This window comes from Megascapheus bottae, chromosome 14 (genome assembly GCF_031878675.1).
Source record: "Megascapheus bottae isolate mThoBot1 chromosome 14, mThoBot2.hap1, whole genome shotgun sequence".
NCBI classification, from domain to species: Eukaryota; Metazoa; Chordata; class Mammalia; order Rodentia; family Geomyidae; genus Megascapheus; species Megascapheus bottae.
Genome location: NC_143522.1, coordinates 43,067,525 through 43,185,614, shown reverse-complemented (window position 1 = coordinate 43,185,614; position 118,090 = coordinate 43,067,525). Strand labels below are relative to the sequence as shown.

Here is a 118,090-nt window from a genome sequence, read left to right as displayed (position 1 = left end):
GGTTCCCTCTCCTAACAACTGATCAACAGTGTAAGGCAGGTTCTTAGACCTATTTGTTTCAATTTTAGCCCGACACTGTGCAGTGAACTCTGTCTCCCATAATAAGTACTCTCCTGCACTAAGGCATGCTCTGGCAAGCCGCTTCCAGTCATTTGGGCATGCAATACCAGCACACGCGGCCTCCAATATTACTTGAGTAAAAGGGGCAGTTGGCCCATATTGGGAGCAGGCATTTTTTAAATCCTGTAATAGTTTAACAGGAACAGGTTGATGGTATACTTGTTCATCATGATCAACTAAACTAGGGAAGCATCGAGGCCCTGAAATACCTTCCCTTTCTCTAGCAGCCTGAGTCAGGTTTAATTGCGATGCACTGTGCCTGGTTGTAGTGCCTGTTAAAAGGGACTTGTTGCTAGGGCCTTTAGGCTTGCCTAAAGGTTGAAAAAGGGATTGAGGCCGTAAGGCTGCAGCCGGAGGCGGTGGGTGTGAGGGGTAAGGTTTAGAATCAGACACCATAGTGGCCTGAGGGTCATATTTCTTTCCTACTTCTGGGGGGGCTCTCTGCTCTGTCCCCATTTTCGATAGAAGATGTAGCATTTCTTCTAACTTCTTCTCTATCGTAGCCACCCGGCCCTCCAATGACTCATCATAACTTTCCTCCTTGGTATTCAGACCTGAATTCTGATACTCAATATCTACTGGTTGTTGTTCCCTTTGCAAGATCTCACTTAGACTCTCTTGGGCTGCGGCATATGGCTCAGCCTCAGGTTCTTCAGAAGGGTCCTTTAACTCATAAAGTTCCCTTAATTCAAGATTAAGTTCAGCATTTTCATGTAGAGGATCTATGTATTCACTTACTAAATTCCATACAGTAGCAGCCTCTATTGGGGTCTTTTCGGGGCCATATACATCATAATAATCTTGAATTCTTTTTCCTATCCGCTGCCAGGCTTTTTGGAATTCCTCCTCTATAGACCTCGGGCATGCCTCCTTGACAAACTGTAGGAAGCTCTGAAGCACCCCTTTTTCCACCCGCGTTCCGTGGGCTTCAAATAGGCCTGTTAAGATCGGTAGAAATAACCCATGGCTATTAGCTTGACCCATAATTTTTACTCCTGACTATACACTCTCTTAATAGTCCTACGATGTGTTACTCACCACAGGGAGGGGTCCTTCACCTTCGTCCCAGATTTTCAGGGTCCCTGTTCGGGCGCCAGATGCCGGGGCCAACCGGCAGCAAACCAGGGTTCGCAGATTGGGGTTCCTGAAATAGGGGACAAGGACTAGGAAGAAAAAGAAGAGAGACAGACACACCGGGTCCGGGATGTCCGCAGTCCAGGCAAAGACTGCCGAGACTGCCGCGTTTATTTTCCACTCCCCCTTCTTCCCTCCTCCTCTCCCAGGGAACCTCCAGGTGTTACATTCATATGGTAATTCTCAGGTCATTTACATAGAATAGGGCCAGAAAGCAATAAGACAATATAGCCATCGTCTGATGCAAGTCAAGGTACAGTTTGATTCCACTCTGGCTCCCAACACCAGGTAACAAAGTGAGATACAGTAACCACGTGAGATTAACCATAAGGGGAAAAAAAAGAAAATAAACAACTTCACATAGTACATTAAGAACAACAAATTACAAAGATAAACCTTTTGTTTCCACAGCATTCCTATATTTTTCTCCTCAACATTCTTGTCACTGCTTTCTTATTACTTTAAAGATGGGCATGTTGTAAAAGTAAAAGATTTTACTTGAAAATAAGACAATTACACTTAAACTTTCTTCTATAGTTTTCTAATTTCTAGAGCCCAAGTTCCAGTCATTTTTCCTCAAAGTGGATGTATATTGATTATTTCTTTCTTCAGGTCTCTCCTTCCCCCAGCAAGTTTGAAGTAGCCATTATGTTTTGTGGGATCATAGTTCTCTTGCAGGAAAGCACTGATTATCAAAAGCCATGATTCATTGAAATAACTGCTTAAGTGTAACTTAGAGAACTGTGGGGCTATTTCACCCTTGGCCATTACTTGAAGTGTAACCCAGTTGATCAGTGTCATCTGGGAGTAAGAAATGCAGGATTTCACACTCCACTCCAGGCATACACTGAATCGGTGTGCATTTTAATTAAGGACAGTGGGTAATGTCTAGGTTCATTATGTTTTAGAGGCACAGTCTGAAGTTTACAGAGCAGTAAAGCAAGCAAGAGAGAAATCTCAAGCATTTTACCACTTCCCAATATACATGGCACTCAAACTTCCCTTCACGTTAGTATTTCTAGAAACTCTGAAACTACTGAGTCCTACCCCCTGATCTTCTGATGTGACCAGCCTGCTATGTAATGGTCAGTCAATACATTTTTGAAAAGCCATACAGGTTATTCTTCCCAGAGGAACATAACCAGAGGGTAGGGGAGAATAGATGTAAAGCTAGATTCCCCATATTTCAACCTCAAGCTCTGAACCACTCCCTACCCATCCTCCTATGCCTCTTTGACAATATAAGTGTTCCTAGCTGGGAAAAACAAAGAGTTGTTAGAGGCTATCATTAGTCCAATAAATAAATAAACAAACAAACAACCCTGTTTTAAACACTGAATGCTTGATTTTGTATTCACTCGCTTATTGTTTGGTAATTTTCGCTAGCATCTTTTTGGCTCAGCAATCAGGACTGTCTCTCCTTTTCTTTCTCACATCTGCTCTGCATGTTCACATACAGAACTGCCGTGTGCCATTTCCCTCCCTCAGCCTCCCCAAACCTACCAGGAAAAGTCTGAACTCCTCGGAGAGGCATGAAGGCCTATCTTTATGCTGGCCTCACCTCTCCTGCTCTTTCCCTAATACAGCCATGTGCTACAGTCACACACATCTTGCTTCACTGAGCTCCCAGGGCAAGAAGGAACTTCAAGGCCAAGTAATTCCATAACCATCTGTATCCATTATCCACTGCTGTGTAATAAGCTACTTCCAAGCTTAGAGAGAGTCACTCTTTCTCACGATCCTCTGCAGGATGGAACGAGGGCTCTCATATTTTAATCTGGAGTTACTTTCACCATTCCAGTTGACTGCAGCTGGACTAGATATGAAGTCCGCTGAGGCCTCTCGCACATGTTAGGGTCTACATGCTGTCATTCAGAGAGCCTTCGTACTCTTCCCTGTGGCTTTGCAATCTGTGAAGTGCTGCCTCTTCTCCACAAGGCCCATCCCACCATGAGATGTCTCCCAGCCCATGGCTTCTCCACGTGGCCTGAAGGGTAATGTGGATTTTCTTACACTTGGCATCCAAAAGACTAAATAAAGGCCAGGCGCTGGTGGCTCACACCTGTAATCCAAACTTCTCAGGAGGCTGAGATCTGAGGATTTTAGTTCAAGGCCAGCCTGGGCAGGAACATCCATGAGACTCTTATCTCCAATTAACTGCCAGAAAATCAGAAGTGGAGCTGTAGTTCAAAGTGGGAGAATGGTAGCCTTGAACAGAGGAGCTCAAGGACAGTGCCCAGGCTCTGAGTTCAAGCCCCATGGCAAAAACAAAACAAGCACACACAAAAATAAAACCTGAAATTCAGTATACAACTCAAATGCCACTCCTGCCATATTTAATTGGCCAAATAAAGGCCAAGCCATCTCTTGAAGGGGGATATGGGAAAAGGAAAAAAAAAAAGCCTGTGATCATCTCTTTCTTCTATATAAATCCTTTCTCTAGCGTTTCCATATCTACCTGATATTCCCCCCTCCCTGGTATCAATATATTATGATGTTTAAGGAGTGAGCTCCAGGTTTGAATTCCAACTCATACTCGCCCTTGTATGACCTTGAGCATGTTACTAAATGCTAATTCTACTTCATAGGGCTGTCGTGAGAACTAAAGTCATTCATGGCAAGCTCTGGAATAATGCCTGGCTTCCATTACATGTGTCATACCTACTGTTTATTAGTATTTGTGAATCTAGTTTTTAGTTGGTGAAGAGAACAAAGGAGTCAGGGGGGCAAGTTCTGAGACTGAAGTTTAGGCAAACACAGAACAGCTTGACTTAATCCTTCATATGAAGGAAGAGCGTCTAAATGTTTTGTTGGCTTCTGAAAGTGCCCTAAGACAGAACCTCTTTTGCTGGAAAGCTGGAGTCCCATGTTCTAATACCAAAGCTTATAATAATCTAATCAGCCAACACCATTAGCAATGCTTAGCTTCATCCTTTCTGGCCTCAGATGCCCAATACTAAAATAGCTTATTTAGTCAGTGGAAACTAAAGAAGCCAATTGCTTCAGGTTGGTCTGTAAGATTCTGGGTCCTGACCATTCCAATCTTGGCATCCAGCACCCAGAGCCTCGAGCAAAGCGATCTAAAGCTGTACTCCGGACACCAGAGCCAGCAGCTCCTTGCCACATGTGACCCAGCCCAGAGCACAGCCCACATAGTGTGGTGACCGAGCTGAGAGCAGGCCTCTCTTGGTACCATCCATCACATCCTGTGGCTTGGGACTTTTATTTTCCCAGTTGCATTTGTCTTGTTTCATGAACAGGTTAATCATTGCTCTTACTAAGAAAAGAAGAAAAATAATGCTTTAAAACCACTCAGAGACTAAGAGTAATCATACTAATGCATTTGCTCAGATAATTACTTTGGGCCAAGATTGCCATTAGTCTGCCATAATTCATCTGAAAGTTACGTAATAAGCCTTCCTGATATTGTTTATTATTTGTTCTGCAGCACAAAGCATGCCTAACTACAGTCTGAGTGATGAAAGTGCTCTGTAGAGCTTATGCTTAACATTTGGAAATGAATTTATTTTGTGTCTTCAGTTCAAATAATGTTTTCGGCATACTGAGCCCACATATAGCACTGTGTGAGGCACCAGGAGATGCAAGAAAAGAGAACAGGTTGTTCACAGAATCCACTGTCTTTGGAAGTCACTTAAAAACCATCATATCCCAACTTGGAAAAGATGTTTACCAATAATACATCTGACAGGTGCTTAGTATCTACAGGGAACTCAAGAAACTAATCCCCCCCAAACCCAACAAACCATTCACTAAATGGACAAGGGAACAAAAGAGAGACTTATCAGAAGAAGAGACTAAAATGGCGGAAAAGCATATGAGAAAATGTTCATCATCTATGGTCATAAAGGAAATGCAAATAAAAACAACCCTGAGATACCACCTTACCCCAACAAGAATGGCCAAGATTTTGAACTCAGATAGTGACAGTTGCTGGCGGGGTTGTGGAGAAAAAGGAACCCTACTACACTGCTGGTGGGATTGTAAACTAGTTCAGCCACTCTGGAAAGCAGTGTGGAGGTTTCTTAAAGAACTGAAATTTGACCTTCCCTACGATCCCACCATACCACTTCTGGGCATCTATCCTGAACATCGTGACCCAAGATATGATAAGGACACCTGCTCAGCTATGTTTATCTTTGCACTATTCACAAAAGCCAGGCGATGGAAACAATCCAGATGCCCTACTGCAGATGAATGGATACAGAAAATGTGGTATGTATATACAATGGAATTCTTTTTTTTTTTTTTTTTTTTTGCCAGTCCTGGGCTTGAGCTCAGGGCCTGAGCACTGTCCTTGGACTTTCTAAAGGCTAGAGCTCTACTACTTGAGCCTCAACACCACTTCTGGCTTTTTTCTATATGTGGTACCGAGGATTTGAACCCGGGTCTTCATGCATGCTAGGTAAGCACTTTAACCACTAGGCCAAACTCCCGGCCCTATACAATGGAATTCTACATAGCCAACAGACAAGATAAAATTATGGCATTTGCAGGGAAATGGATGAATTTAGAGGGAATCATGTTGCGGGAGACAAGTCAAGACCTAAGGAACAAAAGGCCCATGGTATCCTTAATATGTGGCTATTAGATCCAAACAGTACAAGAGAGATGACTCAATATTTGCATACCCAATGCTATGGACATGGTAATGGAAAAATAAACATAACTACATAGACATAAAAACCTATGACTCTATAGACATAATGTTTTATTTCATAAATTAATATATATCCATGATATACAAACCCTTAGCCTAATTTTGATTATGTTCTAAAAACTAAGTGCCAGTGATTTTATATAGAGATTCCCTTCTTGAACACTTGTTTGTTAAACATGTCATTTGAAATATGATGTAAAAATTAATGTTAATAAATTCTTTAATAAAAAATTATTCAAAAGTCCCCCCATCATATCCTTTGGCTGCTGGATGGCAACGTTGCTGGTTTTGCTAGCTTCTAACTTAAGAGTGGGGGTGGCACACAACAGACAAGAATCGGTACAGATGAAAACATAAGACCACACAGTAGCATTGAGCAAGATTTAGGTGCTGGAGGAGAGTATGGATTCTAAGTGTGAACAAAAGGCACGAGGCCTTTTGGAAGAGCAGGGCCTTTGCTGCAGGCTAGACAAGTAACTGCATCTCGATTCCCAGCGTGCTGCACCTTGAGACTCGTTTCCATGGCAATGGGAGCTGGCTCCATCCTTAAGGACCAGCCGGACAGATTGGCAGGCTGCTTGACTCCTGTCTCAGGTCATGTCATTGGTTTCTTCACCTGTGAAATGGATTTTAAGTTACATTCCTACTTGGGAAATGTGGCTCTGACTTGGAAGAGTGGAAGTCTTAAGGATTTTACTTAAGACTGGACCACCAGTGTTCAGTGTCAGATCCTGACATGGGGCTGGATGGAGAGGGAGGCCTCAGCAAGTAATGATTTCTACGTGCCACTACCCTACTGAGAAACATGGCTTTATTATGAGTGTTCTGGAGCAGGGGCTGCAGTATTATTAGAGCAATGGAACTGCTTCCTACTCAGAGAGTTATGACCATTAACTGAAGACAGGAATAGGTTTTTGAAAAGAGCTGCATTTCAGTGTATGATGCTGAGAAATCTCATAACTGCATAATATGGAAAAGGTAACTTATTATCTGTTCTACACCTGAGATAAAATCAGGGGAAAGGAAATTACACAAGCAAATTTTGGATATCTGTTCTTCTCTCCAGTGGTATCCTCACCTAAGAATTCCTATCCCTGAAGAGAGAAGTTTAGAAGTGGTTTAATATTAAGAGCATTTAACTCACTCCTTGCTGATGCTCCCACTCCACTGAGGATTACTAACACAAAAGGCAAATTTCCACGAGGGCTGCCTGAAGGAGGGAGCACAGAGAAATAAGAAGGACAAAGAAACAGAGATGTGTGCCACCTGCTTTGAGGCTGGAGACTGTTTTGGAAAATGGAATCTCACAACCTTTTTGGCCTGGTGTGTGTTTTTGGCCTGAGCTGGAGTGTGCTGGTTAGGTAGGTGCTTTACCACTTGAGCCACACCTCTAGCCCTAGTCCTTTTGCTTGTAGTTATTTTTTTTGAGTAAGGTCTCATACATTTTTGCCCAGGTTGACCTGGACCATGATCCTTCTATTTGAGTTTCCTTAGAAATAGCTGCTACACCCACTTTTCTGCTGGCTGAGTGGTGTCTCACCAATCTTACCCTGTGCTTTTCTCAAACCGTAATCCTTTTGACCTTGCCTCCCAAGTAGTTAGGATTGCCTGGCTAGATGTACTTTAATAATCATTTAGGACATTACAGGTATAAAATGAAGAGATTAGTTTCCTAAAACAGTTTAAATATAGGATAACCTACTAGGCAATATAAATCATGCTCACCTTTAGGTCAAACCAATGACAAAGAAGTCCATAATATTGTGTGGTGTTAAATAAGGCTTTACTTTTTAACTTTTTTTTTTTGCCAGTCCTGGGCTTGAGTTCAGGGCCTGAGCACTGACTGTCCTTGGATTTTTCTCAAGGCTAGAGCTCTACCACTTGAGCCTCAGCACCACTTCCTGCTTTTTCTAAGTAGGTGGTACTGAGGAATCGAACCCGGGTCTTTGTGCATGCTAGGCAAGCACTCTACCACTAGGCCAAACTCCCAGCCCCGTTTTTAACTTTTTAAATTGAACTTTACCCTTGCTATATAGGCACTTTACCACTTGAGCCATGTCTCCAGTCCATTTTGTTCTAATTATTATTTTTTTTGTGGGTCTTGGGGCTTGAACTCTGGGCCTGGGTGCTAGCCCTGAGCTCTTCAGCTGAAGGCTACCGCCCTATATGTGGAGCCGTAGCCCCATTTCCCATTTTCTAGTGATTAATTGGAGATAAGACTCTCATGTTCTTTAGTGCCGGGGCTGGCTTTGAACCTCAATCCTCACACCTCAGCCTCCTGAATATCTAGGATTATAGGCCTGAGCCACGGCACCCAGCTTGTTCTAATTGTTTTTCAAATAAGATTTTTTTTCTCTCTCTGTCTCTTTCTATGGCTGCCTCCCTCCCACTCTTCCTCCCTCCCTCCCCTTCCTCTCTCTCTCTTTCTCTCTGTCTCTGTCTCTCTCTCTCTCTCTCTCTGTTTCTCTCTCTCTGGCTCCCGCTATCCCCAGACTATATCCTCCTATACAGGTGGGATTACAGGCCTAAAGTACCACAATCAATTTATTGTTTGAGATAAGGTTTTGCTAACTTTTTTGTTCAAGCTGATCTTGAATCATCCTAATCTCCACTTCTGGAGTAGCGAGGGTTGTAGCATAAACCATGGCCTCTTCCTGAATAATTACTCTGGAAATTTACTGAGGAAAAACTTCTATGTAAGCTTGTATAGTGTGCGCTGATCCACAAGTATTGATCTTAAAAAGCATCGCTGTGTAGCTGGGCCCCAGTGGCTCACACATATAATCCTAGCTGCTCCAGAGGCTGAGGTCCGAGGATCATGGTTCAAAACCAGCCTGGGCAGGGAAGTCCGTGAGACTCATCTCTGCTTAACCACCAAAAAGCCAGAAGTGAGTGGAGCTGTTGGTTCAAGGGGTAGAACCCTAGCCTTGAGCAAAAAGAAGCTCAAGGAGTACACCCAGATCCAGGGTTCAAGCCCCAAGTGAGTTCTTCTAGAACACTCATTTCCAAGTACATTTTCATACCATTTTTACCATATTTTTGGAGTCTTGGGTATTTTTTTGCGGGGGGGACGGTTCCAGCAAAGAAAATTGATTGTGTTGTTTCAATGTAAGGATGCATGTTTCAAGCCATGATAGCTTGCTATACCTCTTTCCTCCTTCTGCAACCTGTGAGTTGTAGAGTCCCCATCAATATGGATGTCTTCTGATCTCACATGAACTTCCTTTAGAAAATCCCTCAGCTGAAATATAACAAGTTCTGAATGCTACAGCAATCTACCTTTTTGCCTTGTTTGTTTGTTTGTTTGTTTGTCTGGGGCTGGTATTGGGGTTTTAACTCAGGACCTAGTAGTTGGTGCTCTTCTACTTGGGCCAGGAGAGTAGTCCAGCATTTTGCTGGTGACTTAGGATCTCATGTTTTGTTTGTTGTGACTTTGCTAGCCTTGAAACTCAATCCTCCCAAGTTCGGCCTTCTTAAGTAGTTAGAATTACAGGAGTGAGCCAGTGGGGCCCAGCTAATTTTGCTGTCTTTTCACTTTTAATTGTATACAAATTTCTAAATCAGTTAGTACTATAGAGGAAGGCAGTAGGGGAGGCAAAGCCATGACTCTCTCTTACATTCTCGCTCAGCAAGGAGGGAAAGCTGTGGTCTCAGGCCCAAATCACAAGAGCTTTCAATTAATTAATAATTGCTGACAAGTGGCCATTTTTGTCTTGTTATCACTGCATGCTTTTCAAACCCACTGGCCACTAAAGCCTTCTTATGAGACAAAGAGTATTCCTTTCCCTAAAAATCAAGGGAAATAGAAAAAAATGAAATTAGTGATTAAAGATGTAAGTTAATTAATGCAATCATTTTGGCTTAATTATTCAAAGTCCAGGTTTTTTTCCCATCAAACTTGAAAACATACTCATCAGAATTATACTGAAATGTGTCATTTTTCCTTGGTGAACTTATGGGACTCAACTACACAAAGAACAAGGTAGAGAAATAGCAATAATATTAAGGATAATCTACACAAAAATTATATAACAACACACCAACTTTTGCTTCCACATATCCCTGTATTCTCAAAAAGATAGAATGTTTTCTATTTCCATTATGATTTTTCTTTCTACTAAAGCAGTTACATGATATTATAGAGCTAGGAACCAGTGGCTTATGTCTATAACCCTATTTACTCAGGAGACTAAGTCCTGGAAAATAGAGATTTGAAACCAGCCTGGGCAGAAAAGTCTATGAAACTCCATTTCCAATTGACCAACAAAAAGCCAGATTTTGTGGTGTGGCTCAAATGGTGAAGTACCAGCCATGAAAAAGCAAACTGAGTAAAAGAAGGAGACCCTGAGTCCATGTCTCCAGTGCCACACACACACACACACACACACACACACACACACACACACACACACACACACGCACACGATTTTTTTTTTTTTAGAGACAAATGCCCAATGAACAATCCTGTTTATGCTGTGGCTTGCATGTGGAGATGTTGAGAGACAGTGGGACCTTGAAGCAGAGGAGCATGCTGCATACCTATAATCCCAGCACTCAGGGGTCTGGGTAAGAGGATCTTGAGTTCAAGGCCAGTCTGGGCTACATAGTAGGACTCCCTTCTCCTTTTGAGCACTCAAGGCATCTCATTTGTTCCCAGGATAAAACTCAATCTCCGTTATGTCACTAAGGCAAAGCCCTATGTGGTCAGTCTGTGGCTGCCCCCTTGTGCCATTTCTTGCTGTCCTTTATCCCTGTCCCTGTGACACATCTGTGCTGAAGGTATGCCTGTTCCTCCCGCAGGCCTAGATCTGCCATTCCAACCTATAAACCTGCTTTCCCTAAGCGTGTTCCCCATACTCACAAGCCTCCTGCCCTCCGCCACTGAGGCCTCTGCTCATCTGAGGACTCACCACCTCTGGAAAGCCTTTCTCCCCCAATGATTTCCTCGAGTGTACCACCCGAAACTGCCATCTTCACAGTCAAAACAGTAGAACATTGTCAATTGCAACCGTTCAGCAAACACGTGTAATACCATTGTCCTTTGCACATTTCCTAAATAGTTTAGTATTGATTTCTTTTCTGCCTCCTGCACTTGAAAGCAGCCCACTTGGATTATTTCAGAGATACTTGGAACAAGCAATCATTCACAGGACACCTCCTCCTCCTCCTCCTCCTCCTCCTCCTCCTCCTCCTCCTCCTCCTCCTCCTCCTTTTCCTTTTCTGGTTCCAGGGCTTGAACTCATCTGGAACTCTTGCTTGCTAAGCTTGCTAAGCTTGCTTGCTAAGCTGGCATTCTGCGGTCATTGGAGCCATGTCTGCAGCCTTGGTTATTTGGGGAGATGGAATCTCATAGTCTCTCCTGCCTGGACTGATTTTGAACCACAGATCTCAGGCTCTTAAGTAGCTAAGATTATAGATGTGAGTCCCCAGAGCCTGGTTCCCCTTTCACCCTTTTTAAAATTAGTCCTTTGATACACTAAACCCAGTTAAGTGCTCTCTGTGAGCCAGACTGGCACCGGAAGCCAGGGTCTGTTCCTTCCACACCCTAGTATCATCAGAGCTTCACTTTTAAGATCTTCCCATCCCTCCACCCAGGGTGTTGAGCTGTGGCTCACACCTGAGCTTCCTAGGAGACTTCCCACACCGTTTCCATCATCAAGTGGAAGACACTGACTCTGCCTTCTGTGACTCAAGGGCTTCTTCCTACCAATTCTTTCTGAAAGGTTCTTTCTTTCCTCTTGTCTTCCTTCTTTCCTTCCTTCCCTCCTTCCTTCCTTTCTTTCTCCTTTTTGTCTTGGTCCTGGGGTTTGAACTCAAGGCCTGGTCAGTGTTCCTGAGTTTCTTTTGCTCAAGGCTAGTGCTCTACTACCACTTGAACCACTGCTGGGGTTTTTTTTGGTTGTTTATTAGAGGTTTACAGAGTTTTCTGCCTAAGCTGGCTTCAAACCATAATCCTCAGATCTCTGCCTTCTGGTAGCTAGGTTTATAGGCATAAGTCACTAGCGCCTATTTTTGTTTTTAGTTTTAATTCTTTCTCTAAGATGAAATTATCAGCAAGCCAAGGTCAAAAATACTTAGTCTACTTTTTAGAGCAACGATATTTCCAGCAGATCTATGGGTAATTAACAAGTTCATGGAAGCACTGTGTCACTCAGTGACTTTTTAGGAACACATTAATCAGGACTCCTCTTACTTAGCTGAATCTGGTGTCATCCCTGGTACTTTCCAGACTACGTGGTAGTGGGTGAAATCTCTAGTCACTAAGAACACTTTCCCAAGTCACACCTCTAGAGAACATGACTTGAACTGGAAGTAGAGTTTCCAGGCTGTAAATGGAAGTGGGGTTGGGACTGCACAGAGTAGGAGTTAAGGGCCTGGATTCAGAGTTAGACATCCTATATATTCATTGCCTCTGTATGTATTCATCAGTAAAACAGAAGCCAAGCCAACAATTTCCACAGAGAAGACTTGAATAGAAGGAATTGATTAAACAGGTACTGTAAAAAAAATAAAAAAGTACACCAGTGCAAACTTCTAAAAGCAGGTATGAGCTGCTTTGAAAACATAGAGGATATTGTTATTATGTGTGTCCTCTCTGAGTTCATGTAGTTGCTTATAAATGACCTGGTTCATTACAACGAATGTTGTGTCCTCTCCTCATCTCTTAGGTTCAGTGGATGGAGTCTCCTCCTCCTCAGTTTCATTCTGATTCTTGGTGGTGGTATTGGTGGTGTTTGGAGAAGGGAACATGCATTTCCTAGTTTCAGCATACTTCTGGATTGAAGAGACTGTGTGCTGGGCCTTGAGGCATCTGAAGATTCCCCATTAGGTTGGTCTCTGTATTCTCACAGGATTGGGTGTTGGCTAGGTTGAGATGCCTTTCTAACTCCTGGCCTGAGAGTGGATCTCAACTCTAATAGCTTTTCCAATTCAAACCCCAAGCAGATATTTGCAAACAGTGAGATCAAATTGAAAGCATAGCCCCAATGGGTCTCAAATTTGTGGTCCTTCAGGCTCATCGTGGGCCACTTGCTGATTATCAGGCTGCCCACCAGGACCGGCCAGATGTGGTTATGAGAACTGTAGAGGAGAGAGTGGGCCTTTCACCCAGTGGGGTACAGGCCTGTGGGAGGAGGTACCACCTGGTACAGGTGTGGCTGAGGTGCTGGTGTGGGCATGCAGACATTATTGCTGTGGAAGTAGAAAGCCTCAAGGGACGGTTGGAAGAGGATTGAACAGCAAGAAGTAAGCCCCTCCTTCTCCATTAGCCTTAGGGTCTAGCAATCCCACCAGCCAGGTCAGTGATGAGACAACTGACAGAACTGTGATTTCTAGAGTTCCAGCCTCAGCAACACAAAGAGAACACTTGTGTGTTCTGAAGCAGAATGACTGTAGGTGAATGCCATGATGCTATAAGCCTTAGTTCCTACATCTATTTAATGGGGAGAAACACTTCCTTTCAGAGTGATCATAGGATTACCTGTGATCAAGAGTACAGATAGCTAACAATGCACAGACAGTATCTGTGGGTGAATGGATCTCACCCCTTCCGCCTCAGTCCAGCAGCCAGAGAGTGACAAGAAATGGGGAAAGAACCAGGCACTCGTGGGCTTGTGCCTGTAATCCTAGGTACTCAGGAGGCTGAGATCTGAGGCTTGTGGTTCAAAGCCAGGATGGGCAGAGAAGTCCATGAGACTCTTATCTCCCATTAATCACCAGGAAACCAGAAAACATAAGTGGTGCTCAAAGTGGTAGAGCACTAGCCTTGAGCAAAAGAGCTCAGGAACAGCACTCAGGCTCTGAGTTCAAGCCCCATGATCAAAGAAGAAAAAAAAATAAAAGTAGGAGATGGGGGAGAAAGATAGAAGAAGGTGAGAAGAAAGAGGGTAAAGGAAGTAGGAGGAAAGAATAGAAGGAAGGGGAGACATCATTTGAGGGAAAGGTAAAACACAGGTGCATTTGTCCTTTCCATCTCTGAGAAGGGTTTTCCCACTTGGAGCAAATCACATTTGCCAGGGTCCTGTAAGATCTCCCTGCAGTCACTGGGGACTTCTGCACACTCAACTGTACTAGGAAGAGTAGCCAGAGGTACGGATCATTTTCTAAAAAGTGAGGGCTCAACGGTTCAACCAGAAAGATGACAGAAAGAGGTCGCCAATGACTTAGGCTACAAATTAATCCTGCCTTGTTTCTCCTCTAACTGTTCTGTGTTCGGCTGCCTCTGGCAGCTGTTCCAACTGTGTAATGAAGTCATTTCTCAGAGAGCCAGGCAGCTGGGTCAGAACTCCATGTTCTAGTAATCGTCGGCCAGCAGGCTGAATATTAATATTCTGGGCAGTTGTGCCTTTGCTGCCTCTTCCTTATGGAAGCCAGCAACTGGAAATACTGCTGCTTTTAAACTCCCAGAGCCACCAACCAGCTCAAGGACAGGGCTAGCCTGACACCCAGCCATATTTCTCAGAGGAGCCATCAACTGTCATCCTAGCTACTCAGGAGGCTGATCTGAGGATAGTGCAGGCAGGAAAGCCGGTGAGACTCTTATCTACAATTAACTACCAAAAAGCCAGAAGTGGAGGTGTGGCTCAAATGGTAGAACACCAGCCTTCAGCAGAAAAAGCCAAGCAAGAGCATGAGGGCCTGAGTTCAAGGCCCACTACCAGAACAAAAAGTAAAAAATTAATCTGAAAAGGTTACTGCTGCTTCCTGTGCCAGCTTCAAGTGGACAGGAAGAAGCCCCTCTCGTCACACTCTGAAGTGAGGTCTTTTTCCATCTGGGAGATGACATTTTAATTCTTTTTAATACAAAAGGGCCACTTTTTAATACAAAAGTGCAAATTGGAAGGTGTTGGCTGTATGAACTTAAAAAATTAGCTTTTCTAGTGGAAGAAATTTTAATTAAAGGACTGCATTAAAATAGGGAGAGTCATAAAGCATTTTTTCATTTGTTTTTCTCACCCCAGTCACATTCACTGTAATGATCTAATTTCTATTGCTTTTATTTAATGGATGGCATTACATTAGCTTTCCCAACACATTCATTTTCAAAAGGTTAATGGAGTCAAGCTGAATTTTTGTAAAAGGTCATTAGAACTTTTACTTAAAGCCACCACTATCCTCTTTTGGTTTGCAGGAGGGGATTTATCAGAACTAGTCCATTTCATGCTAATGAATGTGTTTTCTATCCAAAGAAGGCACACACACCTGTCTGTCTCACAAATGAACAAATTTGCCAGGACAGTGTGGATGCCTGCATGGGTGTGTGATTTTTCTACTACAGAAAGTGGAACAGAAATGATAGATCTGATATATGTGAATCAAAACTTGAGAATTGTTTTGCCAGTCCTGGGCCTTAAACTCAGGGCATAGTCACTGTCCTTGGGCTTGCTCAAGGCTAGAGCTCTACCACTTGAGCCACAGCACTATTTCTGGATTTTTTCTATGTCTATGTATGTGGTACCGAGGAATGGAACCTGGGTCTTCATGCATCCTAGGCAAGCACTCTACCACTTGAGAATTTTTAAATTGAGCTGTATACTAAACCAGTCTTCTCGAGGGTTTTAGTTTTTCAGTTTGCATTGAAAACAATATCTAGACTAAAACTTAATTTTTAAATAAAAGGTAACTTATATAATATATAATGCAACTGTGAGTATCTACATTTAAAATTCAGAAAGCTCTAAAACAAATAGCCTAATGATGCACCTACAGGTTTTAGAAAAACAATTCTAGATCAGTAAATGGAAATACTAAAGATCGTGGCAGAAGTTAATGATATTTAGTCTAATGAACAATACAAGAAAAAAAATCAATGAAATAGAGTTAGTTCTTTGACAACACAAGTAGTATTAACAAACGCTTAGCCAAACTAACCAAAAGAAGAAGGTAGAAAGCTGGGCACCGGTGGCTTACACCTGTAATCCTAGCTACTCAGGAGGCTAAGATCTGAGGATGGTTCAAAACCAGCTCAGGCAGGAAAGTCTGTGAGACACTTACCTTCAATTAACCACCAGAAAACCAAAAGTGGCACTGTGCCTCAAGGAGTAGGGCGATAGCCTTGAGCTGAAGAGCTCAGGGACAACACCCAGGCCTAGAGTTCAAGTCCTATGACCGACAAAAAAGAAAGAAAAAAAGGAGGTTGAAAATACAAATTGATAAAATTAGAATTAAAGTGGGCTATCGAAACAGATTACAAAAATTATAGGATCATTGGGGCATATTTCAAAAGCTAATACTATAATAGGTTGGAAACCCTAGAGAAAAATGGCTACATTTTTAAAAACCATAGGAGTGACCAAATAGCACCAAGGGGACAACAATGACCAAAAAGAGATCTGTAGTGAGCAAGGAGTCTGAAGTCATAATAGAGAAGTGAATAGATTCACTGCCACATCCTACCAAATCTCTCATGAAAAAGGAGCAACAATGCTGAAGAAGAATGCCGAAAAAGAAAAGAAATCAATAACTTGTTATATGGAATCAGTTTTACCCTGATAGCAAAACCATGTAGGAATACCACAAACAACAATATTCTAAACCCATTTCCTTATTCAATTGACACCAAATTCTCTATGAAATACTTGGAAACCAAACTCAACAACACTTTTATTTTTTTGCCAGTCCTGGGCTTGAGCTCAGGGCCTGAGCACTGTCCTTGTACTTTCTCAAGGCTAGAGCTCTACCACTTGAGCCTCAGCACCACTTCCGGCTTTTTTCTATGTATGTGGTACCGAGGAATCGAGCCTGGGTCTTCGTACATGCTAGGCAAGCACTCTACCACTACGCCAAACTCCTGGCCCTCAACAACACTTTTTTTAAGGGCCATACACAATGACCAAGTTGGTTCCCTCTAGGATCACAAGGGGATTCATCCATTATCTAGATGGAGGTGGTCTCTGGGTTTATATAGCCAAAACTTGTCAAATTGTATACTTTAAATACGTGCAGTCAATTTTACTTCAATAAAGTCGCTTGTATAAAAGTCATAGTTCTATGATCTCAAGTTTCTTGTTTTCTTTTTCTTTTTCTTTTTGGCCAGACCTGAGGTTTGAACTGAGGGCCTGAGCACTGTCCCTAAAACTTCTTGTGCTCAAGGCTAGTGCTCTAGACCACTTGAGCCAGAGCATCACTTCTGGCTTTTTCTAAGTAGTTTATTGGGGATAAGAGTCACATGGACTTTTCTGCCTCTGCTGACTTTGAACCATGGTTCTCAGATTTCAGCCTCCTGAGTAGGTAGGATTACAGGTGTGAGCCACCAGTCCCTTGCTCAAGCAAATTTCTTGAATTCCATGCTTGCTTGTCCCTTATAAGTCAAACAAGTACAATAAAATTAGTAGCTGACAAGGTTGCTTTCTCAAGTTCAGATGTTTGAGCACCATCTGAAGCACAGTGCTAGCTGCATCAATGGCATACAAAACACGGTGTCATTCCTACGAAGGATTTAATTTTGCTATTAATCTCTCAGTAGAATGACAAGCATTCTCTCTCTAGGTTGTTTCTTTTATCTTCAGAAATCAAAGGATATGATTTTTTGAAGTTAATTTAGTTAGGTCTCTTAAATGCTTCTATAAACAAAGTCAGATAATTAAAAAGGAGTTTCTACACGCAATGGCATTAAGTGTCTGTGACTTTGTTGACCTCTCCTGGCAACTGGACTTGTTCTATTCCCGAGGGACACAATAAATTCAAGCCCAAAGCTCTTTGTGAGACCAACCTCCTTCACACAGAGCCATAGCTAAAAATTATAGAATGAACATTGTTGCCCCTCTCTGGGGCAGCAACACGGGAACGGGGAGGGACACACAGGGCCAGCCTGTAGTTCCCCGGGAGCAGAGCAAGATGGTAAGTGTCGATGACCCAGCCCTCCCCCAATCACCGCGGAAGAAAAAACCACGCTGAGTCAGAAGCAGTGTTAACCATGAAAGCGCATCAGATCTCTCTGCTGATCTCTGCTGATCTGATCTGCTGTTCTCTCATGCTCTCTGATGCTCTCATGCCTTTATTGCGTCAGACAATTAGTTATATACTGTTGGGGTAGGAGAAGGTGGGAACTGGGAAGCTAGCCAATAGGAAGAGGGCCTCTGTGCTACCACTAAGGGTCTGGGTGGGGCTTTCAGGTACTGGGCAGGACAGGTGCGGGAAAGTGCGAGAGAGTTTTTGCTGCTGCGAGACCCTGGAAGCTGCAGGGGGTTCAATCGAGTCACATACACAGAGATGCCTTAAGAGAGGTATGCAAAAGACTGAATGCCTGGTCAAAGCCCTTTAATTGCCGCTGAGCCAGAATCAGGCCTCAGAGATGGAGGTCAGGCCTCAACAGAACATTTTTGAAAAATAAAGATCAAAGGTTGGGAATGTGGCTTAATGGTGATGCACTTTCTTAGCATGCATGAAGCTCTGGATTCAATTCCTAGGTACCACATACACAGAAAAGCTGGAAATCGAGCTGTGGCTTAAGTGACAGAGTGCTAGACTTGAGTAAAAGAAGCTCAGGAACAGTTCCCAGGACCCAAGTTTACGCCCCAGGACTGGGAAAAAAAAAAAAGAATAAAGATCAGATCTCCAATCAGATCCTGCCTTAATACTCACTGGCAACTGGACACAGAGGACAGCTCCTCCATGGTGGTAGGCCTCAGTTTCTTCACTACCCCTGTTTGGGGGAGGAGGGGCTCTAAGAAATAGATGGGTACAAGAAAGGTGCTCAAAGTCTCCTGAGGAAATATACCAGATGGGGAATGGGCTTGACTCTGATGCGCCTGTTGGCAGCTCCTTTCTCCTCTTCTCTTGTTAATCCACAAGGATGGTTACAAGGGAGCGATTACATTTCAGGTATGTTAGCTCCTAGGCTAGTGTTCTGGGAAAAGAGATAGGAAATAGATGCATAATATATTCAGACCCTGCTTTTGTTGAAAAGCACAGACTCCTCTGTCAGACCTGCAAACGTCCAAAGGGCAACTAAAAGCAGAGAAAACAAAGTTTGGCATTCCAGCCTCCATTTTCTATGTACCTTTGATTGGTGCCATTCTCTCTACAGTCACTTTGGAATCCAAGAGGGTCCGGACTGATGGACAAGCATTCTATGACAAGAGTCAAAGCCTGTGTCAGGCAACAACCAAATATGTGTGAGATTGTGTGTGCCGCACGCATTTGTATGTGTGCATGAGCGCATGTGAATCTTGCTTTATTATTTTGGGGGGGGTGGTTAATTGGAAATAGAATTTCTTGTCTTTATCGGCCCAATCTTGCTTTGAATTGCCATCCTTAGATCTCAGTAAACCTGCAATTCTCAGTCTCCTGGGTCACAGTCTCTTGAGTAGCTAGAATTATTAGCTTGAGCCACTGGCACCCATCAACTACAATCTTCTTCCTGTAACAAAGGCACAACCTACCTGAGCAATCTTGACCAAACCTCTGAGCACTTCTGATTACCAGACCACACCTGTGACCAAAACTACTTAATAATTATGCATACTTTGCATTCCCACCTATAATTCTTCCACTAAACCTCATGTCTATACCCTGAAGATGGGCTAAAATGCTTCTTGTCTCTTGCCACAGGATGCCTGTGACACATAATCTCCCTTCTCTGCCCTTCACCTCCATTGTATCCATCTCTTTGGAATATTGTGGCAAGATACAGGGACTCACATGTGGTGCCACTGGAGTGGTGCCTCTTGCCTTGAACTGTTGCTTAAGCACTTCATAGCTGCATGAGAAAATCATTCAGGAAAAGGAATTAATAGTTCACAGTGCACTGTATTCTTCATCGGTGTAGTCCCCCTCTGTGCATTCTCTAACATTATTGTCCCTGGACCAGACCTTGCTAAAGCACTATACCAGGTAACCATGATACCAGACGGGACAGGACCTGGCGTACATCCATATTGTTGTGGCAGCCTTCAACCACAAGATGGCACACAACTCTCTTCTTTTGGCAGAGAAATGCACTTGATGTTTGAAATTTAGTATATTTCAAATCAGAAGGAAATATTATTTTTCTTAAGTTGCCTCTTTCTAAAATAAGGATAAAGAGTACAAAAAGGAATTGAGCTAAGGATGGCAGCCAGTGGGTGAAGGAGAACTGGAGCAGACGGAGCCTAGGGAGTTGCTTAGAAGGGGCAGGCTTGCCTCCTGGGGTGTTGCGTTTGATCCTGTACTATACGAGGGGTATCTGTCTTTATCAGGGGAATATGTAATCCCTGAATTGTTTCCCATAAAGACATACACATATTCCTTATCTTTCCTTCCTTAGCCTCAAAACCTGAAAAGATGTGGCTTATTGGTTTGTTTGTTTTTAAAGCCCCCATTCTGCATTCTTCTCTACGAATGCCTGACCACCCACTGCATTTTCACTTATTGTTGTGTGTGTGCCAGTTCATTCTCTGCTAGTCCAAAGTCCTGGCTGAAGTGGTCCCGGTTGGTGTCTGAGTCATGACTTAATGCCACTCTGCTGATGAGGTGTTTCTTTCCAAGGCTATCCCTTTCACTTAGAAACACCTTACACAAGGCAACATTATGGAACTCAAGGTACTTGTAATGACTCCACAGTAGCTTAAGAATCTCATTTTACAAGCAAGATAGTTGTAGGTTGTCATTAGAAACTTTGCACTCAGATCAGGGAGCATCTAGGAAACCCTGAAAAGATGTGGTGCAGACACAAGGACAAATAGTTGGCATACTGAGTTGGCTGGGAGGGTTCTTTTAGAGATGATCCCTAAGGCCAGGCACTCTCCCTGGAGTACTGTGCCTGAGGAGTAGAGGTAAGAATCTGCCTCTTTGCCCAGGATACACAAGAGTTCAATCCTCAGCAATACCCTGCCCCCAAAGAAAAGATTTCTAAGTTCATAAGTGAAAGAACTAAGGCGATATTGATCTTCTCACCTGTGAATAGACTCTCATAGACTCACAGGAAGTGTTGGTTTAGAAGGCAGTGTGGAGACAAAGTTGGGTTTGTATGTGTTGAGTCTGAAGTGCTCAAAGGACATTCAGGCAGAGATGAGTGGCAGGCTGCTGGAGGGGGCGATAGGCTGGAGAAGTCTACCTGGACAGAGCAGTAGGCAGCAACGTTCAGACCAGGAGACTAGATGAGTGTCTTGGAAGGAAGTGAGGAGAAGGTAAAGCAGAGGGTCAAGGAGGTCCGCAAGGTAGAAGGAACAGAAGTAAACTGGGTCCTGGTGGCTCAGGTCTGTCATCCTAGTTACTCAGACGAGCAGATCAGCAGCTCTTGGGCTGAGCTATCCCTGGCAGAAAAGTCTGGGAAACTTTATCTCCAATTCATCAGCAAAAAAATGCCAGAAGTGGAGCTGTGGCTCAAGGGCTAGAGAGCCAGCCTTGAGCACAAAGCCAAGTGGAAGCATTAAAGTCCTGTATTCAAGCCCCAGTCCTAGCAGAAGCCATGCTCATGGGTGCCATCAACACTAAATGTTAGAGTGCCACTACGAGGCAGTAAAGGGCTAGCAAGGTGAAGACCATAAGCTAAGATGGTATTTGAGAGTGAGGGACTGAAGGGTGAAGGGAGTTGAGAGTAGAGATGGGGAGGGCAGGCCACCTGGGTGGCTCTGGATGCGAGGAGGGAGCCAAGTGGGTGCCACTGGACTGTGGAGGAGGGGACAGGGCAGCATTCAGCTGGCTAGAGGACAGAGGAAGCTTTTGCTTTGTGGCACTTGGGTTTGTGCACTTGTTTAGAATAGGGAGCCTTTGAAATATGTATGGGTCGAGGGGAAAGACGTGCTGAGCTGAAGCCCAGCACAAAGGCCATGAAGGGCTGTGTGTCCTAAGAGGCCAGGAGAAGGCTGCTGATGGCTGGGTTGTGACACGATGTGTGCCGTATCGTTGGAGATTGGAGGACAGAATGTCAGAAGAGGCAAGTGGATGGAGACCAGTTTGGAAGTGTGAAGGTGACAAGTTGACTTGGAACAAGAGAACAGCAACATGATTAGAGGTGGAGATGTTAGAGGACCCTGTCACCAGATGTGTCCAATGGAGGAAGGCCAGCCTGGACGCTAGCAGTGGTTTCACCACCTACCATCTATTTGGCGTGAAAAAAGTAGATCTGATCTTTCTTAAGACTCAGATTTCCTTTGGGTTTTTCTGTAGTAGTAGGGTTTGAATTCAGGGCTTTGTGCTTTCTACCACTTGTGCCGGGATTCTAGATATTTTTTGGTTTTGTTGTTTTTCAGAAAGGCTCTTGCTTTTTTCATCTGGTGATGTCCTACCTAGGCAGTTCAAAGTGGGGAGGTGACAGGCATGCACCATCAGACCTGCTTGTTCTATGCAGGGTCCCATTGGGACAGCCTCAAATTGTAATCTTCCTGTTTTGCCCCTCTCAAATGGCCGGGATTACAGTTGTGAGCCTGGCCCTAGGGCTCAATTTTCTCATTCACTAAGTTAAAATTCACAATTGCCCTTCTTCCAATGGATTTTTGAAAAAGTGTATTACCAGGGTGAGGTACAGAGGGGTTGCAGTTACATTCATCAGATTGTGGGTACATTACTTCTTGAACATTGTTACCCCTTCCCATGTTTTTCTCCCACTTTCCCTTCCCCCACTCATTTGGAATTTTTTTTTAAGAACCAAATCAAATTCTATGCTGCATAAATGACAAAGGAGATCATCACGCAGCCAATTCAAGAACTACAATGACCAGGTCATCTCATGGTGACTAACTTGTATCATGTGTCTTTCTATAGACTGAAAATACGTTGAGACTAGAGGGTATTCATCTCTCCCTGTCTCTCTTTCCTTTGTCTTCCTCACACACAATTCAAACCTGCCTTCTAGAGGAACTGCCATAAGGGCTGTTACATATGATTGAGCCAATCTGGCTACACCTCCAGGATCCTGACCTCTGTTACAAACTTCCCCACCCTTCCTCTTTTATTTTGTCAGTTATGGAGTTATGTCTGGGCTTGGGTGCTGTCTCTGACCCTACCCCTTGAGTCACAGACTCACCTCTAGTTTTCTGGTGGTTAATTGGAGGTAAGAGTCTCATGGACTTTTTGTGCCTGAGCTGGCTTTGAACTGTGATCCTCAGATCTCAGCCTCCTGAGTAGCTAGGATTACAGGTGTGATCCACTGGCACCTGGCAAAACAAATAACGCTGTTTTTCCCCCCCTCAGTCCTGGGGCTTAAACTCAGGGACTGGGCACTGGCCTTGAGCTTGCTGAAAGCCAGTGCACTACCACTTGAGCCACAGCACCACTTCTGGCTTTTGTGAGTGTGGTTCTGTGGAATCGAACCCAGGGCGTCGTGCATGCTAGGCAAGCACTCTACCTCTAGGTCACATTTCAGGCTCTCCTCACCTTTCCTCTTAACTGCTTTGCCACTGCTACCATTCTAGACGCATCACCCGCCCCCCACCCCAGCATGAGACTCCTTCAGCTAGGCTCTGGGAATGAGTTCTAGCAATTGAAGGCTCACAGATGTTAGCCACAAAAGAAGTCAGCTGAGCCAAGTGGATGGTTCCGAAACACTGAAGAACTTTCTTAAAGTCAATCTGCTTATAACTATTTTTATCCTATGCATGAAGACACGTTGGCAAATGGAGCACATTTAGTATCTGAATGCTAAGGAGTCCACACTGAGACAAAGGGTCTGTGGCATCTGTGGAGCTGTCCCTGCCCATCCCCAGGGACTTCAGATGCTCCAGCAAGGCAAGTAGCAGGCTGTGATGATATATGAATAATGGAAGCCACTAGCATAGCTTCCACTGCTGGGTCAGGTTGTCATTTGTCATACTTAGCCACCCTCAATAGAGAAAAAGAAAAGAAAATTTTAATAAATGAACTATGACATATTCCAATCTTTCCTTCTCTCCCCCCCTCCCAGGTCCCCTAGTCACCCTCTCCGCAATTATTCCTATTCTGGGCAAGAGCTTCTGCAAGTCCCAGTGGCATTTCTTAAGGGTTCATTGTCCCCAGGGATTGCACAAAGCCACACTGGTCCTTCTGAGCAAACACTCTTCTGTCCGCCAGAGGTCAGGCTGCAGCCAGGAACCGATTGCCTGAAGCCTGGCTGTGACCTAGTTCCTCTCAGGAACTGCAAGGCAGGCGGGGGAGCCGGACTAGATTCGTCCATCTAAGGCTTGCCTAGAGCCTGGCAGCCAGAAGCCTGTGTGACAACTTTGCATGTGTAATAGACATGAGCAGACAGGCCAGGAAGCTGCCTGGAGTCAGATTTGGTCCTTGGTGAATCTTTCTTCCTTTTCTCCACCAACCACTCACTTGAGAATTGTAGGGAGACAGGGGCAGGGGACAGGCAGGGAGAAGAGGGGACTTTACCAGAAGAGCAGATTCTTGGGGCATGCTTCTGGAGGCCCATTCTGGAGGATTGTACTGAACCCTGAAATCTACAAGTTGTGCAAACTCTTTCGGTGGGAGCCACAGGAGTGCACCCTAAGTGGACACAGCTGGAAGCAGGGGTTCCGTACCTGGTAAGCAGATGTGGAGCCATGGTAGGCAGAGGAGATTAGACCATGTGCCCATCTTCTCAGGCCTGTAGGGCTACTGGCACTCTTGAGGAGATGACTGCTACTGCTTGCACATATAATGCTCCAGCTGGGAATGAAGGAAAGGTCTTCCTACACTGTACTGTACGGTGTTAGAGCTGGCCTTACCTTTCCAGATGCCTGCATGATCCATGTTTCTTCCAGTCATTTCTGAGCACTGGTTTCCTTATTTCAGAATGTGTCTCTGTCCTCCTCACCGCTCACAAAAAGCATCCAAGACATAGAAGCAGCTGAGCTTTCTTCTCAAGATAATCCTCATTTTTCTTCCTTCTTGGCTGCTTCGACACAATCTACTACATGAGCATTTAATGTACTTGCAGCTTTTCAGGGAAGACTGGAAGGAAAATGTGACATTAAATATGTAAAATCTATCCTGAAGTCACTTCCATTAAAAAAAATGTGCTTTAGAATTGAGAAAAGTTTTCTGCCTTCTTTTAAGAATCTATCACTATGCTATTCACTGGACCTAAATTCATAGAGTGCTTGTTGTGTCAGAAACCTTGTTCTAAGGCTGGAGGTGAAGCCACCGAAAGACAGCTCTCCCCTTCACAGGGCCTACCTGATGGTATCCAATCAAAGACTGGACAATGGGGTAGAGAATCCTTGTGACTCAAGCAAAGGGGTAGGGAATCATTGTGACCCATGGCGTTAATAACTAAACACAGAATGGATGGGTCAATTTCAGAGTAGGTAGAAGGGAGGATGTTTCAGAAGGGACCTAAGATCAGAAAAGTGTCCCAGAGAGAGAAGACTTATGTCTGGTTTCTATCAGGCCCACCTGGTACCTTAGCCCAGGGCTATAAAACTTTCCTTCATCGTGGAATTCAGCATTGACTGGGAACTTGTTCTTTGCCTTATATGATGTTAGGTCTTCACCTAATCCTGTGATCAAGGGGTGTGGTGTGTGTGTGTGTGTGTGTGTGTGTGTGTGTGTGTGTGTGTGTGTGTGTCCTGCCACGATGAAGTTTATAACCTGGTGCTTATTTTAAAGATAAGGCTCGAAACCTACTAGGTATTTTTGTCAGAGAAAATTGATTCTTGATGGGAGAGAGCTTTTTGAGTGCAAATACCAAAATTCAGTAAGAAAATAAGTTGTAGAAGCAGCTGAATTACGCTCAGATTAAACACAGAACAACAACAAAACAAAGCCCACATCCAATCAGTATCTTCCACACAGTTTTCGAAAACAAAGCTGCTCGCGGCCCTCTGAATTTCCCCTTTCAGACTGTGGAGTTTCCGGGAAGAGAAATACCTGTCTGTGAGTCTCTTAGTCACCCATCAGAGGTCACTGCTGAAAAAGACTGGCAGGAATGGAAGATGGTGATGATCTCAAGGGGAGTTTTGGCAGTGTCTTGCACAAATGCCCCAGGCTTCTCCACCGGCAGGAATACTGCAGGAGCTGCCAAGCCCCTAGAAAAGGCAAGTTTTTCGTGATATTCTGTTGGGGCTCAGAAAATTTTCCTTTGCATCTGAACTTTAAAGGAAGGAGGAAGAAGCGGAAGAATGCTCCTAGAGAAAGAGCTATCTGGGGCCATGGCAGGGGAGGTTTGGGGCTGGCTCACCGGGCTTCTAAAGGTGGTGAGAAGAATGGATCTGTACATTCAATTCTGCTCCTACCCCACAAAACCCTAGATTAGTAGATGTGAAGGAGCCCCCCCCCACAAAAAATAGATGTACACTTCCAGAAAGCCACGGTAGAACTTCAGGTAATGTCTTTAAGTCTGTGAACTTTAAACTAGAGCTGCATGAACCCACAATTCTGGTAGCCTCTCCCCACTATCCTGACCTCTGCTCCCCCTCCATCTCCCATCTCTCTCAATACAGGGTCTCTGGTTCCACGTTTTGTCCTCCGCCCCTAGAGGCTTGTGACTGAAACCAGAGAGTCAGCCCCAGCTGCGGTGCCAGGTGGAGCAAGTGACTTGTGTTCTTTCAACAAGGGCTTTGGGTTACTAGACACCCATCTGCTGGCTGCTCCTTCTGAGGAAATGGGATCCAGAGTGTTCTCCTGGGCCACGCTCACCCATAGGCACTGGGGACAGGGATCTGTCTCTCCCTCTGGCACCTTCACCACCACCAAGTCCCAGGAGGCTTTTCATTGTTATCCCAGCGCCTCCCAGCACAGCCTGCAAGTGTTGTCAGGAAGATCCCATCTCCCTCTGTTTTTTTTTTTTTTTTTTTTTTTAAACCAGTCCTGGGCTTAAGCTCAGGGCCAGAGCACTGTCCTTGGATTTTTCTCAAGGCTAGAACTCTACCACTTGAGCCTCAGCACCACTTCTGGCTTTTCCTAAGTATGTGGTACCAAGGAATCGAACCCCCGTCGTCAGGCATGCTAGGCAAGCACTCTACCACTAGGCCAAACTCCCGGCCCCCCTTTCCCTCTTTTGATCTTCCTTAACAGAATCTAAACCTTGTCCCCACTCACCTCCTATCTTCTTCCTTTCCTTTCTTCCTTTCTTTTTTTCCTTTTCCTTTTTGGTCTGTCAAAGAACTTGAACACAGGACCCTGGTGCTGTCCCTAAGCTTTTCCATTCAAGCCTAATTCTCTATCACCTTGAACCGCAGCGTCACTTCCAGTTTTCTGGTGGCTAACTGGAGTAAATGTCTCAGGGATTTTCCTGCCCAGGCTGGCTTTGTTTCTGGATTCTCAGATCTCAGCCTCTTGATTAGTTAGGATTACATACATGAGCCACCAAGTGTCTGGGTAATTTTTGCTTTTTTTTTTTTAATGGTTTCTGGAGATCAGTGCTCATGACAGCAATAGTTTTTTATTTCTTGAATTTTTAAGTGTTTCTAATCAAAGTAATACATTCACATAATTTTACACAATCTAAGATACCAAAAAAGAGACCAATTTTTCTTCCTTCCCCAAACACTAATGCATTCAACTCATGACATAGTTTCAGAAGAAAAGTATTTATTTCTGTATTTCTCAATATTTTTATAATATTTTCATACTGCTTTTCATACTATTTTCTACTTTTCAATGCTACTGACTTCCTATTATAAAAGGTGGCAGATAATCTTTTTAATCTGCATTCCCTGACTCTTACCCAGAATTTTCTTCTCTGTCCAATACTTAAGCTATTTGTTTTTTTTTCCTTTTTTTTTGAAACTGATATTGTTGGAATGTTAGCACTGTAACTGTGTTAATTGTTGAGTTATGGAGTGAACTATGCTAAGATGTTTTTCTTCCACATTTTATTTTCAAGAGTTAATAGCTCCACCTGGGAGTTTGGCCTAGTGGTGGAGTGGTTGGTTATCACACACAAAAACCTGGATTTGATTCCTCAGCACCACATACATAGAAAAACCCAGAAGTGGTACTGTGCCTCACGTGGTAGAGCTCTAGCCTTGAGAAAGTCCAAGGGCAGTGCTCAGGCCCTGAGTTCCAGCCCCAGAACTGGCAAAAAAAAAAAAAAAAGAGTTAATAACTTTCTCTTTTTATTTGATTAATCTGTGTATGTCTCACATTCTTCACCAAACTCTAAACTTCTTACTTTTCAAATTATTTATTTATTTATTTTTGTGCTGGTCCTGGGACTTGATCTCAGGGCTTAGGTGCTGTCCCCGTAGTTCTTTTGCTCAAAGCTAGTGCTCTACCACATGAGCCACAGTGCCATGTTTTTCTCCCCTGTGCCTGACTGGAGATAAGAGTTTCATGGGCTTTCCTCTCACGATGGCTTCGTACTGTGATCTTCAGATCTCAGCCTCCTGAGTAGCTAGGATCATAGGTGTGAGCCACTGGCACTCAGCCCTCCTTTTTTTCCCCAAAGACATCTATGGAAGGTCTTTGGATCTTTTTCTTCAGGATTCTATTTTAGCTTGTAGGTCATTTTCCTCTCGCCTCAGTGACTCAGCAGTTGCTCCAGCTGGCTCTTTCAAGATGGCGGAGCAGCCTGGAGCAACTCTGGTGAGGAGGGGTCAGTGATGTGGAGAGGACACAATGGAGTGTACTGTCCCCAAAGGTAGATACTAACTTAGAGCTGAATCACCCAGCCTAGCTCCTCCCCTTTTCTACTTTCATTATAAATGAACATGAAGAAGCAAAGCCTGAGTTTGAACTGTTTGGTGTGCAGTCTATTATCACCTCTCCATCTAGAGGTAGGGGTCCCTCTACTTACTTTGTTTATGTCATGGGCCTCTTCTTAGGACAGGTGGTTATCAGTGTACAGGGGAGAAATATCTCTAATAATAACTCTGGGTTAAACAAGCCTTGGTGGCTTTGGGAAGTTAGGGATGTGTGTTCTAAATGTCAACCAACCAATTTAGCAGTAAATGTGGAACGGCATTCCTTCTGTAGTTGGGAGCTGTCTGTTCTAATGAAATCCATCTCTTGAAGTCATGACAGTAATAAATTGAGGAATCCCCGACTGATTAATAGTTGACACCAGATGGATAAACACCCGCTTAAGTAATGAGTTAGTTAATTATAGCTGGGCCATGTTTATAGACTTCAATGAATCTCTTGAGAGTATATAACTTCCTCACCTGCAATGGCTCAAGGCAGCGAAGTGGAGCTTTCCATTAGTCAGCTCCTCTATTTGTTCCAAAAGTATGTCCTTACCAATGGAAAACTGAGTGGATTCAGTTTACTCACACTGTTGTCACTCACACTGCTTGTGACAGGGACAGATCTTTGGGTTTTAGCCTGGTTTTAGCATCACTTGCAGAGCCACTCCAGACTCCATCACTGTGGAGCTCTGGGTTGGGCTATGGGCGCTGTCCTTATGTACTCTCTGGTTGCTCTGCTGTGCACTCAGTGTTGAGAACCAGGTTATAGATTAGAGACACAGCTGTCATTGTGCCAATTTTTAATTATGTATACATGCAAAATAGGTTTCAATTTTTAAGAGAAAGCAATACTTTAGTCTTTGCAAGGATTTGGCCAAGTACAGGAAAACTGCCTATTTCTCTAGTATTTAAAGATGACAATATTGTGTGTGTGTGTGTGTGTGTAACGTTTCCTTGCTGCCACCCTCCAAATACAGATCCCTCTCCATATCTCTACCCCTCTCTGCCCCTCCTCCTGTTGCAAGCACAGCATCTGTTGTTCTGTTCAATCCCCAGCACATTGCCCTTTCCATTTTATAACTCTTTTGATGTCCTCACCTGGGACCCAAGGCCTTTCTCTTCTCAAGCTAGCAGTAGGTCCCTAGGATTCCTCACAGGTCCCTGAATAGCCGCTGTTGTCTCTGGCTTCTCATTCTGCAGGGATAGCCTCCCTGCAGATGAGGGATTCCTCATCTGATTTTTCTGCTTCCATTTCCATCCTCAGGTCCTTATTGTCTCTGGGCCAAGGCAATGCCTATGTTAGTCTGGCATGTAGTGGGTGTCTCAAAAATTCATTTCACTTTCCTATCAAAATAGTGTCTTCTCTGTTAGTTCTGAGCTTTTGTGAAAGGCACTTGGGTAGCATGGCTGATGTAACAGAAAAAACTTTTGGAGACATACTTGGGTTTAAATTCTTCTCCACTGCTCACCAGCTGTAGGGTCTGGGCCTGTGCAATGACAGTAATTGTCCTTTGAAGGGTTATGAAGATTAGGCATAATGCCTCAAGTATCAAATGCATGATGTGATATTTTCTTCACTGATTTCAATCTACTTAACTTCACCAGATATGGTAAAGTTCATATGTGGAAAGCTTTGGTTTGGGATACCAAACCAAGTTGTTCAAGGAATGCTATTCCATACCAGTTAAATATCTGGTAGAAGTTCTGAAACCCCCTTCTCTCACCTGGGGCAGATTTTACCTACTGCCTCATTAGTTTAGTCAATAAAAGCTCTCTGAATCATCATCTTTATTTTAGTCAAGAAAAATTAAGTGAAGAGAAAGCAATGGATTTCTCTTTGGAAAAAACTAGGGCTTTTGTAGAATTTACCTACACACACACAGCTCTGGGCAATTTCCTTTATGTTATGTGACTTTCATACTGGGTCTTGTGAAAGCAACTGCTTGCTTTTGAGAAAAAACTAAAATCAACACTCCAGTGAGAAGTACTTCAAAGGACTCAAGCTAGAATGTATGTGTGCATATGTGTACATTTTATAAACATATATATGTACACACACATATGTACTGAAATTGAGGCTTGAATTCAGGACGTGGGCACTGTCCTTCAGCTTTTTCCACTCAAGGCTCACACTCTACCACTTGAGCCACAGATGTGCTTCTGGTATTTTGCTAATTAATTACAGATGAATTATCTATGGGCTAGGTGCTTAGTGGCTCACATCTAAAATTCTAGCTACTCAGGAGGCCAAGATCTGAGGATTGTGGTTCTAAACCAGCCTACAACAAGAAAGTCCGTGACACTCTCATCCCTAATAAACTAAAAAAAAAAAAGAAGAGCCTGGCTTTATTTCTTTTGCCTTGAGCAAAAGTAGTTCAGGCATAGAACCCAGGGCCTGAGTTCACACCACAGGACTGACACACAAAAAAGATGCCATGACATCTCTAGTCATACAAGAAATGCAAATCGTCAAAACAACTTTGAGATTCCACCAGACGCCCTTCAGTAGATGAATGGATCAAGATGTGGTATTTATACACAATAGAATTCTTTGCTGTCATCAGAAAGTTCATAATGCACTATGCAAAGTTATTTCTTCTTTTTCCCATTATGTTTAGTCTCATGTGGTTACTGTATCTGACTTTGTTACCTGGTATACTGTATATACGTTTATTTGAAATAGGGAAGGGAAGGGGGCGGGAGGAAGCAAAGGGGGACAAAAACTTGAGAAGGGGTATCAAGGTTCGAGAGTAATATACCCATTACGTCATTACCTGATGAATGTAACTGTAACTCTCTATACTTTATCCTGACAATTAAAAAAATTATGTGAGCAGAAATTAAAAAAAAGATGTCATGAATGTTTCTGCCTAAGCTGACTTCAAACCACGATCCTCAGATCTCAGCCTCTAGAGTAGCTCAGATTACATGCATAAGCCAACAGTGCCCAGAAAAATAAGACAGAACAACACCAAATTAAAAGCAGTCCTTTTTGTGCCATATAGGAATGGTGGCTGGCTAGGTGTCCCTAGTGGCCTGGTCACCCTCTAAGTTGCAAAAAGTAGCAGTATCTGCCTGGTGGGAATGAGGATTAATATGCAGTTTTAATACAGGTGACGAGGCTTGGCATACAGCAGTGCTCGGCCTGAGGCTACTGTCATGGAAGTTTATACTGTGAGTTGTTTAGGTCCTTCACTGTGCTCCACTAGGGGACAGAAAAACACAGCACACAATCATTTCTCCATGCTTGCTCCATTGAGAACGCTAACAATAGAAGACATTTTAAAGGCCATGAAAGTAACTTTATTGACTACTGTTCTTACCATGAAACACCTATAAGAAATCATTACAAAATAATGCAGTCTCTTTTTACATACTTTTGGTATCATCCCCATATGATGATCCTTTCACAGAAAGGACTATTTACAGTAAATGTAGATATAAAGCTCACTGTTGCAAATACAATTGAAGATGATGTGTAGAAGCAACACATACCAAATTGGTATACTAGCAATGGATATGTAACTAATGCAGAATAAATAACAGCTTCATACTTTTCCTTTTTTATTTTTTAAAACAACCTCCAAATACAAAAATGTAGATTATTCAAAGTGGATTTTCATATACATATACATATATATATATATATAATTTTCCTGCAAACAGTGGATCAAAAAGCGCAAATGTTCCCTTGCATCTTTTACTTTTGAAAACCCCTAAGATTATTCATAAATCCAATTAGAAAGAGGGTGTGCAAAACCAGCAACAATACTGGCAAAACCCTGAAAACATGGTTGAAGCTGAGAGAAAATAAAGTATAAAGCACTACCTGTTCAATTAAATAAGGTTTTCTTTGTTCTCTGTGTTTGCAAGAATGCTAAGAGCTAAAGAAATGCACTGCATTATTATCTGGGCTTTGTACAATATGAACTTCACCAGGATCTACAGGAAATGATGGATTATTTAATGACCCAGAAGTAGAACAGCCATTAAATGATCCCTTCATACTTTATTCCCTCTTTCAGAGACTGAGATACTTGTATACATTCTGATATCCAAAACTTTGGTTCTTTTAAAGCGTTTTACAAAGACAAAAATAACTGTATGAACACAGAACTATACAGAACTTTTATTTCCTTTTGAAGCGTTGGGTTCCTAATGAGGTTCTGCAGATCCTGTACCGTGCTCAGAGGTGTCACAGGGTGAGGGTGGGGGTGGAGGTTGGGGCTGTGTGGGCACCCCTTTTAATAATACTGACTCCATCCACAGTAACATCACCTATGTTCTGTGGTACCCTATATCTACTTCTTTGTTACTTGAAAACAGAATTTTGTACAAAAATATGACTGTTTCTTTAGAAAATAATATATAGTTCTTTTTCTAATAAAACCTGGCAGATAGCAAAATGGTATATCAAAATATGGTAAACAAATGTTGTAAAATATTAAACCATTAAAAATATCTCATAGAAAGACATTGTGCTATGAAGTTCTCTCCTGAAATACAAGCAACATTTTCACTGTACATTGCAGGCTAAGCACCCATCCTCCTGACTTAATCTCATGATCTACAACAACAGCAGCATTGCAGAGACCATCTAACAAGTGGCCCTTTCCCATACAGCTGCATTTTCTATACTGGATTTCAAAATCAACAAAAAGACACCCTCTGCACCAGTGGTCTTCAGCTCTGTTGCATATGAGCTACACCTGAAAAACTTGAGAGGAAAAAAGGCCATAGTACCTGGGTCCCACTCATAAACAGCCCATCTCCTTGGTCCAGAGTGGGGCCTGGGTATTTTTTTTAAAGCTCCTCAAATAATTCTACTACACAGTAAGAGTTGAGAATCATGGCCCAAGGCACATGAGAAAGAAGTCATTCTTAACTGCACATATCAAGTGATTGTCTGGGCATCATTCACTCAGCAACACAGTCTCAATGTTATACAAGGAATTGTGTACACAAAATAGTCATGGAAGCCAAAATGAAGTCAGTGAGCTTTAAACGTAAGCATACACAATCCCACATAGTTATGTAAGACACACATATGTATAGAGTATTTTAATCAAGAAGAAATTAGCATTACTATAATTTGTTCTTGATAACTGAAAAACAACACAAACCAAATACCACCATGCACAAACATTTTCTAAGACTCTGACAAATGCCAGGTTTGTAAACCCACAAATTGCACTGCCGTTAAACACAGCAGACTGGTTATTTAGGTGAGGAACTCAACTGAACCCGAGACCTTTCTGGAAGAGCAATGAGGGGAGTGTGGCACTGAGGGTGTGAAAAGGCGTCTTGAGGCAGCACAGCATGCAGTCTTCTGGTTATTGCTCAATCCACATCCTCTCTTGCTCTGAGCTGGTACTTCTGTTATGTACGCATCTTTGGCTTGCTAGAACCACGTGATCGCGGCCACTTCATGAGTGTTCACTTTGGGATAACTTGTGAGGCAGTGACAGCTCTATATGGAGCAATCATCCCTCCATTCAAAGAAGATCTTCCCTTGCTCCTCCCTCAAATAATGAGCATTTCACAAGGGAGTAGTAAAAACAAAACAAAACAAAAAAACAAGAAGTCTAACATCTTTCATGAAGCTAAAAACAACAACAACAACAACAACTATCTAAACTAAAAAACAACAGCTGAACAAACACCGCAGCCCCTCAGTAAAAGGCTTGGTAAATCAGCAAAGCACATTTCCTTCTGAAGGGTCAACACGCATCTGGGCACTTGTCTTGCTGTAAATACTCGGCAGTCTCTTTACTCTGCATAATACTTAAAGTGCAATTGTCCCAAGGCTTTTGTTTCCATCACAAATATTATAAAGAAAGAGCTATGTTTGGGGTGAAGAAAATATGGCACAAGTAATCTGTAAAAAAAAAAAAAAACAAACCCAGGACTTCCACAGTCTCTGGCAGACAGCAAGCTATCTGCGCAAAGCGGCTGGCAGGTAGGTTTTATACAACAAACTCTGGAACTTCGTCATGAGTGAGATCCAGGGAAAAGTATTTGCTGGTTCTTTTAACTGGAAAAGCATCTTGGATGTTGACACATTGCTGAGCCAAGCAGCTGTTGCAGTAGAGGCCCTCGTCATCCAGTTCGTGGCTACACCCAAAGGTATAACTCTGGGCAGTGTCCTGACACAGACCTGCGATGCGCAGGAAGTCTTTCTGGCACAGTCTGATGTCATCAAGGCTCAAACTATGTCTATCGGTGGAAGTCTTTGGTTTTCGACATATAGTCTGCCAGAGAAGGGAAAATTTTTAAGAATAAGAGTAAGGGAAAGGTAAATGTACTGGCTCTGCAAAGGGATACGTTGTAGAAGCATAAAATATTATGTGTCACAAAGTGGTTTCCAACCTGTAGTTTCTGGAAAAGATGCTGCCACTATTGTATATTACCACTAATACCAATGGCAGTTAACATTTACTGAACACTTACTATGTGCTGACTTAAACAGTGTGTATAAGCAATTTCAGCTTTTATACAGTCATACGAGGCTGGTTATTCTCTATTTCCTACATTTTATAGATAAATAAAACCAAGAGATGCAGATCTCACAGGAATCTAACTATCCCCAGCATCTCAGAAATTGTGCAAGGACCTTCAAAAGAGGCTGGCAAGGTAAACACTACTACTAGTTTTTTTGCACCAGGCTTTGGCAGCACTCTAATGCAGACACCTGTGCTATTTTAATAAGAAATGAAAAAAAGAAACCAATTATCACTCAAAAAACACAGTCGGAAGAAGCCACAGGTCTGGAGTAGAATACAAAGGAAGTTGGGAGAGAAGCATTGGGAGGACTGAGAGAAGTCCTGTCCTACACCGAGTGACCGTGGCAGGCTTCCGACCTCATCGTAGGGAGAAGGGGTGCTGGCAGGAAATATAAAAAGGGTTTTCATGGCTTAGATAATGACACGCATGGGTAAAAGAAACTCTCCTTTCTACCTGTAGCCTTAGCCACTGAGAACCATAAAGGATCATCTTGTTAGAATATGATCCCACTTTTGCTTTAGGCAGAAGTTCCAGGAGGTTATTTTAGAAGGAGCACAACTGAGTGGCAACCCTCACACAGAACAGAGCTCTTACTGATGGAGTGTTCCCAGCCTACAAGACGCTATCACACACAGAACCATTCAAAGGCCCCTAAGGTGTGCACATAAACAGCCCTATGTTAGAGGTGCAGAATCTGCTCACAGGCTGGGCCGCAGGGATATTGCTGTTCTACATTTAACATCGAGGGCCAAAGCTGGGTGGCATGCTGGGAGTTTGGCTCTAGTGCTTGGGCTCTAAGAAGCCCTACTAATGCATACACAGGCTTGCAGATTACCTGGAGTTTTCAGGAAAAACAATCAATATGCTCATACTCCCATTATAACTACTTTAAACAAAAGGAAAGAAAGGAGAAATCATAAAAAGGAAAGGACTAAAAAGCAAGGAGCAAAGACAACCAGAGACAGAAAAAAAAATGTTTAAAGAAAACAATACGGAGACCAAGGAAGAGAGGCATCGGGCTGGGTGTGGTGGCTCAAGCTTGTAATGCTAGGCACTGGGCAGGGAGAAGGAGATCAAGGGATTATTCTGACTGATGTCAGACCATGCAGAAAGGCTCAGACCCCATTCAGTCCATGTCTGGTGGAGGCGGTGCATACTTGTCATCCAAAGATATGGGGGAAGTATAATGGCTAAGTGCAGGGTGCCTCTTTGTGTCATATCAGTGACGAGGGAAGTACAGACAGAAGGATCCCAATCCTGGCCAGCCCATGCAGAAGCCAAGACCTAGCTTGAAAACAACCGACACAAAAAGGGGCAAGCACAGTGGGCTAGGTGGTAGAGCATCGGGAGAGTAAACATGAGTCTTCAAAATCACTGCATGAATGAATGAAGGAGAGGCAAAGGAGGGGGAGAGGAGAGTGTTTAGAAAGCGGCAGTGGGTACCAGCTGCAGACTAAATCCAAATGGGGAAAGCATGAGTTTCAGAATATTTTAGCCACACCTTTGGATATTTTCGTAGTTTAACCAGACTCTAATTTACCAGACTCTTGAAAATTCCATCTGAAAGAAGCAGTCAGATCACGTAAACATTTCTGCCATAATACACTCATCAAGAGTCAGTGATGTCAACAGACATAGCCAGAGCCACATAGCATACTTGCATATACACAGCTAATCTACTAGGGGCTTCCACTGGTACCAAGTGTACAACCAAGTACACAACTTATCCAAAGAAAAACCAATTCTAACATTTAAAAAAAAAGGAAAAAGAAATGCAGAATAAAATGAGAATAAGCTGGGAGTGTGGCCTACTGGTGGAGTGCCTGCCTAGCATGCACGAAGACCTGGGTTCGATTCCTCAGTACCACATATATAGAAAAAAACTAGAAGTGGTGCTAAGGCTCAAGGCTCAAGTGGTAGAGCTCACTATAGTCTTGAGAAAGTCCAAGGACAGTGCTCAGGCCCTGAGCTCAAGCCCAGGACCAGAAAAAAAAAAAAAAGAATAAAATAAGAATGTATGTTATCTGGAAAGTATCATCTCCTTTGGGTTAATATCTTGCCCATTTGCATAAATATAAATGTAAGCTCTATTTAAAATGTTCTGTAACCCAAAGCTATGGACATGGTAATGGAAATCCAAACATAACTATATAGACATAAAAACCTATGACTCTATAGACATAATGTTTTATTAATGTTTCTATGACATACAAACCCTTAGCCTAATTGTGATTAAGTTCTAAATAAGTCCCAGTGATTGTAAATAGAGCTTCCCTCCTTGAACACTTGTATGTTAAACTTGTCATTTAAAATATGATGTAAAAATCAAGTTAATAAATTCTTTAAAAAAAAGGCACCTAGTCAAAAAAAAATGTTCTGTAGCTCTAGTTACTATTTTATAAGTTTCAGTACCTGTGGAAGAGAATCAGTACTCTGGCCACGAAGTTTGACAACTGTTTCTGAAGAGCTGGAGGTGGAAGAACCAATTTCTTTCACAATCAATCCTGAGGTAAAGGAGAGACAAACAATGGATATTTCGAGTTCTTCCTACTTCTTGTCACACATGCTGACATGTGAGGCTCCCAGGAATGCCAAACAGCACTATTACTGGAGAGTTTACTGTGGCTTTTTGGTGGGTGACAAGCAGAATGGCACCAACTCTTTTGTAAGAAATACAATCATGAGAAGTCCAGGAAAGAGTTTGGAGTCTGAATTTTGTACACTATATGTCTAAACAAGTGAAGTTTATGACAGAAGTAAAGACAAAGTCTGTAGGTGCAAAGCAGTTCCTTTACCTGGTGAGAAAACATCTCCCTCTCCATACCTCACTAACCTCCAATTTCTCCCCTGCAAAACACTCATACAGCCACACAGGTTTGGTTTGTTGGGGAAATGCAGTGTGTCAGAATTTAAATCTTTGTAGTCAGGTAGGCTGAGCTAGATTCTGACCAGATAATCCCAGCCCATGTTTCAGTCTCACTCCATCTCAGTCTTCTCTCATGAAATTAGGCTGGTAAGAAGCAGCTATTCACTAGTGTGTCCCTGGCTATTACACAGTGAGTGGAAGTGAAGGGTCAGGCGCATTGTTGGGTGATACAGACATGGGGGAAAGGAGATCAAAAGGGCGGTCACAGTGGGAATCCAGTACTGGTCTCTGAGATCAGCACAGCCCCTTGATCACCTCAGAGTCCAGGGAAAACCTGTTAAACTTTCAGAGTCAGACATCTAGACTTGACATTTCTCTGCAAGCATGAGTGGAGTAATCTTTAAAATGTTTCAAAAGCTAAAATTATTCACTGGAGATGAGCGAATACCCACTGACATTGTTCTTGCTAATGGATGAGGAAAAAGTAAGCAAGTCAAGTCCCAGGTTCGCAAGACTAAATGAATGGCTTCTTTAGGAGAGTATAAATAAAAAGGACCTTGGGTAAGCTCACTTTTAGTCAACCACTACTAGTGGCATTTAGAAATAGCCTTTTCTGTCCTATTCCTTCACTGTTCGGAAGCATAATGATCCAGTCTAGTATATGCCTTGCATATATTGAGGGTACCACAATCAGTTTAATTGAAATAGGGATGTGAAAGCATGCCTGGCTTACTCATAGATGATTTAAATGCTCTTTGGTTATACTGCTCTTATCTGGGGTTTGAGGTTTGGTATGCACTGCTTTTGCAAGGTTTTCTGGAGACACAAAGGCCACATCTCTGGAGGGCCACATCATCTTCATAGGGACTCAAAGACTTGGGCACTGGCTGGTACATGGTGTGGTTTCCATACAGATGCCCTGACAAATACACCATTGGCTATGGTATCTTCAAGTACTGTCTCCAAATACCTATCACTGAGAACGTCTGAGCCAAGGCTGGTACTCAAGGCTCTGACCATACTCCCAGTACACTTCAACAAGAAATGAAGATAAGGTAGTACCCCTCACTGCTGCTCACTTGACTGGATCTGAAGTACTACAGTGAGCATTTCCAAAACAGTACCTACAGACTCACACGGTCAAGAACTGGGAAACTAGAATGAGGCAAGGAAGAAAATAAAATCGCTAAGAGAAAAGGTGACCAGAATGTATTTTTATGTTATTATAAATAAAGCTTTTGTATAGTCTGTTGTGTTCTCCTTACTTGTCTCGCTTACATTATATATTCTTTAAAAAGCTTAGATGTAATGGCCCTATAACTTTCCCTTATATGATTAATGATAGTTTCCAATCATAGTTTTCCTCTTTTTTCTTGTTGTATGCTTCTATGCTTATTTTTTCTTTCACACATTTTTACTGTAATTAATAGAGGGATTACAGTTATAAAAGGAGCATTACTTCACACAAATTGATACCCCTTCTCATGTTTTTGTCCTCATTTCCCTCCCCTCACCCCCTCTCCTCATCTTTAGTTTTTCTTTTTGTACCACTACAAATTTCAACAATGTTTGTGTATCATTTTAAAATCAGAAATCTGATTGCTCCTATTTAAAATTACAAAATTAATCATTTATAAAAGCAAACACAGAAATAGATGAAGAACAGTGAGGAGTTTAGCCTAGTGGTAGAGTGCTTGCCCAGCATGCATGGAGACTCAGGTTTGAATTCCTTGGTACCACATACACAGAAAAAAAAAAAAAAAAAAAAAGCCAGAAGTGGTGCTGTGGCTCAAGTGGCAGACCACTAGCCTTGAGAAAGCCCAAGGACAGTATTTAGGCCCTGAGTTCAAGCCCCAGAACTGGAAAATAAATAAATAAATGAATGAATAACAACTCAGCTGTTCTCACATCCTCCTTCCCAAATATGGAGGGGCCTGACTTCTGTTTCTAGTACTTATCTCTACTATATAGATTCTTCTCCAGGCTGAGGGGTCTCCATGGTCCCCTCCAGATGCATTATGTGATGTCTCTTCCTTTCTTCTATGCAAGGCACTTGCCCTGCAGCTTAACACAGTGATGTGGAATGGTTCTTCTTGCAAGCTTGCTTAGTTCTATAGCTCCTACCCTTTCCTTTTATTTTTGGAGGCACCTATCCCTGGGTGAAGGATAATCCGCTACCTCGGGGCAAGAGCCTGCAGGAAGAGCTCACCAGAATGTCCGTTCAGCTTCCTGGACAGCAGCATGTCCTCTGTAATATAGATGCACATATCTGGGCTCACTTCCAGAGACTCTTCATTCATTGGTTCCAGATCCCTGGGGTCATCCACCAACATCTCTATTTCTGACATAGAAGAAAGAAAAGATACTCAGTGACACAAACAGCAGAAAAGAATGTAATCCACTTGGGGGAAAAAGTCATATAAATTTCCATAGTTGAAAATAAATTTTGCTACTGGAGGAGTGGCTCAGAAGTAGATGACTTGCCTGGCAAGCCAGAGGCCTGAAGTCATAGTACCTCCAAACCCAAACCCCACTACCACCACAAACTGAAATAAATAATTAATGTGCTAATGAGACTCCTCAGTAGGAAACTCCAGGGGCAATTCCAAGGTTGCTAACTGCTTTCTTTTTCACAGGATTGCTGCATTCTCTGCATATCCTCTATTGTCATGATTGGATGATCAATTCTTTCTTACTTTTTTAATAAAGAAGAAAACCTATGATCATACCAAAGGGCAAACTGAACCCAATAGCAGCAAAGGCTGCTGACAGGCCAAAGGAGACATGCGTGAAGCTCCTCACTGCCAACAGCTGCACCCCAGGCACTTAAGTTACTTGGCTTTGAGATCCACATAGGTTGTATATGAATAAAGGCAAACCAAACATGTTCTGAAATTTTCCTTAAAAGCCAACATTTGTTTTCGTCCATTTACATATGATAGCAGTTATCTGAGACAGTTAAAAAAAACTTGAAAAAGTCACATAAATGCTAAGTTTGGCTGAGAAGCCAATGAGCCTGCCTTATCCCCTGAAGGCTTGGTAAGCTCCTGGCAGCCAGGGGCGGTTATTTCTTTTATATTCCCCTATAGTTCTGGCTATATAGGAGGCTCTCAAGAAACATTTTGCTAATTAGTTGCACGTCTGAGAATCAAATATTTCTGGTTCACTGAAAGAGCCAACCCTCTCCTCCCCCACCTAGACTAGAACTCAAGGCACAGTGTGCATTTGTTCATTGGTTAGTACTTTTTTACCTGAGCCCTAAGGGAACCAAATTTATTTATTTATTTATTTATTTTAGGCAAGGAGGCAGAAATTCAAGATGTCTCTACCTTCCACTCTATGTTCCTAACCCCAGCCTTATTTAATCTGAGGATGAGAAGAGTACGCTCTACTTTACTCCCTTCCTTCCTATAAACAGTTAAGCCTAGAGCTTAACATCATTGATTAGAGACATGATCTGTTCACCATCACAAGGACCTCAACCAAATCGCTGTGTACACAGTTCTACCAGCATGACTTAAGTTGCTCTCAGACATCAATTCCAGAGCCAGCATGCGAAGAGACGACAGAAAGAAGGGGGCCCTGTGCTGCGGCAGTGCTGTTACCATCGTCCTGTGAGTCCTCTTCTAGGCGGTCTTTGCCGCCGCTCTCCACTCCTGAGGTGTGGGAGCTGCCATGGCTGGTCATGGAGCTGCAGGTCTTCAGCTTGCGGTGGATGGCGCTGCCTGAGTAGCTGTCCTCTGGACCCGGCTCCCGGGGCTTGGTGTCTGCCTCAATGCCTGAGGTGTGGGAGCTGCTGTGGCTGGCAGTGGAATGTCGGGACAGGCGCTTGTGCTTCACACTGCCCGCACTGCTCCCACTGGCTCGTGACCGCTTTTCCAGCTGGTCCATGTCCAGGTCCAAGTTGTCACTGATATACGATTCCCGGTACTGTTTTTTCTCTGTGTAGTAGAAACACAGATCATCAAACTTAACACACACAGGTGGAAGGGGGGCTGGCTACATGAGGCCTCAGGGCAAGAGCAGGTGCCATTTCCTGTGAATCTGGGGATAGGGAAGTGGTACGAACTGGGAGGACTTAGGAAGACTGTGGCATGAATGGAATCCACATGGCAGCCTGTACAGAAGGGGGAGAGGACTCTGTAAACAGAGTCTGAAGCCTTAACTATTGAGAGTGCTGTTCAAGGTGTAGTTACAGAGGTGACATTGCCTTGACAAACACAATGTGACTGTATATTAATTCAACAACATAGATTCCTGCCCCCCCAAAATCTGGTCCTTCTCCACAGACAATTCAAAAGCTATGCCACAGAAGATGATTTCATAACTAGAATCATGCCAATTACCTTTCACTTCATCTGTCCATTTGTTAAATTTGGTCCATTGCTACAGCTAGTGGCGCCATATAGTTTAAGATAAAACTGCTCTGAAAATTGCTTTCAAAAAGTCTAAAACTTACATTTTCATTGATACAAGAGTGCTTTCCTTCAGATCATTTACTTATAAAACAGCAATACAAAACTACTAGTTTGATCACTTATGCACTGGTGGCTTCTGACTGATAAAATTACTTATTTAACCAATCAGTGCTGTTATTTATCACAGACAGACTCGGGGAAGGCAGAGATGAGGAAGTCCTTCTTACCAAACACTAAAGTAGCCATTACATTGAAGTGCAAGGTTACAACTGAGCTGCAGGAACATAACTAACATAAAAAACATGGCTTCTGTTTCAGAAAATGTCTAAGCAGCAGGTTAATTTCCTAACCTTTTAATACTGATGAGAAACATATTATCTTAAACATATTAAATACAGAGAATGCGTTTGGAGACCATTAGGTGGATGCTTTAAACTGCCTCCTAGTAGACTAACCGGGCTGCTGGGAGCCTGACCATTATAAACGCAATAGTCTTGCTTCTCCGTGGAGTGAAAGCACTTGCAGCCGTGAAGTCTGAATGCAGCCCTACCCTGTGATCTCCACTAGCTCCCCAGAGAAGGAAGGAGGTCAGGATGCAGAACAGAAGCTGGCATCTTCCTAATCGACACTGATGTCATTGTGCAGGTCATCGACATGCCTGGAGGCTTCTCAATCCTTCTGCTGGAAAAGCCCAGAGACCAGGGTCTTTCACACACTGCTCTGCAACTACGTGTAACAAATGTGACCTCTTGACCTAGGACCTAAGAATATGCTCTGGGTGTCTGTTTACTCAGGTTTTCCTTTAAAATGCTACGGAAGAATTCTGTGATCCTTTACTACTAAAAAGGCTCCAGTAGTACCTTAGACAAGGTGAATATAAATGAAATTTACTGAGGATAAAGTCTGTACAAAACAAATGGCAAGAAAAGGGCTTTTCTTGTTGACCTCATAAATCCCACATATAAAGCCTATAGGGGAAATTAAAGAATTCAGGCCAATATAGCTCAGAAAATCTTTTGTCTTTAGACCTGAAATCACCTTTTCAAAGAAAAACTAAGATTCTATCTGATGCTGGATGAAATAAAAGATCCAGATCTTTATCATTTCTTCATTCCCCTGTTGCTATGGTTTGAATGTCTATCTCCCCACTCTGCCCAAGTCATGCTGAAATGTAATTACTGCTGTAACAGCCATGAGGCTGTACCACATGGATGGACAGATGCAGTAATTATGGAAGTGAGTTCCTTGTGAAAGGGAGGCTTGGCTCCCTCTTTTTGCCTTTACACATGACACAGCAGGGGGTCCTTACCAGATGCCCAAACTGAGAGAAACAAATTCCCATTATTTGTAAATTACCCATCCTGTGTGCCTGTGGCATTTTGTTACTGAAGCACAGAAGGAGCTACTCACTTAGGCCCCCAATACATTTGGTATTTAGCAGCAACAAAGTCCAGCCCTCTAGGGCTCAAATGCTTTTTGACTTTACCTTAGGACCAGGGGAGGGTCATTAATTTTTCTAGGCAATAAAAGACTCCTCGGTGGCCATCTAAATTGCTTAATTACACAGTAAATATATCCCATAAGCTCTCTCGGCTGATGAAATAAATGAATTTCTGACTTCTCACTGTGCCACTGTAGCCACTTTGGAACGAGGCAGATTTGGCAAATAATGGCTCTTACCCCTGATTCAGTCACCTTATTCTCACTGCTCCCAAGCTGACAACTTCTTAACATTCATGTCAGCAGAGGGAGATATATTTGTTCCACGGATGAGTCAGCATGGGGAAAAGCTGGAAGTCTGACAGCAGCAGAATCCAATACACCTGACAACTACACCGAATTCTCACAAAGACACACAGCCAGTCCAGTGGCAGACAGTGGGGAGTGAGGCACGCTCTAATCACAGCAGCTGAGTTCTCAGGGAATCTCCAAACAAGGTCCCATCTGGACTGAGAGACAGCTTCTGAGAGAAATCAATTAAATGCACAAACTTGTTTCACGTGATTCTGTTTTGAGAGGACATACACCCTTTTTCTGCAGCAAAGACAAGGGGGTGGGGTCACAACTTGCTTCAGATACAGACCTAAAATAGGATCTGCATCTTGAGGTACAGGTCCTGTCCCAAATCTAATCTAATTGGATTGCCATAAGATCTAACTACACTAAGAATTGCCATATCACTTTTTAAAATAAATTGAAAACACCTAAAGAAATATGCAGAAAGCATCTTGAGGGATTAGAAGCTGAGGTGTGGTAAGTGGAGGAACCCCAAGGTGCCACAACTCAAAATAAAGGCCAATCTTGAGTGTAATATTATAGTTAAAGTGTGATATTATGGGCTCTAATACTGTCTTCTTCCTTAGGTTGGCTGCCTTGTCAGGGCCTAGCACTCTGGGCCCCAAAATAGAAGGCTCAATTCCAACTAAATTTCAACAAAGCGCCTTCAGGACTAGTAGACAAAGTCCTCAGAAGAAAATGTCCCCCTCTTCTGTTTGTTATTCTTATGGGGTCAGATTGGGGTCCTCTGAGCTGTCAGTGAGGGAGGCTAGAGACACTTCTGAGACCTACCTTTATTGTCACTTTAACCTAAGGAATAATTACTTAGAAAAAAATTCCAAACTGCTGTGAATAACAGCACTAATTGGGTTGGGGCATAGACAGAGTGCTGAGATGGGAGATAAAATCTGGGATGCAGATAAATCCTTGCCTTGTGCTTTTTGTAAGATTATAAGAGATTGTAGCCAAATGACAGAGGTACAGCCCCAGAGGTTTTGAAGAGGTATTGTGGTTGGTGGACCTCCAGTGCTGGATGTAAATAGAAGTGTAACTGAGTTTCTACAGTCCCATCCTCCAACACCATTCTACAGCTTAAAATGCCAGTTCATGGCAACTACAGAAAGACCAGAGATGGGACAGCAGAGGCAGCACATGCCTCCCCAGCCCCCAGGACCCTGTGATACCTTCATTTTCCTCCAGCTTCCGGATATGGCGGAGGACAGGCTGCAGGTTCATATAGAGGCGGTGACTGTTGCTGAGCAGCTGCAGGAGGTGTCTGGAGCGCATGGGGCAGCCGGTGTAGTAGATGAGCTTCCTGGCTGAGGGCAGCCCATCAGGCAAAATCTCAAACTTCTTTCCCTGTAAAGGAGAATCATGAATCAAGTTAACAAGCAACGTTCTGATTTTATTATATAAAACCACAGATGCCAATATACATGGAATTCTCTGAAAGTAAGTTGTTTCCTCTTTCAAGATGTGTAACATCTTGTCAGAGGACAAAACATTCTGGGAAGTGTCTACTAATGGCTTTCAGGAAATACTGACTAAACAGGCCAGCTGGAGATTACCTCTCCATTTGGACAGGACATTTGTACAATAGAGAAGACCCCACCATGAAAGCCCCTCAGATTCAAGTCCAGAAACCTGACAGCACACACGAAGACAAATGCAAGTGATGAATATGATTATTTATTAAACACTTGCTATACTGTGTTGACTGTTGTGTGGCACCCTAGAAAAATAGCAGTGAAGAGATAAAGCCCCACCACCCTCACCAAGTGCCTCCCAGTAGGAAACACTGTAAATAAAACATCGCAACTGTAGGTCATGATAAAGTCTGAGAAGGAAATAAGCAAAGATAGTGATATAATACAGGCTATTTAGGGCTTTAAAAATGGAAAATTTCAGTCCCATGAAAAAGAGAGCTGGTAGTTGGGGCAATGGATGAGAAAGAGAAAGAATGCTATCAGAGGTGAAATAAGAAAGCCTACTCTTTAGTCTAGAATCATGAAGTTCTAGTTCTGAACAAGAATGCCTCACGGTTATGAGGTATTATAAATTCCTTTTTCTTTTCCTAAAATGAACTGAGCAACAGAGTTATAGAAGGGAATACTGACAAGGCAGGGCAAGGAGGAGGGAGGCATATTTTAACAATACGCTTCAAATTCAATCCAAAGGAAGTTGGGATTGTGTGGCTCAACAAGGGATAGATTTTTCATTTATTCATACATCTATTTTGTATTGGTCTTGGGTCTTGAACCCAGAGCCTGGGGGCTGTCCCTGAGCATTCTGTGCTCAAGGCTAATGTGTTACCACTTAGCCACACTTCCCGTCTAGCTTGTTCCTGGTTAACTGGAGATAGAGTCTCATAGACTTTCAGGCCAAGGCTGGCTTCAAATTTCGATGTTCAGATCTCAGCCTCTTGTGTAGTTAAGATCTAGAGATTTATTTTTAAATTAAAAGAATTAACCTCTGACGTTTCATTTTAAAGGATCTATTGGTGGATTCCAATGCTGGGATAAGAGTAACACATTAAATGAGCACATGGCATTCAGTTACTCATTTAGTTCTCATAAGTCTGGAGGAGGACCACTGTCAAAGCACAGAGAGGTTAAGTCATGGGCTCAAAATCACAGGTCTAAAGCACGGATGAGTTGGCTGAGAGAGGAATCATCTGGCAAATTTGTCACAATCGATTCCTTGGATTCTGTCCTAGACCCTGAATCAAAAATCTGCTGTGGGTGAGAATAAGACCCATAAGGGTGATACCCAATACTTAGGATCCACTGAGGCCAGAACCTAAAAAAAAAACCCTCAGTTTCATACATGTACTCTATTATTACTGGATTTGAGCTGCAGAAGGGGCGAGTGGGGCAATGATGTGCTCATTTTCCAACAGCTCAGGTCCCTTTGGGTTGCCAGAGAGGAGGGAACAGGTCAGCTACCACTAAGTATACAAAGAAAGTGAGGTTGGATGGAATGGTGGCCAAGAAATGAAGGTGATGTGTGGTCAGTCCTTTGCCTTGAGGGCAGCACGGAGTTAGCAGCACATTCTATGTGTCATCTAGCCCTTCATCTATACCAGCCCATTTTCCGACAGACTAGAAGTACATGCTGACAATACCATGTTCCTCCATTTCTTTATGCACTTTTCCAAATTATCTCTGATCACAGTAGTTCTGTGGATTTCAGTGACCACTAGCTGGACACAGTAACAATTATTTGAACTCTACCCAAAAAAATGGTCATATACCTGGCAAAGTAGAGAAACACAGCTGGGACAAACAATCAAGGATCAGTCTCAATATTCTAAAAATAAAAGTACTTTTCCTGTTACTTATTGTAGACTTTTCTTTATAATAATGAGTTTTATATAGTTTGATATTAATAGGAACATCTTTTTATATCATTCTTTATTCTTTGCTCAAAAGAAGTAACTTCCAAATGAACCAGACAACCTCCACAGTAGCAGCAATTTACCCTGTGATTATGGCTCTCTATTTTCCCATCCCTCGGCTACAGGATTTTTTTTTTTAAATAGTAATTGCACTTGATGAACTCAGCTTATACTTTTTCATCACATTTCTTCTGTCACCACCAGAATAATTAAGGGGAGTGTAGTGGGGGACAGATGTACAAATTAAAATTAGTATATTCTCTTGCTATAAGATTAAGTATACTATGGATAAGAACTGAAGAAATTGTCTTCAGCTTTAGTTATTTAAGAGAGTGACAACTTTTGTGCATGATACACACAGTGTTTTTTTGGTTGTTCATGGGGCTTAAACTCTGGGACTTTCGTGCCTGTGCTGGTTTTGAACTGGGATCCTAAGATTTCAGCCTCCTGAGTAGCTAGAATTACAGGTCTGAGTTAACAGCACCCAACTGACACAATCCTTTTTCAAAAAATAAAATGAAGGGGCTGGGAGTTTGGCCTAGTGGTAGAGTACTTGCCTAGCATGCACAAAGACCCAGGTTCGATTCCTTGGTACCACATGCATAGAAAAAAAAGCCGGAAGTGGTGCTCAAGTAAGGCTCTGGCAATAAATAAATGAAATGAAATGAAATGAAATAACATCCTGGGCTTGAGCTCAGGGCCTAAGCTCTGTCCTTGGACTTTCTCAAGGCTAGAGAAAGAACCACTTGAGCCTCAGCACCACTTCCAGCTTTTTTTTCTATGCATGTGGTTCCAAGGATTCGAACCTGGGTCTTGGTGCATGCTAGGCAAGCATTCAACCACTAGGCCAAACTCCTGGCCCCAGTTTTTTTTGTTTTTTTTTTTTGGTCAGTTGTGGGACTTGAACTCTGGGCCAGGGCACTGTCCCTGAGCTCTTCAACTCAAGGCTACCGCCCTACCCTTGAGCCACAGAGCCACCTCCCGTTTTCTGGTGGTTAACTGGAGATAAGAGTCTTATGGATGGGTTTTGGTGACCAGGATGGCTTTGAACCGTGATCCTCAGATCACGGATCCTAAGATCCTCAGATCTTAGCCTCCTGAGTAACTAGGATTACAGGTATGAGCCACCACACCTGGCTAATGAGTTATTTTAAACTTACCACAAACACCAATTTGCCAACATTTGTCCAGGGGAAATCATAAAGTAGCTGCTTCTCTTCATCTAGATTCTGTGGAATGAATTAAAATGCATACAGAGTTAATAGGAAAACTGATGCTTTAAACTAGCTCTGACTTCTCTCTCAAAAAAACAATTCAGCAATTAAAATCTGAAAGAGCTCCTCTATCCTCTTTGGAGAAGTACAGAAAGTCATTAAAAGCCTAGTGAGAAAATTCTTTAGCTTTTGGTTCCTGTGTGAGCACATTAACTGGCCCTTTTAAAGCAAGCGTTTCCCCTCCTGGCCTATTCTTAAATTTAAATAAAAAGTCCAAAAGATTCAGATATTCATGAGATGTGATAGGGGACTCAGACTTTCATAACTGAATATTTTGCCTACATCTTTCTATGTTTTACAGAAAGATATCCTTTGTCTTGGTAGATAGGTATAGGATAATCCCATCCCACCTGCAAATGATGATGACAGTTATGGCTTAATCAGGGGGCAAGTTTTATCAGAAATGTGCAGTGGAAGTTAAAACATCTGGCTAGACTCCATATTAAAATGACAATTTTTTTCCAGAGTTATTAAAGTTATTCCAGGGACAACAGACATGGATAATCAATGATATCAAAGAGATACAGCCGAATATTAATGATCTGTTAATGATAAACCAGGGCTAATCATTGGATTACTGTCATACTAGGCTGAGAAATTCCATTCACCCTACATCATCTGCGTCTGTGCTAGATAAGTAGGAAAGAGTAATGGGAAATGGACCACTAAGACTATAGTAAGTAGTCCACACCAGCACACGCTAAATGAAAGATGCAGCTGATTCCATTTGACACTTAGCTCTCATTTACCAACCTGAAAAATCTGTATTCCCCGCATGGTCAATCCAAGGGTCAGTGAAGCTTCAATTTCTCTTTTATCCTGTGAGAATAAAATTTTATGAAGAAGCAATTTCTTCTATAATGAAAAATTCAGCACCAAAGAAAAAATTCAGGAAGTTTCTGATTTAAAATAACTTGGCTTAAGTCTTTATCTTTTGTTTCCTACAATATTTAAAAAAAATCTTGAGCACATATTACACATCAGTAAATTCAAATCCTGCATTTTTAATCCTTAGGTTTTAAAGATTTAAGTGCTTTCACTATACTATACTCATGCCTGGCGGTATTGTAAATCCTTATGTCCCTGAAAAATCCAATAGAGAACAATATTTTTGCTGGTTTTTTGTTGTTGGTGGTGTTATTTACTTTCTTCTTTATGCTTAAGTCTTGTCTTAGACGTTGGAATCCCAAGTCTCATGTCAGTTACGGTCTGACATCAAACATTGTATGCTTAAATTTGGACAAATGTAACGCTCATTGAGCCTGAAGTCAACACTATGATCAAGTGGACTATGAATGATTTTGCCTCTCACCAAAAAAGTTATGGAGTCCCCTATCCCCTAAAGCCAAAGAGAACAGATGATGTACTTAAACTAATAAATGGAAATTCTAGATTTGTTGCAAAGTAATGTGCCTTTAGTGGAAGTTGAGCAGAAACATATTTAAAACAAAAAGGGGGGTAATCAAGTATTCATAATACAGTACTGGTTTCTGTATCCTGAGCAATCCCTCCCCCCACCCCCACCCCATGATGGTCTCCTTGATACAGGATGCCCACAGATACCAAAGGTCTTCTGCTCTTAAAGTTCACGCTATGTATAGAAGCACATCTGTAATCCAAGTTCCCTGGGAATCAAGAGTAGAAGGACTGTGGTTTTAAGCTATCCCTACGAAGAAATGAGAAATTCTACCCAAAAAATAACTAAAGCAAAATAGGGTTGGAGGCTCTAGTGGTAAGACTGCCTACCTAGCAAATGCTCTGTTCAAACCACAGTTTGCTCAGTTCAAACCTCAGTATTTCTTTAAAAGTTCAATCATTCCTTGCCAACTTGACAGATTCTACTCACTAAATAATAAAAGTATGGTTTACTAATCCACAACAAGCAGAAGGGAAAAACTGTACAATTAAAATGTGGCCAGGAGGGATCACTACTACACTGTTGGTGGGAGTGTAAACTAGTTCAACCACTATGGAAAGTAAAGGGACCCCTTTTTTGATTTCCCCTTATAGAGACCCCTTTGAGACCCCTCTTTCATCCCCTGTAAGCATTTCTGTCTTCATGACAAAGGAGTACTTGACTCAAGCTGGGGGCTGTCAATTCTCTGATAACAGAGCTCAGATTACAAGAGCAGCTTAACCAGGTGGAGTTACCAGAATTCCTCCCCATCCTACCCACTTCGCCTGCCAGGAAACTCCTTCCCCTTTCCTTGTCCTCAGATTAGTTCCCCCAGAAGCCCGCTAAGATAATAGGTCAGCTGAAACAGCAAAGGTGTCAATGGTTGCCCCAGCTGGCACTCAAGTATGTTGTGATTCCATTGGCTACCTGTGTATGGCCAAGCCCAACCACATGGCTGATGGCCTATAAAAGTAGCCTGTAAGATTAGGTGGGTCGCTCTCTCACATCTTGGAGGCAGTCCTGACCGGTCAGTATGATTCTCGATGCTAGGTGTGGAATAAAACTGTTTAACTTCCGCTTTTGTGTCAGACTCGTTCCTTTGAACATGGACCCTAATATTGGAGGACTGGACCCTAACAGAAAGCAGTATGGCAGTTCCTCAAAGCTCCTCTACGACCCAGCAATTCCACTACTTGGCATTTACCCAATCGTCCAGAAACAAGGACAGACTAAATCCACTAGCACAACAATGTTCATTGCAGCACTATTTACCATAACAAAGACATAGAACCAACCCAGATGCCCCTCAGTTGATGAGTGGATCAACAAGATGTGGTATTTATATACAATGGAATTCTATGCTGCTGTCAGAAAGAATGACATCGCCCCATTTGTAAGGAAATGGAAAGACTTAGAAAGTAAGCCAGACTCAAAAGAACATAGGCTCAATGGTTTCCCTCATTTGTCATAAACAATAGAAACCTTGGGCTCTCCTAGCAGAGGTTTACAATAGAGCAAAACCTAGATACATAAGGTCATATAGGATGATGCTAAACGAAAGGATCTCCAGAATATAGAAACAATAGCCATATAATGTGTGATTGATGTCCTTAATGTACTATGCTATTTCTCAACTCTTTTGCTGTCCCTTGGTTATCTCATATTGTCACAGTATCTTACCTTGTTATCTGATATACTGTATGTATGTTTATTTGGTTATTTGAAATAGGATAGGGAAGGGGGGAAAACAAGATGAGGGGCAGGGGTGAGGGGAGGGAAATGGGGACCAAAACACAAGAAGGGGTATCAATGTTTGTGAAGTATGCACCTTCTATCTGCGAATATAATGTAACCCTTCTATTAATTACACTAAAAATATATTTTAAAAAAATGTACTCTAGCCGGGGGCGATGGCTCATGCCGGTAATCCTAGTGACTCAGGAGGCTGAGATCTGAGGATCAAGGTTCAAAGCCAGCCCAGGCACAAAAGGACCTGAGACTCTTATCTCCAATTAATCTCTAGAAAACAGGAAGTGGGGCTTGGCTCATGTAGGTCGTAGGTTGGTAGCCTTGAGCTGAAGAGCTCAGGGACAGTGCCCAGGCCAAGTTCAAGCCCCATGACCCACAAAGGCCCTGAGCTCAAACCCAGGAATGGCAAAAAAAAAAAAAAAAAAAAGGACTCAATGTGGCCAGGGTTTGGTCTAGTAGTAGGATGCTTGATTAGCATGCACAAAGACCTGGGTTTGATTCCTTGGTACCTCATATGTAGAAAAAGTCAGATGTGCTGTGGCTCAAGTGGTAGAGCTCTAGCCTTGAGAAAGCTTGAAGACAGTGCTCAGTCTATGAGTTCAAGCTCTACGACTGGTAAAAAAAAAAAAAATGTACACAAGATTGGTGCTGATGGGTCACACCTATTATATGAGTTACTTGGGAAGCAGAGATTAGTTGAGGTCAGCCCAGGACAAAAATGTTAGAGCCGGTTCAGCCCATCTTAATCAACAGCTAGGAATGGTGGCATGCCCCTTTGTCATCTCAGCTAGACAGGAGGCTGAGATTGCTGTTCCAGGTTAGCCCAGGAAAAAAGTTCACAAGATCTCATCTCAATAAAAAAGAGGGTATGGTGGCATCCAACTGGTATCCCAGTTACAGTAGGCTGCATAAATAGGAGGATCATGGTCCTAAAAAGCTCAGGCAGAAAGGTCCTTATCAGGACAAAACTAATCTGTGCAAAAGGGGGGCTCAAGGAATCACTTGAGTGGTAGACTACTTGCTTGCCTAATAATCATGAAGTCCTGAGTTCAAGCCCTAGTACTACTGCCTCTAAAAAAATACACTCAAATTTGGTCATAACTTTTAAGTGCTCATTTATAATAAAATTCCTAAAGTATGAAGTTCAAAATGGAAGATAAAGTTACTAAGTAACTAAAATGTTTTCATTATGAGATATCTCTAACAAATACATTATATGAACTTCATTAGGCTTGATGCCAGTTTTCTCAGTCATGGGAAAATATTTTTAAAAAATGTATCCTTGGTTGGCCTATATTCACGACTTGGATGGGTTTTTTTTTTTCCCATGATGAAATGAAATGTCTTTTTATGTTGAGAAAGGCACATATAGTACAATGTATAAGGGGAAAAAGTAATCCAGCAGCATCCAAATGTTGGTCAACTGTCCTTTATGAGGCAATACTGATTGCTTTCTGAAAAACAACTTTGTTTATAAAAATACTCATTGTGCAGGTATGTTGTGGTAAATAAGCATAAAACTTTTTGTTTTTTCAGTAAAGCAACCCTTAAATGAAGCACATTTAATGGCTGTTACTTAAATTCAAAGAAACAACAGCTTCACATGAGGTAACAATGTCTATTCATCCCCCATCTACTTCAGTTAATTTTTTTTCCTTTTTTTTTTTTTTTGTAGGTCAGGGGGTTTGTACTCTGGGCCTGGGTGCTATCCTTGAGCTCTTCTGCCCAATGCTACCGCCCTACCCTTGGGCCTGGGCATTGTCCCTGAGCTTTTCAGCTCAAGGCTAGCAGCCCTACTTCTAGAGCCTCAGCCCCACTTCCTGTTTTCTAGTCTAATTGGAGATAAAGAGTGCCTTGTTCTGTAGTGCCCAGCTGGCTTTAGACCATGATCCTCAGATCTCAGCCCCTGAGTAACTACAATTATAGGCATGAGTCACCATGCCTGGCATCTGTTAAATTTTAATTAACTATCTTGTTTTCAGCAAACAAGGAAGCCATTTTCTATGTAGCATGGAAGAACCACACAGGACACACACTTGAAAAATTATACTTTTTACAAAAGAGTTAAGTTAGTTACATCTACTTTAGTAGAGGATTCTTTGTGCGTGTGTGCGCACTGCTCCTAGGGCTTGAATTCAAGGCTTGAGCACTGCCCATGAAACGTTATTTTGCTCGCAGATATCACTCTACTACTTGAGCCACAGTTCTACTCTGGCTTTTTGGTGTTTAAATGGAGATAAGAAACTCATGGACTTTCCTGCCTGGGTTGACTTCAAACCATGATTCTCAGATCTCAGGCTCCTGAGTAGCTGGGATTACAGGTGGAAAGATTCTTTTTTCTAAACAGTACTCATTATATAAATAGCAAGCTTCTTCAGCAAATAAGGCAAGAAGCAATGAATATATTTTGTATACTCACTAATGTGCTCAAAATCCCTGTTACTTCAGATTCATTACTTCAAAGTCTTTCATACCATTTCCACTTTATGAGAGACAGTCTAGGATTACAGGTTTTGTGGCCTAGATCCCAATTAGTATCAAGGAAGATGATTTCTAACTAATATCTGATATACCATTCACACTTCTGCCACAGGTTGAAACCTGGCTTTGCCACTTAGTTTTGAGACTTTAGGTGAGTAAAAATTTCTGTATACCTTACTTTCCAGTCTATAATATGAACATTACATTTCCTTTCTTACAGAGTTGTGAAGAAGTTTAAAAAGGCAAATATACAGTGCTCCATGAACAGCTGTTGTGTGATGCTCTTATAATTAATGGATACAGCATAAGCACGGGTTCTGTTAGAGGGTTATTACGTAGTACTGAGCAAACAAGTCGCGAATGTTGACCCTCAAAGAAGAAGAGTCAATGTGAATAGGATAAATTAAACTACTCTATAATCACTGAAAAAGCCAGATACATAATGTACAGCCATGATTACCTCACTATTAGAAATATCTTTAAAAAAAAAAAAAACTCTACTCTGATTCTAATCTAGAAGGAAAAGTACCATCGCTTTCCAGACTGACCTGCGATAACACAGCACAGTTCAACCAAACTCTTTTAAATGGCAACGACAATTTGCAAGAGAACCGAGATGTTGCTCAGGGAGGTGCCTCTCAGAAGCCCCGGACCTGGTGCATTTGTACCTTGTACAGTCTGTAGTAGTGAACGGCGACATCATCCAGGCGGACGGCCTCTTTGATGTATTTCAGATGTGCCTCAGAAGCAGTCAGGGCAAACTGATCTTTGTGCATATTTGGGATGTGTTTCAGGATGTACTCCTTCCCCCTCTTGGAAAGAACCTGTTGGGATGTGAGGGGAATATAATGCAGCATCTGTTGGAGGGCTGTGAGTAATACCCCACCGCCAAAAATGATGCAATGGTGAGCATCTAAAATAGCCCAAGTAAGTGGGCTGATTTCGCATAAAAATTCCCACTTTTATCCAGTTTTTTTTCTATCCATTCAGAAGCTACGAAGTCCACTGGGCAGTAATGCTGTATAGCTAAACAGAAAAATCACCAGAAAGGGGAAAAATAGGTTCCCACAGTAACTTGCATAATTCTGTAATACATCATAGTTTATACTGGTGAAGTGTCTGGTACCATGAAATACATCTACTGTCAGTACATCCACTGGTTCTGGAACCTACTGAACTGTTCTAAAATTACAGCCACAGAACAGGAGCTTCTAAATGTTCATGCAAAGCAGGCAAGGGACTGGGGAGAATTCTCTAGAACTCTGCCTAAGAGGCAATGACTATTCCATGTGAATACTTATGGAAAAAAACAATTTCAGTCAAATAGTCACTGTGATTTGCTGTAGCTTAGATTTTCATCAGGCAGTAGTGTGAGCTTTTCAGATGTCAAAAAATATATAGTATCCCATAGCTGCAGGCTAAGAGAAAGGTGTTGATTAAAGTCTTAGTTGATTACATAAGGGTTACAAAAAGTTAGAAGAACTATGCATTGTAGGAAAAAAGGTAGTGCTTAAAATTATCAGGATAAAAAATTAGTGACATTTCAGCTTAAAATAATTTTATGTATACTAACATTTTGTTCCTTCGTACTGAGTATTTTAGAAAGAATTGTACATGGTAAATCACTGGGCATTTATTATGTTTTTTGGTGAGAATCCAAGCCACTGGTTTTCTTCCTAGAAAAGTAAACACACACACACACACACACACACACACACACACACACACACACACACACACACACACACAGTTTCTGTGGATACGGTGGGTGTTTTGGCTCATCTCAAGGATGCAGGGAGGAAACTGATACTTCTGCACGCTGGGTGCCATAGCACACATTTTTCTGCGAAGCTCTGTTAGAGGCCATGATTCAGTATCTGATGACAACCACAGGACATAAGGCACACTACAGACAATAAAGACTGACATACACTGGGCTTTTCCTTGAACTTCTGGAGTATTGGGAGTCAATCAAAAACATGTTGGGCACTTTGTGAATTAAAATTAGAAATTGAAGAAATTATGGTCATGCCTGACCTTAAGGACAAGTGGGGGTAAAAGATAGATCATTTGAAAATGGATTTATAGCACTTATGTGCAAGAACTTTGAGTCTCTATTCTGGACACCCAATTAGAATGACTGTCCAGAGGGACAGTCATACTGGTTTTAAAAAAAAGCCAGCCAGGTAAAATAGAGCAGGACTTCATGGGCTAAAGGAATTGCAGGAAGAAAGGCTCGGATGTGTGAAACACCACAGGCAGTGTGAGGACACAGCAATTGTGACAGAGTTCAAAGTGCAGGACAGGTAGAGAGGAAGCTAGAAAGACTGACAAGGATCACATACTGGAGAGTTTCTACGTCATGCTCTGAAGCTGAACTTCACACCACAGAAAACAGGGGAACTCCTCACTCCATCTGCAAGCTATGGAGGTAATACAGAGACAGGGACTAGACACAATGACAGGAAGCAGCAATGGCACTGAAGAAAGCTAACAGCAACAAGGTACAGGAGGACAGAACATGGGAGCACAGTTTCTGGGCAGTGTCTCCAGCCTAAACTAGGAATACAGAAGTAGGATCAACTCTTCAGAAGTGAGTGAGAAGATGACAAATCTTACTTAGGACATCTGGAGTTTGAGGTATTTGGGAGATAAGCAGCTAGACAGAAGCAAGAAACGCATCTGGGAGTTTCCTGCATGAAGCATTAATCTGGATGACCCTTGCTTCAGATATGAGTAGTTAACAGTGTCAAGGGCAGCAGGGAAAGATGTCTATTGGATATGGCAATATAAAGGTGACTGGAAACCTTAAGAGACAGCACCTTGAGTGGACTGTAGGGAAAGAAGGGAGGTGCAGGTACCTGAAGAATTCACATAGGCTGGAGGCTAGAAAATCGCTGCCTTCCAAAGAAGGAAGGCAAATGAGGTGGCTCGTTTCTCCAGGATATGTGGGGGAGAGCATGTTCTGTGTGTTCCAACTAAAGAACAATGACCTTGAGAAAAAACTAATGACACAGGAGAGAGAAAAAAAACAGCAGAGGCCCGAAGGAAGGATGGCACCAGAAACAGCCAGAGGCACAGAAAGAGAGTAAGTCAGTTCATGTGGAATAGCCTACAATTTTTTCTTGCAAGAAGGTAAGCAATGGAAGTCAGAAGTAGTTGATTTAGATTCATTTTCATTCATGGGAAAGCTGTGAGTGGTCTCATCTAAGGAGAAATGTTTTTCTCCTCAGAGGAAGAAGAAAACTGCCCAGAAAGGTGGCTGGCAAATTCAGCTTCCACCGTGTTGAGGGTAGACAGCAAACCTTTTCCTCACTGGCTGTAGGCAGACTGAGTAACCTTGTATGTCCCATGGTCTCAAGCATTACATTTATATTTGGACAGCATCTCCAGTACTTTTCCTGGCTTCCAAACACATGAGTACCCATCTCTTGAAGGAACTTGAGAAACAGCACAAGTGCTAGAAATATACTAGAGAAAATGCTGGTGAGAATCTATAAACTGCCTACCCAAGAAGGGAAGTAAGCTTCAGGCTCAAAGTATTTTCCACAGTGCTTATTCCTTTTGAAGTTCCCAAGATCAGCCTGCAGGGCAAAGGCTGCCAGCAGGAAGTAGGCCTCCTCTCTGAGCACACATTGAGAATGAAGGACTTGTTTTCTCAGGTGCCAGTAATAATAGTATCTTGCTGCTCTGTCACTAGGAAAATAAAAGAAAACAGCAGTCACATTTTTAGTAAAACAATACAATGGCATGTAAACACAACCCAAATCCTGGTCTCCATCTGCTGACAGCAGCCCCATATCTGCCTCCTCACAAACAAAAAGGGGGAAGGAAGTCCTAGCTAGGACTTGATTGCTCTCTCCAGAGGTCTCTGGGGTCACAATTCCTATGCAGATACCTGGACAGCAAAAATACCATTTCCTAAGACCTTATAGCATTGATTCACCCAGAGAAGGAGAAAAGGTCTCTAAAATTCCACTCCAATATGGTAACTAAGTCACACAACACTGAGTTTTGACATGTGGTTTTGAAGTTCTTGCTACAATGATGCCATACTCTGGATGCAAACAAGAACATCTAGGAGCAATCCTGGTCTTAAATTTTTTAGTTCTATTTCTTATTCTAATGCTCCTTAGAAAATGTCTGTTTATATGCCTTTTAAGAAAAGTTTGCTTAACCAGAGGCTTTTAGTATCTTTGTTTCTCTATGAATGAGTGAACTCTAAGCTTTCCTTATATCTTTTTCCAAACTAGGTTTTAATTTATAGGCTGGTTTTCATAGGCACATGTGTGGTAACCACACACTCCCACCAAAGGAAATGCTAGTAGTGAACCCCACTGAGAATTCTTTGCAGTCCACTGAGGTCAAAAATAAATATAGCCTCCATTAAATATGTTCAGTAAGATGGGATGATGAAACAACAACAACCACCACCAAAGTCCTGGTCAAAGCTCAGCAAGGCAAAAATGTTCATGGACAAACAATTTTTGCAATCAATGAAAAAAAAAGTGTGCGCATGTTTTAATTTTTATTTATTTTTTTCTTTTTTTTTTTTTTTTACCAGTCCTGGGGCTTTAACTCAGGAGCACTGTCCTTGGGCTTTCTCTACCATTTGAGGCTCAGCATCACTTCCAGCTTTTTTTCTATATATGTGGTACCGAACCTGGGTCTTCATGCATGCTAGGCAAGCATTCTACCACTAGGCCAAACTCCTGGCCCGTGTGCGTGCGTGCGTGCGTGTGTTTTAATGAGCTTATTTGCCTCCTTAACATTTAGACTGACTATTTCCCTGAGATTCAGGCTCAGTAATATTTGATAACAAAACATATGGTTTTATATTAACCAAGATCTGTTTAAAGATGACACACTTAAAATTAAAAGCATTTATGAAATTTTTTTTCCCAAGGGATACAATACTTTTCAGACCGCTTATTGTTCTAATGCTAACCATACATATATTGCTTGTATATGGTTCATTTCTGCAGGGCCAGGGAGGTGGGAGGGCGAAGGCAGTAAAGGGATGAATTAAACATTCATTAGTACCTTTATGGTTAATATATTTTCCTTCTTTGCAGGGCATCCATCCTTACCAGGTAAACTGTCTCAACTTTTTATATAAACAAAATGATTAATGATCATTCCTACTCCTTAAAAAAAAGTTCTTCATATACTAATTGTTTTACCTGTAATTTACATCTGGTAATGATATAAAGTACCAAGTGCTATGTTTTCACATAACTCACTAGACAATTATATGTTGGTCACTTTTCACAGAATTTGTTTGAAAACAAAGTGAATTACAGAGTTCACATTTGTGTTTTCTTGTCAGCCAAGGAAATTACCTCTGAAAGTAGTCTAGCGTGAAGCCTCCAATACTAAAGATTAACTGAGCTTTTAAAATGATGAAATCTGAACTTGTATTATGAGCATATATTGTTCATGAACTCATTTCAAGAGAAAAGAATTGATTTATTGCCCAGGTCAAAGTGTTCCTAAGATTCTCACAGCATAGCTTTCATTGGACTTATTCTTAAAGTTATTGTTAGGAATAGAAACTAGACCTCAAATATAAAAGGAAAACCAGGTAATATAAATGCCTGTGCTTTATAGGATAATATAAACTGCCCTAGCCCTACTCCCCAGACCTGCAAGAGTAAGGATTCTTTAATCTCTCCACATCACAGTAGTGCTAGCTCCTTCCTGGGGGTGGATCTGCTAGTGAAATTGTGAGCCAGTGATGATGTTAGCATTTTCAGTCATAAGCTACCATTTATTTATCATTTATTCATTCAGGCAATTATTATTGGGTGCCTAGCAAAACTCTGTGTCAGGATTGAGGATTTCACATACATGAGTAAGCAAAAAAAGTTAAAAAGGAAAAATCTGCCATTTTTGTATTAAGAATATAAATTAGACAGGTGGAGGCAAACAATAAACATGAATGACTTATTTGGTATGTATCTTAGAAGTGCTGTGTGGGGAAAAAATGCGTAGAGGTTTTCTTTGTCTTCATACCTGATCAATCTGCCATTTTCCACATAGTACTGTACACGAAAGTGGATGATCATAGGAGGCCCAAACTGGTCAAGACCCTAAAAAAAGAGACACATGTCAAAAACAAGCTGTGTTCAGTTACTTCAAAAATGGGTTCCAAAACAACCACAATATCATTATTTGCAATGTTCTTCTTAAACTTGGAAAAGTTTAATCTATTTATAATGAAAGGGGCTTATAATGGATGCACATATTTGTACCATGTGGGTACCAGGAAGTTACACACCACCCCCCTGATTCTCATTCACACTCATGCCAATGGCAACATAAGGGAAGACAAAAATAGATGCCATGGAAATTACTAGCTGAGACCCAGCTCCTGGCTCAGCTCTGTCCCCCTGTGGTAACCATTTGCTCCTTATTACAAATGTTCTCTTGTTCCCTGGACATTCCACATACCAAATTCTAACATGCTCTTTTATTTGACATTCATGTCCCTTACTCTGTAGCTGGCTCTAAAGTAGCTTTCCAGTTTATCACAAGAATTTTTAACTACAAAGTGGAGCATTTGAGATTAAGACACATAATTTCATTCCTGATTTACTAGTGTGATCCCTATGTACTCTTGACAAATGATCTCCCACATAAATGGACTTGATGTTTACTAAATAAAATAATAAAAGAACAAATACAAGTATAGTAAAGGCAGACTAAAACATTACTAAAAACCTTCTACAAGTTTTGACAATACAGCCATGAGGGACAAGGAAATACTTTTTCCATACTTTCACTTCAAAGCATTATCCCAAGACTACAAAAAAAAGTTATTATGCAATGTTTCTGAATAGACACCAAGACTACCATTATGTTATTCACATATGCTATTCATACTTGATTAATCCAATATTTTGGAACTTATCATTCATTTCCCTTTTCTAGCTCTACTATATAAAAATTTCTTAGTTTTTTCAAATATATATAACAGCTAAAAAAAGCATCTTTTGAAAAATCAAAATAATTTTGCTCATAAATGTAATCTCACCCAAGTGACTTCATATTGTCGTACCTTGCTGGCCTCTTTCTTCCATTCCTTTGGGCAATACTTATAAAGTTTTTGTGACAGCTCCATATATACATGCTCATTATCTGTACATCAAAAAAGCAAACAGGATATGCTAAAGAAGGAATTGATTTTTTAAAAGAAAAAAATTTAAAGAAACAACTTTAAAAAAATAAACCCTTAAGATCTGTGAAAGGAGTCTGATTTTTGTAAACAACCAAGAAAAGTCAGTAACACACTATATGCTCAATAGACATAATGTTTTATTGCATATATTAATATGTATCTATGACATACAAACATACAAACCCTCAGCTTAATTTTAATTATGTTCTAAAATCTGTGTGCCAGTGATTATATATAGAGATTCCCTTCTTGAATACTTGCTTGTTAAACATGACATTTGAAATATGATATAAAAATCAATGTTAATAAATTCTTTAATAAAAAAGGTCCTGTGGGCTAGATATTAATGAGATTAAAAGTTATTTTTCTTTTTTTCATATATTTTTATTGTAATTAATAGCAGGGTTACGTTATATTCACCAGATAGAAGGTGCATTATTTCACATACATTGATATCCTTTCTCATGTCATGGTCCCCATTTCCTTCCCCCAACCCTGCCGTAAAAGTTATTTTTCTAAGCCAGGTGTGGTGACTCATGCTGTAATCCTAGCTACTCAGGAGGCTGAGATCTGAGGATCCTGGTTCAAAGCCAGCCTGGGCACTAAAGAACGTGAAACTCTTATATCCAATTATCCACTAGAAAACCCGAAAGCAGCGCTGTGGCTCCCCGGGTAGGGTGGGACCCTTGAGCTGAAGAGCTCAGGGACAGTGCCCAGGTAGAGTACAAGCCCCATGACCCACAAAAAAAGCCCCACAAAAATTATTTTCCTTCTACCATACAGAACTTGTACTATTAAAATGTGCAATATCTATAAGAAATGTTAGCTCCCAACTCCTGCTTCCTCTTAGTTTCTTGGGTCACAGTAACTAAAGAGACTAACTCATCCTGTGGGTGTCACTCTGTTTAACAAAAAAAATATACTTTTGTTTAGCTCACAGAAAATGAATTCAAAGATGGAAAATAGTGACATGGAAAAAAATACCACCTTAATTACTACACGTAAATTAGAAAACATCGATAGCAGCCCCTTTCCAAATGGAGGCGCCTGACCTCACTTTGTGAAGAACAGTCTTTAAAAATGTCTGTTCTTGGTGCACATCAAAACACAGCTGCCAAAGTAATAAACATTCAGAGGACTGCCTTTGGGATTGATCTTGTGGGAAGAGAAGAATCTCATGAAAAACAAACAGCAATGCCAAAACATTCCTTCAAAGGGCTGATGTTCATAAAGTGTAACAGAAATTAAGACTGCTCAAACCTATGTAAAAATGATCTACACATCTGAAAACAAGCTAGTAAAAACCACCAAATCTTTCATTTTTTTCCTGAAGAGAATCTTGAAAAGAGAAATACATTTCTGAAAAGAAACAATTAGCATCTCTATTTCAGAGGGTTTTTGTTTTTGTTTTATGTTATTCCTGGGGTTTGAACTCAGGGCCTGTGTGCTGACCCTGACCTTTTTTGCTCAAGGCTAGAGCTTTACCACTTGAGCCATAGCTCTATATCTGGTTTTTTGGGGGTTAATTTGGAAATAATAGTTTCACAGACATTTCTGCCTTGGCTGGCTTCAAACCATGATACTTAGATCTCTGTCTCCTGAGTTAGGATTACAGTAGGGACTCACTAGTACCTGGCTAGTTTTTTTTAAATATATTTTTATATTGTAGTTAATAGAAGAGTTACATTATATTTTCCAGATAGAAGTTGCATTACTCAACAAACACTGCTACCCTTTCTCATGTTTTTGTCCACATTTCCCTCCCCCTACCCGCTCCCCTCATCTTGTTTCTCCCCCTTCCCTATGCTATTTCAAAAAAACAAATATAACAATATATCAGATAACAAGGTAAGATACTATAACAATATGAGATAACCAAGGTACAACAAAAGAGATGAGAAATAACATAGTACATTAAGAACAGCAGTCACACATTATATGGCTCCTGTGCTGGCTAGATAGTTTTGAAAAAAGAAAACCCCAAAGTATTTTTACTCCTGGGATGCTTTGCACATAAATATCCATGTTGGAGTAGAAGTGCACCACTCACTACCACCAGAATAAGCAAGCTTGTTTGTATTGCTGATTCCTGGGGAGCATTAGGACTTGAGGAGAAATATGTTGAAATATGATAGCAAGAACAAAGCTACTTTTTAGTTATAAATGCAATATTCTGTCATGTGATTTGGATAAAAGAGTCCTAGAGACAAGAACAGGATGTGATTTAAATCCACTATCAGGTTAACTCACACTATCTCCTATCTCTCATTTTTACTGATTAAATACAAAACAGACAAGACCAGACAACCTTCCAACTGAATCTGACGTGTATTTGGTTTGTGCTCCTATTTAAAGCAGCAGAACATGAGATTGCTCACCAGAATAGTGTGCATGCATATGCATGTGCGCGTGTATACTCGCACAGAGTACTCCTCACTACCACATGATGATTCAAGCAATTTCTAGATTGAAAATTCTGGAGCCTCCAGACAGCTATTCACATGCTGATTTCTGGACAGTGGTATACTCTGAGGGAGAGGAGGTACCTTGCCCTACCCCACACCTCACTCCAGACCCATTTCACTGTATCCTTGGTAATATCCTTTATAAGATGCTGACTGATAAATGACTGGACAAATAAGCCATGCTTCTCACTGTTGAAGAAAGAAACAATAAATAATAGAAAAAGGGCTACAATGAATCTCACATAATTGGGTTAGAATTGAAAATATAATGTAAATTCATGCATATAAAAATGTGGAGAAGTAAAAAGGTGAATAGATATCATGTGTTTCCTGATACCACACACGGAGATGAACATAATATCATTTATCTGATATTCCTATTCCCCAACATGCATAACATGAATCAATCATGAGGAAACATCAAACAGGGCCAAATGAAAGGACATTACACAAAGTAACTGACTGTACTTTTCAAGTGTCAAGGTCAAAAAGACAAAATAGGACTGAGGAATGGTTCCGGAATAAAATGGACTTGGGACATGACAACTGAATATAACTCATGGTCCGAAGTTTCCTTTGTCTAAGATGAATATCTGAAGACAGATAGATCATACACGGAAGAAGCAAACATTAGAGTGAAAGGAATGGGGACAAGGCTGTGTCCCAATGCCTGAAGGAGCAGATCAGAAAACAGCCAGATATACATTGAAGTCAAAGCCAGCATCTGAGATGTTCCTGAACTTACCTAGTTTGAACCATCCTCAGAGAAAGCAAAGCAGAAACCACTAAGACCCAATAAAAGAATCAGCCAGCCATCAAATTCCTCAGTAACCCATAAATACCTGACTCTCAGTATTAGCGCAGTAGTTGATATATCTCTCTGTTGAGGTGCTTGCCATTTTTTCTTTACTAACATCCTAATAAACCTTTATTTTCTCCTATTCTCCTGCCTTTGTAAATTCCTTTACCAATCCATGTCTCCAAGACAAAGGGTATTTGGGAACTCTGTACTATTCTTGCAATATTCCTCTATATCTGTAATTATTTCAAAACAAGTGGTTCAAAAACTGGGATATTTAGATTCCTGGTATTTTTTATGGTATTAGAGAAAAGTGCTATACTAGTTGTATTTTAAAATGTCAGTGCTTGAAGTACTGCAGAAATCCTATCTCTTGCAACTAATTCAACTAACAATGAGGAATTTAGATAGCAATCTAAAGCTGTGAGAAAGGTTTTAGAGAATTAAAATTATTCTATATAATGGTACATTATATGCTATCACACATTTGTCCAAACACATAGAAATGGAAGCATAAACACCAGAAGTGAATCCAAATTGCAAACTGTGGACTTTGGGTGATAATAATGTGTGGATTGGATGTAGGTTCACATGTCCACAGCTCTGGTGTAGGGTGTGCTGGTGAGGAGAGTTCTGAGTATGTGGATTTAGGGAGTAAATGGGAACTGTCCATACTTGCTGATCAAATTTGCTGGGAACTCAAACCACACTAAAAACTAAAGCTTATAAAAATATTCTCAAGTGTACATGGATCCTGGAAGGCTGGTGGGGCAGTGATTTCTATCTGACCTGTGAAAAAACTGACAGTGTGAGAGGACAAACAGCATGTGCAAATCCACTCTGTCAGTTGGTGGTAGAACCAGAATTAGAACTAGGTCATCTGATTCCTGTTCCAATGTTCTTTCAACGCACCACAATCTCTCCTCTAAAGAGCACATCTTAAAAACTCTTATTTTGAAATGTAAGAAAGCTCTAAACTGGTTTTCTTGGACTGACTTGTTGAACAACAAAGATAAACTTAATGGGAATACCTGCAATAAGATCTTTGAATATAGAATAATAAAAGTTACTTAGAATCTATGTCTTATTTCTCCTAGAGCCTCCCTTGAAAGATGACTGAAGTCTATACAAACACAAGAATAGAGCTTAGCTTTTGTGTTTTTATTGCTCTGGTTACCACAGGAAGAAACTGAAGAGAAAATGGGTGATTCATAGGCATTCTCATTCTTTAGCCTCTTCTAAATGGGCAACTGAACACAGTTCACATTTTGGAGAAATGTCAGTTGATTATATATATTATACAAGTTGGCACATATAAACATTTGATGGTATTGACAAGATATTCAATGTATCATGTGCTTTTAAATTTTAGCAGTTCCAGTAACATAAACCAATTCACATCTATGTACAAAACATAATTAAACACATTTTACAACAAGTCTTCTTGACAAAATGAACAAAGGGTTTTGAGGGTTTTTTGGCATATGCAAAACTAGAGAAATTTCCAAATATGCTTTAAAAGGAGAAAGCTTATAACTCTCAGGTAAGTCCTTAGTGTTTATCATGAAGCTATTATGCAAGAGTTTATGGAGTTTGCTAATTGCAAATTTCTTCATATAAAGAATAGAGAAGAAAATAACTTTATGTCTATTCACATAGTCTTGGGTGGAGAAAGAGAAGGAAAGAAAAATAGAAAATAAATCTCAATAGGAAATATATTATCCTGTTAATAGCAAGAGAATATGAATAAAGGCATGTCAATTCCACAATGTTCAAATTTTTGTAATGCCCAAGTTATTGTCACTGATGATACATTATAAAACATACCTATGAGCTGGGCATGGTGGCTCACACCTGTAATCCTAGCTACTCAGGAGGCTGAGATCTGAGGATCATGGTTCAAAGTCAGCCTGGGCACTAAAGACTGTGTGATACTTTTATCTCCAACGATCCACTAGAAAACCAGAAGTGATTGTGTGGCTCCAGAGGTAGGGTGGTAGCCTTGAGCTGAAGAGCTCAGAACAATGCCCAGGCCCCACAAATGACAAAACAACAACAACAACAAAAAAACATCCAGGTATTGCATTCAAAAAAAGAACACTTAAAACCTAGATTCCTAAAGATAAGTCAACTACAACTTCAAACTGTAATAGATTCGTGACTTAAAATCCTAAATCTTGTAAGAAATACACAGTAGCTGAGCTAATAGTAAAGATGAGTTTATAGCTATTTAGCTAATCATAGTTTTAGGCTGGTCATGATTTAAGCTATAAACAAAACATTCCCTCAGGGATAGATGGTCAATCGATCAGAAAAAGGATTAGCACTTACTTTGTATAACGCTGAGTCCAAAGAGATGACAATCCTTGAGCCTGAGCAGGTCACATACTTGGACCAGCAATTGGTGACACAGAATTTTAACCTATAGAACAAAGAAAAAAAAGGGGGGGGGAGTTGAGATAAGCACATATGGTGAGCCACAATCAGGACTTTAATGTGTTGTAAATAGATCTTAATAGGACAAGTTAACATTAGTAAAATATCTCCTGGTTTGTGGAAATCACTTTAATCTGTGACTATGATTCAATAATGATTATCACAATACCAATTCTTACAGCATAGTAATAAAGTATCAATCCAATCTTACATAAGACATACAAATCTTATGATACATGGAAAAGATATCTCCAAGAGTCTTCTGACTACTGAAAGTATTCATTTGCCAATAGTTTCCTTTTTATATACTTAAGTAGACAAAATTATGTATTAACAAATATTGATATATTTAATTATATGTTCATAGAATGAACTAGTTAACAATTATTACACATATAATTTTTGTATATGGTGAGAATATTTAAGTATCCTCAGTAGTTTTCTAGTATATACCACATTATTATTATCACTATTGTAAAATATTTCTTGAACTTATTTTTACTGTCTGATAAACTGTGACCAACTTCTCTCCAGTCCCTACCCAGCCTAGGCCCTGGCAATCACCATTTCTACTCTGAGTTACACTTTTTTTGCTGCTACGTAAATGAGATTATGTGCCTGGCTCATTTCACTTAACATGATGTAATATCCTTCAGGTCTGTTCATATTGCACATGATAGAATACCACACTTTATCCATTCAACCACCTATAAACACAGATTGATTCCATATCTTGACTATTATGAATAACACTGCAATAACTATTTGTAGATACCGCTTCAACCTGAGTTCTTCCCTTTACAAATATGCATAGCCATGGAATTGTTGGATTATATGGTAATTCTATACTTAATTTTTGAGGAGCACCAGACTGCTTCCAACAGTGGCTACATGAGTTTTCATTCCTACCAACAGACTAAGTGTTTTCCCTTCTCTGCATCCTCAGCAACACTTGTTGACTTTTCTCTTTCTTTTTGAAATAACTATCCTAGCTGATATTTCTTGTGGTTTTAATTTACATTCCCCCAATGCTTAGACATTTGCCTTTTTTTTTTCTTTTCTAAGAAATATCTAATGAAAGACAATATCCTTTCAAAGGAAGTGTTTTCCATGGCATCCTTTCAAAGGCCTAAGGAAAATGCTTATACTACATAATGACAAGACTGCCTAGCTTTTACTGTTTTTTTCTTTTTTCTTTTTTGGTTGGTCACGGGACTTGAACTCTGGGCCTGGGCACTGTTCCTGAGCTCTTCAGCTCAAAGCTACCATCCTACCCCTTAAGCCACACCACCACTTCTGTTTCTTGGTAGTTAACTGGAGAGAAAGAGTCTCACAGACTTGCATGCCCAGACTAGCTTTGAACCTTAATCCTTATATCTCAGCTACCTGAGTAGCTAGGATTATAGGAGTCAGCTAACCGCACGGGGTTAGCTTTTACTTTTAATCTATCATCATAACTGTTTAATGTATTTTCCTTTTCTGAGTCCTAGGATAATTCAATCACAAATCATATTAGCTTACAATTCTGGAAAGAACTTTGAGTCAAAAAGACAGTTCTGATGCTTTTTAACTGTACAATAAAGTATTAAGTTTGGTGATGTAGTAATCACCTCAACTTGAAAATGTTAAGAGACAACCATAACTCCAGCTCAAAGTCATGGAAAAGACACCAACTCACAACTCATTGGTATACCGAAATATTGATAAGCACATGCACTAAAATATGCACAACATGCTAGTTTATAATTTTAGCTACATATATTAATTACATGTGACATTTCCTCTCACAGCCATTAGCAACTTTCAAATCTTTTCTTTCTGGTAACAATTTCATTTTTTAATTATTATAAATTCTAAATTAGTTAACTGATCAATGGGCTTTATATCCTAGTATGGAAATAAAGATTAGGAAGATAAACATGCTACATTTCCTTGCAAATGAAAAGCCAATCATTTCAGAACTGGTAATGATTCCAGTTATAGTAAGCAAAATGGTTTTTCTCTTCTCTTCCACATTCATTATTAAATGGGAATAAACTTGACGTGCCTGACCCCTTGGAAAGTAGTAGATACTCAATTGCTTAAAAAGCACCTGGAATTCAATGAAGCAGATAGTGTTGTACTTTAATCAGAATCTGTAGTAGGTATTCAGTACACACTTGATGAGGGAAAGCCAGAATTCTGATTCCCAGTGGGCTTCTCCACACCTTTGTATGTTCCAAGACTATCAATTTCTCTCTAACTTACTGAACAAAGTGTTTTACAAACATCTAGAGAAAAATGCAACAATGCAAACCCACTGCCACTACTGGGAGAACACATCAGCCAGGGAGAAGTCATAAGCACCCCCTTCATGCTGGCTTGACTCAAGTCACTTGAGTCCTTTGGTTTCTGTCCTATGGAAGTCCTGTGTTACTTCCAACATTCATTAAAAAGGCTCTGGAATGTGCAAATAAGCACACACAGAATGACAGAGAAGAAAGTACTAATGTCATATGCATTTTATTTTTTGCCAGTCATGGGCCTTGAACTCTGAGCCTGGCCGTTGGCCCTGAGCTCTTTAGCTCAAGGCTAGGGCATCTACCACTTGAACCACAGTGTCACTTTCATGTCATATACAATTCTTAAATTAAGCTAATCACAAATTCAAGAATAAAGTCACATACGGTTTCTAAAAGTACATTTAATCTTTTGTTTCTGCTTCTCGAAACTGGCCTACTTAAATATAAAGCAGCCAGGATGAAATATAACAAATAGTTACAATTCCAAACTACAATTAAAATGTACATAAAATAAACTATGCTGTAGCTTTATCTGACTGTTGGTCAAATAATGCTGTACCTTTCTTCCATGCATTCCATATAATTACTGTTCCACTATTTTAAATCAAGGACTTGGATCCTACTGATAAAAGTAAGTACAGTGTTCTTTTTTAAAACTATAATTAAATAAGGATGTGGCTTTAAAGTCTTACCTGCTGTGAAAACAAGCCTGAGAATTCTGTATTTGCATAGTATGAGTCGTTAAAGTGACATTTTAGCTGATTGTGAAATTTCTCAACTTCTTTAATCTTCAAAAAGTACTACACAGTATGTGGTATTAACAAGAATTAAAGCTTTATTAGAGACTATACTTTATATGGAACTTATAAATTAAAAGTGTCAATGGTTTGTTATTCTGCAAAGATATTTAAAATAGCTTCTAAAAAACAAAACAAAACAAAAAAGGAACTCTTCACTCTTGGTACAGACAAGTAAACTCTTGACCATCAATTCTACTGCTCTAAAACTTCATGGCTCTTATATTTAGTATTACTTTATTTCCAAAATTTTCTTCATGTACATATTTAATGTTTGCCTACTAATCAAAATCATTTAAAACAGCCTCTATTAGTGAGACTCACAGAGAATTCAAAATGACAAAGAGTAAACTTACTCCACATCCTGGAAGGCAACATTTTATCAACTACACTTGTGTGGGACAAATATTCTTTGTTTAACAACAACAACAAAAAATCCAGGCTGTTTATTAGATTTTGCTACAGTTAATTTGTTACACCCAAACTCTGCAAACATTAAGTGTTATTTTTTTTAAATATGTATACAATATTTTGTAGAGGAAGAGGGACAGTTAGTGCCTTTGGAATTGTTTTCTAGCAGTGAACAAGTCACCATATTTTGTTAAGCCCATCCTGCACTGCATCCAAGTGCTTGCTAGAGAGAAGTTTGGGCATGGCAAAGGAGTCAACAGGCCCTGGAATAAGAAATAGGTCTCCATGGTCTTTAGACTCTCCGTCTTGGTTCTGACATAAGATCAAGTAAAGTATCACTCTATAAAGGACCCCTGAGCAATCTCAAATGCCAGGTATCACATTAAGCATGTTATGATGGGGTGAGCACCCAGTAATGTTATATCTTTATTGTCCCCATGGAAAGAGCAAAACCATTCCTACCTCACAGATAAGAAAACAAACCAAAACAAAAAGTCCAAGAAACATGCTTCAAATCACAAAGCAAATTGTGAAGTAGGGAATTCGACCCAAAGCCCTGTGCCTCTGAAACCCGTTTTGATTGTGATATATGGCCGTACATCCCATAATCATAGTTCCAATCATCTTAGAAAGATTATTATACCAATGTTGCAAAAAAAGGAGGGGGAGTATTAAAGAAATACAACCTGCTGAGGGATTGAAATACAAGTTGATTATCTCTTATGTGAACTACTTTGCATCGGAAATATATCTAATTGCAAGGTTTTTAAACTTTTGTTATATGACATAGACCTTACTGGCTGAATTACCTTACTCCGAGCTTAAGTTTCAGATTTTGTAGCGTTTTAGATTCTGGAATCTTTGACCAGGAGTGCTCAACTTGTAATAATAATAGCTACTACCTCTGTGTCAGACATCATGTTGTGTGTTAACCTTGAAATTTCATAACCACCTTGCTGCACAGATATTATTCTCATCTGACAGGTAACGTGTTGAGGCTGAAGGAGACTTAATTAACTTTCCAAAAGTAACTCTGTCATGGGATTTGAATTTAGGTCTGTGTCTTAAGTACATCCATATTTTTTTTTCACAGGCACAGTGTTCCTCAATTATTCCTTGTGAAGGAAAGGTGACATGAATTGAGTACTTAGTATGAATGAATGCCCCAGGTATTGAGCAACTTGTCCAAAGTTCACAAAGCCAGTAAATGACAGAGTTATAATGTGGATAACCTTGTAGTACACTTTTCAACAATGATGCTGATTATTATATTATTATTCATTATGAACAGCAAACAGTTTCTTTGTACTAATTGTGCATCATGTGTAGTATTCAAAGGGCCAGCCTACTGACACAATGCCAACAGCACAATCCAGTAAATGGAGGACTAGAGAGGTGATGCTGGGATACAGGCCTTTGCTAGTCTAGCTCACAACTTCAAAGTATCCACAGTGCCTGTTTAGGGATCTTGTTAAGTGCAGACTCCTGTTGTCCTGCCCTAAACTTTTTACATCAGCATTTCTAAGAAATGGAGCTCAACAGACCAAATGTTTACCAAGTTTCCCCAAACAACTTGTGATGTAGCATCAAGGCTGAAAACCCCAGATCTATAGGAAAAATGGATTGACTTTTAGTCTGTTCTCCAACATTATCTCTCCATACAGATTTCAGTATAGATTGAGGAATAGTTTTCTCCAGTTTAAAGTTAATATGATTTTGTCATATTTTGCCTGTGTGTATACATACATAAATGCACACACATATTTCACTGGGCAAAAGATAGAAGTGAGATGTTTCTTACTGTTTATACTACATGCCCTGGACCATGTATATTTAAAATTTTAAAGGATATATTTTATATAACTACATAAAAAGAATCCAAACAGCATATCCATGTACATGGAATTATATTTTCAATTTGTGTTGCTGGTGCCTACACTGAAATGGAGTGACTTTACATCTTAAAAACCAAATGCAGGCCGGGAGTTTGGCCTAGTAGTAGAGTGCTTGCCTATCATGCATGAAGACCTGGGTTCAATTCCTCAGTACCACATACATAGAAAAAAAGCCAGAAGTGGTGCTGTGGCTCAAGGGGTAGAACCCTAGCCTTGAGAAAATCCAGGGACAGTGCTCAGGCCTTGAGCTCATGCCCAGGAATGGAAAAAAACAAACAAACAAACAAACAAACAAACAAAAAAACAAAACCAAGTGCAAAAATAATTGCCTACTATTTTCACATTCAAAATTAACTTCAAATACCCTAATTAAGGAATTAATGCAGTACTATAAATACTTCCAATAGAGGATAAAAATCTATCCAACAGGCTAGTTTGATATTCACACATCCTTGTGAGGGTAAGTAAAATTGAGTAAATGTTTATTAGCATGTTCAGGTTAACTTTGTGAATTAACTGATTTATAACGATACCTACCATTTTTTTATGGTAAAATTCTTTAATTTTACCTCAGGTAAGAGGATATTGATGGTAACTTCAATTAAGCCACAAAGATAAGTTTACACCATTTAACACCCCAATTCTGCCACATTATCACTGGTTTCATTCTCTTCTATATATATACTGGACACCAGTGACTCATGCCTGTAATCATAGCTACTCAGATGGTTGAGATCTGAGGACTGTGGTTCAAGACCAGCCCAATTATAGGTGAACCAACCTGTAACTTGAATTTGGTCATTAGTGAGAGAAGATGATATTTAAACATTTCTAAAATGGAATACTCACATTTATGATGATGTTCAGAGATTCATCATTGGGAAGGAAAATACAGACACTCCGGCGGTCTTGCATGATTCTGTTGTTATGAAAATTCAATTTGTTCATTGTGTTGTGGGCTCTCCAGTGGTTAGGGCTGGGCACTGTGTCCTCAGCAAGTGCTCAGGTTCCCAGCACTCCAAAGTCAGACTTTCCTCCTCATCACATGCCCGACAGAACAAGCATCGTGGTTTTCCACTATGTAGCTTTCATAGCTGTAGGAAAAGCCAAAGGGAGTCTTGTGAATACAGAACAGGGAGGGTGCCCACAGGGAGATGAGCAGTGCACAACTGCTCTTGTGGGCACAGGGACAGCAAGCCTCCAGCCGGGACTGCTTAATTCTGCACATGAGAATTCGGTGAAATGCATCCTACTTGCACACTACTGTTGCTGGAACTTAATTCAGTCATGAGCTACACTTAAAGCCAAGGAGGGTTTCTATATTCATCACAGAATTATGTACCACAGGGCTCAGGGAAACATCTTGCCTTGAGACAAGTTTCAAATCTCATATGGGAGATTACTAAAGATTTTTAAAGGAAATGAGAATAACAGCAGCAAATCACAAAACCAAAATTCTCCTTCTTCCATTACTACCAAACTTTCATTTTTCAACCACTCTGGCTTTCACGTCACTTCAGTTCACCAGTAGGCTGTGCCAAAGGAAGCCAGAAATCGCCAGATTATCAAGAGTATCCACAGGATTCACTGAAACCAATTTTTCTACAATATATGCTAGGTAAACCCTCCTTAAAACTTTCAACTTAAGTTTTTATGGAGATGCATTCTCCTGATTCTTAACCTGATAATGCAAAACTAATTTTTCTATTGATTCACCTAACTGATACATGAAAGTAGGAAGTATGTATGTATACATACATAAATCAAACCATGTTTACATATCTAAAAACTAAGGATTTTGAATCTCTCATATCCAATCAGTTTATTGGACATTAAATTTATTTCATTTCCAAATTTCAACAATCACTTTAAAAAATGTTATAAAGTAGCTGTACAAAGAGGCTGCAGTTCTGTAAGTTAGGTTATGAGTATAATGCATTTTGATAGATATCACCCCTTACCGACATTCTCCATTGACAATTACCTTGTATTTCTTTTTCATGCTATACTGCACTGGTGTGGGCTTGTAGGACAAATTTAAATTAGCAGCATACTGTTTTAAAAGTGTTTTCCAGGGCCGGGAGTTTGGCCTAGTGGTAGAGTGCTTGCCTAGCATGCCCGAAGACCAGGGTTCATTTCCTTGGTACCACATACGTAGCAAAAAGCCGGAAGTGGTGCTGAGGCTCAAGTAGTAGAGTGCTAGCCTTGAGAAAGTCCAAGGACAGGGCTCAGGACTGGCACCAAAAAAAAAAAAAAAAAGTGTTTTCCTACTTTTTCCAGGCATCAGTGAGTGGCTCACCCTTTAAACCTAACTACTCAGGAGAGGAGTCTGAGCTCTGAGGATCACAGTTTGAAGCCAGTCCCAGATAGGAGTCCATGAGACTCTTATCTACAATAGGAACAAAAAGAGCCTCATATGATAAATGCTGCCCTCTGAGAGAACTCCATTAGACGCCCATTTGAGATCACTCTTGGGATAGAGTCTGGTCACTTTTCTTTCGTAGCTCTCCTTTCACTTTCAAATAAACTTTGTTTACTTTAAAAATTGGTGGTCTAGGACCGGGAGTTTGTCCTAGTGGTAGAGTGCTTGCCTAGCATGCATGAAGACCCGGGTTCGATTCCTTGGTACCACATACATAGAAAAAAGCTGGAAGTGGTGCTGAGGCTCAAGTGGTAGAGCTCTAGCCTTGAGAAAGTCCAAGGACAGTGCTCAGGCCCTGAGCCAAAGCTCAAGACTGGCAAAAAAAAAAAAAAAAAAAAAATTGGTGGTCTAGGGATAAATAACTTCACAAAGTAGTGCCCCTATTTCTCTTAAAAATTCCAAAAGGATTAAAGGTTCTAAAAATTCTTGTAGACATTTTGTTAAGCTTAACTTAATATTTTTCAGACTTACTTGAATATAGAATATTTATTTTTGCTAAGGCATATCTATTAACCTATAGAATAATATATTAGGAATGACAAATACAGTTCTAAAAGATTTTTTCCTCCAAAATAATATTCTATGGTAATATTTTTCCCTATGTACTGGCATATTCCAACACTTAGACTCTTTAAAAAATCTTCAAGAATAAATTGTAAGTTATGATTAAATGTAATGTGAATCCCAGTATACTTCTTCTTATTTAAATTTATACTTCAAATTGAGTTACTCCTACAATTTTCTATTTCTAATTAAATCTGGTTATTTCTATTGACCTACTTCACGAATTTGACAGACAATCTAGGAAAACTACATTTGGGATATTTCCAAAGCTTCATTAAAATAACCTGAAAATTTCATTTGGGTACAATCTTTTATGGTTCAAATATGTAATAGAAAATAAGACCAGAAGATGATTTAAAAGCAAATTAATAAAAGTTGAGTTTCGAAGAAGCAGTACTGCTTCATGGCTGCTTTTTCTACTTTGAGAAGGACAAACTAAGAAAGTCTTAAAAGAGAGACAGGATTTTTTTTTTTTTTTTACTTTACCCAGGATGGCATTAAAGCTGATTAAAAGGTTCCACTGAAATAGTAAAATCACCCTATCTCTAATATGCACCAAACAGAAAATTTAATCTTAAATTGGGCAGTCCCGGGGAAAAGGCTTAAAGAAATTATCAATTTGAACTGGAGAAATCAGCAGTAGAGAACATTCCCTTCACACTCATGAGGCTAACAGTCTAGTTAAGGACTTGTCACTGCTAAGAAACTTCAGTACTGTTCCTGACACCCAAGAGTACACATTTGGATGGGAAATTCCACGTCAACCTCAAGGGAAGCCATCATAGATAACAGCTTTAAATATATGAATACCGTATTATAATTCTGTGGTAATGATCATTTGGATTAAACAATATACTGTACTTAATGTATGCCATCCTATCTTAAATGCGATATCAAAATGCTTGTGGTAAAATATGTTTTTGGTATTTATTTATCCAACAATACAAAAAGCACCTCCTTGTACAAAATACCTACTATGTGTCAAGTGTTGTAAGTGCTAAGTATATAATACCACAAAAATACCCTGCTGGGGTAAGTAGTAGTGATACACACTACTGTATTTTTACCATGAAGAAAAGCAAATTCAGACTGGATGAGAGAGTTAATAGAGGTTTAGTAGTGGTGTATGGATGCTCAATCTTTGAGCAGACAAGTGACTCGATTAAGGTATGTTATTTCCTTTCTTCGGTTCATTTATTCATCCATTTATTACCCATTCATCCATCTCAGGAAAGAGTTTTCCTGCCAGAGAGAATGGTAATTACCAAGGTTCACTTACTGTCCAGAGAAAGCAAAATAATAGTACTAACAATAAATAACATTCACTACACATTTGGGACGCTCAGGTACTGTGACGGACTCGTGGTATGTTAAAGAAAACCATAAAGTCTTTGCCATACTTCTCAATGAGAGGTGGGGACTATTTCCCTATCCCTTAAATCTAGGATGGTCCTGTGACTAGCTCATACGCAGAAATTTTGCCCCACAGATAAACCACTTGTACAGATACACTTTTTGCTATCTCCAAACATTCTGCACCAATGTTTAGCTCAGGAGTTTAAAAGTGTTACGTTTTTTAGCTTGTCTCCTCTACTTATCTTAGGTTACTCAGATCTTAATAATGCACATTCTTGAATGTGCATGACCCCTGGATTTACAATAGCTTCCTTTATTAGCATACATTAAGTATAAGAGGTTTCATTATGATTCCCATACATGCATGTAATATATATGTGTACATTTAATCAAATTAACCTTCTACTACTCCTTATTCTCTCCTTTTTAAAAATAATTTTAATGGATTTCATTATTCTGCTTTCATAAAGTACTTCAATCATCTTCATTGGTCCCATGATCCTCCCCTTTGGTGTTTAGTCTTCTTAAGTACTTGCCTAGCACGCATGAAGACCCGGGTTCAATTCCTCGGTACCAGAAGTGGTGCTGTAGCTTAAGTGGTAGAGCCCTATCCTTGATGAAAAAGCCCAAGGGCAGTGCTCAGGCCCCGAGTTCAAGCCCCAGGACTGGCAAAAAAAAAAAAACCAAAAAAAAAAAAAAAAACCCAACCTTAACCGTGTGCAGTGCATTCCAAAGCTTTCCACAGAAGTACACTTCCATTATTACTAGATACTAGTGCCTGAAAGTATAAAAAGTGACTTGGAAACAATGGATACATGGTTTTCAATTCTCACTTCCGTGTGTGTGTGTGTGTGTGTGTGTGTGTGTGTGTGTGTGTGTGTGTGTGCTGGTCCTGAGGTTTAAAACTCAGGGACTGAGCACTGTCCCTGATCTTTTATGCTGAAGGCTAGCACTCTACCACTTCAGCCACAGCTCCACTTCTGGCCTTTCTGGTACTTAACTGGAGATAAGAGTCTAAGACTTTCTTGCCTGAGCTGGCTTCAAACCACAATCCTCAGATGTCAGTCTCCTGAGTAGCTAAGCCACCATTGCCCACTATGCTCTGAATTTTGTATTCCAAGGATTTTTTTTTAAAGAAAGGGTCATTGGCTTATAAGAGTCATTTGGGAACCATATAATTATAGTACTTAATTTGAGGAGTGAGTAACTTGAATAGCTTCTGCTTCATGATCTGTTTTTGTAATGACTCTTTTACCATAACAAAAAATGACTGACATCTATTAAACCATGTGGAGCCAAATGCTCTGGAAAGAACATTAGATTCTATTTGCTGACTTTTTCTCACTTTCCACGTTTATCCTGGTAGATAAATAAAACATTGTAGAAAGACTAATGATTTTCATACCCTTGACTCAATCCCATCTCTGGGGAAAGTATTGGGGAAACAATCCAGCCAAAGACTTCTACATTTCTGAAATGTGTAAGTGAAAACTAGAAAAAAATATATAAACAGGCTTAACAATAGGACTATATTATCCAAATGTCATGCATTAAATACAATGTACAAACATTTACTCAACACATTGCCTTCAAATCACAAATATCTATGATAGCTAAAAATTACCTTAGAACAGAGATAGCAAGAATAAAGAAATCCCCTAAGTCAATGAGTAAAGACAAAAATAAAGAAGATATCAATACTCTCCTTAGTCAATGAAGAAGCACAAGTTTTAAAATTCCTGGAACCAGAAGTATTTCTGGATTTCAGGTTTTTTGGTTTTAAAAGCATCTACGTAGATGTAGCCAGTTGGATATCTACAATCTGAAAATTCAAAATCCACATACCTAAACAAGAAACTCTTCAAGTATCATGTTGGTTTTCAAAAAGTTTTAAATGTCAAAGCAATTAGGAGCAACCTCATGTAATTTACTTGTTTTTAACCACCATTTCTGAATTTTGGCCCTTGGAATGTTCACAGTCTTGTGGGTGAATCAGAAGTAATACAATAAAAACAAGAAGTCATATAATGGGGCCGGGAGTTTGGCCTAGTGGTTAAAGTGCTTGCCTAGCATGCATGAAGACCCGGGTTCGATTCCTCGGTACCCCACATACATAGCAAAAAAAAAGCCAGAAGTGGTGCTGAGGCTCAAGTGGTAGAGCTCTAGCCTTGAGAAAGTCCAAGGACAGTGCTCAAGCCCTGAGCTCAAGCCCAGGACTAGCAAAAAAAAAAAAAAAAAAGAAGTCATATAATTACATTTCATAAGGCTAAATGATGTAGAAGAAATAGCTTTATATTGCAGACAGAAGAAACAACTGCAAAAATGAGAAGTCATACAGATTCAGGCCCTGCTGGAAAAGTAGAAAAGAGGTTTGAATCCATCAAAAGGTCCATGGCTTTGCTCCTTTGTGCAAACCTAAACACTGGATAAGCATGTACTCTACTATTTGAACTATACTTCCAGTTGTAGGAACATTTTCCTCCTTCCTTCCTTCCTTCCTTCCTTTTCTTCCTTCCTTCCTCTCTCCCTCCTCCCTCCCTTCCCTTTTCTCCCTCCTTCCTTCCCATCTTTACTCTCATCACTCTTCAAAAGGAGTTTCTATCTAATACGTCTACGTTAGAGTGGTCTGCAATCTAAGACACTTTCTTCAGTATCTGGAAAAGCTGTGTGGAGATTAGTCAAGATATCACACAGCACTGTACCATAACACAATGCCATATACTTCAAAGTCTTATGCTAACTCAATCAACTTTCTTTCTTTTTTGCATTATTTCTTCCTTGGATCATAGCAATTTTATTTACTTGATGACAGATGCAGGGCAAAAGGTAATGATACTGGAATTTAAGAAACAAAATCCTTTTTCTTATACTAAATATTTTTTAAAAATACATATTGATTGGGAGGGGGTGGATGAATGGAAAAAGGGAAGATGGATGAATATAGTTATGATATTCAATGTATACATGTGAAAATAAAACAAATTACAGGCTCACACTTGTAATTTTAGCTACTCAGGAGGCTGAGATCTGAGGACTGCAGTTCAAAGTCAGTCCAGGCAAGAAAGCACGAAACTTTTAACTCCAATTAACCACCAGAAAAATGGAGCTATTGATGTGGAACAAAATGGTAGAGCACTAGTCTTGATCAAAAAGAGATCAGGGCCAGCACCTAGGTCCCAAGTTCAAGCCTTACAACTGCCAAAAAAGAAATCTGATATAACCGATGGGGGGAGGGGTAGGTGATGGGTGGGGAATGATGGGAAGGATGACTAATCCTCAAGCACTGTACACACAGGATGTATTAAATTGAAACTCCCTTTGAAGATGGATGTGAGAAAGGTAGAAGGAAGAGAAAAATGTTCCTGCAGCTGGAGGCATAGTTCAAATGATCGGGCACCTGTCTAGCAAATACTAAGCCCTATGTTCAAATCCTAATACTGTCCCAAACAAAACAAAACATATTTCTCCAACTCATGATTCTAGCTAACTCTTTAAACTGAAGAGTAATAAGCATAATTCTGTTAATCAGCTACTATAAGGGTTTCCATCCTAAAGTTCATAAAAGCTACAGAAATCTTCAACAAGCCTAATAGAAATAGTGTATTTACCCAAGACATCACTCATATAAGTAACATTCATGCATTCTTAGTGCTTACTTTGCTAGACATTTAATTTGGCATGCCAGAATGAAAAAAAAGAAAGGGAGAAAGCAAGTAAGCAAGTAAAAAAATGACTTAAACTATTTTGATAGGCAATCTTTCTGAACACAAAGACTAAGGAAGTTGGGAGAAAAGGAAGATAACAAAAGTGATCTTTAATAAGTGAAAATTATTTGTGTCTTAGTAAGAAAAAAAATCTCATTTCTTCTGTCTAGTGTACCTTCTTAAGGATTTTCTTCTCTCTATACATACATCCTGGCTGTGTTCTCACATGGTTTTTGTTTTTAAGTTTGTTCTGTAATTTGTTAAATTCCTTTAATCCATCCCTCATATGCTAACAAAATGACCCTAGTAAACTGCATATCTGATCATGGGTTTCACACCCTACCACCTTCTTTTATGGCCCACTATCTCCCCAAGAAAACATCTAAAAGTCAACACATTATAATCTTTTACCACTGGTTCCACACATCCTGAATGTGACCCTCTTTCAAAATCACGTTGTAAGTTAGTGAAATTCATCTTTGTGGTTTCCTCAAGCCTCGTTTCCAATATTCAAGTTTTTGATCATTTTCATTTTGTCTAGAATATCCTTTCTTGCATACTATCCCATCCACCATCCATTAACTAAGGAAAAAAACATCTTCATGTTCCGTGGATAATTAAGACAGAATCCAAATTTCCTCAGGGACTGGTTCTGTCCATATCTTGACAACTCTAAAGCCTGGAGTAATAGGCCCTTAAGCTAAAAGAGTTGTTTAGTCTTATTTACCAAAAATGTGAGTACATACCTTAACAAGATTAAAATTGGGTCCTCTATGATATCCCCTCTACCCTCTCTTCCCCCAGCAATGAAAGTCAGCTTTGATCATATCTTTGTGAATATTTTCTTTAAGTTTGCTCTAGGAAAATAAGTAAGATTTTTTTTTCTTCTCCAAATTTAGTTGATAAGCAATGAATGAGGAGTTTCCACCATCAACAAAATTATTTCTCCACAGTCTCCATGTGTTTTAGCTTAAGCCAACTCATGTGAAAGAAGATCATATAAGAAAATCTATTAGTTAGAATACACTAAGTAGCAAGTAGTATTATGTATATCTAACTCAAACTTGCATCTGAAGCCAAATTGCCTAGCTCTGACTCTTACCCAGTCATTAACTAACTAATCCACTATTTACTAGCCTTGGAGACCTAGTATAGGACCTCAGACAAATCCATTTACCTCTTACTCTGTCTTCATATATATATATATATATATATATATATATATATGTTGTTTTTTTTTTTTTGCCAGTCCTGGGCTTGAGCTCAGGGCCTGTTCTTGGGCTTTTCTCAAGGCTAGCACTCTGCCACGTGAGCCACAGCACCACTTCCAGCCTTTTTCTATGTATATGGTACCGAGGAATCAAACCTGGGTCTTTGTGCATGCTAGGCAGGCACTCTACCACTAGGCCAAACTCCCAGCCCATCCTTCATATTTTTAAAAATAGTAATAGTATACATTTTACAAGTTAAGCACTATGTAAATGATAACTCTTAGCAGTTAAATAGCAAGACAAGTTACATGTTATAAGTGGAAATTATAAAGCTTAATTAACTTGGAGCCTACAAGTGGTTGGTGGCCTCATGGGATATGGCAGCTTACAATATCATCCAGAATTAACTGCTTCCTGGTACCTTAAAAGCAACTCCATCTGAAGGCTAGTATGTATGTCTTGGAGAGGCCAAACCAATCAGTATGCAAGAAACTGATGCTCATTGGGATTCAACGTCTTTGGTCATATCCCCGGGCAGAAATAAGCTCAACTTGAGATCTAGAGGTAGGATCAACTTTTCCTGAAGTGTATGGACATCCAAACAAAACCTGGATACCCTTGGAACCTGAGGGATGAGAAAAGATACTGGACAAGCAATACTAACAAGAAGAAAGGCAAAGGAAAAAAATTCCATGAATTTTAAATTAGAGAAACTTTCTTTTCATAGCCATCTGTATTCAAAAGTCATATTGGATTTAGCAACCACACACAAAAATTCCTTTCAACCAAGATGAATTTCTAGCATGACACTGCCAACAAAAAGTGCTGTTCTCAGGGAAAATCCTCTGACTTAGAAGCATCTGCTTCGACTTTCCACAATGAAATCTTTGATTCCTTCATTCATGGGACCTATACTCAATTCTCGGACACAGGAATCATAGTTCTCAAAATAGTGATTTTGCTATGAGATTCTCATTGTTTGAACGCAGTATATGGAATCTTAACATTAACTTCAGTTATTTTCCCTAATATTTTTCAAAAGGAGTATAATACTTTTAAGAAACATTGAATAAATGATTTGGGAAGTTATTAGCTTTTTTAGAACACTGTATGCAAATTTTCCACTTCATTAAATAGCTCTTAACAGCAACAATAGCATGTACAGGCTAGAAACACAAAAATCCATTAATGAAGGCATAAAGACACTACATGAAAACAATTTATCAGAGAAAATGAAAGAACTACAGCTACATTAACAACAATGTTGAACAAAAATGCATATAAGTGATTATGTAATATATGTGATTTTATTTCTATAAATAGCAAGTTCAAAATAAAAATAATATTTACGTAGAAATGCATATGTATGGTAAGACCATAAAGAAAAGCAAAGAATGATTAATCTCAAAATTCTAATAGTGGTATTGGGTTGGAGGCTAGGCTAGGGGTTTTCAGAAAGGGGTGAGGAGCTTCAAAAGCTCTAGGGAAACTCTCTTAAGGTCAATAACACAGTAATGTCTTTTCTCACTATTACATATTTAAATGCACACACAGTATCATAAACACATCCTATGTGTATATTTGAAATTTTTATAAAGTGTAGCACAATTTTGATGTTGAAAACAAAAGATACATATTTCAGTATATATAAATTAATATAAAAGTTTTTCATAAATACATTATAAAATTGTCCTTAAAAATGCCTGCTACATTTTGTAGGTGATTCCACTGAGTATTTTATGAGGAGTTTAACTATAACAAAAGTAGAGCAAATGCTGTCATTATAACATTTTATAATGTTATTGTTCTAAAATGTTATTTTACCTACTATATGTACCATTTTTATGGCTTTGAAATGAGAAAGATCTTAGAGTTTTTAGTATTGTTACTGAATTCTTACAGAGGAAAATTCAGTGACACTAATTTCTGAGATTCTATCTTCTACTAAATGGGAACATTGTAACAAAGTACAATCAAAAGAAAATTTCACCCTTTCACAGCCCTTAAATTTTATGGGTTTAAAAAAAAAAAACCTACAGAGGATGACCTGGCTATGGTGATCTAAGTCATTTTGGAGCCCCAGACATGCCTTTTTCTTACAGAATTTTTCTTCTATGTGAAACCACAAGTGGGTAGGAAATCATTTACTTTAATATCCAGAAAGTTTATGATTTATATATTCAAATAGGAAGAAATATACAAAAACAACTAAGTCAAGCAACAAATGCTGATAAGCCATAACTACCTTTTGCCCTTATACACATAAGTTATGGAAACTATATTGTTATCTGGAGACAATGAGCAGCATTTCCTACATGACGGTGTCTGTCTCTGTCTGCCTCTTCCCCTCTATCTCCTAAACACACACACACACACACACACACACACACACACACACACACACACACACACACCACAGAATAGTGCAAAGTGAGCTGCATGAGGTCAGACACTCTTTATAATAAAAAAAAGATCAAAAGCACAATCTTCAGACTTCAAAGTGAAAGATTTCTCAGAACATTCTAACAAGGTTTTATATGCTACAGTCTTTATTCAACACACCCTAAGGGTTTTTTTTTTACGTAAATTAGAAACAAAGTTGTCACACATATGCTTATAAAGACAGAATTCTGATTTATGGCTTTAAAAGAACTAAATAGAAATGACATAAGTATTCATTTTTATGTATGCCTTCTTTATTATAGCTTCATAAAATATTTACCTCATATAGCTTCACTGTCAAGTGGCAATTCCTTATCAAATGTATCGTATCCACTCTGTATCAAACATGTTCTATCCTAACAAAGCCTTCAACAACAAGCTACCCTTGCTTCTCCATTAAGTGTGATCAATCACAAGCCCTGAGTTCAAGCTCCACGACTGACCAAAAAAATCATTAGTGGCATTTCACTTTCAAGTAGCACTTACCTATAGAGTAACATGTACTTCCTACATGCCATTCTCAGGCCAAAAAAAAAAAATTCAGACCAAAGTCAATTCAATCATTATCAACTGATTCTAAAAGGAACAGAAATACAGCCATGGAGCGAACCTCTGGGCCTACTGGTATATGTGAAGCTTACAAAATTCAATGGTGAGTCATGGAACAGCTCAGACAAGTCACCTCCATTTGACCCACCTGTTCATTGGGTTTTCTGGTTGTATGATGTGCTCCCCTCCCCCTCCACATTGTCAAGAGAGACATTCCTTCTTATAGCAATTATCTTCTGATGCTGTGAGAGAGACTTAAGGTCTAACTTTTAAAGGGTGTGGAGGAAGGAAACCAAAATTATACCTTAGCCTACACTAAATGATTAATCTTCCATGAAAAATGAAACCATACTTCAATCTTGAAAGTTAAAGTTTAAAAAGAAAAAGAAACAAAAAAAAAACCCTCAAAAACAAAACCCAGAAATCACCCTATCACCTTACAATACTATTTTGTATTCTTTTTCTATATGGCTTTAATAACTGGAAATGCTAGACTTTCATTCTGGAAGAACTGGACAGGTAGTCGATTCCAGGGTCAGCCATCACTTGTGGCAGGACCACCACCCAACATTAGTGGCACACTGTACCCTATTTCTCCACTTATGTTCTTCCCAATAAGCCTATCTTCTGCCAACAATTGCCAACGACCCAGAGGAAAACCATTTAACTATATTTCTTTTTTTGTGGTTTCCAGAGTGAGTTCTTTATTAAAATCTATTTAATTATTACCAGTGGTACTGTGTGTATTGTGCTGGTAAATAGACCATGAGAAGATTTAACAAGCTGATCATGTAATAAGTCTCAATTCATTTCTATAACATAGTATTATTACAGGGTCATCTGTTGAAATAGATTTTCTTTATTTTTTTATTTATTTATTTTTCTGCCAGTCCTAGGCTTGGGCTCAGGGCATGAGCGCTGTCTTTGGGTTTTTTATTTTTTTCCTCAAAGCTAGAGCTCTAGCACTTGAGCCTCAGCACCACTTCTGGCTTTTTTTCTATGTATGTGGTACTGAGGAATCAAACCCTGGTCTTCATGCATGCTAGGCAAGCAGTCTACCACTAGGCCAAACTCCCAGTCCCAATAGATTTCCTTTAGAATGGACCTCAGTTTCAATAAGTCATAGATACTGTGAGTTCTGTATAAACTGGTGGACAGAAAGCTAGTTTCTTTGCTTTGACTTACAAGCCTCAATTTCACTGCAAAATAAAGTGTCAGGGCAGGAGATGGAACTCTGGGGTAAAGCTCATGCATAACATATTAAGGTCTTGGGTTCAATCCCCAGCAGTAGGGTAGAAAGGGAGATGAACATATAATGAAGAATATCTATTTCTCTTCATGGCCTTCACATTTGGAAGAATGAATTAAGAAAACATGATGTTAGTCCTAGGAATTAATGTTCTACTAGGGAGATCTAAGAGTCTTCTTTCTCAGATAGAAGATTTACAAACAAATGGTATATTATCTAGTGGTTTTTAACTTTCGACTCAGGTCTCAATAATCAGGGATGCAATACATTCTAAGAAGTTTATCTTACAAAAGCATCATTGAAGTGAATGCAATCTCACCAGAGTTTGGAAATAGTCCCCCCCATACCCTCCAAAAAAATATATGAAGACAAGACAGTTTTCTTGAGATAACATTCAATTGAACCTGGAGTTTTATTTACTTCAGTGAATAAAACCATTAGGAACAAAGATTCTGGTAGCATGAAAGTACTTCACTTTGGTCATGTCAATTGTAAATACACACTCTAGATAACCTATAAACCAACGTCTATTTGTAAGGGCGTAGCGTGGACCCTTGGAACGCACAGTTATATGGTTCCAAGGAGACTGTGGAAGAAAATCCATAAATGTAAAGTTCTATATTCAAACAGTATGCAAATTTACTTATACTGAATACCTATAGAAGGTCCAAAGTGCCAAAACCACAGGGAGTTGACTATACTGCTATCACAAAAATTACCTTTGCTGACATTAATGCTGCTGTTATCCAAAACTACATCTTATTTCATGCACTTTACCTCTAATACTGTAATCGAAGCTACTGGAGTCTGGCTCCAGGAAAAATATGAAGACCTCATCTGGAAAATAACTAACAAAAAGGCTGGGAATGAGGCTCAACTTATGGCACATGGTTAGCAAAACTCTTAAGAGGCCCTGAGTTCAAACCTCAGTACCACAAAACAAAAACAAACCTAAGAGGGCTGGGAGTGTGGCCTAACAGTAGAGTGCTTATTTAGCATGCATGAAACCCTGGGTTTGATTCCTTGGTGCCATATACATAGAAAAAGCTAGAAGTGGTGCTGTGGCTCAAGTGGTAGAAAGCTGACCTTGAGAAAGCTCAAGGACAGTGCCCAGCCCCTGAGTTCAAGCCACAGGACTGGCAAAGAAAAAAAAAGTAATGAATGTACATTTTACATTCTTCCCTAATATTGTTTACATGTTAAGTAATACTATATTACCTCAAATCTCTTTTTGTACATGAAGCTAGGTATAAACCAAGTGGAACAGTCTGGACTGGTTAAATCCATGGATTCAGAAGGTTAAATAAGTTCATAACTGAAATGTAAGACGTCATGGTCACTTTCAGAAAACGACTGTAATTTTCAAGGATGTACCTAAAAGCAATGGCTGGCCTTTTTGTGTTCACCAAAGTTAAGTACTTAGCAAGAATTATGGAGCAACAGAAATAATGTGTTCTTAAAAGAAAAACAAACTGGTTTTAAACAGGTAGCATTTCTCTTGTTACATTGTATAACTGTTTATCTTTCTATCTTCCTATCACTCTTCTAGTTTCTGGATGTGCCTATGCTTTGTTAATGACTGAATTTCAGCAAGTACTTGGCACATAAATGAGTCTGGAATGAAACAATAGACTCTAGATATTTTCATAGTAGCTTATTTGCAAAAGCCCATATGTGACTCAACTTACTCTAGAAAGGCTTATGGTAGAAATGCTTCCACAAAACATTGGCATTATTTCATAGCCTTCTTACTTCTAATTTAAAGATTACAGAATTCAAAAGAGATCACAAAATTGGTTAGAGAATAACTAATCCATAAATGTATAATGTGTAATTATTTCAAAACACTTTCAACTTCCCTTTTCTAATCAATCCTAATAAAGGATTTTTCAAGGTATCAAAGGACAGTGCAAAATCTGACACACAACTCTCTCTGGGCAGATTAAATCAATGCTTTGAACTGTAATCCTAGCTACTCAGGAGGATGAGATTTGAGGATTGTGATTCAAAGCTAGCTCAGGTAGGAAAAGTCCATGAGACTTTTATCTCCAATTAACCACCAAAAAGCTGAAAATAGAGCTGCAGCTCCAGCTGTAGAACTCTAGGCTTGAGCAAAAAGGCTCAGGGACAGTGCTCAGGTCCTGAGTTCAAGCTCCAAATCAACACATGTAGACAAAGATATACAGAAACAGACACACACACACACACACACACACACACACACACACACACACACACACACAAAGTGCTTTGGAATTTTGTGTCAGGTTAAATTTATTATTATGGAAAACAGGAAATGTCTGAAAAGATCTTCCCCTGTAGCTAAGATGATAAGACCTAAGACCTGTGTGAACTTTTTTTTTTTTTTTTTACCAGTCCTGGGGCTTGAACACAGGGCTTGGGCAATGTTCCTGAGCCTCTCTGTGCTCCAGGCCAACTGTCTATCACTTAAGTCCAGTGTGAGCTTCTTTTTTTTTATTTTTTTCATATATTTTTTATTGTAATTAATAGAAGGGTTACATGATATTTGCCAGATAGGAGGTGCATTAATTCACATACATTGATACCCTTTCACATGTCTTGATCCCCAATTCCCTCTCCCCTACCTCCACCCCTCATCTTGAAGGGGGGAAAAAAGTGTGAGCTTCTTTAAAGAACATAGGTTGATGGGCCGGGAGTTTGGCTTAGTGCTTGCCTAGCACACATGAAGATCTGGGTTCGATTCCTCGATACAACATACGTAGAAAAAAGCCAGAAGTGGTGCTGTGGCTCAAGTGGGAGAGTTCTAGCCTTGAGAGAGTCCAAGGACAATGCTAAGGCCCTGAACTCAAATGCTTTTATTAACAGAGTGACAAGTAACAAGAAACAAAATGCTCAGGCCCCTGGAAATTAGGAGCATGAACCATATTAGGCTTAAGTGTGAAGTCATTTACGTTATTCAACCTCTTTATCTGTAAAATGGAAGCTACCACTTCAGGAATCAAAGAAAATAAAGTAAAAAGTCCTTATAAAAATTATAAAATCACATACAGCTATGAATTATTATAATGCTAAAAAATCTTATAAAGTGAAATGTATGTTTATTTTCCTCTAATTTTTAAGAAATTATGATTCTTAATTCTTATTGTGTTTTAGACTTGTTGGATTATCTGGAAAATGTGCTGCATCCTTGCCCTATAAATATGCATCCATGCACATACATATAACATTATGAGTATAGTTGGTTTTCTTTGTTTTGTTTTGTTTTTTTTTGCCAGTCCTGGGCTTAAGCTCAGGGCCTGAGCACTGTCCTTGGATTTTTCTGAAGGCTAGAGCTCTACCACTTGAGCCTCAGTACCACTTCCGGCTTTTTCTAAGTATGTGGTACCAAGGAATCGAACCTGGGTCTTTGTGCATGCTAGGCAAGCACTCTATCACTAGCCAAACTCCCAGACCCCAATGAGTATAGTTATAAGGGTTCCCCATTTCCTTCCATAGTTTAAAGAACCTGCTTTAGGCTGATACATGTATATGACGACAATTCTACTCTTTTTCTGTTGATGCTTTCAGTAGTAAATGGACATGGGGCATCTGTATCATACTTACAAAGCACTTGTCAGATGTGATTTAAACGTGGTCATATCGCCTGTTCCCTAGAAACACTTCATGATCCCTGGCCTCACTCAAATAGCAGAATTCAACATCTGAGTGATGATTTTAATGAGAGAATTCTTATTCATGCCTATGGCTGTTTCCAACTACACTTAGGAAAATTTAAAGTCAGATCCACTTTTGAAAACTTATTTTATAGTAGAACATCTCCAAGAATGGACTATGTAGTTTTTCTATTATGAGTCTAATCAATGTCATTTTGATGCGTTTCCACAAGGAAAATGCTCTATTTCATAGTTGTATTTTACTACTAATCTTCAAAACTCAATCTTTACATTCTTTGGAAAATCTGTACAACAAAAACTGACATTCTTTTTCCAGGTCAACATTAAACCTAAATGTACATATACATATATACATGTGTATGTCTGTATAGTATATGAATATATGTTTAGATAATATAAATACAAAATATACTCTGAAGAGGTGGTAATCTGCTCAAAGTCAAGACTTTGGAAGAGCCAGATAAAGGTTTCCTTCTCTCCCTCCCACAGCAAGGATGGAATACAGGTCCTATACTTTCTAGGCAAGAGTTCTTCCATAATGAAGTAAGCCAGACTCAAAGGAACATAGGCTCAATGGTTTCCCTCATTTGTCATAATCAGTAGAAACTTGGGCTCTCCTAACAGAGATTTACAATAGAACAAAATCTAGATACAGAGGCCATATAAGTATGATGCTAAATGTAAGGACCTCCAGGATATAGAAACAAAAGACATATAATGAGTGATTGTTGTCCTTAATGTACTGTTATCTCTCATCTCTTTTGCTGTCCTTGGTTATCTCATATTGTTACAATATTTCACCTTGTTATCTGATATATTTTATATATGCTTAATTGGTTATTTGAAATTGGATAGGGAAGGGGGAAAATCAAGATGAGTGGGGGGGGGGAATGGGGACCATGACATGAGAAAGGGTATCAATGTTTGTGAAGTAATGAACTTTCTATCTGGTGAATATAATGTAACACTTCTATTAATTACAATAAAAATATATGGGAAAAAAGAGTTCTTCCATGAGTCATTCCCCATATCCCACATATAGGTTTCCATAAACATTCTGTTTAGGAATTTTTATGGTTGAAAGTACTCTCTGACTTGCTCAAGGTTTACATTAACAAAGGTACTTACAAATAACTTTATTCATACTGTTTGGAAGAAAAACATATATGAGTAAAATTAATTGTATTACTTATATACTAGGATGAAAAAGAGTATCTACAACATCATTTTAGTTACTTTTCTACTAGTTTTTTGATTCAATATAGGAGACACCTCATGCAGAGTTTATTTTTTGTTCATATAATAATAGATGACACATAGGTAGTTAAACAGAAAAGAAAAAAGGTTGAGAAAATAGAAGTCAGGGACAGCAGAGAGGTAGCTGGCACAGTGGTAGTTTTATTTAGAAACAATCCTAATGTTTTTTTTTCTTTTGTAGACCAGTATAAAACCCTATATTAGAAATGATACCCATATCATCTAATTTCTACAATACAGGGCCATGCACATCAACTCAAATGGTCAGAGACTAAAGTCAGTTTTAGGCTCTTCCTCAGGGACAATAGGACAGCTGGACAAGTGTAACACAGCCAGTGACCACCCAAAAAAGGAAAACTGCAAGGATGGTTCAATGAGATTTTTCAATGGATTTAAGCTTGTCCTTTGGTCAACCTCTGGAAAGAAGAAAGAAAAATATGTGCACATTGAACTTTCAACAGGCTTACAGAAACAAACTCATGTTAAAGAAATCTTTCTCATCTGGAGGCCTAGAATAACCCCAAAGTCATTAAAAAGTGATGCCTTCTAATGTTGAAAAAGCACACATCATTTCTATTTCTGCATTTGACTATGTTATCTCTCATCTCTTTTGCTGTCCCTTGGTTATATCATATTGTTACAGTATCTCACTTTGTTATCTGATATATTGGATATATTTGTATTTGGTTATTTGAAATTGGATAGGGAAGGGGGGAAAACAAGATGAGGGTTGGGGGTGGGGGGGAGGGTAATGGGGACCAAGACATGTGAATGGGTATCAATGTATGTGAATTAATGCACCTTCTATCTGGCAAATATCATGTAACCCTTTTATTAATCAGAATAAAAAATATTTTTAAAAAGTAAATAAAAGAAATCAGAAATCAAAAAAAACCAAAAAACAAAAAAAACCTCAAGCTCATCCTAGGATCTTTTTGCCTGTTAAAGGAAGGACACTTGCAATTTTTCATAGACTTGAAATTTTAAGCAACAAATATATATTTTCAATGTCAACATTGGAACTGAACACTTAGGCTTTTTTTGTTTTTTTTTGCCAGTCTTGGGGCTTGAACTCAGGGCCTAGGCACTGTCCTTGAGCTTTCTCAAGGTTACAACTCTACCACTTGGGCGTTTTCTGTGTATGTGGTACTGAGGAGTATGTGAGCACACACATGGAAGCACATATGCATGCTGTTACTGGGGGCTGGAACTCAAGGCTTCCAGCTCCCCCTTAGTATGTATGTATGTATTGATTGATTGGCTGCTAGTCCTGGGGCTTGAACTCAAGACCCGGGCACTATCCCTGAGCTCTGTTTTGCTCAAGGGTAGCTCACTTGACCCACAATACCACTAGCTTTTTCTGAGGAGTTTACTGAACATAAGAGTCTTGCAGACTTTTCTGCCTCCGCTGGCTTCAAACCACGGCCCTCTTATCTAAGAATTGTGAGTAGCTAGGATTATAGCTATGAGCCACTCAGCCTTTTTGCTGAAGGCTGGAACTTTACCACTTGAGCCACAGCTACAGACCAGCTTCTTGATGGTTAATTTGAGATGGGAGTTTCATGGATAGAATCCAACCAGGATCCTCAAATTTCATCCTACTAAGCAGAGGTAACACAGTTTTGTAGTTGCTTTCTCCATGGGTCAGCAGATCACACCTGACTTGCTGGAAGTTAAATCCATTCACAGTTCTCTCACCTTACACAGATCTGAAACAATAAAGCTGTAGCAAGCTTGGTTGATGTCAAGAGCCATCAGTGTTCTAGAGGTCAGGAAAGAATTAGAAAAAAAATGCAGCCTCCATCTGTCTTCAAGATACTTACTGCCTATAGTAAGTTACCTCAGCAATACCAGACCAAAAATCATACACAGAAGTCACCACTGTAACACATCTGGGCCAGGACCAAGCACTGGGAAGACTGCTTCTGATAACTAACCTACTCAAGCCCTCAAGCAAATCCCACTGCCTGCCACACCTCCAATGCAAGGTAAAGTATTATTTCAATCTCCTCAACAGAAAAATAGGTTATATGGTAAAAATGCCTTCATTTTGATTTACATCTATAATATACTGATTACAAACACTTGAAAACTTTCTGGTCAGGAAAATAGTTGTAGTTCAAGGTAGTACTAAGCAGTTGTTAAGGAATATTTTGTTATGTTTTAAATTAGTTTCATTAGCTTTCTCTATTAGATCTTACTCTACAACTGAAAATACATGAAAATTTCTCTCTATACTTCTCTAAGCACCTGTAAAAGCATATAATTTAGTAAGTTACAAAGGATCTGCTTAATCTAGACTCAAAGTGACACTGGAGGGTCAAAGGATTTCATTTAGAAAAAAAATCTTAGTTTACTTTAAATTCTTCATGACAGGATACATTTTACAAACCACTGTCTAATCTGTTTTCCTTAAATATTTTTACTATCACATTTGGAAGTCTTCAGTTAGTTGAACTAAGTCATTCTTAAAATAGGTTAATTTTCTTTCTATAATTATAAGTAACTCAAGTTCCTTAACAGAGATTTTTTTTTAAATGGCACCACTGCAGTTGAGTTTTTTCAGCATGACATTAAGCTATGCAAGAAATAACTTTATCACTATATTTAGATAGATTGTGTAAATACAGAACTCTTACTTTGGAAGAAAACACATATAGCACTTCTGACCGCTGTGATAAATTAGATGTAACTCCACAAAATTCCACTGTGTTTGGCTCACCTCTACTACTGAGATTCTTTTTATGATGCCATGTAACATCACACCAAGATAATAACTTTTTTTCTATCTTTCAGTCACAAGATTTGAAATTATTAAATCAAGGTACAATACATCTCTTTTGACTCTTGGTAGAATAAGTCTATTTTTTAAGCCATGAAAAAAGCTAGGTACTGGTACCTCATACTTGTAATCCCAGCTACTCAGGAAGATGAGATCTCAGGATTGTGATTCAATGCCAACCTAGACAGGAAATCCTTGACTCTTATCTTCCATTAACTTCCAAAAGGCCAGAAATGGAGCCTGTGACTCAAGTGGTAGTGCACTAGCCTTGAGCAAAAAAAACCCTGAGAGTGCTCAGGTCCCGAATTCAAGGCCCAGGATTAGCACTAAAAGAAAGGAAAGGGTAGGGGAAGTGGAGGAAGACAGGAAGAAAGGGAGTCTTACTGCAAAGACTTTCTGAAATAATTATAATCATTCCATAAAAGTTATTTCCATGGTAGCTATGTCTGAACTATTTCTATTTTCCTTTTGTCTTTCATTTACTTTCATTTAACTCAAAGATCAAGCAGTAAATTCTAGAAACAAAATTTCTAATTTTCTTTATCATTAAGCCAATAATTATAGCCAATGAAAAGTTCTTTTTAATTTTTGCCTTTTTTTTTACTGAATGCTCCTATTCTTAAAAGTCTGTTTGTTTGTTTTAAACATTGCTTGCTACAGAAAGTCTCTTCATTGATTTGCTTCAAAGGCTAAATGTCTATTGTGATTACTTTTTAAACTGTTACGGAATAGAAGAGAAAGTTGAGAAACTCAGATTCAGTGTAGTCATACTCCCCACTCTAGTCCCAAGTTCTAGACTAAAGTAAAGTTTCAATAATATCTTGCTTTCTAGCAGCATTTACTGAGATTAAATAATGTAATCCATTATTTAAAATCTAATTTTCTGGCTAAGCGTTTCAAGGAGTACCACAGTGTTTTCCAAATAAATGGAAATAAGACATTTAAAACAATATTAAGGCTAGGTGCTAGTGGATTGTGCCTATAATAGCTACTTGAGAGGCAGAAATCCAGGAGGACCGCAGTGCAAGGTCAGGGAGGCAAAAAGTTAGTGAAATCCCAATCTCAACCAATAGCTGCTCATAGTAGCCTACTCATTCCAGCTATATGAGAAACAGAAATCAGAAGTATTGTGGTTTGAAGCCAGGTTGGGTAAAAAGAAAAATGGGGACCATCTCATTAGAAAAAGGAGGGTACAGTGGCTACAGAGGATTTTGGTCCAGTTCAGCCTAGGCAAAAAGTAAGCCCCTATTCTCAAAAACAGTAAGACCAAAGAGGGGCAGAAACATAATTTAAATGATATAACACCTGCCTAACAAGTCAGAGGTTTTTAGCTTAAACCACAGTACAACAAAAACAAAATTCAATATTGATCATTAGAACACAAATCCAAAATAATAAAATGGTAAGTAGTAAAGAGCCATTTATCCATCTATGTAATAGAACCAGGATACTGATAACAAATAAAATATCTAATAGATTAATATTTAGACTATGTAAATGCTACTTCAAAAGAATTGGCATATTTTATATTAGGAGAACAAATCTGAAAAGTAGATTTTACACAAAATGTGGGTATTTTACAGATCATTATGATCACAGATTACTGCTGGGAGCAAAATCAAAACAGTAGTCTAGCAAATTATATAAAGTAAACTCATTAGGTACTAGTACATTGTATGGTTCTTGCTTTCAAGAAACTTATGTGTAATATTATATTATGTATATACAATGATATAATCCAAGTATAATGTTCTTAGGTTTCAACTGTGTGGAACAGAAGTATAGAGCCCAAATTCTAGAAGTAGAACCCAGATGGAAAATCACAACATACTCTAAGTGAATATGAATTAGACAGGAGGAAATGAGGACAAGTGAGCTAGGCTTAAGGAACTTGAAGATGACACTGGAAAAACAGAATCTACATCCACAGAAGAGCAAACCCTCAGCCTACAGGAGAAGGCCACAAGGGAGTGGACATGAAAAATTCCAATGATGTTGGGCTGAGAGCATGTCCTCTGGGAACTGTGAGAACTGCAAAGCACACACCCATACACGGGATCACTGCCAGGTCTTTCCAAGGGAAGGTTTAAAATTCAATTTTTAAAATGTCAAATTTCTCAATTTTTAAATGTTGGCAGATAAATGATTTTTACCACTGTGTTAAAAGCTAATGTGTGTCCACAGCCAATCTTGCTGGTGGGCCTCAGGCTTGCAACTCTAGTTTGGTATGACAAATTCCATGCTAAGAAATCTGGACTTCATCCTGTAGTCACTGATTAAGAAGACTTAATATTTATTTCAAAGTTTGTAACTTCTGTACACTCTAGTATCCAACATATATATATATACACACACACATACTATATATATATATACATGCATAATATATGTATATACACATAATATATGTATATACACTCTGCTCTGCCAAAGTATTTCACATGTCTTACATATTTCTGTTTCAAACCATTTGTATTCACTTAAACTACCTATAAAGTAACTTATAAGTTTCAGCTGAAAAAAACACTCAAAATGCCATCAATAAAACAGGAATACACATATAATCTGTAGAGCTCCACTTCTCAAAAAGCACGTGGTATAATCCACTGCAGAAGACAAGCCCTTGCCCGTGCAGCACGTCACTGTAATCAGCAGCTTCCTCAATGCAATACTATCTTTCATTACCAACAAGGCTCAAAGGCAGGTAGGTAAGGAAGTTTTAATTCTACCAATCACTCGGAGCATTTAATTCTCCAAAAACAATAAGTAGACATTAAAGGCCTAAGTGCTTGTGTTTCGATAAGCTTAGACAAAGAAAAGATAATTAGTATCAGAGACTTGATTTGTTTTGGTGATAGTCTTATATGAAATTAGCATTATAATTCAAAGGTAATTATCAGAAAACTGTTGGTGCGTAATTATGACATAAAATACAGAACTATGAGAACTGTTTACTCACAAGATTTGAAATGACAGTTATGTGAAAGTGATCAACAAAATTACATAAATACATTCAGACACACACACACACACACACACACACACACACACACACACAGATCCACACAAACAAATGTTGACATTCCTTGATCAGTTCTGGCTCTTGGGAACCTATAACCTGAACTATAAAATCTGTGAATGATGGTTCTAATTTATAGCACCATTGAAAATGTGGTCATCATAAAGTTCATGTCTTACTTTCCATATAAAAGAATTGATAGGTTGAATTAATGAACACATTATGAACACTAGACAGTCTTAACACAAAGAGGAGTGCATTTACGATGCATTCTTATCCAGGGACATTCAACACGGAATCTAAAAACTATAAAAGTTCTATGATGGGATATATATATTCTATAGACATAATGTTTTATTATATAGATTAATGCTTAATTTTAATTATGTTCTACAACCTAAGTGCCAGTGATTGTATACAAAGATTTTCTTCTTAAATACTTGTTTGTTAAACATGACATTTGAAATATGATGTAAAAATCAATGTTAATGAATTCTTTAATAATAAAAAAAACCGTAAAAGTTTTCCCATTTCAAAATAAAGAGACTACAATCTGTATACCAGCATCTTACCATTATTGGTATTATTTTAGCTAGCTAACTATTAACTAGCTATTATTAACTAGAGAGAAGCTCAAAGGCTCCCCACCCCCATCAGGGACTGTTTAAGATCCTTGTGACCCCCCCCTTACATTCCCACATCAGAAATCCTGTCCCCATCCTATCAGATGTATTAAAATGGGCTCACATATTAAATATACTGTAAAAAATTTAAATGCAAATAACAGTTTCTAGTAAGCGTTTCTTCTCTTGTGAACTGCTCCAATCAAGTCTTCGTCCCCTCTCCTCTATCAACATGGCTATTTGCCATAATCTTGAATAACAAAGTTATAAACTCAAACCCCCGGACTACCAAAAAAGAGATAGATAGACAGAGAAACATACTCACATGAAATTCTGAAGGATACTTGAGCAGAAGACACACGTCACTTGTATTCTTTAAGTTTAAAAATGTTCTGTCAAACACTAATCATCAAGAGAATTTCATTTTTCTTAATTTGCAGATTTGCTTTGTGGCATTTGTAAAAAAAAAAAAATAGCAGGCAAAAGCTGGGAGACTAAGATGACTGGAAATTAGAAGAGAATTAGGAACACTAAGTGGATCAATTAGTGGGACAGACCAGCTGCCTTCTTCATGCAGTAACATTAATTGCCTAATATTTGTAACTAAGAAATACTAGGTTTTGTTGCTTGCTTAATGCCATCAGGAAACAAGATATAATAAAACCTCATGAACTCTTGTAAACAAAGGCTCAGAGACCACTAAAAAAAACTATAAATCTTTTTAGACATAATTTAGTTTCATTTGAAGTAATGATAGCTAATATTACTTGTTTGTTTACCATATGTCAAATACCAGGTCAATTGTTTCACATGTACCATTTCATTTAATAATCCCAACAATCTGACAGAGCAGTTACAATTATTACACATCATGAAGAAGAGGCTCCAGCAGTAAAAAAATTTCTCCAAGCTTACAGACTAGAAAATGGCATAACCTAGATTCAAGAAACAGATGTCACAGATCTCATTCTTTCCTGCTATTCTTGTATGTTGTCATCAATATTTTTTTTTGCCAGTCCTGGGGTTTGAACTCAGGGCCTGAGCACTGTCCTTGGGCTTTCTTAAGGCAAGAGCTCTACCATTTGAGCCACAATATCACTTCCAGCTTTTCTATGTATGTGGTACCATACACAGTTTGCTAGGCAAACACTATACTTCTAAGCCAAACTCCCGGCCCCTTATTTAACATTCCTGAGCACAGAAATTTTACTGAGAAACTTGTCAAGTGGTGGACCTATGGATCAGCGTATTTTATGCATTTTTCTAAAATCACATATGCTACACTTTATGCTAATATAAGCAGCACTTCATTAGAGCAAGAGTTTGGCCTAGTGGTAGAGTGCTTGTCTAGCATGCACGAAGACCCGGGTTTGATTCCTCGGTACCACATACATAGAAAAAAAAGCCGGAAGTGGTGCTGAGGTAGAGCTCTAGCCTTGAGAAAGTCCAAGGATAGGGCTCAGGCCCTGAGCTCAAGCCCAGGACTGGCAAAAAAAAAAAAAAAAAAACAATTCTGAAAACTTTTTAGACATTCCTTTGAAACTATAGCACATCTCAGATCATTTATGGATCAATGAAGCAATGAAATCAACAGAGCCTTCAGGATATCACTCATTTGGCACTCACAATACAGAGTCTCATGAGAGAGCAGAAGAGAGGAAGACAGGGAGTAAAGAGCAAAGAGAAACCCCAACAGTCTGTGTGAAGTACAGAGGCAGACAAAGCAGAAGGAATTGAAAGTTTCCAAGACTACAGATCCATATTTTCTGCACAGATAAAGGATCTATATACAGAACACAGAAAAGAATACGCATGCTCCAGGCCAGTGTGCCTCCCTCTGGACTCAAAGTTAGGACTGCAACACAGAGGGCTGGGCCTCAGCCCTGTACTCTCTACTTTACAGGGAAAAATCTGCACCACTCTGGGAAGTAGCCCTGATACTCATGCCTATCTCCAACAAGCAGGAGAACTAGACTGGGTGAGATGAATCTTCCTTTTCTGGCACTGTCATTAGCCGTGAGACTTGAGATGAGTCACTCAATCTCTCAAGACCACCTCCTACCAAAAAAAAAAAAAAAAAAAAAAAGATGGGGTAGCTGAAATATCCTTTCTATCACCAATGCTCAGTTGAAATCTGGTACTGTTCAAACCATATTTTTGAAACACTAGGATTCTGTGGGACATGTTAGACCATTAGTGTTTATGTGACACTACTTTTCTAAAACAAAAATACTTATCTCTTTCCTGAAGCTTCTTTTGTTTCTTTTTAACTTTAAGCTTATACTCTTTTCAGCTGCAAAATAATCAAGCTTTCTAAGCCATCAAAAGATGCACGCCACATATTAGCTCCACATTAATAAGACAGATGAGTAAGCTGTGTATATTTATTCACATAAATAAAAGAACTGCTACCTGCATCACTGATGTTTATATTATTAGACATATTACAGAAAATAAATCAATAAGTTCTCTCCCACAGGAAAAAGAAAATTTAAAAAAATAGCAACTTAAATTAGATGGCATTTAAATCAAGAACAGATCAAAGCTAACCTATGACTTAAAAGTCAGAATACTGGATTGTCTTGGTTATGACTGTATGACAAGGTTTGTAGGGCTGGTAATATTGTTTCTTGATTTAAAAGCTGGTTAGCACTATGTGAACACTTTATGTAAATGCTTCTGATCTGTTTTTTTTCTAACTGGATAACATGTTCAAAGAAATAAAGCAACCAGTGTAATAGCGATATTCATAACACAATATGTTGGAAATGAACTTTACAATTTTGGAGGCGGGGAGGGAAAGTGGGAAAAAACATGGGAAAGGGTAACAACGTTCAAGAAGTAATGTACCCAGTACCTTACAAATGTAACTGTAAGCCCTGACAATAATTTTTTTTTTAAAAAGGAAGCAAACAAAGACCAAAACAGGAGGAAAAAGTCATCTACTGAAACTGTAAAGCACAAGTGTTACCTGTGGGGAGAAAATTAATTACATCTCATTAGATGTGACCAGATAAAGAGCCACCGCCAGGGGAGAAAAGTCAACACATTTGCTAAAATCATCAGCCTCAATTTCATTTATTTTTATGAAGACATCCTTCTCTTACATGAAACTGTGCTGAGAAATTAATATGAAGTTTTGCTTTACCTAACATATAAAAAAATTGAAAAACATCTAAAAATACCTGTGGAAAATCTACTTGGAACTTAGTGTTTTACATAGGTATATTTGGACAGAATCACCCTATTTAACAGCGTGTTAACACCATGATTAAAACCACTTTCCCTTCACCCTCCCCCTTGATAGACTGAAGTCAGCTACATAAGGCCATGCAGGTGGGAAAAATATATTGTGGGAAATTCTGAGCTGCAGATAACTCTAAAAAAGTTCCAGAAAAAAACATGGCCTTCCTTTGGGACTCTTTAGTTCCTCTGTAAATCTATTTCAGCATATTTTTTCTCTTCCTAAAGTAATATAACCAGCTTCCATATCAATGGATTTGTTCCTCCTTTCTCAAGACTTCCATAATGTCTCTCTGTATTGCATACTACATGACTGACTACTAGATGTATAGAAAAGTGATGGCATACTAACTTGCATCAGAAAAAAAATACACTACTAAATCATGGAAGATAATACAAAGCAAGATTGCTTATATTTACTCAATACTTCATAAAACTTCAGCCATTACTGTGGAACTGTTTTTTGTTTCAAGGTACCACAGGTGACCATTAAGTCTTTGTAGAATCATTAGTACTTCCTAAAATATGCTTCTAGTCTAAAATGCTAAGGGGAGAAGGCTAATAAGCCCCCAGTCCCTTCATATCAACCTGGTTATTCAACACTAAGACTGGCAAGATATCTAGGATAAATATCAATTAGTAGCCCTATTCCATGTCATATACAGACCTTACAGGTCTCTCAATTCTGATCATTTAATTCCTTTTTTCTAGATGGAAAAGATCTTATTCTTTAATTCCTATATTAAAATTGGAAGTTCTCTCTATTTTTGGCCTTGTTTTTAGCTACTCATCCCTCGAAGTTTAAATTTTTCCCAAATCCAATACTATGTTGTACTTCCTCTTTCTTCTCACATTATCAATTCTACTTATTTTTATAGCAACCCCCAAGTTTCTTTTCCAGAATAATGTATAATTCAAAAAAAACCTCTCAACTATACATCAATGATACACAGATATAGATGCAAATATAAATATAGATATAGATATATTTAACTAAAATTTACTACTCAAAATTCCTTCAAAGAATCTTCCTTCCGTACTCTGACCTCAATTTTATTATAATCACAATATTATAGCAAACTCTCAAAATATGTAATTTTAAAAAGTCATAGAAAGACTTCCTAAAAGTTTATAATTGTAAGTGTACAACAATACCCTTTATAACTAGTATTAGGGATACAGCTTAAAAAAAAAGATTCAAAAACACTGTATTTTCTTATAAATTGTGTTTGCTGTTTCTTGTTAGGAATGAAGAAGAGGAAATGGAAAGTTGATGGTAGTCAGTAAGAATCAGTTGCTGTGCCTGAAACCACAAATTTTTGTCTGCTAAAAAATGAAAAGAAGGAAAGGAGGGAAAGAGAAAGAGAAAGAGAAGGGGAAGGGAAGGGGAAGGGGAAGAGGAAGGGAAAAGGAAGGCAGCTGGAGGCTAGTGGCTCACACCTATAATGCTAACCACTATCATCAAGCGGGTGAAATCTTGAGGATAGTGGTTCGAAGCCAGCCTGGACAGAAAAGTCCATGAGACTCTCATCTCCAACTACCGACCAGAAAAACTGGAGTGGTGCTCTGGCTCAAAGTGGTAAAGAGCTAATCTTGAGCAAAAAAATATCAAGGCCTATGTTTAAGTTCTATGTAGCCTCTCCCACCCCACCCCCAAAAAGGCTCAGAACTATATAAATAAAAGCAAATACCTCCATGTTTTGTCCAGAATGATACACAAAAAAATGTTTCCTACTTTCCCACTTAGGAAAAAGAGGCTTCGTGTACCAAACAGCATTTATGAAATCTGTATTAATGAGTATGCATACATGCATTAAGTTCTCCATCCTTTAAAGAACTATGGAATAGTAAAGTGACTTTAGTGAAAGTCCATGAAGTTTGATTCTCAATTCAGGAAACTACCTACTGGACAATTTGTGAATGCCATCTGGGATCCAGGCAGCTCCATCAACAAAAGGGAAAACTTGAGATCATCCAAATCTAAAATTCACATACATTTTTACATCTGGACTGAATTAATCTTTTCTTGGTACTGGCTTTCATGTAATAAAATAATTGTTTGCAGGTTTTTCTTTAACAAAAAAAAAAATCTCCCCAATTTCAGGAATCAAAATGTTCAACACTCAAGTTGAAAACTACAAAGAATTCCTTTATCAAAAAGTTACTTGTGAGACAAGACTCGTTTATACTAAACTCAAATCCTGACAGCTCAGTCAAAAACAATTCTGCTTGAAACTTTCATTCCAAGCATCTGTCCAATAAGCTCCAGTTCTATTATGTCATAAGTTCTAAAGCCAAAAGCTTTATAAGCGTAGTTAAACTTGAAAACCAAGTCCAGAAACTAGGATAAAATCTGCAACAGCCTAGCTGAATGAGTTCTGTAAAGAGCTTGTAGCTGAAAACTGTTACCCAGCACTTTGGCATTTTGTTTTCAAAAAGCAGGGTGTTCGTCGGGCCCCTCTTGTTTTCAGGCATTTTCCTTCCATCTGCAAGTTCAAATTGTGTACTTGAAGCTGATATCTTACCCCTGTTGCCTCCTAAAAGGAAGGGTGAGAAAACCAAGAAAGACTCCCTGTCCTTAAAAATGTCTTGAGCACTGCAAGGACCACTGAAGAGCGAGAGCAGCCCATCAGTGTCAGATCGCAGAGATTCTTACAGGCTTCCCAAAGCCAGGGTTGGGGATGGGGGGGGGGGGAGGAAATTAGTTCATATTACAGCCAGTCCACTTTCTGGAGAAGATAGCCTGCAGATAACTTGATATGAGATACCCTCTGGGGGAGCCTTTTCATCTCATAATCTTACCAAAAGGCCATTTTAATATGAAACAGGAATCCAATATGTTTACAAACATACTGAAAAGGCATTCTGATGGCAGCTGCCTCGCATTTGTTTTTTTTTCATTTTTCACTTAAAACTTTCATTTCTCAAAACCACACCCAAGGAAAATGATGAGGTGCTGTAAGTTTTCTACTACAAAGGACACCACCAAAAGCATCTGTTTTCCTGCCCCTTTCTGGTCTTATCCCCTCCCCCACTTTCCCCTGCAGGCCATTTGTAGGGTCTGGGATGTTAAAAAGCTACTTTCTACAGTAGTCTCATAATCCCCCAGATTCTAAAAAACGTCTGGTACTTTAACATTGCTGGGGCTTAAATTTATGCATTGCTCTAAAGAAGGAAACCCAAAAGTCCCAGGCTTTTTTCTCAAATGATAGATGGGTTACGGAAAATTTTCCCCACAAAGTTTTGATGCTGTGAAATATCAACTCCCTGAAATCACAGAAAGGAAATGACTTACATTCTTGGAAAATGAAGCCACTAGCAGCATTCTCCAACAGCATTTTCTAATCCCCAACCTACACCCTGTGACAACAGAGTGTATTTCCTGCAAAAACTAAATTTAATTAGATGCTTAGAAAACCAATAAACAATCCCCAGGTCCCAGAGAAAAATGGAAGGAATCTTGCACAGAAAATTCAGCATGGTACCTTCCCCCCCCCCTCCACATCCATAAGTACAGGGAAATCACAGGCTTGAAGTCCAAAGCAACCTGAGAACCCTCAGTGTTCCTCCCCGCCCCCCATCGCACCCGCTGTGAGCTCCTGGGGGGAAATCGTAGCAAAACTGATTCCTGCATTAAAAACCACAACAAAACACAAGTGGAAAAAAAATTAAAAGGGGCTGGAAAGTACATGAAAGAATTATGTCTTTGGACTCTAGCTACACAACTGTACAGCCTGGACAATCTGCCAGCTTTCATTCCAACTTTCAAAGATGCTTGTTTTTGACGGCTTTCGACCTATGCCTGCCTCGGAGAAAACGCCCCACCGCGGGAGCCGTGTCCTCTCCGGACGTGGGGTGCGATTTTCACTCTTGAGGACCTTCCATGGGTGGCCGTCCACACCCGAATCTGAAGGCTGACTGGTGTCTCCTTTGCCTGGCGCCCGGCCTGCGCGCCTCAAGAGCCTCCAGAAACCCTGCCCCTGCCCATCCGTACGTCCCCAAGGTGCCCTCTCAGAAGGAGCCAGTGCCCCCAGCCCCAACTCTGGATCCTGGACTGAGCACTTTCAGACACTGCGGGGCAGAAGCAGCTCCGGAGTCCCTTCGTTCCTCTCCTCCCCAAAGCCCGACTGCCGGCCTCGGGGCGCACACAACAGGCGACAGCGCACGGCCCTCAAGAATGTGGAGCTCAGGTGCCGGTCCCGCGACCGGGCGGGACGGGCAGGGGCCTCTCACCCCACCCCTCCAGGGGGCCCAGGGAACATCAAGGAGCCCCCCGCGATCTCGGGAGCCCCGTCATCTGGGGAGCCCCGTACGGCGCACAAAGCCCCGGGCGCGGGACACGGTCCTCAGCCCCGACCGGCCTCCCGCCCTCGCCGCAGAGGCGGCCCCGGAGCTCGGCGCCTCCCCCGCTCCCCGACTCGGCTGCCCCGGGGCCCCATCCTCCCGCCCCGGCGTGGGCGAGCTCCGACAAGCGTGGAGGCGACCTGCCCGCCCGGTGCCCGACGCCCAGAACCGAAGCAGCGAGAAGACGAAGAAAGGACGCGGAGAGGGGAGCGCAGCCTCCTCCCGGACTTCCACAAAACCCTCCCCAACCCGTCCCGCGGCCGCCGCCGCCCCGCCGGCGGGGACACGGCGTAAAGCCCGCCAGCGGCGGGCCAGCGAGCGGGGCGGGTGAGGAGAACCTCCGGGCCAGGCTTCGCCTCCTACCTCGAGCAAGTCCCGAGTCCCAGGCTCCGACTCCCTTTGGGTCGCGGACTCTTCCAGCCGGAGCCCAGCCTGCCCGCTCACTCAGCCCCTCGGCCCGGGCAGCCAGACGTGCGCTCCCGACCGCCCCGCCCTCCGCCCACGCCTCCATACACGCCCCCGCCAAGCCCCGCCTCTATCCGCCCCAGAGGCCCCGCCCACCCTGAAGGCTCCGCCCCTTCCCGCCCCGCGGTGGCGGGGAGGCCGGAGCGCTGCCGGCTCTCAGCGTGGGTCTGGTAGGCGCACGTGGAGCGCTGCCCGCCCGGCCCCGCCTCGGATCCAACCACGTTCCTCGGAGCGGCCGGAGGAGTCGGGGCGGGAGGAAGTCGGAAAAGCCACCCCTTCCAGATCCTAGGGGGCTTAGCCGGTTCAGATGGACGCGACACGGTGAACCCTGTCGTTTGCCGCCTTCCCCCGCGCCATCGGGTCTGTAGCGCGAGGGGACCCCATCGGTTCCCCCCTCTCTTTGGCCAAATGGCTCGTTCCTCCGCTCGGCCCCCGCGCCCGCCCCAGCGGGAGACGCGCTGGCTGGGGGCGGCTGTTTGGCTTGAGTTGGGGCTTACTAATTCAGAAGGAAGCGGAGAGGCCGCCCGGCGAGGAGGCGGTCCCCAGCGGGGCGGCTTCGTGACTCCACGGTTCCCTCCGCCGTGCGACCCCGCGCCCACCCGCCCGCCCGCGCCCGGGGAGGCCGCCGCCGAGCCGGGCCTCCCCCGCGGGTTCGCCGCCTCCGTCCGCGTGTGACCTCTGCCGACCGGGAGGCAGGCGGGGTGGCGAGGGATGCCGAGGGCCAGGTGTCTCGTTCCGGACCCGTTGCCACCTGTATAGTGGTTGGGTCCGGGGAAGGGGCTGAGCTGCGGCCCCCACCCAACAGGACCACCTGCCGGGGGACCGGAGGCCTGGGGAGAGGTCGGCCTCCCCCCGGGTCTTGGCACCCCACCGAGCTGCAACTGGCAGGGCATCTTCTGTGCCCTCGCAGGTGGACGGGGGGACCGCCCGGCCGCTGCCGACGTCCACGCCTCGGGCAGGGCACAAGCTCACCTGGGATTGTTACCCACTTCCCCGCCTTTACCCTGGGGGAATCACAGGGCTGAGAACCGAATAGTATTATTTATTTTTGTTTTTACCATCGGCAGTATCTCCGGAGCTTCTTTCTTGTGCACATGGACGGTTTATAGAGATAGGCTCTAAATTTAAAAGCATGACTCCATTTTGGAAAGCAGACGGATCGTTCCTATATCTGCTTTTAAGTTAGTACTGATTTAAAATTAAATGACTGCTCTTGAATGAGTTGTCGAAACTTAACCTTTAGTTTAGTGTACCCAAATAAAACATGAGTTAAAAATACAGGTATTTAAATGAGGACGATCACACTTTTTCTTACAGCTTTAATTTTTATATGCATTCAGAATAAGGACAGTATTAATTAGTAAGGTCTTGATTTGATAGCTGATGAGATAACCCACAACTCATGTGAAATGTAAATGAGAAGTATATTACAATCTTGGAAAACAGATTGATCTGACTTATTTTCAAATTTGATGCATCACAATCTGGTAGATGAAAGACAGTGCATTGTGAAATATTGCTACAAATATAAAATAATAGGCAGTCTAAAGACTACAGTACTTTAAGTTCCTTTTTTTAATGTGCTTACATCGCATACCAGCACATATCTAAATCCTCAGCACTTAGAGGCAGAAGGATCTCCAGTTTCCAATCAGCCTAAGAGAGTCCATGTCTCTAACAAAAAAATAAGATGTGAAAGGCTAATTTTGTTGTCTAGAATGGAACGATAACAAAACTTACAATGTGTTTTCCAAATCCTAGTTATATTAACAGGAATACCATAAATAAGACTTCCATATTCATATGTAAAGTAAGTACGCATTTTAAATTCATTTTATGAACCCTTGTAATATAAAATTCTGAAAAAAAGGAGTGATTTGGAAAACAATCTTGTCTCCTATTTTCTATCTTGTCAATAAAAGGCCTGAGAAAGATGTTTCTTATCACAGGAAGTGGTTTCGGAGCTTGTTACACGGAGGGATATCATTTTATAGAAAATTTAAAATTACATTTATTTTTTGATGTTGGCATATAATTTTATTTTCATATGATGAGGTGCTTTCCTCAATATGGGACACTGTAAGCAATAAAATATCCAGAACACCACAAGTTACTAATTTTTCCAGTGTATTTAGCTATCAACACAAGTCTTGGTTTTTGTTTTCCTTAGGAAAAAAAATTACTCATTCCATGAATATAGTGAATATTCCCGTGTAACAGGCACAGGATTAGACCATAGGATTCAAAGGTGAAAACACTCCTGAATTTTATGGTACTAAGATGGAGAATAAGTAGACAGACAATAAACACAATTCCTGCTATGGTACAGTCATGCAAAAGGAGTCGCGCAGAGTAGAGGACTACTGGGAAACTACCAGACACCCCACTGTTAACCTGAAATGGGAAAGATCAAACTTGTCAGCATATTTGAGTCACTGGGGGCTTGGAAAAATGATCAGTGCTCATGTCTCAAGCACATGATTTAATTGGTCTGCAACAGAACCTGGACTCCGGGGTGTTTTCAATACCTGGCAGTAAGCGTAGACATATTTGAGACTGAGGCTGAAGCATCCCAGGTGGAGGCACAGGATGAACGAGCACAAGGAGGCATGCTTTTAAAGCGTGATGATGACTATCATTAATTAAAGCATGATGGCTATAATTAATTACAAGCTGACTTGTAATTAAAGAAACTTAAGTTTTGGTGGGTGATAAACATTTCGAGGTATATTTTGAACATATATAGGCAAAAGATACGAACATACGAACAATCTAGTTCCACATATTAAAAGTTATCCTTAGGATTCAAGGTTTTTGAAAATTCAGAATATTTTTTTCATGGTGAAATATATTTAATCTAAAAGATGAATCAGTAATTTGACATACTACCTTTTAAAGAATAGTTTCGCAAAATTAAATACTACTCATCATTCCTTCTGGAGGTCATAATAAATTACATTCATTTCTCTTCTTAGTAATTAGATTCATTTTAAAAACAAAAATATACTTTAAAAAAGATAAAATTAATTTTTTTTCCAGTCCTGGCCTGGGCTTGAGCTCAGGACCTGAGCACTGTCCTTGGACTTTCTCAAGGCTAGAGCTCTACCACTTGAGCCTCAGCACCACTTCTGGCTTTTTTCTATGTATGTGGTACCGAGGAATCGAACCCGGGTCTTCATGCATGCTAGGCAAGCACTTTAACCACTAGGCCAAACTCCCAGCCCGACAAAATTAATTTTAAGCCCTAAGATTTAAAATGTTACCATAACTAGTAAAAGACAAAACAATTGTACATAAAAACTTAATACAGTGCCACAGTCCTAGTTTAACATATAAAATGCCCTTTTTATTCATAGCTGATATTATATTAACTAAAATAAACATACCAAAAGAAAGTCGGGTGCTTAGGTTAGGAAAGCTGATTATTAGGCATTTAATCCCGCTGTCTAGTTACCAAGAGCTGTTTACCTAACCAAGAATAAATATAGATCGCCTCAGTTTATGATGATTGACTTTTTTTTTTGTCAGTCGTGGGACTTGAACTCTGGGCATGGGCACAGTCCCTGAAGGCTTCCACCGCCCTACCCCTTGAGCCACAGTGCCACTTCTGATTTTCTGGTGGTTAATTGGAGATAAGAGTCTCACAGACTTTTTAGTGCCCAGGCTGGCTTTGAACTGTGATCCTCAGATCTCAGCCTCCTGAGTAGCTAGGATTATAGATGTGAGCCATTGTGCCTGGCTTACAATTGATTTTGGAATCGTTTTTAGTGATGTTGTAGAAATGATCCACTTGCAGTGGAGACCACACTCCATCTGAATTTTGCATTTTGGCCTCTTGGATTAATGGTAGGTAGCAGTGGTAGGCTGGGCAGCGACAGCCACATGATCACCAGGTAAACCCTTGTGCTCTGCCAGGTGCTAGATTCAATGGATTATATGAACTACTGAATGAATACCTGGTTATAAAATAGGTGACTCAGCCTATCTAGGCTAATGTAAGTGTTCTGAGAACATTTATGGTAGATTAGGTTTATTAAATGTGTTTTCAACTTGGCAGTATTTTCTATGTGCAATGGATAGTAAACCTCACCTCATCTCACAAGTCAGAAGCATTTGAAATTATTTTGTAATAATAGCACAGCACAGGGTTGATATTATAGAGTAATCTCTTTGAAAAAGATGTCCTCACTTGGAGATGAGTGTTGGGGGGGAAAAAAAGGCTTCATTCAATTCTGCTCTCTTGCTCATCAGCTTTTGAGAACATATTTAAAAGTAGGATAAACTTGACTATGCAGGAACAGCATTTGGTTTTAACAAGTCAAAGCTTACAGGAGATGCAGCTGAAGAACTACTTTGAATCTATTTCTTTATGGTTTAGTTTCATCTTAAGCATCTCTTTCCAGGTCCTGAAGAACTTGAATACTTGAACAGTCCAGACTAAGGAAGAAAAGCTTGATAAGACTGAGAACAGGGTCCACCTCTTCAGTCCCACGAAGGTGTTATATGTGCAAGCTAGGATATTCCAGCATAAAGACAGGCACTGAGTTTCCCCAGATGAGGGGCATAATGGGCAGAGACAGGGCCCTGCCATTAAACTTACTGTCAGTAGGGGAAAATAGGACTGTTGCTTTACTATTGGAGCTTCACATTAATAACAAAAGAAATCTATAGGCAGAAGAAAAAGAGTACTCCAGAAATATGCCTGCTAGAAGGGTAAGAGGAAGGCTACATCCCTGAATTCTGAAACTTAATATGTGTTAATTGTCTTTTCATACAGGAACCTTTAAAGTCCCTAAGGTTTTCAGCTAGGATCCATGGGTTATTATTCTCTGACAACTTCATCCAGAGCTAGATGAAAATGGGAACACCCTGATTCTTCTGTGTCATGCCTCAGGCACGCTCTGTCTTTATTTAGGAGGAGTCACTTTCAGACATAGACAATAACATGAATGTCATGAGCCAATGAAATTTTCTTTAGTGTTTTTTGGCTTCCTATCAGTTTGTGCCGGAGATATACTGAGCTAAAACAGTGGGAAATGGAGACATTTATCTCAGAACAATGTGTCCATCCCAGCTAATACTGGCTTCTAGAGAATACAACAGCTCCATCTGTGCAAACTCACTATGAAATCTGTCCACTCTTTTTTAACTTAGTCACTTCGAGTAGACTGGAAGCACAGCAAACCACACTTAAACTTATTTCTTAACGCTAAAAGTGGAAATAGAACAGAAAATAAAAATGCAAGTAAGGAACCCTGTGCCAGTGGCTCTGCCTATACTCCTAACTACACAGGAGGCAGACAAGTCTAAGATACTCCATCTTCAAAAATAACCAACAAAAAGCCAGGAAAGAGATATAGCTTAAGGGGTTAAGCATAAGCTAAGAAAGCATGAGGCCCTGAGTTCAAACTCTGGTAATGAAAAAAATAAAAGGGCGGGGGCGGGGGTGAGCAGCTAAGATATCCTACTTCTATGATTTCAGAGGAAGTTTACTGAGGCCAAAGAACTCTGTTAATGAGATCTTTAAGAAACACACTACCACACAAAATGTTGTATATAAATCAGGGCCTTGGAATGACAGTTATAATACCTAGGTATTACATGGATGGATATAAGAAAACAGCTTTAAAACACATATATTAGGTCCCTGTATTTCTTTACTTGAAGCAAAATTTTTATTCATTCTTGTGAAATTTGTCCGTCCAACTAAATACTATAAAAATCTTAAAAGTTTTGTACCGGCAAAGGAACAGTTAGATACTCTTTTCTTTTTCAAGGATAGCCTGTACTATTTGCTTATACTGTTTGCTTATGTTCCGATTCTTCAAAGGAAAACACTGGTAATTTGGCCAAGGAGTCTGAGTTTAAAATAATGGACTGGGATATTCTCAAAAATTCTCAGATCCAGATGTTTACTTCTTATAGGCATGCTAAAAAAATAGTACTGAACAAAAATAACAGAGCTAACTTTGAAGGTAAGATTCTTGGGAGGCAGGCGCTGCCTAAATATGCACTATTTTCAAACTTTTAAAGAATTTATTTGTGATTCATAGATAATTAAAGCCAAGCATTCTATGTGGTTTCCTAAGTAGAAAAACAGAATCAACAAATTGATGATTTTCTCTTCTGCTAATAATCTGCTTGGGTAATCATTTTTATCACTTTTGTTCCAATTTCTTAAAGATTATTGAAACACACACCTATTCTATGATCATTTTACATATAAGACTATGCAAATTACTCCATTAACATATAAATCAGTCATTATCACATGTACTTCTTTTTACATGGCACTTTTCCACGTGAAATTGTTTATGGATGCATTCACATGCCACCAATTCTCTTTCCCTTTGGAATTTAAGCTTCACGTGAACACAGGGCTAATCTATAACTGCGGTGGCTCTGGCTTCTAGAAAAGTGTCTGGAATGTATTTGTAGAATGAATGAATCCCACAAAGCATGTGGAAGCAAGGAGGGGAGAGGATGTACATATTATATTCATTTGTGTGCTGAGGGTGTGGTGGAGAGGAGACATTGGCACTGAGCAGAGACTAAAAAAGACTTTTTCATTTTTTGAGATGCTTATTGGGCAGATATCCCATTGACTGCTGAGAAAAGATTTATCCTGATAAATCAAAATCTATCTTGATTATCAATTAAGAAAATTCTTGGTTGATTTGAATGAGATACCTTATGTCAGCTAGTTCACTTAATATTTATTTTCTTTATATATAGGAGATAACCATCAATTATTCTATATCAAATTGATGTTCCTTACAACATATTTGATTTCTCCTTTTTGCCTTTCATCTACTAGTAACTACTCATCCTGCCCTTCCAGAGATTCAGAAGTTTATTGAAGGGATTTTACTAGAGTGCTTACTAATATTGAATTCTTTGCCAACGAAACATTTTGATGAAACACCTTGGGAACAGAATGGCTGTGTTCAGCAAAGGGAACTGAATAGCGATGTTTATGCTTGCTCAGTGTGCCCCTTGTCCATGGAAGCTTAATTGGATTCTGTTAGTAGGATCAGCTCCACCTACAAACAATTGCTGGAAATGACTCTGCCCACCACATTCTGCCCTCTCCCTCTCTCCCTAAACCTGTGGGCCCCTCACCCTTCCCAATTCTTTCAGTTTATTAGCTGCTTTTAGGCTTCACTTCTTTCCTCTTGAAATTAATCTGTTGAATAGTCTTATGTCCAAAGTTTCTTGACCTTCTAATCCAGCTTTCTTAACAAACCAAAAATTTAGGTCAAATTCCATCATCACTTTTTGCTTTAATGTCACAAAGGAAGCCTGAAGAAAACCAAATATATGAACCAATTAGTCCATCACCAAGACAACAGTTCCATGAATCTTTTCATTGTTGCTTGGTCAATTTTCTATTCATAACTGCCTGGCTTACTTGTCACCACAATGACTACTCAGGTATCTATGACTTTTTCTCTTTTCCTCCAGTGCTAGGGCTCAAACATTCCAGGGTCTCCTGGTAAGAGCTCTACAGCTTAGCTACATCCCAGCCCAGCTTACAATTCTCTTTAGCACCTTTCTCCCAACTCTGAAATCCGGAGACTCTCAAAAGTCAACCTTTCTCTTTGATTGGTCACTCATCGAGGATTGTAAGTGTAGGCCTGTGGAATCCTCACACAGCTCTTTCAGGGAGATAAAATCATCATTCCTGGTTTAAAGATAACCTAAGATTTTTATAGAAATTCAATAGAGGTGCCTGAATCTGAACCCAGGAAATTTAACTCATATTCTGGTACAGAGTTGGTCAAGCATATCTTACCAGGCCTTTCACTCTTTCCATCTCCAGACTTCTCTGTATCTTCTGACTCTTCTCAGTCGGTATCCTACAACAAATCTCTAAAATCCAACCTCTATCTCTTCCAGGTTCCCCTCCATCATATATTTGTGACTTCTTTTGTAGATACTTATTAGGTACCAGTATGCAGTAGGTGGCAGGAACACAGAGGTTAACAAAATCTCACTTGCTATCTTGGTGCTTTATATTCAAATTATTTCTCTTAATATCTCCTAATTTCTCTTGAATATCTCAACATCTCCTAGATGCTTCTTTTTGGTTTCACCTACAAAGATACTGAAGCCTGGGTATAGTTTATACCCCATCTAGCACCTCAGCTGACACACAATGGGGTGACAGATGGAATCATTCAGGGTTTGAAAGTTTTTTTTCAGATCTTAATAAAAAGTTGAGCACTTCAGTTGAGCTCTTGCTGTCTTCATTTCTGAGCAGATTTCAAGAAGGTTTTGAAAACCAACACTTTGCCACTATGCACTGACTAGTTGCCTTATTAAAGAGAGTTAAGGAAGGTATTTGTGTAGCAGAGAAATCACACTCAAGGAGAGGATGGTATTGCCCCCTGGGAAACATCTGGAAGTATTTTTGATCATCACAGATGGAAAGGAAGGAGGAGGGCAGCGTTTCCGGCATCTATCTAGCAACAGAATAAAGGAATGCTACCAGAACATGACCAGTGCTAGGGGCAACCCCATAACAAAGAATCATTGCCCCTGCTTGAGAAGCATTGATCTAAAAGGTAAACTTGATAGGAATATTTAGGTGCCTCATGAGTTAGGATGGTAGGATCCAGCTTTAATGCTGGCTGAGCTTGCCAATGGTCAGTTGCAAAGAGTCACTGAAAATGAAGGATCATGACTCTGAGGCATACAGAGTGAGGTATTTCAGGTCAGTTTCTTCCCAACCCTAGCTGTATCTTAACTCCCCAACAATACATAGCCTATGTGTTTTTACATTGTCTTCCTTCTTAGGATCTCGTAATATTGATGGGAAAGACTAAATAGGAGAATTCTTTTATTTGGCAAAACAGTGTTAAAAAAACACTAGTATATTACACATTGGTATAATTTCTACTTCAGACTATGAAATTTTTAATGTGACAGAACATATCATTGCCAACAGAGAAAAGATAAGATTCATTGAGATCTCAAGTGATAAGTCAAAGAAAATAATTTTTAGAAATATAAGTATGTCACCTAAATGAGTAGCAGTGAAGTAATAACTTCTCAAAAAACTAAAATTAGCCTTAAAGGAAAGGATTTATGATAATAATTGAAAAGCTCTAAACTTTAATCAAGCACGGTGGAGGTTAGCTCTTATAATGGAGCATAATTACAACTACTGAAATAATTTGCTAAATTTTATTCTTAGGTGACTTAGGATAAATGTACTTTACAGATTAAATAATATGTGTTAAACAAAATAGGCAGTAACAAGATATGTAAAATTAAGTGATCATCAAAATGATCATTATGGTCATCAAAATTATCTACCTAAATTCTTTTCTTTCTTTTTTTTTTTTTTGCCAGTCCTGGGCTTGAGCTCAGGGCCTGAGCACTGTCCTTGGACTTTCTCAAGGCTAGAACTCTACCACTTGAGCCTCAGCACCACTTCCGGCTTTTTTCTATGTATGTGGTACCGAGGAATCGAACCCGGGTCTTCGTGCATGCTAGGCAAGCACTTTAACCACTAGGCCAAACTCCCGGCCCTAAATTATTTTCTTATCTCAATTTCCATTGTTCCTCGTATCACTAGAATTTATAATAAAGAATGTAAATGTATATATTGAACTTGTCATAAAAACAAAAACAAAAACTAGCTATGAAAAGTAGATAATTATCCTTTTCAAATATTCCTTGATTCCCACTTAGATTTATTAGCTAGTTTCTTTTAGAGGTTTCCAAGTCTGGCAATGCCTCAAGGACTTTTAGGGACTGGTTGACAAGGCTGAGGATCTCAAAATGACAGCAAGAAACTCCGAACGATTCTGATGCTCATTACTGACCAGATGAATCAGTCCTGTTGAGGCTGTTGTTAAAGCAAGTTTAAATGAAGAACCTGGATTCTGAAGTGCTTAATGCTTTAGATATCATAACTCTATCACCATCTTCCAGTGAATAAAAACTTGTGGAAGACTGGGGCTGTGGTAAGACATGCTTACTAATGATTTTATTGAAACAAGACATTTGTGTCTATATCCAATTCAATCAGGAAAAAGTCTGTCTTTAATTTCCTATGGTATGAATAGAATAAAATTTGATTATTAATTTGGTCAATAAGAAGCCTTTCAACTAAAGATAAATCAGTCTTAGTGAATAACAAGATTGCATTTGGTCCCTGGAAACTGCCTCATCAATCTAATGTATAAATGAATCATAGTCTTAATTAACATTTTCATAATTATGCTGAAGGACAACACTAGGAAAAAGGAATGTAGACCGAACTATATATCTAAGTATGCCAATTTCAACTTCTCACCCCATGACTTTGTTTTTTTGATGCTGCTGCTGAACATCAATATGACAGATGATATGATATGATATGATATAGACAGACAGATATATAGATAGATAGATAGATAGATAGATAGATAGATAGATAGATAGATTGATAGATGAGTTCCTCCATACTATGCTGACCTATTCAAGATTTGGGAAAGGTTCATTGATAAACAGGTATAGATTGGATAGAAACTTGTTTTTTAAAATGAATGGCAAGTTTATGTGATGCATTTTAAATAATTATTTAAGCTGATGGTTACTGTGTCAGATACCATGCCAAATTGAAGTTTATTATTTAATTATAGCACCAGTCTTATGGGATATGTATTATTCTTAACTCCTGTTTTATAAAGAAACCAGGAAACAGACAAAGTACCCAAAGTTAACTCCTTAGTAGCTGAGTTTCTAAATAAGAAAAAAAAAAGTTCTATTAAAAAATAGTCCTAGGGTTTTTTTTGTTGTTGTTTTGTTTTGCTTTTTGTTTTTTAAGTCTAATATTGACTTCTCAGAATGAGCAAACTGTCTCAGAATTCTGGGAGAAGTATCAGTCAAATTGATTAAAAACCCAGTTAAATTGATTAAAACCCAGATATGTATTTGAAATGGGAAGGGATGGGAACATTTTATTATAAAGAATAATGTAAAACCACTTGGCAAGAAAGAGTGCTTGTTAACCCAACTTCCTCTCCAACAACTTAAACCTGTGAGCCGAAGCTCACAGGTGAGTTGCTATACTCTACTGCATTCTATTTTAACTCAGTTTTTGTTCTTTCAAGTTTCCAAATACTTCATCTGAGCTATACTCATCGTATAAAGGAGAACATTTGGCAGTTCAGATTATGAGTGGGGAATGGTCTTTCCATTAGTTGCTATGGCTTTGTGTATCATTGCCGGAGACAGTTTGTAAAATCTAGTATATGACAGAAGCCTCCCAAGTCAGCTGTGCTCCCAGAGAAATGGCCCAGCCAGGAGAGTTTGCAGGAAGAATGTGAACAATGCAGAACCACCCTTTTCTGGCTAGCCCCAGGATGAAAAAAGTGTGGGGGATGCATGGCTCTCCCCCCCACCCCCGCCCCGGCCTTCAGGACTGGGCAACATGCTACCCTGTGCTTTGCCTCACTACTGATAGAAAAAATCTGACAAGCTTTCCTAAGGACTGTCCGGCCACTGTTAGCATCATGAGGAACTCATAAATAAGTATCCTTGAATTCCAAAAAAAAGAAACAATTAGTAAACGTCTAGAGATTTGGGAAAAGTTAAGTTAAATGGAAATGGATCTGAAAAAAAAACTTTGTCAGATTTATGGGTTCTATTCATGAAAATGTGAAGACATTAACTTGTCAGTTTAATGTTTGGTCTTACTATCTATAATGACTTCAGTAGGCACTACAAATACACCAATAGTCTTGTGACGTATGCTAATTAATTGGGGAGGAAGATCCCTTGTTTTCTATTCCTTTTTTTTTTCAACTATTCTGTATTGAAAGTCTATGTGGCAGCAAAATGTTGCTAATTGTTCTGTGCCAGAAACATGCCATTTGCTTTAGCTCAGTCACTATTTCTAGTGACTACTATCATTCTTGTTACTCTAAATAACACACACACACACACACACACACACACACACACACAGATGGAGAGGGGAGGAAGGGGGAGGGGGGAGACTGTAATGGATGACATACTCTATATACTTGACATCATTCATTTACATACTAAATAAGAGTAAAAGGATTAAAATATTTCAATAACAAATGTATTCTTTTCCTTAAATAGGAACTATAATTACACAATTAGAATTTCTGACCCATTGTTTTAATGAAAAATGATAATTTGCCTTGTTTTTTTTACAGTGCTAGGGTTTGAACTCAGTCTCATGCTTGTTAAGCACATTACTCCACTACCTCCCTTAGCCCAGTCCCTTTTTGTTTTGATTATTTTCAAGATAAAGTCTCATTTTATGCCCAGGCTGGCCTGGACTGTGATTCTCCTATTTGTGCTCCCTTTTGTTGGGGTAATAAGCACATGCCAACCTAAGGGGTTGAGCATAAGTTCAAATCTCTGTTTCCCAAATAGTTGGGAATGAAGGTTTGAACTACCATACCTATTGATAATATATCTTTTAAATGTGAAGGGTACTTACACTTACAATGTTTATGGCTATGAGGATATGGTTCAGAAGGAACTTGGTGTTTTCTTCTTATAGTCACCTCAGTCCTGTTTTTCTTTCTCACCCTCTTGATGAAGAGAGTCTCTACTGACTCCCCCTCGGGTAGCCCTCTCAGAGTGTGTGACAGGGACTACCCACA

General features: G+C 40.0%; 1 protein-coding gene across 3 annotated transcripts; it reads right to left on the bottom strand.

The window, feature by feature from the left end:
- Positions 1-33,491: 33,491 nt before the first annotated feature.
- Frmd6 (FERM domain containing 6) lies at positions 33,492-105,456 on the bottom strand. 3 transcript variants are annotated; one of them, XM_090345088.1, is made up of 14 exons: positions 105,354-105,456; positions 73,419-73,663; positions 67,080-67,170; positions 61,341-61,444; positions 60,320-60,396; positions 57,814-58,000; positions 54,973-55,128; positions 49,432-49,497; positions 48,565-48,633; positions 45,192-45,366; positions 41,419-41,754; positions 40,023-40,154; positions 37,360-37,451; positions 33,492-34,694 (listed from the first exon to the last, which is right to left on the bottom strand). In XM_090345088.1, the coding sequence occupies exons 2-14, from the start codon at positions 73,515-73,517 to the stop codon at positions 34,410-34,412; spliced, it is 1,869 nt and encodes a 622-aa protein (XP_090201214.1). In that variant the 5' UTR covers positions 73,518-73,663; positions 105,354-105,456; the 3' UTR covers positions 33,492-34,409. The 3 variants fall into 3 exon arrangements, with proteins under 3 accessions (XP_090201214.1, XP_090201216.1, XP_090201215.1); XM_090345090.1 differs by having other exon boundaries at positions 61,365-61,444; XM_090345089.1 differs by lacking the exon at positions 105,354-105,456 and adding an exon at positions 103,942-104,134.
- Positions 105,457-118,090: the final 12,634 nt, after the last annotated feature.

Coding starts and splice junctions, on each gene's coding strand:
- Frmd6 (XM_090345088.1), bottom strand. CDS start 73,517: ATGAACAAATTGAATTTTCATAACAACAGAATCATGCAAGACCGCCGG. Junction 61,445..67,079: donor TGGACTCAGCGTTATACAAA/GTAAGTGCTAAT, acceptor TTTGATGTACAG/ATAATGAGCATGTATATATG. Junction 45,367..48,564: donor TTGGCAAATTGGTGTTTGTG/GTAAGTTTAAAA, acceptor TCTCCTTTACAG/GGAAAGAAGTTTGAGATTTT.